This window comes from Phacochoerus africanus, chromosome 6 (genome assembly GCF_016906955.1).
Source record: "Phacochoerus africanus isolate WHEZ1 chromosome 6, ROS_Pafr_v1, whole genome shotgun sequence".
Lineage (NCBI taxonomy): Eukaryota > Metazoa > Chordata > Mammalia > Artiodactyla > Suidae > Phacochoerus > Phacochoerus africanus.
Window position 1 is genome coordinate 7347054 of NC_062549.1, and position 144179 is coordinate 7491232.

Sequence of the window (144179 nt, forward strand, 5' to 3'; positions counted from 1 at the left end):
TGGCATTTAGTGGAGTCTCGGTGCTGTCCTTGTAGGTGGGATCATTCCAGCACGGGGTTTCAAAGGCAGAAACATATTTCATGGAAACTGTAGAAGCGTAGACTCACAGTTCTGGAAGCTCCGCAGCTCTATTTGACCTCTTCATTTTACAGCTGAGGCCCCAGGAGGGAAAATCACCTGCCCCAATTAGTCTTACAGTGGTACCATGGCATGATAGATCAGCTCCTGGTTAACCACGGAACACAGCAACCGTCGCAATTCCATCTTCTTCTGTCCACCATTGAGGGGCTGACATTCAGTGGCCGTATCTCTTGGAATTCTAACCACACCTAAGCGAAAAGATGTTCCATAAATGAAGTCAAAGTATTAGGACGCCCTGGCATTCTGTTCTGCTGTGTTTCATTATTTGTTATAAAGCAGATCCTCTCAAGTAGATGTTTATGGAGTGTAAAGAAAAAAAATATATGTTATATAATACTGAGCCAGAGGAGGGGGCTCAATATTCACTGTTTGATTTTTTTTTTCCTTTGTTGATTTGGCTGTCTCTTTATATATTGATGTAAAATTTAAATTTATTGAAGTATAGCTGATTTACAATGTTGTGTTAGTTTATATATATGGCTGAATCACTTTGCTGTACAGCAGAAATTAACGTGCTTTGATTTTTACCAAATAACTTATGGACATGTTTTCATTTAACTCTATAAAAAGTTATTATTTTAAATAGTATTCAAAGAAGTGACATGGTGTCATAAAGTGAAATAAATAACAAGGTAGAAATCACAACCAAAAGTAAGAATGACTGAGAATTCCTTTGCAATTTCAGGCTTTGGGTTTGAAGATTAGGACTTAGGGGACAAAATTCTCTGTTTACCAATAAAAATGTACTTAATTCGGTATTAGGGTTCTTCATTAGTAAGTAAAAGCTGGGAGTTCAGTCCTTTCTTGGGAAAAGCCAAGAATGCTTGTCTTTGAGGAATAAGCCACATGTAATATTTTTTGATCTTTGGAAATAAATTATGTTTACTTATAACTCTTTGGGAAAGTCATAGGCTTTGAAAGACAGAGTCCAAAGTACCATGGACAAGGACAAAAGCATTAGATTCTGTAAATTTAAAAAGATAAGTTGGCAAGTGGGAAGACCACTAGGCTCTTAATCCTAGGGCTTCGTCTCTTAAGTAAGACAAGTGCATCAGACCAGCTTTGCAGTTCCTCCCACCCAGGACATTCTATGATGGAAGGTCATTGAGTTAGATAAGCAGTAGCCCAGTAAGACAGGTTTTTATTACAGGCATGAGGCCACGTGGACTTGGATCTGAGTCCTGTTTCCATTGCTTGTTGAGTAATCTTGGGTAAACGGCTTAACCTTCCTGAATCCTGAATCTCCCTTTTCTATTTTTCTTAAAATATAGGCAGAGTATTAAAAATACATATTTTTGCAAGGCGACTGTAAAGTCACAGAAGGTTACTTTCTTAAGTAGGTCTTATGGAGCACCTAATAAATGGTTTGTCCAAAGTCACAGAGTCTATTAGAAGCAGAGTAAGCACTTGAACCTGGTTTCTCTGACTTCCGGTCCATTGAGCTTTACATTAGACTTAATTGCCTTTAGATAATGTTAAGGATATCAGGAGTGAAACAAATTAAGAGTGTTAAGAACTTTCTGAAGAAGTCTTTGCTCATGATCTCAGCTCAGCCTGCATTTTATCCGCTCTGATTCAAGCCCTAAACATAGCTCACCTGTGCTCTTGCATCATTTCCCTTGCTAGTCCCCCTTCCTCTAGAAACTTCAATTGTAATCCATACTCCATCCTGTAGCTGGAGTCGTCTTCCTAAACTGAATCTTAAAGATCACTCCAATGTGTATATACCTTCTATGACGTCCTTTCAGCTAAGAGTAAAATCCACAGTCTCTGTTGAGGCGCCTTGGGCAGGGTCCAATTGGAGAACAGAGAACCGCTTCAGTATTTACTTAATACCGAGGGTCTTTAATGCAGGGACTTAGTTGTGGAGGTGATTGCATTGCTGAGAAGGCAGACAAGGGACAGAGGCAACCTTTGTGAGTGACAGTGGAACCTTAGCACCAGCCCTAGGCCAAAGGGACAAAGCGGGGAGACGATATTTCAGGCACTCAGGGACCAGGGTAACCTGAAAGCGGAACCATCATGAGAAGGTCAGTCTGATGGTTGAGGGAGCCATGGAGGAGAGATGGCCATGCCAACATACCACATGAAGCAGAGAGTCATGGGAGGAAACCCCTGTGACTGTCCCCATCTCTTTACTGTTCCTTCCCTTCCTCTCCCATTGTCGGAGGCCAGCTAGAAACCAGTTGATACCGGCACCCGCAGGACCAGCCTTCCTGTGGTGCAGAGCAGAACAGGAGGAATGAGGACTGGGTCTGACAGCCCTCTTGCCCAGGACCCACCCTACCGCTTACCAGACCCACACGCACATCTCTGCACCTGGCCTTCAGATCTGCCAGTTGATGCTCCACACCTTATAAAATCTCTCCCTCGCTGCTGAGACGCTTAGCAAGCCCCCTTCACTCTTCAAGACCTTTTTTTTTTTTTTTTTAATGCATCAGCTCTGCTGCAAAGACTTTCTTGAACATTGAGAAAGCAGCCAATCAGCCTCACTGAATAAATTCATCATAGGGCACTTAATTAGTTTTGGTTCACGTTCGCATCTCACATTTGAAGTCAAGGACTACATCTAATTTGTCTTGGATCCTCAGCATTGAGCACAGAAATTGGTACATGGTGGGTCCTCGGCAAGTGTTTATAGAGTGGACAAATGAAAGATGACTCTGACTTCTGTGATCCAGAGTCCAGATAATTGGATGCACATAGACTAGTTATTTGTCTAAATCCAATAACCACCTCTATTGGTGAGCTAGGGATGCCATAATAACATACCACAGGCTGGGTGGCTTAGGAAGTAGAAATTAATTTCTCATAAGTTGGAAGCCTAAGGTCAAGGTGCCGGCAGGTTTGATTTCTCCCGAGGCCTCTCTTCTTGGCTTGCAGACGGCTGCCTTCTTCCTGTGTCCTCACATGCCCTTTTCTCTGTAAATGTACCTCGTTGGTGCCTCTTCTTCTGCTCATAAGGACATCAGTCATACTGGGTGGGGGTTCCACCCTAATGACTTCATTTAATTTAAGTCCCTATCTCCAAATACAATCACTTTGGAGTTGGGGCTTCAACATATGAGTTTTGGGGGCAGTGCAATTAAGGCCGAAACACCTGTCCTCTAGGAAGGCTTAAAAGAGACCCTGATGAGTCTTGTCATTCTGTTCTTTGAATGGTAGATCTCTGCTTTGAGGGTGCCTCAAGCCCAAGTGTCGGGAGCATCCTTTGGCTTTCCACCACCGACTGGCTGCTTGGTCAGAAGAACTCCTGTGCTCTGGGATCCAAGGGGAAAAAGGGACCCTCTCCAGGATGTTCTGAATTTCCCTGTCTGGCTCTTCACTATTTCTCCAGACTTGAATAATGATCTCAGCTTGAGATGGGAAAGAATAATGAACCATTCATCCGCATTCAAGACACTAATTAAAAAGGCACAGTTTTGTTTTCATGTGTTGTGACGATGACTTAATTATAGCGAGACTGCGAAGACAACATCTCATTTTGAGGTGTGACTTACAAGTGACTGTAACGTAAAAGCCACAGTGGCTGCCATGAGCATGGGGGAGGAGAGGGACGGAGCAGGGAGAGAGAAGAAGAGCCGGGGCTGAGGTCTAGCTTCTGGTTCCACTTCCCCTTGAATTGGCGGAGTGACCTCAGGCACAGCCCTTCACCTCTCTGGCCCTGTTTCCTCCTGAAGGAGTGCAGGTGAAGTCTGTCGGAACCAGTTCACTGAAGGGTCATAAACCATGTCCAATTACTGACGGTTGAAGGAACCCGGCCCACTTGTTTGCATAAATGATAACACTGTGGTTGTGTCCGGTACTCTGAATTGCTGTCATTTGAAGTGAAACAGAATAGTGCTGGATGATAAGCTTGGACAAATTAAATGGCGCAAATTAAAGAAGGGATTGGCATGTATTGAATACCCTCCTTTAACCAAGAACTTCCTGAAAACTTAATCTTTTCACTGAAGTAAGCATAATTTCCCCTTTATAGATGAGGGCTCCCAGGCTCTGGGAGTCCTACAGTGACCTCAGTTTACCTAAAGGCACACACCTACTGGGTGAAAAGTTGAAGTTAGTACCCCGGGCAGAAGGACGCAACAGTGAAGGGTCTTTCCATCACAGCCTATTGTTACTCAGCTGAATACGTGATAAAAATGATTTTCTAAGATTTCCAAGTATCCACAAACAAAATGAAATAGCTCACATGACAGCATAGCAATGTCCCCAGGTATGCTCAATCAGACGTCTCTTCTCCCATGGTCAGGTGCATTGGGAGGGTCCATGCCTCAGCGTGCGGTGACAGATACTGTCAGGATGTTCAAGTGGGTTTCCTTTTCTCACCAGTCGCTCAGGTAAACCACGTTCTAGGTCAGGTGAAGCACAGGACTGAATTCTGGCCAATGAATGATGGTGGAACGCAGCTCCAGGCCTGGACCTCGTAATCTGCACAAGCTCCTCACCCTTCCTTTTTTATCTGCGTGCTTTACTGGGAGACTGTAGGGGTATAGAGCATAGTACAGTCTTAGGTGAAAGGAGCCTGGATTACCTCTACTCCCCCGAACCTGCATGACACTGTGCGATGGGCGTTCCCATTGTCACTCAGCAAGTTAAGGACTCCACATAGTGTCCGTGAGGATGTGGGTTCAATCCCCAGCCTAGCTCCGTGGGTTAAAGATCCAGGATTGCAGCAAGCTACGGTGTAGGTTACAGATGAGGCTTGGATCCAGTGTTGCCACGGCTGTAGCGTAGGCTTGCAGCAGCAGCTCCAATTTAACCGCTAGCCTGGGAATTTCCATAAGTTGCAGGTGCAGCCATTAAAAAAGAAAAGAAAAGAAAAAAAGTGTGCTATGGACAAGAATTGAAACTTTATTATAGGAAATAATTATGACTCGGAGCTCTTGATAATGGATGTTAGGCTACCTTGCATAATGCAGATAACCTCTAGTGTCCCTTTACTCTGGAATAGTTTAGGAGTCAATAAAACTAGTTATAATGCAAGGAAACCCTTAAGCAATGTAAATAAATGGAAGGTATCATTGTTACATAACTGATTGTGTGTTTTTAGATGCCTTTATAACTTTGGGGAAACACTGAGGTGTTTATTTGACATATATAAATATCTATCGGTAAGATTCTCTTTGCTTTTCTGTGCCTGAGGCAGACTATTTGTGTTTCAGTGAGTAATTTCTTTGTAAACCTCCCTCCATTTATTAATTCACTAACATTGGCTGTGCGAAAGGTTCGGGAATTCTGTGCTCTACCGACTTGAAGTACAAAGAAGAATGATTTTTGCATCATGACTCTCCAGGAGCTGGCAAGACCGTGAGCTTTGAAGGGATCCCAGGCCATAGTCTCTGCAATGGCTTCCCTCTCTTACTGTGCTTTCACTGGACAATCTTATCCACAATGAGACTTCATTTATAATTTGCATCCCAATGACTCCCAAGTTTCTACTTTTATCCTTGAACTCTGCACGTACAAAGTCAAAAAGATACAGTGATAGGATGAACCTTACCCACATCCAAATTACAGAAATAGCAATGTTCTTATGCTAGAAACCCTTACAGTTCAAAATAAGACTGGGAAAAAGAAGGCGGCATGGTGTATATACACACACACACACGTATATGCCATGTTTACATAGTTAAGCATAATATTAATTATAATAATAATAGTAATACACATGCATTAAGTGCATTATTGTTTCAGGAACTGTTGTAAACATTTTGTCTTAGGATCTGCCATATTGGGGCTCACACTTCACTCTAACCCTGGTCATATTCTGATCCTATTTTTAAAATGACTAAGGCAGGAGGGGGAGGGAAGTGGGATGGACAGAGAGTTTGGGGTTTGGAGATGCAAACGATTGCATTTAGAGTGTATAAGCAATGAGGTCCTATAGCTAGTCACTTGTGATGGAACATGATAGAGGACAATATGAGAAAAAGAATGTATATATACACATATATATGTATGAGTGGGTCACTGTGCTGTACAGAAGAAGTTGACACAACACTGTAAATCGTATATACTCGAATTAAAAAAAAAAAAAAGTAAGGCACCCAAAGATGAAATGACAGTGCAACAGAAATCTTACCGTGTCAAAGAGATCTAGAGCAATAGGAGGATTCTAAAACCCGGTACTTGCTAATAAACGCAGTGTGAAGCAGGATTGAGATATGACTTGTACTGTGTCCAGCCTTCATCCTTAAGATAACATGCTTCCAAGTCCCAAGCTTCAGTGTCACAGAGTCCTCCATCCCTTTTGGTGACTGGAGATAGATAACAGAAGGCTCTCCTACGGTCAAATTTCTGCAGACTTAGCAAGGCTTCCATCCAAAGGGAATGGGTTTTAGGGGATATTTTCTCTGTAAAATAAGGGATTTTGAGTAGCATCTTATTTCTATTGCCTCGCTCCTCATGTTTTTCCCTATTCTTATATGGCAACATAAAAAGTTAGCAAATAAACATGCCTTCTAAGCAAATATGAACTTTCCCCTTGTGTTTAGAGTATATATGAATTAATAAGTATGGTAATAACATCAACACCCATAAACCTACTAACAGCTTATAAGCTAGAATACTCCTAGTACCATTGAAATTGTGTGTACTTTTGTCTCTTTGTGTCTGTCATTCTCTTACCTATTTTAAAATCATTTTATAAACCACAAATGCATCCCTCCAACAATGTACTTATTTAGCATTGCTTTTAATTTTTATGAAAAACAAGCTACTTAAATGTATTATTTGGTGATTTGCCTTTTTCCCCACTAAACATCTCTTTTTAAGATTCACCTTTCTCAAAATGGATTAAAGACTTAAACGTAAGACTCGAAACTGTAAAACTCCTAGGAGGAAACAGAGGGGAAAAACTTCTTGAAATTAGTCTTGGCAGTGATTCTTTGAATTTGACATCAAAAGCCCAGGGAACAAAAACAAAAATAGACAAGTTGGGATTATATCAAACTGAAAACTTCTGCATTACACAGGAAATAAAAGAGTGAACAGGCAACCTAAGGAATGGGAGAAAATAGTTACAAACGATTTATCTGATAAGAGGTTAATACCCCAAATATATAGGAAGCCCCTACAACTCAACAACAAAAGCAACAACAAAATAATCTGATTTTTTAAATGGGCAAAGGATTTGATAGACGTTTCTTTAAAGAAGACCAAAAAATGGCCACCAGGTGCATGAAAAGCTCTCAACATCACTAATCACCAGGGAAATGCAAATCACAGATAACAATGATATATCCCTTTGTGCCAATTAGGATGGCTATTGCTAAAAACAAAAAAGTGTTGGCAAGGATGTGGAGAAGAAGGAATCCTTGTAATACTGTTGGTGGAAATCTACCCTGGTACAACTCTTGTGGAAAAGAGTATGGAGTTTCCTCAAAAAATTAAAAATAGAGCTACCAGCAATCCTACTTCTGCGTATATATCCAAAATACTTGAAATAAGTATCTGAAAAAGGTATCTGCAATCCCATGGTTATTGCAGCATGATTCACAATCACCAAGATACGGAAATAACCTAAACGCCCATCAACAAATGAATGGCAAAACACAACGTCCTATGTATGTTCAATGGGATACTACTCTGCCTTAAAAAAGAAGAACCCTACTCTTTGTAATAACATGGATAAACCCAGAGGGCATCATGTTAAATGAACGTAGTGAGTCTCAGAAGGACATATATTGCATAATTCCAATTTTATGAGGTTGTCTAAAATAGCCCAGTTCATCTGCAGAGACTAGGATGGTGCTTGCTCAGGGCTGGAGAGAGAGGGAAGTGGGAATTTGTTTTTCGAGAAGCATAAAGTTTCAGTTATGCAGGATGAATGGACTGTGTAAATGTGCTGCACAGCATTGTCCCTGTGGTTGATAGCACAGAACTGTGTACTTAAAATTTTGTTAAGGAGATAGCGTTCAAGACAAGTACCATACGCACAAACATCAGGGAACTTTTGGAGGTAATGGTTGTGTTTATATGTTTATTAGGTTGGTCGTGGTGAGTCTATCATGGATGTGTGCCTAAGTCCAAACTCATCAAATTGTATTCACTAAGCATGTGCCAGCGGGGGGTTTTGGTATATGAGTCATCCATCAGTAACAATTTTTTCCTAAAGATTTGTCTTTCTTATTGTCTGTGATTGTAGTTCACTCATTTTGCTGCCATAAATATTCCATTTGGTAAAAACAAACAAACAAAAAAACAAAAACAAAAAACAAACAAACCAAAAAAACCCACTGTTTATTTCTACACCTGTTGATGAGTATCTGGATCGTTTCCAGCTTTTCTATTGGTAGGTATTTGGATTGTTTCCAGATTTTTGCTATTATGAGCAATGCCTCCATGAACATAATTGTATGTGTCTTCTGGCGTAGGCATGCAAGAAATTCCTCTGGGTTATCTGAGTGTTTCCTCCGATGTCACCCCAGGGTATTTCTGGTCTCTATAGTGTATTTATGCTTAAATTTATAAGATACTCTAGAGACCTTCTAAATGCTCATCCATCTCATTTCTTTCGGTTACACAAGACTACATTTCCTGGCTTCATCTGCAGATAGGTTAGGATTGTAACACTGTGATTTGGCTAGTGAATGCGGGTGGAAGTAAGTTAACCCATTGCTCGTGTGGGCATAAAGCATCTCATGCAGTCTCTGAAACTGGAGCTACAATTTTCTGATATGACCGAGCTATCGGATGGACAGAGCTTGGATCTCTGTGTCACCACTTGGAGGAGAGGCATTCATAGAGAAGTTCAGAGACTTTCCATACTATTATACCTGGATCGTTAAGCCACTGGGATTTAGGGTCTGGGTGTTATAGTCCCAGCCTGGCTTACCTAATACACATTCTCATGCCACACTGTTTTCTAAATTATGATCTTACCTGCTATTTATAAGAACTTTGCTGAATTATACCCTCGATTACACTTGATAATGTAAGGCTTCTTAATTTTTGCCCAGCTAATGGATGAGGTGTTCGCTCATTCTAGTCTTGATTGGCACTTTAAGTACGAGTGATGTATGTTCATGTACATTTCCTCCTGTCATTTGAATCGTTTTTCTTTTGCCCTTCTTAATGATGTGTAGAGATTCTTTCTGAATTGTGGATAAGAATCCTTTGCGGATGATATATATGCTAAGGAGTCAGGGAGAGAGGTGGCTGTTTGAAGAGTGGAATCAAGGTATGGCTGATGGATGGCTCCTTGCCTCACTCTCAATCCTCCTGCTTTCAGCCCACCCCTGTACCCTGCCTTCAGTGCTATGTCATGTTTCTAATTTTGAGCCTCTCAAAGAGTTCTGTAGATCAAAACCTGTCATTATCGTTGGTGTCCCAAGCTCCAGGGACCTAGATTTCCTTTCTGTGGTCTGACAGTTTAGTTGTAACCCACAGGTTTGATTTACATCTTTAAAGTTGTGTTCAGGAGTTCCCGTTGTGGCGCAGCGGAAACAAATCTGACCAGGAACCATGAGGTTGCAGGTTCAGTCCCCAGCCTAGCTCAGTGGGATAAGGATCTGGTGTTGCCGTGAGCTGTGGTGTAAGTTGCAGCTGTGGCTCCGATCTGGCGTTGCTGTGGCTGTGGTGTAGGCTGGCAGCTGTAGCTCCAATTTGACCAATAGCCTGGGAACGTCCATGTGCCACAGGTGCAGCCTTAAAAAGGAGGAAAAAAAAAAAAAGTTGTGTTCCGTTTTTAAAAGTATGTCCTATTTCCCTTCCCATTCTTTTGGAGTGGGCTTATATATTGGCCTGTCTTCATTGATAACTAGGAATTTAGTAGGGACTTTATGAGAAAGTATTTTAAAAAAACACATTTCGCTTTGCATTTTTTATCAGAAGTTCCCTATACATTATTGGTTTGTTTATTTACTTAAGATTTTACTTTTTAGAACACATTTAGGCTCACAGAAAAATTGAGAGCAATTTCCCTGTACCCTCTGCGTCAGGTTCTGAGCCTCAGGGGTTGGACACGCTAAGTGCCCATCTGTCTGCCTTCTGAAAATATTCCGTGGAGTGGTTCTGTCGCTGTGTCTGTCCCATCCCTCTCTCGGGGAGTTCTCTCTCCTCTCCCTGCGGTGTCCAGGCCCAGTCCTGCAGCTCTAGCTGGGAAGGCTAGGGCCTAGCAGCTGGGGCCTTGCCCGTCAACGTAACATTTGCACTCTCTTGGTGTCCTCTCCCTGGGAGAGCTGCGCGTGTACTTTACACCTTGCTTTGCAGTGCAGTGGTGAGATGAGGAATTCCTTTTGGCTGGAGGGAAATTAGGTCACATAATGCAGCCTGGTTTATTAGTGTTTCATGTTGGGATCTGGGATCGGACGAGCTAAAGAAAGTGTGCTTTGCTTTGCCAGGTGGGTTTGGTGCCTGTGTCTTCCGTGGGAGCCTTGCAGCCTGGGGCACTGTGTCCTGGTAGGACCAGCAAGTGCCTGGCTACTCTGAACAAAATATCACTTAATAAGACCTCTGTTTACCTCGCCTTGTAACAGCCATCTACAGACGGACACCCACAGGTCCAACTCCGGGTTCGGCCCTCGCTAAGCCTGCCTTCCCGTATTCTCGCTCTGCTTTTTCTATGACTTTAGGTAAGTTGTTGGGCTGCTCGGTTTCTTGTCTGTAAGATTGGCATCAAAATACCCACTTGGTTGATGTCTTTGTTATGAATATTCTACAACTGAGAAGATGCTCTATAAGCCCCGAAGTGCTCTGCTCCGGTTAGAGGATAGAATTTCACACTGTGTTTGAGATTTAGAAATGATGAGAGGTATTATTATTTAAATCAAGCCTTTTTGGGGAGACTGCTAAATGAAGAATACAGAAAAAATTTAACACTTCAGAAGGCCAGATTTGTATTCATTTTGTAGAGATTTGTTTAAAGTAGTGTGTATTATCTACAGGGTTGGGTATTAGGGGAAAGCAGAACTAAATAAATTTAACTTAAGTTCAGTTATATCTGAAATAATTAACAAAAAGAGTGATTTATAAAAAAAAAATGCCTACTCTGAGAGTTACATGTTGTGGCTTTATATGATTATCTAAAACATGTTTTACAAACGTGAACATCTGTACAAACACAGACGTTTACATTTCAGCCGGGTGACGACAGCTCCGTAATAAAACAACCTGCCAGTCGGGGGGTTATCTCTTCTTAGACTGAGTGGTAGGAAATACACCACAGAAAATCTGCACGAGTGACAGAAGGGCCCTGTCATAGTTCTTCTTTCCAAGAACTTTGCTTTCCCCTTCTTAGTTAGAAAGTAAGTTTACTCCTCTGGTTTGGGGGTCAAAGAATCTGGAACTTTATCTTTGTCCCTAAAAATGCAGCTACACATCAGCATCTAAGTAGGCGACGTACTTTATCCCCAAGTCCTTTGCCTTGGGATTTATCTTCAATTAAAGAGTCACGTTCTCAAGGGGAGAATTCTATGTCTGATTTTGTATTTCCTCTGCCAGGGAGCGGGAGTTAGAGTCATTATCGGAGCCATCACGAATAAGGATCTCCCTCTGTATCAATAACACGTTACCTCAAAATGTAGTGACTTGGTAATAAATGTTAATTAAAGCTTCTCATTTCTGAGCCTGCGATCTGGTGTTGGCTGAGGGTCCCTCGTGAGGTTGCAGCTGAGATGTGGTTGGGACACAGTTCTTTGAAGACTCCACTGGGCCTGGACCAGAAGACTCTTTCTGCAGTGGGTCACCTTCGTGCCAGGCACAGGGGCTGTTGGTCCGATGTCTAATTTCCTCACCATGATGACGTCTTCATAGAGCTGCTTGAGTGTCCTCTTGGGGGTGGCGGGGGGGCTGCTTTCTGGTAGAGTGAGCAGTCCAAGAGGGCAAGTGGGGAGCTGCCACATCGCTCTCGTCCTAACCTTGGACGTCACATGGGATCATTCCGACAACATCCTCGTGGTTACACGGGCCAGCCCTCTGTAATGAGGGAGCAGTGCAGGAAGCATGCATCATTTGGGGCCATTTCGGAGGCTGTTGACCACATCATCAGGTGAATAAAGAAATAACTTGAGAAAGACACAAACATTTAAGAAAAGTGCCTATCTAGAGATGGATTTTCTTAGAGGGGAAGATTCTCTTTGTAGGTGTGCTTTCTTCCCTCCTGACATACCCTTCTTTAGTTTTCAGGTGGAAGGAAGCAACAATAATTTCTCTATAAACTTAATGTCAGTTAACATGGTAATTACAAGACAGTAGCTAGTCTCACATGTTAATTGATGATAATTGATTCCTGCTTTAATTGGTATATAAACAAGCCTATGCAATAGGAATTGCAACATCTACTCAAAAAGAAAAAGAAAATCAGAGAGGAAAATTTGTCATAGTCACTTGGACGCTGAGAAGGAGCTGACAAATCCATCCTACGTGTCTACAAGTCATCAAAGCAGCTGCTGGCGATGCTTGGCACTTCCTTGGAGCTGGCAAGGAAGACGGTACAAGTGAAAGCACCAGGCTGGCTGGCATGAGCTCCGGGATGCTGCTGAGATGGGCGCCGATGCCCAGCTGCCCACGGCAGTTCTGCCAGCTTGCTGAAGTGCATGTGGGTTGCCAATGCAAGAGACCAAAGCAGGCTCATCGGTGCAAGAGGAGCTGATGTCTCTCCCCTGTTGCCACCTGCGCCTTCTGGACAGATGACAGCAGAGCAGAATGGGGGGGGGGAGGCTAGTCTTGTTCTGGACGTGAAACACTGGAACTTTACATATCACAGCACCTGAAAGCAAGGATAAGCATGAGGAGGAAGATACTGAATTCAGGTAGACAGGTTAGCCTACATTTATTCAAGAAGGAAAAGGGCCAACGTTTGAGGCAGTGAAACTCCCAGAAGCTCAGCTGCATTCCCGTAGAGCAGTAGGCGAATGGCAGATGGGAATTAACATCTGGGTGCCCAAACTTAGAGGAAACAAGAGAAGATATAGGAGAAAGAAATGTTATCCGAGGCCAGGACCTTTGAAAAGCTGAGGAGGGACAGCATCTCGAGGACACGTGGCAGATACTTGTCTTTCCCATGACCTTGGGGCATGGACCTTAGGGACATCGAGAGCAGTTTCTGGTCAGAGATCCACACAGGGAACAAACGTGGAAACTAGAGGGAAACAATTACCCTGCTCCAGGCAGTCCCGGGGGAGGCCAGGTCGATGGAGACACTGGAACATGGATGGATGATCCGTGGAGTCTTCCTTGGTTGATACCCGCAGGCAGAGGGGAGAAGTGAGAGGGACAATGGAACACCATGTCCAGGAGTGGCCTGAAGTAGGGTCAGCATCGCTTCTCCTCTTATTTCATTGGCCACATTCAGTTATTGGGCTGCATTTAGCCTGGGAAATGTCGTTGGCAGCCGTTTCCAAATTACAACAACATATTATAGGAGGGGTTTGAATCTCTAACGGAGGGGTTTGTCACAGTCTACAGACTCTTCACTAAGCATGGCAAGATAAATTGGTTAATTTTGATCTTCAGTTCTGTTAGACTTTAAATTCTTCAGGTTTGTGTTGCAAAAGGATTTTACCTTGGGAATTTGATTTTTTTTTCTGCTAAAAAAATCAATTTTTATTATTTTATTTTATTTTATATGGGGGGCATTTTTTATTCAACTTTAGGACATTTCTATGTGATTGGTTTTAAGTTATCAGATTATATTCCTGAAAGTCTCAAATCTTATCCCAGAACCTCCAAGGAGCTATATTAGGCAATTTGTTTGCACATAATTGGAGATGGGAGAAAGAATTAGAAATATCCTTTCGGTGTATGTATTAAGAGCTTTTTGGAGTTCGTGTAATGAATTTATTGTTTGGGTGATTGCAGAAGCTTTGGGGGCAAAATCCAAGCTACCCATCTGGAGGTGAAGAGTGACACTCAGTGGGACCATGTCTGGCTCTGGAGCCAAGGTCTTCTCCTGGATGACAGAGCTTCGCTCTTGCAGATGATTAAAAACTCAAACCCAGGGGACAAAGCGAGCCCAGCCCCAGGTCCTGCGGGGCGAATCGCTGTTTCCCTCCCTTTCCTTTTGCTTTCCGACGACTTCCCTAATCCAGCACTGCCATCCCTCTGGCCCCTCACTCACTGACCTCTGGACTTGGCAGACCCTGGCCTTTTCTTTCCTTTCTTTGGCACAAAGATAAAGCATTCCATTGTGCACTGGGCAGGAAGGGCCTGCATTTGAAGGGAAGGCAGCTTCAACTCAGAGCCATGTCATTCAGCTTGTTTGTTTGCACAGCTTAGCCATGTCCTCCTTCCTAATTTTCACTGGTAATAAAGCTGGCACTGTGATTTCCATCTGTCTGCCTCCATGTGACCATATGTCACTTGGTTTGAACTCGAGGGGTATTACTTTTTGACCCCATCCAACAATGACTACAGATTGGGTTGGACTCCCGATTCGCCTGTTTATGATCTGAGTTGTACCGAGAAAACCGTGTGGTCTCTCTGAGCTTTAGTTTCCTGCCCATTAAGTAGGGGGAATAATCACCTCTTTACAGGAGTGTTGTGACAATTAGAAAGGATAATGGCTGTAAAATGCTTTGTACAACACCTGGCACACAGTAAGGACACAACAAAGTATATCTCTTATAATTATGACACTTTTTTTTCAGGATGATCTCATGTGCGCATTGCATATCTCTGTGCTGGGAAATAATTAGCCTTTACTTTTTCTTTGGGTTATTCATGGTGACATCTGATAATCAGTACCTGTGTTATCTGCAAGTACCAGATATTAAAAATTCAATGGAGAAAGTGACAACAAGTTGAGAAAGATGGGAGGACTAGGAGAGGCGTTCCAATATTTTCAGAAGCATTTAAGCTGGGCAGTTTTCCAACGCAACCCCTTCCAGCCCAATAAAAACAAGTACACTTATACAAATGGTCCCTATACGCCTACATTTTAATGTTTTGCTTTGTCATCCTTGTGTTCTCTCCATTTACAGGTTTGCCTGCCTCAGTTAACTCTGATCTCCATGAGGACAGAATCTGTCTTGAAGTCTTTGACCCCCGGGCGCTAGCCTTCAGCACTTGGGACGGCTTCTCAGTGTCACTTAAATGGAGACACCCTTCATCATCTCATGATGCTTGGGAGAATCAGAAGTCCTCAGACTTGGCTTCTCTGCTGAAACACACCTGAGGATTGGACAAAACTCTCTCAGTACCTGGTTATAGATATGGGAATGGACACGTCATGGAAAGATCTGTGGCTGGGTTTTGTGGGAGGAAGAAGGGGAGCAGTTTGAATCAAATCTTCCTGGAGGACTTCGGTTTGGCTCGAGAATTGCAAGGTCTAATATGTTCAACTCTAGGTCCTTAGAGCCTAGCCTGGGGCTGCAATGTATATTTATTACATGATTAAATAAGTGTTTTTCCAAATGCTGAAGAATAAAAAATGAAGGCATGGTTGAGTTCTAGGTGGTGGAGATAAGACAAATAAGAGTCAGAGTTCCTGTCGTAGCACAGCAGGAACAAATCTGACTAGGAACCATGAGGTTGTGGGTTCAATCCCTGGTCTCGCTCAGTGGTTAAGGATCTGGTGTTGCCATGGGCTGTGGTGTAGGTTGCAGACGAGACTCGGATCCTGCATTGCTGTGGCTGTGGTGTAGGCTGGCAGCTGTAGCTCTGATTCAACCGTAAGCCTGGGAACCTCCATATGCAGTGGGTGAGGCCCTAAAAATACGAAACAGGAAGGAAGGAAGGAAGGAAGGAAGGAAGGAAGGAAGGAAGGAAGGAAGGAGAAAATTTGTCTAAGCATTCCTCTGTTGAGGTACATTTTGGTTGTTTCTAGTTTTGAGCTATGGGGAATAAAGCTTCTATGAACATTGGTGTACAGATGTTTGTGCAGACATGAGTTTTATTTCTCCAGGATTAGTGTCCAGGAGTGTTTGCTGGGTCATATCGTAAGTGTCTGTTTCGTTTTTTAAGAAACTGCCAAATTATTTTCCAGAGTGGCTGTGTCATTTTTGACACTCCTGTATAAAGACATTTCTTTGCACACTCACCGGTATTTGGTGTTGTCACTCTTTTTAAATTTCAGCTGTTCTAATAGGCATATTATATCTTATCATGGCCTTGGTTTACATTTTCCTCGTGTTGAACATCTTTTCATGTGCTTCTTTGCCATCTGTATATCCTCTTCCGTGATGCATCTGTTCATGAATTTGTCCGCTCATTTCTTTGTTTTTCAGTGTTGCGTTTTGAGGGTTTAAAAAGAGTATATTCTAGATCCTAGTCACTTGCCAAATACGTGGTTTACAGATTTTCTCCATCTGTAGGTTGTCTGTTTATCCGCTTAAAAGGAACTTCCAAGAGGAAATATTTTTGGTACTAATACAGTCAAGTTTATCAATTTTTCATTTTATTATCATGCTTTTGGTGTTACATCTAAGAATACTTAAACATGTCCCAGATCATTAAGATCTGTTCCTATATTACCTTCTAGAATGCTTTTTAGTTTTTACATTTTATGTTTAAATCTACTGTATATATGAGTTATTGTTTGTACAAGATGAGAAGCTTTGGTGGAGTTTATTGATCTATCTATTACTTTAGATGTTCAATTGCTCCTGCACCATTTGTTGAAAAGACTGTAGTTCCTCCACTAGACGGCCTCTGTACTTTGGTCAACATCAGTTAGCTGGAGTTCCTGTCGTGGCTCAGCAGTTAACGAACCCAACTAGCATCCATGAGGACTTGGGTTCGATCCCTGGCCTTGATCCATGGGTTAAGGATCCGGCATTGCCATGAGCTATGATGTAGGTCTCAGACGTGGATCCGATCTGGCGTTGCTGTGGCTGTGTCTTAGGCTGGCAGCTATAGCTCTGATTGGACCCCTAGCCTGGAAACCTCCATAAGCATAGGTGTAGCCCTAAAAAAGACAAAAGACAAAAAAAAAAATCAATTGGCCATATTTGCATGAGGTTATTTCTGGGTTTTCTATTTTGTTCCAATGATCTGTGTGTTTATCTCTTGCCAATTCTGTAATAGTCTTGATTACTGTGGATACATAAGTCTTGGTATTGGATAGTGATTCCTTCCACTTTCTTCTTTTAAAAAGAAATCTATTTGTATTAGTTTTCTGTGAGTGCTATAAAAGTTGCTAAAAACTATAGTAGCTTAAACAATACAAATTTATTATCTTAAAGTTCTAGAGATTAGAAATTAAAAATAGATCTCACTGGGCTAAAATGTCAACAGGGCTGTGTCCCTAAAGGAAGCTGTAGGGGAGAATCCATTGTCTTGCCTTCTCAGCCTTTAGAGGGGACCCACATTCCTTGGCTCATGACATCCTTTCTTCATCATTTGTTTCTTCAAAGCCAGAAACATCCTTGTCGGAATCCTTCTCGCACTTCTCTCTGCCTCCCTCTTCCATTTATAAGGCTCTTGCTAGTACATTGGACCTACCTGGATAATATGGGTTAATTTCTTCACTTTAAGATGAGATGGTTGGCAGTCGTAATTCCGTCTGCCTTATTTCCCCTTGCCATGTGAACTAGCATAGTTACAATGTGCAGGATTAGGCTGTGGACATCTTCAGGAGGGAGCATCATTCTGCCTGCCACACTATTTTAATTATTTTGCCTTTCCATATAAATATTAAAATAATCTTATATGTATCTACAAAGAAACCTACTGGGACTTGGGTAGGACTCACGTGAACATGCATGTCAGTTTGGAGGAAATCGACGCATTTGCTATGTGGAGTCTTCCAGTCCAGGAGCATGGTATGTCTCTCTATTCATTTGGATCTTTGATTTCTCTCATCAGTGTGTTGCAGTTTTCAGTATATATGTCCTGTACATGGTTTGTCATGTTGGCAATAAAGTTGCTAATTCTTCTGAGCAATCGTAAATGATATTTGTTTTAAAACAATTCCAGTGCCTACGTTCTAGACTAGTGTGTGTTCATTATGAGTGTATAGACTAGCAGTTGACCTTCGTGTGTTGACCTTGCCTTCTGAAACGTTGCTGAACTCACTTACTAGTTCTAGGAAATCGTAGGTAGATTTTTGGGAAGGATCATATTATAAAGACAATTATGCCATCTGCAAATATGGGCAATTTTTAAATGATCTGAATGCCTTTCATCTCCTTTTATTGCCTTATTGCTTTAGCTAAAAATTTCAGCACTGTGTTGAACGGTGTGGTGAGAGCGGATGTCCTTGCCTTTTCTCCAGGCTGGGGGGGGAAGCTTTCAGTCTCTCACTGTGAAGTATGATATTAGCTGGAGATCTTTCGTAGATGTTCTTTAGCAAGTTGAGGAACTTCCTTTCTGTACTTACTTTTTGAGAATTTTGTCTTAGATCGTGAGTGGGAGTTAAATGATATAAAAGCTGCTAGATTTAGTTTACTAACATTTTGTGAAGGACTTTTTAAATGTATATTCATAAAAGGTATTGGTCTGGGGTTTTCTATTCTAACGATGCCTTTGCCTGGTCTTGGTATGAATATGAATGTAATACTGGTTTCATAGAATAAGTTGGGATATGTTCCTTTCGCTTCTATTTTTAGAGAAGGGATTGTAGAGAATTCTTGTTCATTCTTCTTGAAACATTTGGAGAAATTTTCTAGTGAGACCATCTGGACCTGCAAATTTCTTTTCAGTAGTTTTACATTATGGATTTCATTTCCTTGATAGTTATAGGGCTGTTCAAATGATCTATTTCATATCAGGTAAGACTTGTTAGTTTGTACTTTACAAAATTGTCCTATATCCTCTATGTTGTCAAACTGATTTGTATAGAATGCATAGCATTCCTTTCTTCTTCTTCTTCTTCTTTTTTTTTTTTTGTCTTTTTAGGACCGCACTCAAGGCATATGGAAGTTCCCAGGCTAGGGGTCAAATCGGAGCAGCAGCTGCCAGCCTATACTACAGCCACAGCAATGCCAGATCTGAGCTGTGTCTGCGGCCTACACCACAGCTCACCGCAACGCCAGATCCTTAACCCACTGAGCGAGGCCAGGGATTGAACCCGTGTCCTCATGGTTACTAGTCAGGTTCATTACTGCAGAGTCATGATGGGAACTGCCTATTACTCTTTTTTTTAAATCTACAAGGTCTGTAGTAATATTCTTGTTTTATTCCCAAATTAATAAAATGCATCTTATCTTTTTTTTTGTCATTCTTTTTTTGCCACACCCTCAGTATATGGAAATTCCTGGGCCAGAGATCAAATCCAAGCCAACCTAGACCTCAGCTGTGGCAACACTGGATCCTTAACTTGCTGTGCCACACACCAGGAAGTCATTCTTTTTCTCTTGCTAGAAGTTTGTCAATCTGACTGACCTTTTAAAAGAAACCAGCTTTTTATTTCGTTGATTTTATCATTGTTTTTGTTTTAAATTTCATTAATTTCTGCCCCTATCTTTGTTGGTTCTTTCCTTCTGCTTAGTTTGAGTTTATTTTATTCTTTATTTTTCTAATAACTTAGGGTAAGGACTTAGATTATTGATCTTTAATTATATTGATTATGTAAACATTTAAGGCTGTAAATTTCCCTCTCAACACTGCTCTGAAGATGTGTGTGTGTGTGTGTGTGTGTGTGTGTGTGTGTGTGTGTGTGTTGGGGTGTTTTTTTGGTCACTCCCATGGCATGCAGAAGTTCCTGGGCCAAGAATAGAACCTAAGCCATGTCAGTGACGGTGCTGAATCCTTAACAACGAGGCCACCAGGGAACTCCAAGGGATTTACATATTTTTATAGGTACTGTTTTCATTCTCATTCAATTCAGTGCATTGTTTTATTCCTTTGAGACCTCCTTTTCTACTCACAGATTATTTAGAAGTGGGTTTGTTTAGTTTTAAAAGTTTTTGAAGATTTTCCTGTTACTTTTCTTTGATTGACTTCTAGTTTGATTCTATTTTTGTCAGGAAACCGTTTTCGTGATTTCAATTCTTTTACATTTGTTGAGGTTTGTTTATGGCCCATGATAGGTTCTATCTTGGTCCATTTTCTGTAGGCACATAAAGACAGTGTGTGTTGGAGTTCCCTTTGTGGCACAGCAGAAACAAATCCGACTAGGAACCATGAGGTTGCGGGTTCGATCCCTGGCCTCACTCAGTGGGTTAAGGATCTGGCGTTGCCATGAGCTTTGGTGTAGGTTGTACACCTGGCTCGGATCTGGCGTTGCCGTGGCTGTGGTACAGGCTGACAGCTGCAGCTCAAATTCAACCCCTAGCCTGGGAACCTCCATATGCCATTAGCGTGGCCCTAAAAAGCAGGAAAAAAAAAAAAAGAGAGAGAGTGTGTGTTCTGTGGGTCAGGGAGGATGGTCTGTGCATGTTGATTATATCGCCTTGGTTGGTGGAATTCTTGGCTTCTTCTATATCTTTGGTAAATTTTTGGTCTAATTGTCTTACCAGTGGTTGACAGATGTTAAACTCTCCAGTGATACTTTTGTACTTGTCTGTTTCTCCTTTCAGTTCTCTCAGTTTTTGGCTCACCTCTCTCATTTGGTGCACACACATTTAAGATTTCTATGTCCTGTTGATGGATCAGCATTTCTATCATGATATAATGCCTCTGTTTTTGATAATTTGCTTCACTTTATGTAGTATTAATAGAGCAATTTCTTCTTTTTGGGGGGATGTGATATATTCATGGTATATCTTTTTCTATTCTTTAACTTTTGACTTATGTAAATCATTATATTTGACCCAGCATATACTTGGGTCGTATTTCCTTTTTTAACCCACTCTCTTAAGCTCTGTGTTTTAATTGATACGCTTAGATATTTTACATTTAATGTAATTATTAATATGCTAAGTTTCAAGTTTACCGTTTTCCTTATTTTCTGTCTGTACTCTCAGTGTTGCTTCTCTGTTTTCTTTTGCTTGCCTAGCTGTAGGTCACTTGAACATTTTTTTCAAGTTCTAGTTGGTTTATATATATTGTGCTTTTGAGTCTGTATATTTGTGTAGCTATTTAAGTGAATTCGTCTAGGTGTTGCACTGTATATTTTGTCATATGTAGAATTTATCACAATCTACACCTCTCAACACTTCACCAGTGTGAGTGAAGGATAAACATTTCCCTCCATTTATGTCCCTCTAACCCTCCTTCAGTGTCTTAGATGTTTCCCTCATACACACGGAGGCTACATCAGGCAGTGTTACAGGTTTTGCTTGAGCCATCACCGACAATCTAGAAAACTCAAGCGAAGAAAGACAGTCATTTGTTTATGCTCTTATTTTTGCTCTTTCTGTGTTTCTTTCTTCTTCCAGATGTTCCAAGATTCCTTCTATCACTTCCTTTGTGTTTAGAGAATTTCCTTCAGCCCCGATTTTTGTTTCATCTCTAAAATTTGTTGGGTTCCTCTTCACATTTCTATTTATTTGCTGAGGCTTTTTATTTCTTTACCGAAACATTACACTTTAACATTTGTTTCAAGTGTGTTCACAATTGCTCCTTAAAGCATTTTTTAATGAAAAGATTCTGTAGAATTCTTGCCAAATAATTTTAAAATTATTGTCATCACAGTGTTAGTATCTATTGGTTGTTTTTTTAATTCATTTTGAGGTCTTTCTGATTCTTGCTATGATGACTCATTTTCCATTGAAACTGGGACATTTGGTTATTACCTTAGAAGAGCATTACAAGGATGCTGTTTATTTTGTTTGAGCAAGCGCCCTCTGAAACGAGTCTGATGGATGAGGTGGTACCATCTCATTACTGCCAGAGGGGGTAGGATTGCAGCTTCTCCATTCAGCCTCCATCGGTGTTTGTGAGGAAGGGGTTCCTTACTGCTGGGTGGGTGTGGGCACCCTGGTCCCCACTAGGTCTTTGCTGATGCTAAACAACTAGAGTAGAGAAATTCTTTTTTATTTTCTTCTTTCTTTCTTTCTTTCTTTCTTTCTTTCTTTCTTTCTTTCTTTCTTTCTTTCTTTCTTTCTTTCTTTCTTTCTTTCTTTCTTTCTTTTTTGTCCTTTTTGGAGCCACACCTGCAGCATATGGAAGTTCCTGGGCTAGGGGTCGAGTCGGAGCTACAGCTGCCAGCCTGCACCACAGCCACAGCAACATGGGATCCAAGCCACATCTGTGAGCTACACCACAGCTTCTGGCAACACTGGATCCTGAACCCACTGATCGAGGCTAGGGATCAAACCCATATCCTTGTGGATCCTAGTCAGGGTCGTAACCCACTGAGCCACCAGGGGAACTCTGTGGCCAGAGAAGAGAAATTATTGTCTATGAGTTCTCTGTCTTGCTAGCCTATACCTTTCCAGCTCTTTCGGCTAAAAAGAGCAGATACTCATGGGGCTTTTTTTACCTGTGGCTGTTGGCATTTCTGGATTGCCAGCCTCTCCAGCATCCAGTCTGGATATATGAGGGGGAGGAAAAAGAGCCAGGACACAAGCAGTAAAACAGGGAACTCATCACCATGCCATTCCTTGGGTCCTAGGTTCCTAGCTTATCTGTTTGTCTATCTTCTTTCTGCCTTTTAGTTTTCTTTTGTTCATTTTATATACAGTCCAGGGTTCTTAGTTGTCCATAGTGGATGGAATAAGATGAAGTTCATCTACTCCATCTCTGCAGAAGCAAAAGTTCTGGCCTTTTTTTGATCATTAAGAGTGGGTTCCAGATTAAAACTTCAAGCTGAAATACATTTTCAGCCTTTGTATTGAGTGACCTGAAATGGGGAGGGACGTGTGATGTGCATTTATTTCTCCTATCACTTTGGTGCTATGACGTGTGTGTGCGTGTGTGTGTGTGTGTGTGTGTGTGTGTGTGTGTGTGATGAGATCATAATCTTCCCTGTCCTAAGATGAGAAAGCGTTTCTCCCTCTTCGTTATCTAGGTCCAGCTCCTCAGGGGCTGAAGGAGGCAGGGATTCTGTTTTGCAACTGATGATGCATTAGTAGTAGAAATATTCCTGCTCCTGGTCTGTCTCTTGACCTGCTCTTAGTAACGTCCCCAAAGATGGGGGCCTCTGAGGAGCAGCGTGTATGGTTTCCTGATGGGTACTTAGCTCCACCCCTGCCATCTAAGACTGGACAGAATCCACTCTTACCAAAAACACTGCTCCTCCCACAATAAGGTTGCCAGCTCTAGCTAATAAAATACCTGACACCCAGGTAGGTAAGGATTTCATATAACCAACTAATAAATTTTTTTTAGTATAAGTATGTCCCATATAATATTTGGGATATATTCACAGTAAAAAAAAAAAAATTACTCCTTATCTTAAATTTAAAAAAAATTTTTTTGGGCCACCCCACAGCATGTGGAGTTCTTAGGCCAGGGATCAGATCTGAGATGCAGTTGAAACCTAAGCCACAGCAATACCAGGTCCATAACCCACTGTGCTGGACCAGGGATTGAACCTGTGTCCCACTGCTCCAGAGACACTGCCAATCCCATTGCACCACAGCGGGATCTCCTGAAATTCAAATGTGTGTTCTGTATTTTGTCTGGCACCCACGCCTGCAAGAACGATTGGCCTTGCCCTCTCTTCTTTTCCTCCTTCCTCCCGTTTATAGCCTGAGAAAGAGTGGGATGCTTGAAGGCTGTGAAGGGCATGTTTTAAACCTCTTAGCGAGCCCGGGAGAGAAGTTCAGCCTAATTGTCCACAGTTCTCTTTTGAATGTCGTAATAATTAGAGTTTCCTTCTTTTCAGCTCTAAGCCTTCAGTCTTAGGAAATGAGAAAAGTCTTACTCAGCATCCCTTTGTAGAGAAAAAGGTTGGACACTCTGTAATCAAATGCTAAACTAAGTGCAGTCATGTTCCAAATTGTATAATTCAGGGAATGAATGTCATCAGACGGCGATGGGGAGAACATGACTGAAGGTCGGATGTCCTTCCCCGTGTTTCCGAGCCTCCGTGTCCTCCGTAGAAGATGGTGTGACTGAGTCAGGAGATGTCTGAGTGATGCAGATGTGAAGTGGGTTATCTTCCAGTGCTTCAGAGTTTTAGCTAAGGACTCACAGCTGAGGACAAGAATAAAAAGAATAGATAACCCTTATGGGGCAGACACCACTGTTTACATGTGTTTAGTCCTGCAACCCTTACAAAACTGGGTTGATACTATTATCATAATCCCGATTTTACCAATAAGGAAACTAGGGGATTGAGAGGTAAAGTAAATTGGCCAAGGTCACACGGTGGCAAGTGCCTCGTGCAGTCCACAGATCCATCATTTCACCTTGAGCTGCAGGCACAGGTGCATGAGCGTTGCTCTTCATGAAGAAAAGACCAGCGAGCCATTGAGGAGGTGTCCATGAAAGCAGTTGTAAAAGTGGCCCCTTCTCCTAAAAGAGGAGGGGAGTGGGGTCCCCGAAACTATGCCAATTACGGGGAATACTCAGAGATTTGGAGCAGTCTGCAGGGATTGGCTTCATGCTTGGTGAACTTAAGGCTTGCCCTGTGGTGCAAACTGGAGATGCTCAGAAAACCTCAGAGGTCTTCCCAAGAGGAAGAGCTTACACTGGAATGTCCACCATAACCGGACTTTTAACAACCAAGAGGGCCTCAAATACTCAAGCTTAAGAAGTGACATTTGTAGCCTCTGACCCTTATCTTTCATTCCTGTTGGACACTGGAGGAGCCCCAAAGAACAGGTGAAGTAGAGGAAGAGCTGGAGAGGGAGGGGAGTTCCTGTTGTGGCTCAGCGGTAATGAGCCCAACTATATCCATGAGGATTTGGGTTCGATCCCTGGCCTCGCTCAATGGGTTAAGGATCCGGCATTGGCATGAGCTGTGGTGTAGGTCACAGACAAGGCTCGGATCCCATGTTGCTCTGGTTGCGGTGTAGGCCAGCAGCTGAAGGTCTGATTCAACCCCCAGCGAATGTAAAATTCCATATGCCTCAAGCACAGCCCTAAAAAAGACAAAAAAAAAAAAAAAGCAGGAGAGGGAGGGAGGTAGAACCAGCCATGCTTGTTACTCCCCTCTCCTTCCCCTCTCCCCCAGCCCCGCCTCCTTGGCTCCAAGCTGAGGAGAAGGATGCTGAGATGAAAGGGTTGATGCAGTTAGTGTAGACTTTCTGATATCCGAAAATGGAACTGTTATTATAGCTGAAAATAATGAAAAATCTTTAGCATGTGCTTGAGATGCTATTATGGGGAGGATGAGGCAGGTCCAGCAGAGCAGAGGGAGCCAGTGCTAAAACAACAAGCAAACAAAGCCTCTTTCCTGCTCCTCATGGGAGGCACGGAGCTCCCTCAGCTAACAAGCGGTGGTTCACGCTGCCTGTATCTCTGGGTCTCCGTTTTCTCGTTACTGGAATGAGGTGGAGGCAGCCCCTGATCTCTGTGCTTCCTCTTCAACGCGAGGATTAGGAAGAATAGAAGTCAATTCAGAGGGTTCCAGAAACCCTCCTCCCAGAGGTTTAAGTTATGCATACTTGGGGGATGTTCCTGCCTTTCAGAGTTAAATGCAGCTGTCTGGAGACCCCTGCCTTCCCTAAATCATACTCTCATGGGGGCTACTTACTCCTGCTGCCTCGCTCATTTCCTGGCCCCCCAGGACTATAGATGCCCCTGTTCACAGGCGTGTGTCCTGGAGTAAAAGCCCTCTTTCAGTGGCCTTTGTCTATGTTAGATTCTGATCCTGATTCTCTCGCTCCCTCTTTTAGTTTCCCCAGTATACCACTTTAGGGAGCTCCTAGTTGTGACAGACATTTAAGGAAGGCTTTGTGGATACAGATGGTCATTGAGGGGCAGAGAGCAGTAACACATCATATTGGACTCCTAGCAGTTTCTCGTTGCCGCCCTCCTGCCATGCTGTTTGGCTATCTACGTCTACCACCCTCTGATTCTGTCTTTCTCCCTTCCTTCCTATCCCCCAACCTCTTTCATCTCCCTCCATGTCTTAACTTCCCAGGCTCAGAGCTTCTTCCTCTTAGGATTTAGAGCAAGTCTTCACTCTCTCTTTTTGTGTCCTTCATCTGGGCTCAGCCCAGGGCGCTTCCCTTTCTCCACCAAAACATCAAGGTTGGTTGGTTTGTGTGTTTGCTTTTTACAAACAGTTGTACCTTCTGTAAAGATGAATGATGCTGCTCTCTTGGAAGTGAGAAGCAGCTGTGATGGGATGGTTTCTGGCTTAAATACCTTTTCCCTGTCTTCTGCCCTGGCACATTGTGTAAGCCTGATAATGGAGAATAATGATGGCAGCAATAATTCAGAGCCATGAGTTCCACACACGGAGTCCGTAAAACTCCTGAGGTCTTGCGGATTGACTTTACTAGAAGAAGACAGTTGGCTGTTGCATAATTTGAAACAGGCACAGATGGCATCCGTTTTCTTGAGCTTTGAGTTATTTTAGACCAGAGTGCCCACAGACAAGGTGGCTACCCATTTCTCATTAACCTAGGTTCACTCTTAACACAGCATTGTTTTTACGGACAGTCTCGTTGTTGAAGGACCTTCCTGTGTGTTTTCTTGTGCACGTCTCAGTACGGTGCCAAGAAGCATCTCATCATCCGCGACCATCCTACACATAAAACTACCGCGACATCGATCACGGGGCTGTAACTGGCAGGTTCCGTGTGGGAGCTTGGATTTCCCGTCCTCACCTGCCACCCTGCTTCTGAGATGAAATATACAAACAGCTCTCTTTCACACACAGGGTAAGATGGGGAGGCTATGGTTCTGTAGGTCATTAGGTGATCAACAAAAATCCTGACAGAAGAGAGTTCATGCCTAAGGACCTCGAGAGAGGGGTACCCAGCATGTGACTTATCTCAGGTGGCGACACAGGTTACATACAATTTGGGAGACCTGTCCTGTGGCAGAGTATTTGTAAAACATTTTGTTTGTTTATTTATTTATTCATTTATTTATTGTCTCTTTTATCTTTTTTAGGGCCACACTCATGGCACATGGAGGTTCCCAGGCTAGGGGTCCAATAAGAGCTACAGCTGCCAGCCTACACCACAGCCGCAGCAACACCAGATCCTCAACCCACTGAGGGAGGCCAGGGATCGAACCTGCAACCTCATGGTTCCTAGTCGGATTCGTTTCCGCTGTGCCAGGAACTCCTGTAAAACATTTTCATATCGTCTATTGGCACACCATGGGATCAAGTGAACATGCCTTTGTAAGAATAACACATTTCAACTAGAATGAGGGGGGCAGTGTTTAATGAGTGCCAGCTCTGTGCCAGGCTACTCACATACATTTTCTTATTTAATCGGTACCATTGTTATTAGCATTTTTTGGTGGGGGAGGGCTGCACTTGTGATGTGTGGAGGTTCCCAGGCTAGGGGTTGAATCAGAGCTGTAGCCGCCAGCCTACGCTGTGGATCCAAGCTGTGTCTGCAACCTACATCACAGCTCAAGGCAACTCTGGATCCTTAACCCACTGAGTGAGACCAGGGGTCAAACCTGCTTCCTCATGGATACTAGTCAGATTTGTTTCCACTGAGCCATGATGGGAATAGCATTTTACAGACAAGGAAATAGAATGAGAGCTGATGTGATTTTTAAGAATAAAATATCTATGAATAATTGCAATAGCAAACATACACTGAGCAAGTAATATGTCCCAGACACTTTATCTCTATTTTCTCAGCAGTCATCACCAGGATTGTGTAAGGGAGCAGCCATCACTGCTGGAGTTTGAAGGGACCAATAAGCATACAAAGCAGAGAGACAGACGAAGTAATGGGTCAGCCAAAATGTGAATGGAAGCCGAATTGGAGAACAAGACTCAAATGAGCAGCAACCCAGGGTCTCCTGATGCTCTTGCCTCCAAGTTGGTCCTAGAGGAGCCCCCTCAACAGATATTCGGGGTCTTCAGAATGGATGCTGACGTCCCTTCACTTATCCAGACAAGGTAAGACCCCGAAAGAGATGGAAACTCTCCTGCTCAGGACTTTTGATAAGTCAGGGCCACTCAAGTGAAACCTGTGTACTAATGGCTATTGTTCATCGACCAGGTCACTCACTCCTCCTGATGGAAGAGGGGGGATGGGGCGAGAGACCATGAGGTTTTGGGGTCAATGTCAGTCTTTTCTCCTGGAAACCAGAGGCAAAGACAAAGCTTTTTCTGCATCTCCCCACAACACCCACCCCCCATTATATTGATTAGGAAACAGAGGGCAGGAGAGGTGGAGCCCATTGCTCAAGGTCTCAGCACTTCCATGGCAGAGCCAGGCAGTCTGACTGTGGGGCCAGCCTCATGAGGACACTAGGCTGGTTCTGTAGCACTCACACCTGGACCTGTCTGGCCCTGGATCCTGCCACCCACCACAGCATATGACCTGTCCTGGGGGCTAAGACTGTAAGTACACTGGCTGTTAAGCCTTCAAAAGGTTCCTGGTGCATCTCTACCCCGGGACCTGGATACAGCTGTCCCTCAACTGCTTAGCCGGTATGTTCTTCTGTTTCCATGAATTTGGACTTCAACTTCCAGCAATGATCCGAGCCACTCAGCCCACGTCACCGCCATCGTCACGCACCCTCTCATCCCAGCTGCTTGGGGCTTCCCAAATTCCTACTCTCCTGCCGGGTGTCACTGACAGCCACGTCTGTCCCATCTACAGACCACACCCAGACGTCACAGTGACACATGTTCAATCGGATGAGCCTCTCCGTATCCAGACGTTGCGTGGTCATGGCAGTCTATTGAGTGCTAATGATGGGAATGTTTTGAGGGATCCACTCACTAATGCAATAGCTCTTTGGTCATTTCGACTGTCATTTTCCCCTGTGCCAGGGTGGTGTTTCACTATGTTATTAGAAGTGACTCTTTTCCTCAGAGTTCCTGCTGCACTGAGCCCTTTCCTTCTCGCTGCAAGAATATCTTGTCCATTTGCTGCCTCGGGGAGAAGAAGGGCTCATAAGGAATAGCAAAAAGGCACTGAGATATTTGACGTGTCTGACCCCAAGACTCCGAAAGATCCCTCAGGGTTTAGGGAGGATATTAAAGAGAGCAAGGAGAGAATGAGTACTGGGCTCCCTGAAATCAAGTGACCCTATATATACATAGCCAGCCAGAAGACTGATGGCAGAAATAACCCTCTTTGGGGTGTGAGATTCAGGTGATGAGGTGGCTTTTCTCAGGTGTGTCTGGGGGAGGTGACAACACGCCTGAGAGATGTGGGTTCAGGGCTGAACTGGGCAGAGAGCTTTTTATTTTATTTTATTTTTTTTTTGTCTTTTTGTCTCTTAGGGTCTCACTTGCAGTTGGAGGTTCCCAGGCTGGGGGTCGAATCAGAGCTGCAGCTGCCAGCCTTCATCACAGCCACAGCAACCTGGGATTGAGCCAAGTCTGTGACCTACACCACAGCTCACAGCAACACTGGATCCTTAACCCACTGAGCGAGGCCAAGGATGGAACCCCAGTCCTCATGGATATTGGTCGGGTTCGTTACCCCTGAGCCATGACGGGAACTCCCTGGGCAGAGATCTTGAATTCTCTCAGCTGTGTGTTCCAGGCTATAGATATTTATTTGTCCTTGAAGGGGGCCTGGTACAGCTGACAGAGGGGATCCAGGCTGAATAGACCCTGATGCTGGAGAAAAATGTTGGGCATCTTACGTGGGCCACCCCAAGGACTAGGCGGGGCCAGGGACCTCCCAGCAGAGACCAGCATGGACAAGTGGCCAGGAGAACACCTCCCACCATCTCAGAAAATATGGGGTGATATAGGGGAACCTTCTCCTTGAAATGTTATATGAAATCCCAGGGAAATAAAATGGGAAAAGCCCTGACATGTTTGAGATTGTGTTTCTGATACTACATAGAATGAGAGTTTGTAATAATTAGGCGAAGGTAAATGTAACAAATTAAAGAATTTGTCTATGGGAGTTCCCGTTGTGGCTTGGTGGATGACAAACAAACCGTATCCATGAAGACGCAGGTTCGATCACTGGCCTCACTTGGTGGGTTAAGGATCCAGCGTTGCCATGAGCTGTGGTGTAGGTCGAAGACATGGCTCAGGTTCTGTGTTGTTGTAGCTGTGGTGTAGGCCAGCAGCTGCAACTCTGATTTGACCCCTAGCCTGGGAACTTCCATATGCTGCAGGTGCAGCCCTAAAAAAAAGGCAAAAAAAAAAAGAAAAGAATAATGATTTATTGGAGGGGTGGAAGTTGATTGGGAAAGTGTTCAAGAAACTTTCTGGGGGTAATAAACAATATTTTCTTTTCTTTTCTTTTTTTCTTTGGTCACACCCACAGCATGCAGAAGTTCCCAGTTCAGGGATCGAACCTGTGCCACAGCAGTAACCAGAGTCACAGCAGTGATAATGCTGGCTTCTTAACCCATTGAGCCACCAGGGAACTCTGATAGACATATTCTTTATCTTGAGAGGGGTGTGCATTATGTGAGTGTCTGTTGATCAAAACTCAGGAAACTGTACACAATGAAATGAGTCTTTCATTGACTGTAAGTTGTACTCCCATCAAATAATTCAAAAGATTATAAAAAATTAAGGTCATAGTTCTTGCAAACCTGACTTTGTGTCATCCTGAGAGCGAAGTGATTTGCTTGTGTCTGACCTGAGAGCCCATGTTTCCCTGATTGAGAGACAAGGGGGCCTGGTGGCTGGAGCCCAGCCCTGCCACTCACAGCTGTGTGACCCAGGACCAGCCTTGTCGGGGATCGATGCCTCAGTTTCCCCATCAGCCGCACGCGGGTAGTAACAACCCCCATTTCCGAAGGTGGTTGAGAGGACCACGTGCCTGTTATTACACGTTCGGTTCTGAGAACACTGCTGACACTAGTTAGCTCTTCCTTGAGAAAAAGCTGGAAAAGCTCAAAGAGCAGAGGGGAAGCAGAGGCCGCCGAAATCAATGCTCACAGTCGGCCACGGGTCCCAGGCAAGCCGAGGTTAACACACATGAACTTTTGGCTGCTCAGCTCAATGGGAACTCCAACTGCAAAGGCTTTGAAGACTGTTTGCCAGGCAGGGGAGTTTAATGGGAGAACTTTCTCCCAAAAAATCTGCAGCGATGTTATGAAACTTCTTGAAAGGTAAGTGGGGCTGGGGGGAAGCATATAACCTTTAAAAGCTTGAATAAAGTCCACAGAAGTTATGAAACAGTCGGGGAAGATGGGCAAGAAATGTTACAATGGCTGCAGGCTTTTTAAAGTTAGATCAATAATTCTGATATGCTTTCAGTAAGCTGCTTTTTTTTTTTTTTTATTCAGGTCTCTCTCATGGCATAAACTATGAAATCGGTAGGTATCTATTCCCCAGTGGGGAATGAAGGTGGGTAGCTTATGAGTAATGTTAAATTAATGTTCCTTCCACACATTTATTGAGGGCCTGTTATTTCCTAGGCAGTTCTGGATGTTTAGGAGATGCACATAGAATAGAGATTCCCCAGGGAATTGACGGCATGGAAGAGGACGTGACCACGTCTATCAGGCAGTGCACCGGAGACTGAAATGTAGGTTGCATCGGAGGCGTGAGCCAAGTGCCGGGACAGCTTGGTTGGGGCAAGGAGTTTTGAGCTGGGGAGCTGAGGGAACGTTCTTGGAGTTGGCCCTTTAGAGGAGGCTTCAACACCTCTATCTAGTACAGGTGGCGACGTTACAGACCCAGCCTACATGAGTGACTGAATCCTACTCTGCCAGGCATCCCAACAGCCTCCTTTGCGTTTCCAGGACAGACATGTGTCTAGGAGTCAAAAGCATTTTGTTCGAGCTGTGCGGTGTGCCACACCCAATGCAGAGACCACTCTCCAAGGCTGAGGTGTCATATGCTGCTAAGGCTCAAGGCACTGATGGCCTCTTCCTTCTGCCCCCCCTGACCAGCCTTCCTGACCCCACATCATGTCTGATTCTTGGCACCTGCTATACTCAGGTTTCTTGTAGACAGAGACTGATGGGGTTCAAGTGGACTCAGGTCCGATTACCCATCTGCAACATGGAATCTGGAAGAGGGAGAAACTGGTACAGACAGCCTGCCTTGAGAGACCGGGCCTGCCGAGGTCCGCTTGCCACATTTGGGTAGGAATTGCAAGAGAGGCACAAGTGTGCCTGACCTATGAGGCCACCTCCTGGTGCACGTGGCTTAGCAAACTCCTCGAATATTGACCAGTTCGGTTGACCAGTTCTGCCATGGCTGGGAAAGGTGGCACTGAGACTAACACTTCTACCCATAAGGAGCAGAAAAGAAATATTCCTGTGTGTTTCAGCCTCCATGTGTGAAACAATAGATGTTTGCAGACCTGCCAGTGTCCCGTAATCAGAAGGATGGCACATGGGCAGATGGTGAGGGGGGATGAGCCTGGGGATGCAGGGTTAGCTAGAGAGCAAAGTCTCTCTGAAACGTATTATCTTTTTTCATTTGTATTTCACACATGTTACCAGTCTCTTTTTATAAATAAGAACACAGAGGCTCAGGAGTCCCCTTGTGGCACCGTGAACCAAGGATCTGGTGTCAGGTAGCTGCTGTGGCACAGGTTCAGTCCCTTGCCAGGAGAACTCCAAGTGCAGCAGGCATGGCCCAAATAAACTGAGGCTCAGAAAGGTTAAGAGAATTATCCCAAGTCACACAACTTAGAATTGTTGAAACCAGCCATCAAGTTGTTTTTTTTTCCTAGTCCTACCTTCTTTCACTCACTTGGGATTGGCTTCAGTGCTGCATAATTTAAAATGTTATTCACATAAGTGAGGTAGAATTATCACCATTTAATATATATGATTTTCGTCACTGCTACTCAAAATTGATCTAATTTTAAAATCTTTGGAACTTTGAAGTGCTACTATCTAAATACACCTAAGTGTCTTAGAGTACTTTGGAACTTTTATTATATGCAAGTCCTCTAAAATGTGGTATTGTTTTGTTAAAAAATGACTTGGGAGTCTTTATTCAAAATACGGAAAACCTTCAGCATTTGAAGCTTAAAAGCAAATTGCAATTACTGAAAACAAAGCTTGCAAATAGGAAGATGTTAAAATGCATCCTTACAAAAACAAGGGGAGATCTGAAAAAATAAAAAAGAATAATTAGAGCTCAAAGGGGGTACTATATTTAACTTTCAAATGTGAAAATTGTTTGATTTGAGAGAAAAAAATCTTTTGACATAAGTCCTATTTTTAATTGGATAAGTTGATATTCTGTTCTGAAATGGAAGAAGATTGAAAAAAGCCTATAATTTTGCAGCTCTAAATTTAGCAAAATATTCAAACAAAATCAAAATATAATCAATTTATTTCATATAGTTTTTCTTATAAACATGTGTACATTGTAGAAAAGCACTCTGCATGGAGGCAAACTGACTATTTCTAAAAATACTTATGCCAACATTTTTACATATTTCAGTATAAAAATGGAATGGAGCATATTTCTCATTTAACTGAATTTCCTCTAAACTTAACTGGAGTATCTCTTTACCTATAGCAAGAGAGTTTTCCCAGTTAAAATTATAATGGTCTGCTGAAAATAAACAATTTTTAGGTACCCATTATCTCAAGTTTATCATCCATACAATGCATCTTTGAAAAAGATCGGGGAAAATTTTATAAAAAAAAACTGTAAGACTTAAAAACACCTTCTTCAGAAGATATCACTGATGCTGTAATGAAGTCAGATATATATTTGATTAAAGAATGTGAATGCCACCAAGAAAAATGATTTTAAATATTCTTACTTTTAATATTAGATAATAAAAATGTAAAGAGATTTTTAATGCTTTCCTTGGAATACATGAACCCTTGATATTTTAAATTTTTAGAAAGATTTTTTCTGAAAATAGTTTCAATATAGAAGTTTTCATAGGTCTACGAATGTAATAAAGTCTTCGTATATATTTATGTAAACATATACGTATGTGTGCTACATATATATGTGGTATTTATATGTATTTGTAGATATATGTGTATGCTTTTAGAACGCCCTTTGGAATATTTCAGAAACTGGAAAATATGAAATATCGTCTCTTTAGGTGGGAGCTCTCATGGCAGGCAAACCGGATCAAATCTCCACCGTAAGTAGCAGTGTCTGGAGGTAAGCTTCCCTTGCCAGAGACATCTCCTCCTTATCTCTCCTCTCTCTGTCTCTCTCCCTATCTAACTGTCTGTCTACCATCTGTCAGTCGTTTATCTTCAGTGTATTTCTCCTTTTGGGGAAATGACTGTATAGTAATGTTTATTATAAAAGTAATAGAATGAAAGTAACCATTAGTCAAAAAAAATTACAGTTTTTGCTAAAAAGCAGAAAATGTAACCGAGAAAGAGAGAGATTGTACAGAAAATGACCTGTGTAATAAATTGCTGTGGCTTGATACCCAGGATAAAGAATCACAAATGTTGATAATCGATTGTAATTATTACTCGGAGATGATTGTTTGCATATTGTGTGATAAAGCAAATGAGTAGTTATGTGATATTCTAATACTTTCTTTTCTGATCTCATTGAAAATTTGGATTCTCAGCATGAAAGAGAAGAGGAACTAATGTAAATTGAGAAGTTTAGGTTAAAAACTCCAAGTCTAGAATTTGAATCAAACCCATTGGTATGTATTTACTACACATTTTATTTTAAAAATCATGTCCTAGCCTAGCCCTCTGAAAAGGCATAGATGGAGTCACCCATCCGGCAGTAACAAGCGTTCTTAGTGCCCGGGTTATGGGTTCCAGATACTATTTGTGGTTCAAAGAAACAGGTGATCTTAGAAATGTTCAAGAGGAGCCTTAGGCATATTTCAAATGGGAGGATGAGGGAGTCATCCAGTTACCAGGATAGCGGCTAAGGGCCGGAGGACCCAACTGGGAGAGGCTCCCAATGGCCAGAGGTGGGGCGTTTGAGCAACAGTAAGGGACATATGTGGAATGAGACACCCGGTATGCTTAAAGCCTTGAGTTTACAGTGACACAAAACAAAATCCATAATAGGCTACATGTTGACAGATGCCAGTGAGTTAACTCATTATTTGAGAATTGGAAAAGGAGAAGATAGCACTTATCCTGCCTTTTCTCCATGCCTGGGATCAATGAATTTACAAAGAGTTGATGGGGGAACGTTTCTCTGTGTAAAACTATTCCAGCTAATATGTGAAGAACAAAGGACAAAATAGGTTATCACCATTGTGCAAACTGTGATGGATCCAGGCACCGCACTGGCTGCTTTTACATCATAAAAGAGGCTGTTGGACGTTATGTGTCCACTGGAAGCAGAGCACAGCACTACCTGTGAAGTTGTCTTGCCAAAACCATCACGTGTGAATCTGATGAAGCTTTCAGACCAACTGTCACTTACAGAAACCATAGAAGACTGAGGGACACATTATTGGTCACCATGGGAATGTGGTGTCAAGGTCAAGTCCAGACCTTGAGAACCTCCAGAGGAAAAACAGTCTGGTTCCTGCAACGCTAATTTGCTGGGGTGGGGGTTGAAGAGAGAGGTAAATTTATGAGACTTAAATGAGATATCAACCTGGAGTTCCTGCCATGGCTCAGGGGAAACGAATCTGACCAATATCCGCGAGGACGCAGGTTCCATCCCTGGCCTTGCTCAGTGGGTTAAGGATCTGGTGTTGCTGTGAGCTGCGGTGTAGGTACAGACGCGGCTCAGATCCTGTGTGGCTGTGGCACAGGCCAGTAGCTGCAGCTCTAATTCGACCCCTAGCCTGGAAACTTCCATACGCCATGGGTGCAGCCCTAAAAAAACAAAACAAAACAAAAAACAAAAAAAGAGAGAGAGAGAGATCAACCAGTTGACATAGGTGAACATCATTTGTGTTCCGATTTAAACAAGTAAATTGCAGATAGATGATGATAGATGGATAGACAGAAGATAAATAGAATATAGAGAGGTGATTGGTAGCTAGCTAGATCATAGGTGAGACATACAATTGGAAGTGACTATATGATGATATTAAAGAATGCTACTAGTTTTTTTAAGATGATAATATTGCTACATTTTTAAAGATGGAGTTACTATCACAATGTATTCTTAGGGAGTACTTGTGGATAAAAATGGGAAAATGCATTTAGACAATGCTTAAGCCATGATTCTTAACAATGAAAAAAGCATATGAAAACAAAATAGTCCTGCAAAATCAAAATTCTAAGCTTTTCAGGTAAGTCAGTCCAAGATTTTCTAGACAAATCCTGACACTGGAGGGGTTTTCGTATGGTGTCAGCCCTTCGAGAGCAGGCCAGGACTGTGAAAATGCTAAGTGACAATTCAGTAAAAGTCATTCGAATCTGGAATTTTGAACCGCACTTTTTCTGCATTTGTGCCCGATTAGCTCTAAATGGCTTCCCTGTGCTGGCGTTCCCTGACTCTAGGCCAAAGACTTGTGGACTGATGGATATTAACTAAGACATGATTGGCGTCTCCCGTCTCCTGCTTTCTTGAACCAAACAAAATGTGATGTTTATTAATTTTTTCAGTTCTCAGAAATCCTACGTAGAAAGTCAGGCTAGTTTGTCCCTTGTCGTGGGTGTAGAAGCCAAGCATCATAAGACAGCACCACCAAGCCCAGTGCTCTCCTGACCTCTGTTCAGCCAACAGTCCGGGTGCCCACATGGCCCCAGAGAACCATCCCAAACACCCCTTTCTTCCTCCTCACCTAAGGCCCCAAACTCTGGGTCTGATCGAGGCAGGTAACTCACTAAGACCTTTCCTGGTCTAATTCGTTCTTTGTCTTTTTTGGCCGCCCCACAGCATAGGGAGTTCCCGGGCCCAGGGATCAGCTGCAGTTACGACCCACTGCAGCAGCCCTGGATCCTTAGGTTGCTGAAACTTGGCCTCTGTCCACCAGTGCCGAATGGAAATGCGGAGGCAGGGTTTTGGGTGAAGGAGAACAAAATAGCTTTTATTGCTTTGCCAGGCGAAGGAGACCCCAGCAGGCTAATGCCTTAAAGACTGTGTCCCCCTTGGGAGAGGATAGGAGATGGTCTTGCAGTTTGAGACTGGAAAACAGGGCTGCAGATAGAGATCAGGACAGGTGCAAGCTTGCATTCTTCAAAGCTGGTGTTTCGTTGCCCCGGGACTGGTTTTGGTGGTCCAACTTCTTTCTGGAAAGAAGCATCAAATATTTAACATCTTTTGTTTCTTAGGGGTTTTGGTTCTACAGAAGAGCTCAAACATACTGTCATGTCTATCCTTTGAGGGGAACCAGGACCCTCCCCCAAGGCCGCACTATTGTTTCTAGACTGTTCCTCCCTGGTCTTTGCATCCCCTCCCTTCCCTGATTAGCAACTGTTTGAACCTGCCCTTCGGAACTCGGGGAAGGTCATGAAGGCTGAACCTTATTCATGAAAAACAAGAAGTGGGAGACACAAAGGCTTCCATGCCCAGGAACCCCACAGAGCCCCGCTTGGTTTCACTTACCCCATTGTGCCAGGCTGGGGATCGAACCTGCATCCCAGCGCTGCGGAGACCCCACTGATCCCATTGCACCACAGCAGGAACTCCTCCTGGCCTGTTCTAATCTTGCTCCTCCCTGAAAGCGTCACTGTGAAGAAAGAAATAGTCTAACGAGGAAGAAGATGAAAGAAAGGAGAAACAGAAGAGGGGAGAGAGGAAAGGAGGGGCGAGGAGGCATGTGCCAGGCAAAGAGGAAGACATTTACAGTTATTGCACGTTTTCAAATACTGGCAAAGACCTGGGACGTGGGTATTGCACCCCTGTTTTATAGATGAAGGGGTTAAAACTCAAGGACAAGCAAGTTGCTAAGAGTTCACCAGCTCTCAGACGGCAGGATTCAAACCCAAATGACCACCCTTCCTTACTTCGGCTCTCTGCCTTCTACCGCTAGTTTTATCTGGAACTCAAAACCCAGCTGGTCCCCACATCCCTGCAGCTGGCTGGCATCCACATGCTGAGATCATCTGAGTGTGATCTTCACACCCTCTGGGACTGGCATTCTGTTCCGAGTGTCCCTTTCGTGGCTCCCTGGAAACAGCAAGTTCTGTTTTTAGCAAAAGATCTGTCAAAGGCATCGTGTGGCTGGGCTGACAGCAGAGAGAACTTCTGTTGGCTTCCATCTGGGAACCAAGCACTTAAAGACCCGAAGACTTACTGCAACCTTGAAGATTAAAATAAGGAGGCTTTTGCTCTCAAGGTTAATGATTAAAAAGGAAGAGAGAAAGACAGGCTGCCAGGCAGTGCCATACATCATGGCCCCTGAGGATGGGGACTGAGCTGGTGGGCTCTGCACCTGCTCCCACCCCCTCTGCCCCCCGAGTCCTTCTCCACGTTCATGACTTCCATTTATAAGGTGCCTAATCACTTGGTTAAAGCTGCAGATTTGGGGGAAACACCCCTGAACAGAACTATAACAAGCCATCCTTCTTGCCATGAGATCTAGAAGAGCTTTAAAAACTATTTAGACTTGGCGTTCCCATGGTAGGGACCTCCACCAAGGTCACAGAATGACTGAGTAGTAGGTTAAGAACCGGACTAGTATCCATGAGGATGCAGGTTTAACCCCTCACCTCGCTCAGTGGGCTAAGGATCTGGTGTTGCTGCAAGCCCCAGCGTACGTAGGTTGAAGATGTGGCTTGGATCCGGTGTTGCTGTGGCGGTGGTGTAGACGTCAGCTGCAGCTCTGATTCAGCCCCTAGCCTGGGAACTTCCATGTGCCACGGGCATGGGTGTGGCCCTAAAAAGGAAAAAAAAAACAAAAAACAAAAAACTATTTGACCTGACATAAAATAAAGTTTGTTATAAATTTTAAATATTTTACAGATATAAAAACGGAGATTTAGGGAACGCGGCATCATTCCACCAGCAGGTGACAGACACAAAGAAGGTCCTTAGGCAGAAATTCCTCTTATTTTGGGGTCAGCCTTTTTTTTCTACTCGAGGCTTCAGCTGACTGAGTGAGGTTCACCCGTATTAGGAAGGACCATCTCCTGATGCAAATGTTAAATCTCCTCCCAAAACACGTGCACAGAAATACACGGTATCATATTCAGCCAAATAATCTGGGCTTCGTCAAGATCACTCATAAAACGAACCACCACAAACATACTCAATACGTAACATGCGATGGCCCCTTTCTGCTGCCCACTGGTTGAAAAGACTAACAGTGCACATTCCTGCTTCCAAGGAGTTTGTCGTGGAACCTAGAAGGCCATCACGTGCACGACTACATACAACACAGGTCTTGTTTTGGTTTTTGGTTTTTGGGTTTTTTTTTTTTTTTGTCTTTTTAGGGCCTTGTCCACACCATATGGAGGTTCCCAGGCTAGGCATCGAATCGGAGCTGTCGTTGCCAGCCTACACCACAGCCACAGCAACGCCAAATCCAAGCCGTGTCTGCAACCTACACCACAGCTTGCGGCAACACCGGATCCTTAACCCACAGAGCGAGGCCATGGATCGAACCTGCGTCCACACGGATGCTGGTCAGATTCATTTTTGCTGAGCCACAACGGGAACTCCAACACGTTCAGTCATGACAGCGTGCTTGCCTTTCAGTGCTCGCTGTGCCAAGTGCACGTGTCTTTTGATCTCCACAACCTATGGCATAGATGTTAATGACACTCCCATTTCACAGATGGGGAAACTGGCTCGGAGACACCCCAAGGTCACAGAAGGACTAAGTAGCAGGGCTGGAGTTCGAGCCCAGCGGCCTGACTCTCGAGCCTGAGTCTTTAAGGAAACACTTAGGACCAAGCCAGCCTGCTTCAAAGAACAGAGGAAGGACAGCTGGAGAAGAGATCACAGGTACTGTGGGGGGCATGGGGGGGGCTGGATTGAGCTAGGGAAGAAGGCAGGTATTTTTCTTTTTAATTGCATATTTTTATTCTAGAAGTTTCTAGGATTTATTTCGGGGTTTTCATTTATTCAACAGCTATTCATTGAGGGCCTCCTCTGTGCTGAGCAAAGACTAGACACGAGTATGAAGTGGGACATGGTGGGCTGAGGGCATCTGTCTCATGGGTGCCCTTGTCCTTAATCAGCATTTGCTGAAGGAGGTTCTAGGATGCTGCGTAACCAAATGGTGGCTGAGTTAGCCCAAAGGTCACAATGTGCCAGCACAAAGAACCCCATTGCCCATCTCTAATATGTCAAGCACATGGAATAACAGAGGTGCCCAGTGGATGAGGAATGGGTCCAATGGCAGCGAAATACTCCAAGTAATGCAAGGCCAGCAACATAAAATACAACCACATTAAGCTAAGCAAACTTCTCTCCGTTATTACTTTTTAAGGGAAGGTTAAAAAATCCTCTCATTAAATTTCCTTACACTTAAAAGTGAATGTATAATGACACTAAAATTCCCCCGTGATCCCCTCCTTAATTTTACATTTTGTTTCGTCTCTAAGCTGGATCTTCAGGATGGCGATAATTATCATACCTGTCTTACAGTAGCAGGTGTGAGAATTAAAATTCAGCCAAACTTGTCAAATATTCACCTTTGCGTCTCTGGAGAGCATGCTCAGGGAGTGGTAGGAATCATGGGAGCTGTATCTTTAGGAAGCAAATTAAGCTTGGATCAAGGTGGTCGCTCAGTGAGCAGGGAAGCCCATGACCTGAGATCTGGTTCAAGGACGAGATTCCAGGTTCCCAGGGAGGAATTTCCATGCACAGCGGTGAAAGCTGGTTTGACGTGGTTTCCCAAGTAGGAGCAGAGACCAGGAAGACATGGCTTGGAGCTCCCACTGTGGCGCAATGGGATCCGTACCATCTCTGGAGCACTGGGACCCAGGTTCCATCCCCAGGGCAGCACCGTGGGTTAAGGATCCCGCCGTGCTGCAGCTGTGGCGTAGGTCACATCTGTGGCTTGGATCTGATCCCTGACCTGGCAACTTCATATGCAGTGGTGCAGCCAGAAAAGAAAAAAAAAAAGACATGACTTAAGTCCAGGTACCAGCACCAGGCTTGATGGTCACAGAAGTCCGTGTATGTACACTGCCTGACTCTGCCTCCAGCCCTGGGACCAGGCTGGGGACCAGCGTGGAGCTGAAATGACATGTGTGGGGCTGGTGGCCAGCCTTGATTAAAGGGAAGCATGCTGGAATGAGGCATCAGGTGGGCCCTGAAAAGATTTTCCTCTTGTTTTCCCTCCAGAGACCAAGCCATTTATTTCAAATTGCAAGGTGGCTATAAAATGCTCTCCGACTTCAGGGGGATGGAGTGGTTTAGCCTTCCATGAGTAACAAAGCATGCACACAGCTCAGTGAAGGCCCCCACGGCTGGAGATCGTCACCTCGCAGACACCTGCTAAGATGCAGTTTGAAAAGCAAACGTGTCAGCAACAGAAGGGGATGCCACAGGGAGCGGCTCAGTCCCCAAAGCTGGGATTGGCTGAGCCGCGGCAGCTCTCACATGTCCACAGAATCTGGGCTTTTCCGAGGACAATTGAGAACCAGGGCGGAGTGTGACTTTGGTGACTCAGACTTTCTTTGCTTTTAAGCATCACGCTTGCTCTTTCTCCTCTCATGCTTGTAACGTGCACAACACCTGGAGTGCCTTTCTCCTCACGCCAAAGTCATAACTGCTTGTTTGTTCAACGGCTTGCTTGTTTATTTGCTCACTAATTTATTTCAGCACACATGACAGCTTTTCCATGGAAACTTCCTTCTCTGAGCCTTCGAGTAGAAAATAACCTTTCCCATTTTTGAGCCTCAGGTGATAATATTGACCCCTCGTCTTAAAGCCCATCACAGTCCTGGACAGAAAGGTCTTAGAAAGTAATCTCCGTGTATTTCCACCTGCCCTACCTGGTCCACCCAGTGTTGTGCCCATTTCTGCTGTACAGCATAGTGACCCAGGCATACATACATACACATCCTTTTTCTCAAGCTGTCTTCCATCACGTTCTATCCCAGGAGACTGGATATAGTTCCCCGTGCTATCCAGTAGTACCTCATCACTTATCCATTCTAAATGGAATAGGTTGCATCTACCAACCCCAAACTCCTCATCCACCCCACTTCCTCCCCCTCCCCCTCCATTTATTATAACAAGTGAGCTTATATGTTAGGAACCTTTACAGTTTAAATTATGCTTTCACAAAAATCCTATTTTATCTTCATTGAGACTCTGTGAGATAGAACTGTTAAAATTCTCTCTTAAATGACATAACTGCAGTTCAGAGAGGGGAAGCTTTACCCAAGACAGCGGAATTAGTGTAAGAGCAGACCGGGATTAGAAGTGAGGTCACCTGACTCTAAATCCAGGCTCCTTGCCTACAGACAAGAGGATTATAGCTGGCTTATTGGTTGTCTTGAGTGATCATTTGGAGGTAATTACTAAACTAATTTTCTTTAGAAGGATTTCTTTCTTCCAGATTTCTTACTGACCTATAAAACAATTTGGGGGCTGAGTGCTCTCCCTGATATTCCATGTCTATTATTCTGTTCTCCACTCCATCTGATGCTGTACGAAGGGAGAACCTACTATGCTTTAAAATTCATCATCCCGTTGAACCTCCACAAAGCCTCTGTGAGGTTAGTGCAGCAAGTTGTTTGATTTTCATCTAAAAGAGGAAGAAACTGGAACCAAGACAGGCTGAAACAGTTGCTCCAAAGATGCACAATTAGTTAATGAGAGAATCAAGGCCATAACAATGCACTCCTTGTCCCATCCTCAAACCGAAACTCAGTTCAGAATCTTTTCATTTCTGGTGGTTATTAGGAGAATTCTCTGTTCATAGACTTCTCACCCTACACAGCAACCACCAGAGTGATCCATTCCAAATTTAAAATGTGCATGGGGGCATATATCCGGACAAAACGTTCCTTAAAAAAGACACATGCACCCGCATGTTCATTGCAGCTCTATTCACAATAGCCAAGACATGGACACAACCCAAATGTCCATCAACAGATGATTGGATTAGGAAGATGTGGTATATATACACAATGGAATACTACTCAGCCATAAAAAACCCACAAAATAATGCCATTTGTAGCAACATGGATGGAACTAGAGACACTCATACTAGTGAAGTAAGTCAGAAAAAGAAAGACAAATACCGTATGATATCACTTATATCTGGAATCTAATATACGGCACAAATGAACCTTTCCACAGAAAAAGGAACTCACGGACTTGGTGAATAGACTTGTGGTTGCCAAGGGAGATGGGGAGGGAGTGGGATGGGATGGGGAGCTTGGAGTAAATAGATGCAGAGGATTGCCTTTGGAATGGATGAGCAATGAGATCCTGCTGTGTAGCACTGGGAACTATGTCTAGTCACTTACGATGGAGCATGACAATGTGAGAAAAAAGAATGTGTACATGTACGTGTAACTGGGTCACCATGCTGGACAGTAGAAAAACAATTGTATTGGGGAAATAACAATTTAAAAAATTAAAAAATAAAATGTTCATGAGGGTTCCTATTGTGGCTCAGCAGCTTAAGAAACTGGCATAATGTCCATGAGGATGTGGTTCCATCCCTGGCCTCACTCAGGGGGTAAAGGGCTGGGTGTTGCCGCAAGCTGCAGCATAGGTCTCAGATGCAGCTGTGGCTGTGGCGTAGGCTGCAGCTGCAGTTCTGATTCAACACCTAGCCCAGGAACTTTCCATATGCTGCAGGTACAGCTGTAAAAAGACAAAAAAAAATGTTCATAGAAGAAAAGACCCACACATTCAAACTTATAAAAAAATAACCAACTCTCTGTGGCAAACTGTTATATACATGGTGGCTCAACAGTCAACGTCCAGTGTTTTATTGGGGTTCCATTGCGTGGGCTGACAGAGTAAGTCGCTGGCCGTGAGGCTGACCTCAGGCTCCAGTCTTTCCCCTTTTCTCAGCTCAGGCTGATAATCGTGTAGCTCAAAGCCCTAACCCTCTAATCACAATTTTGTTGTAGTAAAGGTAATTGATTATTAATCAATTTATTCTTTGCGAATTACCTCTCGTCTAAAAAACAATTTCCTATTCTAGTATCACAAAGACATTTTTCTGTATCCTTTTCTGCTCTTTTCATCATTAATCCAATTGGAATTTATTTTTCATTTGTTTTTTTGAGCCTCAGCATCCTCCTCTGTGAAATTAGTGGATTAGATCAGTTAATCTTTAAGATTCTTTCCATCCTTAAATTTAGTGATTAAAAAACCTAGCTTTTACATAGACTTTCTTTTATTTATTTATTTTATTTTTTCCACTGTACAGTATGGGGACCAAGTTACACACACATGTATACATACTTTTTCCTCCCATTGTTGTGTTGTGATATGTAAGTATCTAGACATAGTTCTCAATGCTACGCAGCAGGATCTCATTGTAAGTCCATTCTAAGAGCAATAGTTTGCATCCATTAACCCCAAGCTCCCAATCCCTCCCACTCCCTCCCTCTTCCCCCAGGCAGCCACAAGTCTATTCTCCAAGTCCATGATTTTCTTTTCTGTGGAAAGGTTCATTTGTGCCGTGTATTAGATTCCAATTATAAGTGGTGATATACGGTATTTGTCTTTCTTTTTCTGACTTACTTCACTAGTATGAGAGTCTCTAGTTCCATCCATGTTGCTGCAAATGGCATTATTTTGTGGGTTTTTTATGGCTGAGTAGTATTCCATTGTGTATATATACACCACATCTTCCTAATCCAATCATCTGTCGATGGACATTTGGGTTGTGTCCATGTCTTGGCTATTGTGAATAGAGCTGCAATGAACATGCGGGTGCATGTGTCTTTTTTAAGGAACGTTTTGTCCGGATATATGCCCAAGAGTGGGACTGCGGGGTCATATGGAAGTTCTATGTATAGATTTTTAAGGTACCTCCATACTGTTCTCCACAGTGGCTGTACCTAGCTGACATTCCCACCAACAGTTACATAACTTTCTATGTGCTAGGACTTGTTCTGAGAACTTTACATGTATTGCTTCATTGAAATCCATTTTTTTCACTCTTTTATAGGCACAGCAAGGTTGAACACACAAGCTAACGTTAAACAGCTATTAAGTGACAGAGATGGATTTGAGGCAAAGGTTTGCTCGTAAGTGCCTCATTATGTTCTTCCTGTAAACAGTAACACTATATGCTTCAACCTTCTCGTCACCTTTATCCTGCTTCAATTCTGAAGGGTTTAGCAAGATCAGGCATAGAAGAGTTTTAATGCAGCTTTGTTGAATTTAAGTGAAAATAAATCTTCACGTCTCTTCTTTTCTTCTTGATGTTTACAGCCCTTACGGGTAATGTTCAACTCTTGAGTCCAACACCAGATATCTTCGGATATGTTCAGTTCATAAGGAAACACTGGCGGCTTAGCCCTGGAGACTCTAGGTCCATAGTCACATATCCAGCAGGTGATGTATCTTTTCTTACATCTCAGAAACTCCGATGTATCTGCCTGGCTTTCTTGTCCATGGATGGATTTTCCTATTAGCACTCGCTCTACAGCACCTAGAGTCTGCGGTCTGTGGACAGAGAGGCGATGTATTGACTGAACGCCCCAGGAACTAGGCGAATAACAATGTGTCCCCAAAAATGGGGATATCAGGTTCCCTCGCATCATGTTTAAATTCTACCCCAAACCGGAAAATGGCCAGCGCCCTTGGCCCCAGAGACCTGTCTCCTTCCGTTCCCTGCCCTCTCTGCTCCCCAGGTAAATGCACTGAGCTCCCCTCCTTCCTCTCTGACGAGGTCCCAGCAGAGCCAGCCTGAGGGGGGGTTGGGGGAGGAGAGAAAGGTGACCCTTACCCACAGTGGCAGCTTCACCTGCCAGTGGTTTCGTGTTTCCCACACGGAGCTGAGGTTCAGGTTCACCGTCTCATTTACTCCTGCGACTCCCCTGAGGGGAGGATTATTGTCCGCACTTTACAGGGACGACACTGAGGCCGAGAAAGTATTCCCAGCCCAGAGCTAACAAACTGCAGCTCCGGTGGAGGAAAGCCGGGATTTCTTCCCGTTTACATCTGTTTGACTTCCAAACCCGCTTCTCTTTCCTTCTCATTCTCATTATTGTTGTTGTGAGGAGGAGGAGGAAGAGGAATGCTGCCTAAGAGTCAGCTCTTTGTAGTGGAACTTGTGCATGCCTCAAGCTAGAAAGAAAATCAAAACGATGCAACGTGTTTCCGTGTCAGTGCAAACATATTTGGGGGGAGAGGCTGGTCCTTGGTTGCCTTCTTTCACCAGTACTTGGAAAGTCTCCACTAAAGAAAGAATATGGGGAGTTCCCGTTGTGGCTCAGTGGGTTAAGAACCCCGCTGGGGATACGGGCTCGATCCCTGGCCCCTCTCAGTGGGTTAAGGATCTGTCATTGCTACAAGCTTCAGCAAAGATCACAGATGTGGCTCAGATCCAGCATTGTTGTGGCTGTGGCTGTGGCCAGCAGCTGTAACTCCAATTCGACCTCTAGCCCAGGAACTTCCATATGCTGCAAGTGCAGCCCTACAAAGAAAAAAGGGAAGAAGAGGGAAAAAAAAAAACCCATGGGCTTTAAATCAGGGAGACAGGGCTGGGGCAAAGCACTTCAACCCCTGAGCCTCGGTTTCCCCATCATAAAAAAGGGGTGTAGCATCCAAAAAGGCGTTGTATATACAGCATCTGATGGATAAGACAGGAGCCCAGGGCGTAGCATGGCTAAGCTCTGATTACCCAGAACCAGACAGGCTTGGTTCCAGTTCTGCTGTTTACTTGCTGTGCGATGACCTTGGGCCACTCCTTAACCTCTTTATGTCTCAGTTTCCTCTTCTGCGAACTGGGGGGAAATTAGAGCACAGCCGTCACAGGGTGCTTAGGAGCACAGAGCCATGCCCCGCTCACACCAGTCCCTGTAGGATGCTTTTCATCCTACAGCAAGTGCTTGCAAGCAGTGGCTGCCTTCCTTGCCCAGGTAGGAAATGTCCAGTAGGCACTGTCTGGTCCACACACCCGGTGCCTGGGATATCCTCTGGGTGCTGGGTGTGCTGGAATCCTTCTTGGTCCCAGCAGTTGGTCCCTCCTCCCAGAGCTGGCAGGGGTCTGAAAAGGTACGCAATTAACCCTTCCCTGCCTGGATTGGATGTACGCTCAACCGCCTAATTCTCAGCTCCTTGCGGGTCATTAACTGTTTAATGTGTTTGAGGGATGTCTCTTAACCTTGCACCTCATTAGAACGAGTGATTTTGTGAGGCAATAAACCAGCCTTGCCTCTAATGGAACCAGATTCCAGCACCTTTTTTTTTTTTTTTCTAAGAGCCTTATAAAGAAAGCTATTACAGGTTTGGAAAGATTGATTTTATTTAAAACCGAATATGTATGAGAGCAGCCAGAGTGGTTATGACATAAATTACTTTGATATATTGAGTGCAAAAGCAAATGCAATTTCTTTTCTCCCTTTTAGCTTTCTGTGTTCGGCAGAGGGGTGGTGATTTATCTTCTTCCCCGTTTCGATCTGACGTAGGTTGCTTTTAACTCAAGGGAAGAAGGACAGATGGCTTGTGTTGGAGGGACTTGCAGGAGGAGAACAGGAAAGAAAAACAAAAGAAAGAAGACCTTTCCTTCAATCTCTGGGTCCTCAAGTGATTGTGCTTGTTCCCCGCCCCCCACCCCCCCGGGGAGAAAATTAAAGCAAACAGAAGAAACATCTCAAATGGAAATCAATAAGCTGTTTACTATGTCATTATCTTAAGCTCAATTTTTCTATAACAAACCATAATTACATATGATAAATATCAAACCTCCTCACTGAGAAACACAGAGAATATATTCCATTACAATCAAATTTTCACTTCTTTTTCCAGATTCTTTGGATCCTCTCTTGGATATTAGTTCTAGGAAAGAAGAAATAGGCAGTCAGGTTCATTTTCTGATGTCACAGCTCTCACGACCCCTGTTCCTCTTTTGAGAAAATTACTCTTCTTTGCTCATGTTGATACCAAACATTTTCTTTAGGGCTCTGCCTGTGGCTCCTTGGTGCTGGAGAGGGTCTGCTCTCACCCGTGTGCTCTGCCAATGTTGACTTTCTGGCTTGAATCCTGAATGCAAAACTTGGAAGTTCCGGATTAAATAAAGCTAAAGATGTCTTATTGTTGAGGCTTCTCAGAGCTTTTAATGTGTAACTGTGCGTCACACATCTTGGAGATGCTCGGCTTCCCCAACGTTTAGCAAAGAACGCTTTCTACAGAGCGTCTCCAAGCAATCACATTCTGTTAAATGTATTGGAGAGGGTTTACCAGGCCTTTCCCAGGAGCATCTATCTTCCTTGCTCATCTAAACTTATCTCTTCTCTCTGCTCTGCATCCCACTCTGAGTTATGACGGCACAGAATTCATCACCACCTCTGAATATATTCTGCTCCCGCCCCCCCTCCCCACCCCCCTGGCCTCACGCAGCACACACAAGTTTCTCTTCTTCAAAAGCCATTTCTCCTCCTGCCCCTGGCACATTCCGACATCTTTGAGAACCAGTTGGGTGGTCCCCTCTCCAGGGACCTCCCCAGGCAGAGTTATGGAGACCTTCTGGGATGGCAGTGGTGCCTGCAGAGATGACTTAGCACGCGTACGTGTGTGACAGCCTGGCCTTGACTGCGAGCATCGCTGGGCTTTTGAAACCTTGGTTCAATAGCGTGTTCAAAACCAAACCAAAGCAAAGGCCTTCAGGCAGTGAGAATACTTCCCTGAGATTGGAAAACCTTTGGGAAAGCCGCTGAACTGAAAGGTGTTTCGGAAGAACGATAGGTGGCCAGGACGCCGTCCACAGAGAAGGCTGAATGGGCTTCTTCTCAAAGGCCCTTTGTTTGGCTGGATGGAGTTTGCAGGTTTGGGGTGAAAGCTGAATTGCTCAAGGTGGGAGGAGCTGGGACCCGTCTTCAAATCAACCCTCCCCAAGACTGTCCTTCGCTTGAAAGTTAAGCTTTGCTGATGTGTATCCGTGTCCGTTGCTGCTCCGCAGGTGCACCCTTAAGGAGGAGAGTGAGACACTCAGATGTTTCTGGCACCTCCCATTGACAGAAGCCAATTGACAAAGGGATCTAGGCCATGCGGTCTGCAGAGATAAAGCCCCGAGGGCACAGAGCAGCCCCCCCAAAAAGGGAAGAGAAAGTATAAAGCGACGGTGGATTGAAAAGTGGAGGAGCAACCTGCCATTCTTAGAGGTTTATTCATTTCCATTCCTACAGCAATATATAAAATGTTGATTAAGCTATTGCCTCTCCAACATAGTGTGTCTGCCAAGTATGTTTTCCCCATCTCATAGCTGGAAAATATGACACTATACTTCTAATAGCTTTTCTCTTTTGATATGTCAGTCAATGTTTGAAGACCTATTTACATTTTTCTTCTCTGAAAATCAGGAATTTCACATCCTTTGCCTGTATGTTCCATTGAAGGGCCTTTTCCCCCTTCGTTTCTGAGCTTAACTGTACTTGTTTTCAGTTTATATTTTTGTTTTTGCAATGTTTATATTTTTTTCCATGCAGACCTGTTTTTGTGTTCAGTTTATCACACTTCCAGAGAGTGTGGGTTTTATGCCATACTTATGCCTTCTGTATGTTGAGATTTTGTATGTATAATTTTTATACTAAGTGCATGATTTAAAAATTAAGTCTTGACATTCCCACGTGGCTCATCGAGTTAAGTATCCTGTGTTGTCACTGCAGTGGCTTGGGTGGCGCGAGTTCGATCCTTGACCCACACATGCCGTGGGTGAGGCCACAGGACAAAAAAAACAGTCCTTGAATCCTCAGCAATTTCTGTAAGTATAAGGGTTGAGATACTCCCCTCCAAATCACCACTGTTTTTCCTAACACCATTCATTGAGTAATTGCATTTTATCTCCTGAATTGTAGTTTCATTTTTTTCAAATGCCAAATTCTGACATATATTTTGTTTGATTCTGGGCTTTGTATTCCACCCCTTGTCCTGCCTGTCTGTTCATGTACCGGTACTACTTTGCTTTCATGATACCTTTATCATGCAGGAAACGTCTAGCCTGACCTATAATTTATTTATGCATTTTCTACTATTATTGCGTGAACTTGTCTGCTCCACTTCAAATTAATTATGAAAGCCTATAGGATATTCTTCAGCTCTTAAAAAAATCAGAAAATAAGAAGAGGCAGTGAGGGAAACATTAGATTGTTTTCCATTCACTAAGAAAATTTTCAGTAGTTTGGAGGAACTCTGATTTTTTCATATATTTTCAGATATTTTTGTCTTTTGTCTTTTCTTTTAGGGCTGCACCCACGGCATATGGAGGTTCCCAGGCTAGGGGTCTAATCGGATCTACAGCCACACGCCAATCCAAGCCGTGTCTGCGACCTACACCACAGCTCACGAGGTCAGGGATCGAACCCGCAACCTCATGGTTTCTAGTTGGATTCATTTCTGCTGCACTATGACAGGAACCCCCAGATATTTTTTATATTCTTGACTAGCATAATTCAGAAGAGAAATGAGATTTGGGGACAATCGATACTTCTGTAATAATTGTTGAAGTGTGTGTCCACTCAAGGATCAGAGAATGATCTCTTTATAGAAACCCAGATTTTCAGATTCCTAAGCCTAGAAAAGAATCTCATTCTCCATTCTGACAGAGTTGGAATTCAAATACCTGGTTCGTGCTTAATAGTTGAGTAATCTTTGGCAGAGCTTTTTATTTCCTCTGCACTTTTTAAAAGATAAAGTGGAGATGATATAATTAAGAAGGATTATGATGTATTATAAAATTAGGTTTAAGTCTCAGACTCAGTCTTTAATTATTTTTGACCTTGGACAAGTCCCTTAAATTCCCTCAATATGTTTCTTCATCAATAAAGTTGGAGCTAACACTTTGGAGTAATAAACTCTCTCCTAAACGTTGGCCCTGCAGAATTAATAAGTGTAGCTGTTCTTTCTAATATACTGTATGCAATGCATTCATCATAGTGTTTGCAGACTTGGTTACTGAGGAAGGAGAGAAGAAGGGAGGGGAGCTGGGTGGGAGAAGAAGGGGGAGGTATTTGATTTTACAGCCGTGAAGGAAAGCAGTGTTTTTTGGCCACCACATGGAACAGTTGCTCCTTTACCCCCAGCCACCTAACATTGTAGACCAATTGTGTGACACACAGGTACTTCCCTTCTTGATATAAGTTAGTCCCCTCTTCAATCTTGTTAAACTACATAGCACAACAAAACCAAATCCAAGAAAGTTTAACCGAGGCCTTTGGATTGATTGAACAGCTTGTCAGTGGTCTCGTCCCACCCACGTACAATGGGTTTTCATTAGAATTTCGTTGTCTACCTTGGAGTGGTTGAAACCATTCACATGATGGATTAATCAATTTCCAAGTTAATGCCTTCGCATGTGGTAATGACTTGCTCAGACGTCTCTCTGGCTGTCTGAATGGGCTTTAAGGCATTAAGTAGGACAGTGGAGGAACCCAACTTTCAATTAAGAAAGAAAGTTGCAAAGAGTTCTTTCCTTACCTAGAAAATGAACCAAGGCTGATAATTTTCTTTTTTCTTTTTCCTCGTGATATATACAAGGTTAAAAAAAGCTAAGCCTATTAAAAAAAATCATTTACATCTTCCAAATTGTAGTGCTAGTGGATGCATCGTTAAGTATGAATGAGTTGCAATAAAAACACATTAATTAGTATAAAAAAACCCCACAAGATTTCAAGTTCATTTGGCTCTCCTCAAAAGGATAGATGGCAATATATGTATGTATTTACACATAAATAAGAACAACTAAATCATTTATCTGTGAAGAATGCAAAGGGATAGAGAGAGAGACAACCCACCAAATGATCATTTCCACAAACCCCAACTGCATTTCAGTCATGGGCAATCTTTTTCCTGGTTATTGCACTCATAAAATGCCTGTAAAAATGACATCATGCAGTTCCTTATTTATAGTCTGTCAATATCCCATGGATCGCATTGGTTGAGATTACAGGGCAAAAGATGATTTTCCACCCGTTTTAACTGCTACTCTTTTCTGTGTCCTCTGGACCCTGAATGCCAATCTGCTCCTCTGACAATTTTACAGCCCAGGGTACAATGACAAGTCTGTAATTAAAGTTTGGAAAATAGTGGAGCACTCGCTGAAGCCCAAACCTCAGCTGGTCCTGCTGTCATATCCATTTTATGGTTTTGAGTCCAGTGACCTGTTGGGCTTGAGCTGGGGGAAGAGAAGTTTGCAATGAAAAATGACATCTTGGGGGTGTTCCCGTTTGCAATTATTCTTGGCTGCCAAAGGCCGAGTTGGCCAGGTCTGCCGATGATGGACGTGAGAACTCTTTGGCTCAGCACACTGTGTCTATAGGATGCTATGGTATTAAAAGTAGACTTATTGCTAAACCAAAACGTTCTATTTCTGGGTCCCTCTTGAAGAATAAGAAAGGTTTCCCTCTTTTTTTTTTTTTTTTAACGGCAGGAGAGGTAATTTGGAAAGCCACAGTGAGGTTCTGGAGGAAGAGTCTTCGAGACGATGAGATTTTCCAAGGAGAGGCCACCCGGAGGAGGAACCTTCATCCCCGTCACTGTGCCCGTTCTTAATGGTAGAACGCCGCCCAGCTGCCATTTGCCTGCTGTCGGAGCGCTCCTCTTCTCCCTCGTCCAGCTAATGCTGAGGCCGAGACAGTGAGCCACAGGGGCTTCATCCATCCACCAAGGTCTGTCCCAAAGCCTGTCGTCACAGACTAGAAGTGCTGCCCTTCAGAAGCCACGGTCCCCTGTGACGTGTGTTGGTTTCTGAATAAAAGGAGTGAGCATTTTAGTTGGTGAGATGTCAAGATTCAGGAGAGCACACGAGAGTTTAAGCAGTTTAGTGTGATGGGAGGAACCATCCATCTGCGGGAAATGGGATGGAGAAGATGAGGGCCAGTTGGGTCAGAAACGGTTGGAGGGAAAACTAAGCCAGAGTGGCTGATGGGTCACTTTCTTCTGCGTGTTCTTACTCCGTAGTGCATGTTGCGCTTTTTAGATCTGGTTGCACTTGTAAAATATAAGTTGCCTATAACTTCACTATAAGACCTTGAGGAAGAAGGATATTTGTTGTTTCCTTTCTATCCCAAATGACCAGTACAGTGCTTGGCTCAATAGTATTACATAGTACTATATAATTTTAGCCAATTAATTATTAAGAGCATAGATAATAGAATCAAATAGACTTGGGTTTAAGTCATGACCTGCTACCTACCTCCCAGGACCTTGTACAACTTAATTGTCTGAACACCAGCATATGAGTAAGATAATAAGAAGAGGAAAATTTTTTTATTTTATAGAATTTCTAATTTTTTATTACATTTCCCTAGAGTCAGCTATGTGCCAGGCATTGATAAACTTTTTATATCCATCATCTCATTTAATTCTCATATAAACTCTTTGTCATAGCTATGATTTTATTACAGTTATTCAATCAATAAATAGTAATGCATGCATAATATCACTCATTTAAATATTGACAAATAAAGTACTTGAATTATTGTTTATTTATTTTCCGTCTCAGTTTGACTAAGAAAACTGATGTTGAAGCTAAAGAAACAGAATATAAACTGTCCCCATGCATTAGTTATCTGTTACTATGTAATTACCCCAAAACATAGTGACTTAAAGCAGCAGTAAACATTTATTGCCTCACACAGTTTTTGCAGGTCAGAAGTCTAGGAGCCGCCTGGCTGGGTGTTTCTGGCTCAGGATTTCTTGTGAAATTATCATCAAGACTTTGGCTGAGATGCAGTCATTTGAAGGCTTGCCTGGGGCTAGAGGATCCCCTTTGAAGATGGTGTACCCACATGCTTGACAGGTTAGTGCTGGCTATTGACAAGAGGCTTCAGCGCCATGACGTATGCATGTTTCTCCGCAGGGCTGCTTGAGTGTCCTCACAGCATAGCAGCTGGTATCTCAGAGATTGGGTAATCCAAGAGAAAATGAGGCCAAAGCCTTGAAAGTCATACTCTGTCATTTCTGAAATATTCCTTTAGTTATAGTCTTATTCAAGAGCATGAAAATCAGGAAGCAAAACACATCGAAGGCCATCTTGAAGAGTGGCTACTGCCATGTAGGTTGAGAGGATGAGAAAAACAGAAGGATCCCAGGGTTAGATCTATACAAAATAACTGTTGTATACTATGGCTAACATAACTAATGTATGGCTCGGGATGGGTTGGGATGTGTAATTGACGCCTAAAGACGTAGACAGTGCGAAGGTGATAGAGGTCAGATTGTGTGGTTATGTGTGTGTTTCAGGATAGGCAACATGACTTAGGAGATCTATCTGGGTAGAGACAGACTTTCTTTGAAAACTTGAATACTCTTTTTGAAAGCTTGGCTGGAGGAAGATGTAGAGAGCAGGGGTGACCTTCATCTCAAACACGCAGACAGGGGAACCTGCGTAAACACGGCACATCCCTCAGAATGAAATTTGTGAGTTGGTGATCTGGTAGCAGACGCTTGTGTTTCAGACAAAAGACAATGTGTTTCAGATAATGCCAGTAACTAGCTTGAAATAGGGTGTCCCTGAGTTAATTTAAGTAGAAATAAAAGGAAAAAAAATTGTGATAATAAGGAAGTAATAAAGACCTATTTCCAAAACCGATAATTCTTATTCAGCAGTATCTTTAGGAGAGAAAGATGATGATATTTAGATCAGCAAATCTGGGTCAAATGCATCCCAAGAAATGAACAAGCCTTTATTATTTTAAGCAGAAAAGGGTTGGGGGGGGGGGACGAAACTGAGATCTTCTTTTCTTTTTCTTTTTGGGGCCACACTTGTGGCATGTGGAGGTTCCCAGGCTAGGGTCGAACCAGCGCTGCAGCTGCCGGCCTACACCACAGCCACAGCAATGCCAGATCCTAGCCATGCCTGCACCCTACACCGCAGGGGTGGCAACACTGAACCCTTAACCCATGGAGTGAGGCCAGGGATCGAACCCACATCCTCATGGATACTGGTCAGGTTCTTAATCCTCTGAGCCACAATAGGAACTCCCCAAAACTGAGATTTCTGAACAAGAAATACATGGCTCCTTCAAAGAAGTTATATAATTTTGGAGTTCCCGTCGTGGCGCAGTGGTTAACGAATCCGACTAGGAACCATGAGGTTGCGGGTTCGGTCCCTGCCCTTGCTCAGTGGGTTAACGATACGGCGTTGCCGTGAGCTGTGGTGTAGGTTGCAGACGCAGCTCGGATCCCGCGTTGCTGTGGCTCTGGCATAGGCCGGTGGCTACAGCTCCGATTGGACCCCTAGCCTGGGAACCTCCATATGCCGAGGGAGCGGCCCAAGAAATAGCAAAAAGACAAAAAAAAAAAAAGAGAAGTTATATAATTTTCATTATTTTCAAGCTCAAGTGGTTGACCTGCACTCATGGCCAAGTTCAGAGGGCAGTTTTGCAGTAGCTCATCAAATTATATCTGAAGTCTAGAGTCATGTGGGCTCTTCCTCCCATGGACACCCCCAGCTCCTCATCCCCTCCAGTCATGCTGAGGAACAAAGCCTGTCTGCATTCCAATATAATTTATTCTTCATTAGTCTAATCTCTGACTTGTTCATGATTACATTCAATTTCAGTGTTTACAGATTCATTTTCACAGTATTTCCTCTGGGTTTATTATTTCCACTGGTAAAAATTCACTGAGCCCTCTATGTCAGAGTAAGCTGATGTAATGGGCCAAGGGCTGTTGCTCTGACTCAAAGGCCTAGAGATTTTCGAGAGCAGATAGATGGTGCTCTGCCTGGGAGAACTTGAGTTTCTGACTCCTTTACTTTTCTCAGACTTCTATGATGTTGGATGCGGACAAGGTTGGGAGGCGAGAGTAGGCTTTGAGGAAACAGGTGCATTGTGAGTGTGCTTTGGTGTGTCATGGAGACGTCTCTTAACTCCCTCCCCTGACTCCCCACCAGCCCATCCGTATGGTTACCATGGGGAAGTGCCGTGGAAGTAGATTAAAAAACTCTCTCACGGTGATCATGCACTGAGAAATGTCTTATTCATTTTTCTGTCTTTGAATGCATATTGATTCTGAAGATCTAGGTGTGGAAAAAATGGGCAATTGTAGGGTAGTTTATTCAATCACTCATTTATTCATTCAATCCACATTTCCTCAGGGCGTATTGTGGATTAGTACCAGCTTATGTCCAAAGGTAAATGATGTGAGTTTCCAGTTCTGGAGACTCAGTCCACGTTGCCTCCACGCAGCGTCTTCCAATGGTATATATTCGATCCATCAACAAAGGAATGGCAGGATTTACTTCTGTCACTGATATGTCTGTAGTAATGCCATCCTTTACCAGTTCCCTTGAAGGCTTCTGTGCTCAAATCTTTGAATTTCCTCTGAGAATGGACATGAAAGTACCCATTTTATCCAAGTCCAAACAGGTTCCAAAACTTTCCCATAAACTTGCACCAGAACCAAGGCAATCTTTAATTTTCTTTCCCAAGATCTTGACTGTACTCTGATCTTTTCTTCGTTGGGATTATTTCAGTCGAAAGTAAGAAAACACCTGGAGTTCCCGTTGTGGCTCAGCAGGTTAAGAACCCAACATGGTGTCCATGAGGATGTGGGTTCCATCCCTGGCCTTGCTCAGTGGGTTAAGGTTCCTGGGTGGCTGTGGCTGTGGTGTAGGTCGGCAGCTACAGCTCCAATTCAGTCCCTAGCCTGGGAACTTCCATATACTGCAGGTGTGGCCCTAAAAAGCAAAGCAAAACAAAACAAACCAAAACACAATAAAGTAATAAAACACCTGATTTAAACTGACTTGACTACAAAAGGGAACATATTGCTTTATGTGACGCATCCTCAGGAATCCTCTGCCTCCAACGGGTTGCATGTGTACTTTAACGACAGCAGCGGGATGCGGTTTCCCTTTCTCTCTGCAGCTTGGTGCTGCTCTCTCTGCACTGACCTCATTCTCCAATAGGACCTCAGAGTCACCAGCTGCCTCAATACAGCTCTTGCACTGCATCCTACTGGGCTAAAACTCGGCATAAAAATGACCATGTGAAGTATGACCAATTGAAGTCATGAAGTTCTCTCTGATTGGATGGGCTCAGGTCCTGGGCCCTCCCCCCGGGCCCGTTGTCCTGACGATAGTATGCCTCATATCATCCTTCTCAAGGACTGGAGTTGAACTCAAGTCAGACCACGTGGTGTGAGAGTGGGGCAGTGGACATCTCCAAAAAACAGTTGGGCCCAATGTCTCACAAAGCGGGGAAAGATGCCGCAGAAGCAAATCACACATGTTCACTTGATTTAATTTAATATAAAACATTTAAAATATTTTCTTGCCTATATAAAGTGAGGAAGGAACTTGCAATTGTATTTTATTATGTGCTGGAAAAACACATCTGACGTACTGTGTTTAACTAATGCATTAGTTTGGCCCATTTTGGATAAAGTGACCACATAAAATGGGGTGGGGAGAAGAATAAAATATGCCGTATAAAAGCAGAGGAGTTCCCTGGAGTTCCCAACGTGGCACAGCGGAAACGAATCCAGCTAGGAGCCGTGAGGTTGCGGGTTTGATCCCCGGCCTCGCCTGGTGGGTTAAGGATCTGGCACTGCCGTGAGCTGCAGCATAGGTTGCAGATGCAGCTCAGATCTGGCATTGCTGTGGCTGTGGCGTAGCCCTGAAGCTGCAGCTCTGATTCGACTCCTAGCCTGGGAACTTCCATGTGCTGTACCTGCAGCCCTGAGAATAAAAATAGGGAAATAGTTCAAGAGATGAGGATGTACAAACCTCAGGGAGCTTTTAGGACTTTGCAGCATGGTTGGAGAGAAAGAGCATTGCATCATTTATTTAAAGCACCTTAAAGCAGAAGTCAAAGCTTTGACTGCTCTTGAGATGCAGAGATTTTTACTGATAAATAGCTGCCCAGGGCAAAAGCAGGTGCCTTGGTTAGTACTGCGTTTCCTATCACTGCAACGGCTCCAGCACCGTTCTATTAGGCTATCTGTCAAGAATGCTGTAGACAAGAGCCCACTGATGAGTGAGTGATTATGCTGGCTAAACTTTGAACACCCTTGATGCCTGAGATCTAATGATTTCCTGTGATTTGTAAATTAAACATGAAGAATACTGGGACAGTGGAGATTATATTGGGTAGCAAGAGACAACTCTAGAGTGTAGATTACCTGGGAAAAAAAAACCAAAACAGAGCAAGAAGGATGTCTTAAGAGAGGATGTGGAAGATGAAGTAGGTTGACGGGAAAGTGTGGAGTTTGATTGTTGGTCCTGATAATGAAAAGAGGATTAAATGGAACAAATGGAGAATATGGGAAAGGCAAATTGAGTCAACTCTGTATTTGTGCACTGATGATGCTGTTATTATTATGGGGTGTTTGCTGCCTTTCTTGCTCTGCCGTGAGTAAGCCGGGAGTGTGAAGGCCTTCAGGTATATTCTCAATGGTCCCTCTGCTTCTATTTCTGGAAAACGATTTTCTACCCTCAAAAATCCTTCTATGAGGGCATTTTTCCATTTTCTTCTTCAGTGCATTTCATCGAGTCACAACTGAAGTTTAGCTCAAGATTACCTTGCTGTTACTTTCTTCTGTTTCCCCCTAGAATTTCCTCCTTATCATTTAAGGAGACCTAAAACCTGGGCTGTTTGAAAATATAAAGCCCAGAAGTCACTGTTATTTAAAGGTAGATTGACCTCATTTGCATTTTGACAGCAACTTTGCTTCAGTATAGCATGGACCATCTTTAAAATTGCTCAGTTCAGGAGTCTCCTTGTGGTGCTGCAGGTTAAGAATCTAGCATTGTCACTGCAACAGCTAGGTCGCTGCTGTGCTGCGGGTTCAGTCCCTGGCCTGGGAACTTCCACGTGCCACAGGCACTGTCAAAAGTAAAATAAAACAAGATAAGATAAAATAGGTCAAATAAAATAAAAATAAAACAAGATAAGTCAAATTAAATTAAATTAAATTAAATTGCTCCTTTCAACAGTGTCCAAATTATGAGGGTATACTAACATGTCACCAGCTGTCCTGGACCCTTTAGTCAACCTCTGGATTCTGTTTTCTCATGGAACTTAGAGATGCATGGCTGCTGAGCAACTCATCCCTTATCTGTAAAGTGGAGATTATAACACAGATCCCCCGGGATGGGGAGGAGTTGAACATGCAAATTCTTTGTAAATCGTTGAATGGAATTCGGTTTTAAGAGGTACTGCTATTAATAGAAAGCCACTATCAAGTGAAATGACTGAGATCTGGCTCATTTCACCTAAACCCAGGCAGTTTCTGAGTCTGCGACGCTGCCTTGCTGCGGATGGACCCTTGACAGCCTCAGAATGTGCGAATCTCTAAGGAAGATTCCTGTGCTCTTGCAGGGCAGCTCCCGCACAGAATCACCGTGCTTTTTTGGTGACCAGTATTTCCCTTCTCCAAGCCATTCCCTGCTCTTGTCACCCCAAGGCTTGCCCGAGCCAGTATTCAGAGCCTGGGGTGCTCTCCCTTTCCACGTGTACCTGCCCAAATCTTACCATGCCCACAAATTTTGGAAAACTCCATACATCTTCCCTGTTATCCGCCTACTCATACAGAAACCTCCAGGTCGTTGCATATCAAAGACAAGTGTCTTCGTGTTTGTATTATGCTAGCCATGACGTCTCTATTTTGCCACTGCTTTAAATTCTGAGAAGTCTTTCTTGTTAGATATTTAACACTTCAAGGGAAGGGACTGTTTCTGTTCATCTCTGTATTTCCAGCTCGGGGCATGGCTGTAACATTCAAAACATGAAGGGACGAATGGACAAACAAACCCACCATATCTGATATAAAAAACAAATAACCGTATCTGATGGAGTATCTTGTTCGTGGCCACCCACCGGAACAAACGTGCACAAAGCGCCGATGTCTTTATATGAGGTCGTGAAGCAGCCTTGCATTGAGGCAGTGTCCCTCCACGCATTTTATAGCTTAGGCCATCAGCCCAGTGCCATCCCATTGCAAGAACGCTGTCTGGTTCAGCTTGAGGCGAAGGACCTCCATCCAGCTGACCTCCATCCTTGTCCTTGACCTTGGTGGAGCAGTCATCGCATTAGCACTTTCCCCCCAAATCTGTGTTCCGTACTGGATCAGGAACTCTGCAAAGGAAGGGACTACCTTACATTTCTTTTCAGTGATGATACTTGAGTGAGATTTTAGGAGGACAGGTAGAGACAGTGAGAAGCAGTAGAGGTAACATTTCAAGAGATATGGAAGCAAAGAGAAAGAGACAGGAAGGTGTCACTCAGGTAGGATCTGACTTCTTCTGGTCTTTCTGCTTGCTTCCTTGATGTGTGTGTATGCAGGTGTGTGTGTGTGTGTGCGCGTGCGCATGTGACATTGGTTGAGGGCCTACCAGGCATAGTGTTAGACCTTTTAGATCAAAATTCCCAACCTTCACAATCTCATAAGACATGACTCATCTTTCCCCATTTATGGAAGCAGTAAAAGTTGATCAGAAGAGAGACGCCATTTGCCCCAAGATCACCCGAGAAGCATCCTACCTTCTGCAGCCTGAGTGCACCTGCTCTCTTCTTCTCCCTGGGTTTCTTTATAAACAGGGTAGTCTCTCCACTTTTTTCTTCCCTTCATAATCCTATTGCGTCAAATCTAAAGTTATCCTGAGAATATCACTGCCTTGGCCCTGGCAGCTTCATTACATGTGCAGCTTCATTACGTGTTTCAAAGACATCATGTTAGAAAATTACACATTCTAGCAAGAAAATCCCCAATATATCATTTTCAGATCAAATCCACTGAGGGCTTTGCACATGAACAGATCAAAAGGAAACCCACAGAATATCAGTGAGGTGTCGCTTCTATCCTGTGAACCCTTCTCTCACCTCTACTGCTGCTCAAATATTTTTAAAGCCCATGATGACGTCACAGAATATGCCCCTCCCCTCCCCCCATCCCACATTCCCAATTGTTCTTTTAAAAAGTAGGATCTGCATCAGAAGAGGAACCAAAGCAGTCCTGTCTTGGTTCACCCCAGCTAAGGGTTTGCCAGCCTGTGATTATGGAAACGACTCCTGGTTCCTAGAAACGAAATTCCCAGACAGACAGCACATCAAATCGCTAAGGGATTCCTCTTTGCAAGCTCCGGCTTTTTCCCCCCTTTCCCCCTCCCTCCAGTCCTTCCTTCTTTAAGTTTAGTTTTTGTATTTATTTTAGTTAAAGGGTGCTTGATCTGTAAGTCCTAGAGTTCTCTAAGGCTTGTTGGGGGGTGGTGTAACAAGCTATTTCTGCCCCTATTACCCATTCTGCAGAGACCGCCACCAGAAATCACGGAGCCAATTCCCGTCTCTCAATCACCCGTTGTCTCGGGCCATTTGGGCTGCACATGCCGTAGCTGGTGTGTCTTAAAACAACAGACGTTTATTTCTCGCAGGTCTGGAGGCTGGAAGTCCAAGATCAGGGTGCCAGCATCACCGGGTCTGCTGAGGTCTTGCTTCCTGATTCCCAGGTGGCCTCACAGGGGAGGGGCACAAGACCCCTCTGGGGTCTCTTTATTTATTTATTTTGTCTTTTTAGGGCCGCACCCGTGACATATGGAGATTCCCTGGCTAGGGGTCAGATTGGAGTTGTAGCCACTGACCTACACCACAGCTCACAGCAACACCAGATCCTAAACCCACTGAGCGAGACCAGGGATCACAGCTGCATCCTCATGGGTTCTAGTCAGATTCATTTCCACTGAGCCATCATGGGAACTCCTCTGGGGTCTCTTTAAAAGGCCACTCACCCCATTCACAAGGGCTCCCACCCTCACAACCTAATAATCACCTCCAAATTCCACCCCGTTTTGGGGATCAGATTTCAAAATACAACTGTAGGGAGGCCACAGGCCTTAGGTCAATAGGCTTTAGGTACATTGATACTTTACATTGTTTAGCGTTAGTCCATTCACTTTCCGCAACGGAGCACAGCAACGTTAACCCCCCCCCACTCCCCATTTCCCATCCCCCACACACAGTGTTTGTGTTGTCACGGCTGCACAGACAGTAACAGCCAATGTCACACATACTCTGTTACACATACTGTGCCACATGGAGTGTAGTTATTACATTTTCCTAAAAGTTACTGTTTCGTTTGACTCACCTGTTTGCTTACTTTGTTGTTGTTTGCTTTTGGTGGGGCGGGAGGGCGGAGGGCATGTCAGGAATTGAACCCGTGCCTCCACAGCAACCCAAGCTGCTGCAGTCGGCTTCTTAAGCCACTGTACCATGGCAGGAACTCCCATTCTTAGTAATTCTGCCACTATTGTAAAAATCTCTCAAAACATCCAATCCATTAGCTAACCTATCAATTTTACCTTTGTGGAAAGAATCGCTCCTGTAGCCTCTAACCTGTTTCCAGTTCACATAGTTGTTCTCTAAGATTACAGGACAGCTGTCAACTCCAGCTTTTCTGTGCCCATAGTCCTGGAGATGAGCTTTGCCTCTCTTGGGTTGAATTCTCAGTTTTCTGAATCCTTTTCTTCCCGTCCTTGGGCTTATGCTCTAGTTTGTGTGGACTGCATTTTCTGTCTGGTTTCTGATAATAGTGCATGGAATGCAAAGTACTTGAGTGATTCTATGACAATTTTTTTCACCCACATACTTGATTGATAGTTTTTTTCCTATGTTGACTTCTTAGATGAAATAGTTTGACATCAGAATTGGAAAGCTACTGTTCCGTAGCATCTGAATTTCGTTATTCAGTTCCATTTGATCCATAATCCTGCATATAGTTTTTTCCCATCTCTGGGAGCTTGTAAGATCTTCTGCCTAGACTCGAGAGTCGTTATATTCATTTTCCATCACTGCATCACAAATTACTGCCAACCTTGTGGCTTCAAACAACACTCATTTGTTTTTTTAGTTCGGAGTTTTGCAGGTCCCAAGTCTGGCATGTGTGAACAGGTTCTCTGCTCCAGGCACCGCAAGACTAAAATGGAACTGTCAGTCTGGCTGAGTCGTGTCTAGAGACTGTGAAAAAAAATCTCTTTCAAACTCATTCTTGGACTTCGGTTCCTCGCTATGATAGGACCGTTTCTTTGCTGGCTGTCAGCTGGGAACCACCCACAACTTCCACCTGTGGCCTCTTCCATCTTGAAGACGGAACAAGGCATCCGTTTAACCTTGTGCCTCCAAACTCTGTCTTTCTCTTCAGCAGCCGACCAGAGAGAACTTTTTGCTTTGGAAGGGTCTCAGGTCAGATCATGTTCGATCAGGCCCCCTGAGACAATCTCCCTCTTTTCATGTCAGCTGTGCAGATAACCTAGCCTAATCACTGCACTTAGGTCCATCGTATTCCTAGTTCAGGGCCATCACACAGGCAGTGTCTGAGGGGCCAACTTAGAGTTCTGCCTGCCAGGTGCTGAGATGAGGATGCCACCCTTTGTGCACCTGTGTAAGGTGGACTCTTCCAGTCTGGGGATGGAAGACTTCGGTTCCAGAAAGTCCTCCTGAAAGATTTCTTCCCAACCCTATGGGATATTTCTTCTACCCCACTTTCTCTGATCTTTTACAACTTCTGGATTGGGCCTCTCATTCTCTTAGGATGTTTTTCCTATTTCCCTTCTTTGGGTCTTTTTGCTTTGCTTTTCTGGGAGAATCACTCAAGCTTCGAGTTCTACTGCACGTTTTATTTTTGCCGTTCTATTTTTTATTCATTTAGCTATTTAATTATTTATTTCAGAGCAGCACCTGCAGCATATGGAGGTTCCCAGGCTAGGGGTCCAATCCGACCTGCAGCTGCCAACCGACATCACAGCCACAGCAATGCCAGATCCAGTCTGAATCTGTGACCTACACTGCAGCCCATAGCAACACTGGATCCTTAACCCATTGAGCAGGGCCAAAGATCAAACCCGCATCCTCATGGATACTAGTCAGGTTCCTTACCACTGAGCCACAAGGGGAACTCCTGCAGTTCTATTTTTCATTTCCAAAATCGCATGTTTTGGGGTTTTTTTTGCAGAAAATTTTATCTTTCTCTTCATGTATCAGAGCTACAGAATCTAATCTATCCCTGGTTAAAAATGACAATTTTTCCTTTTTAAACTTTCTTCTCGTAAGTTGCTTTGTTTTGTTTGTTCTCATCTCTGTGTTTTGCATTGAATGAGTCTTAAATGTCATGGCAAGTCTGGTCACAGCTGGGAATCAGCTCATGGATAAGTCCTGTTGACCATATGTTTATATATGTAATTTACATGTATATAATGTTAGAAGCATACATTTCATGGTTGTCTGTATTTTCAGAAAAGTAAGCATTTTCTTGAAGTTTAAGGGGTGCCCAAACTCTTCTCAAGTTAACATGACAGTGAAAATCGGAGCCTTAAAAGGATGAGTAGAATTTGGTCGGAAAGCTAAGGGGGAGTGGCTTCCCAAAGGGGAATTTCGGGCTGCAAGGTCAAGAGCAGCCACCTGGTCACAGGAGCCAAGAAGAAGGCTCTGAACAATTTCTGCTACTTGCAACGATAAATGCCTTGCAGGGCACTTGGTTTGGAGTTCATTCAGCAAGTACTCAATTCTCTCTGTAGCAAAAGGATTAGTTCCAAAGGCTGGCAAAAATATACACTACATTTTCCTTTTACTGGTGGAATGACAGTTTGGGGCAGCACATACTTCAGCTATTATTTAATTGTGTGATTAATCAAGCAAGAGTCTATAAAGTTCCAATTATGTGTCAAGTAGTGTACTCAGCAGTTGTGACACTGGTGAGTAAGATGAACCCAGTCTCCACCCTCAGAGGGGTCAGTCTGATGGAGACAAGTAAACAGACCATCACGACACAGTAGAATAAATGGCCAGTCACCTGTCAGGAAAGCCCCCTCTCACAATAGTGACAAAACTAGTAAAAGTTTACGAGTAAGCCTAAAAGGAAATACAAAGGTCCTACATGGAAAAAAATAATAAAACTTTATTAACGGTCCTCAAAGAAGACTTAGGTCAGTGGATAGACAGCATTTCCCTGATTAGAAAGAGTCAATGTTGGAGTTCCCGTCGTGGCGCAGTGGTTAACAAATCCAACTAGGAACTATGAGGTTTCGGGTTCAATCCCTGCCCTTGGTCAGTGGGTTAAGGATCCGGCGTTGCCGTCAGCTTCGGTGTAGGTTGCAGATGCGGCTCGGATCCTGTGTTGCTGTGGCTCTGGCGTAGGCTGGCATCTATAGCTCCATTGGACTCCTAGCCTGGGAACCTCCATATGCCGCGGGAGCGGCCCAAGAAATGGCAAAAAGACAAAAAGAAAGAAAGAAAGAAAAGAAAGAAAGAAAGAAAGAAGAAAGAAAGAAAGAAAGAAAGAAAGAAAGAAAGAAAGAAAGAAATAACGAAGAGAAGAATAAGAGAAAGAAAGAAAGAAAGAAAGAAAGAAAGAAAGAAAGAAAGAAAGAAAGAAAGAAAGAAAGAAAGAAAGAAAGAAAGAGAAAGAAAGAAAGAAAGAGTCAGTGTGTAAATATGACACTTCTCCCCAAATCAGTTTCAGTTCCAGGTTTCCAAGAAATGGATGCGAGATGGAATTGAACTTGTTAAAGATGTGTGGTGGGCACGGTTGCCAAGTGGTAAGTCTTTGTTAAAGATGTGTGATGATGAGAAAGATGCTTGTGAAAGAAAAGGTTGGAGGGAGGAGGAGCATGTGGGATGAACTGCAGATCAGGATTCGTGAGTGATGCCCATGGGAGGAGAGGTGGAAGGGAGCACGCTCGGAAGGGTCTCGGTGTACCCCACTGCTCTGATAAAGTCTTTGCTGGGGTAGCTAGGAGCACCTAAGCAAAGGTTGCCGTTAAAAGAGGAAGAAACAGCCTAGCCCTAGTAACCGCGCCATGCTCCCTCATTTTCCCAAAGAGCTGGTCATTAGAGCTGCCAACCAGCTGTGCTCCCTGCAGCAAGAATTCTTGAAGGAGAGCTGCATGGAAACCCTGTGGCCGGCCACAGTCCATGCCTTGTGCCACACAATTAAATCTCCATGCGTTGTGTGGGCCTCTTTTCCTAAAAGAAAAATCAGTAGAAGGAGCTTGGTGGGACCAACTGCAGCCTCCGTTGCCATAGTTGATTTGAGGTTTACAAGTAATATCGACTCTTCCCTCCTTCATTATCTGTTGCCAATTCCCCGCATCCTCTGATATCATCTCCAGGGGCCTCGGTGGGTGATCCACAGCTTCCCTTCTGAAGTGTCTTGAGCCTAAGGTGTACTCCTTTTTAGACCGTTGTTGCTGGACGTGTCCACTCACAGCTACAACAGGCAAGAGAATGCAGGAGGCACTGGTGTGGGTCAGGTCTCCTATACGCTTTTCTCCTGCTCGCACTGAATAACACCAGCCCCATATCCTTTGGCTAATCAGTATTCCCCGTCTTACCTGTTAGTCTCTTGACACAAGAAATTCAAAGATCTGTAGTGCCAGCACTACCTTGCTATTTGAAAGGACTCGAGGGAGTTCCCTGGTGGGGCAGTGGGTTCAGGATCCACTGCTGTCACTGCAGTGGCTCAGGTCGCTGCTGTGAATCACCTTCAGTCCCTGGCCCTGAAACGTCTACATGCTGTGGGTGTGGCCAAAAATAAACAAATGAAAAATAAAAGGACTCTTGCCATTTCCCGGCAAGAGGACTTCATCTTTGGTGACTAGAACTTCAAACACTGTAGACCTCAGGGTGTGAGTGACAGGAAGCAAAATGCTCCCTGCAAGTCCCTGGGAGTAATGAAAAGTAGGGCTGTTCCTATTTTACCCCTCGGCTCCTGAACCTATATATTCTTCCTTGGGGGGCCCAGTACCGTGTGGAAGCCTATCCTCTATCTTGAAGGATGGCAGCCCATCCTTAGAGAGTATTGTTTCCAAGTTGTTTTTTCCACTCTTCTTTCAGTGAGCCATTCCAACTATCTCTGGTTGGCTACTTTTGGATAAAAAAAGTAAGCATATGACCAGTGGGTTTCTTAGTCACAAGCCTATTCTTGCATCTCTTTTGCCGTCAGGTAGGTCTTCTGGTTATATGCTTCACTGCTTGGATTCTATACCTGTGGGTCAAGAATTCCATAATCCCCAGAGCATTTTGGTGCCAGTTAAAGCTCTTTGGTCAGAAAATGCAAACCCATGGCCAGCACTGGTATCTATCCCTGTAGGATGAAAGCGGTCATTCTAGGAAAGGATGGATGTGGTCAGCTCTTCGCCAACTGGTGGCTGCTCTCTATAATACTTATGGATTCCCATGTAACCAGTTACTCCAAAATTTAGCAGTTTCGGAGTTCCTGTTGTAGCTCAGTAGTAACAAACCCGACTAGTATCTATGAGGATGCAGGTTCGATTCCTGGCCTCGCTCAGTGGGTGAAGGATTGCCACGAACCGTGGTGTAGGTCACAGACACAGCTTGGATCTGGTGTTGCTGTAGCTGTGGTACAGGCTGGCAGGCAGCGGCAGCCCCAGTTGGAAGTCCCCTTGGCCTGGGAACTTCCATATGCCGTGGGTGCAACCCTAAAAAGGAGGAAAAATTAGCATCTTAAAACAATGAACATTTACAACCTCATCAAATTTCTGCGAATAAGAATTATGGGACCAGTCGAGGTGGGTTGTTGTGGTGCAGAGTCTCTCAGATTCTCATCTAGGACAGCAGTGACCAGGGATGGAGGGTCCATCTCCCTAAGAATTCTTGCAAGCCCTCTGTGGGCCAGGCCTCTCCTTTGTTCCTTTTTTGTATCATTGCCCAGAGTCTAGCTCATTGGGGTTGGGAGGCAATATGTATTAACCAAATGCTACATATTAGACATTGTATTAGCTTTTTCCGTATGTTACTAATCGTGTGTTCATAGCTGCTGCATAAACCAGGGTTGTTATTTCTGTTTACATGGGAGGAAACTGGTGCTCAGAAAGTGGAAATAAGCTACCCAAGACTCACAGTTATTAAGTGGTGAAATAGGATCCCAACCTTGATATTTCTGACTTCAAAACCCATCCTCGAGGTCCTGTTGTGACTCAGAGGGTTAAGAACCTGACTAGTATCCATGAGGATGTGAGTTCAGGCCCTGGTCTCCCTCAGTGGGTTAAGGATCCGGCATTGTCACAAGCCATGGTGTAGGTCGTAGATGCGGCTCAGATCCAGTGTTGCTGTGGCTGTGGCGTAGGCCGGCGGCTCTAGCTCTGACTCAGCCCCTAGCCTGGGAACTTCCATGTCTACGGCTGAGGTTGTAAAAAGAAAAAGAAAAAAATCCTCCGTGTGAAACCAAATTAGATTGTATCTAATTCCTGTACGAGCTGTGGTTGCCTCATAATGAACTAAGGTTCGTAACCTGAATTTGTTCCCCTGGGTCTGCGGCGCCTCCCCTGACCGCCCTCTTTGAAGCAGTACAAGGTCATTCAGAATGACCTACCCCATCAGAAGGAGAACCAGTGTGTGTATATTAAGCTCCGAGGAGGAAAAAGACCTCTTCTTAATGTCTTCACAGTATGATGTTGTGGTTAATAACCCTGAACGTGAAAAATCAAGAGCATAAAAGAATCCTAATTACAATTCTCCAGGCATCTGGGGTCCAAGAATTAACTTCTGTGCTTTAGTAAAAGGCGAGAACCTTGGACCTAATGGGAAATAGCGATTCCTTAGACAAGTGGCTCACATTTCCAATGAGAAAACCAAGCCCCGGAAAGGTCAGGTGACGTACACAGGGATGCCGGCTCCTTGATGACACGGCTGGGACGAGCATCTGGAGAACCTGTCTCCCAGGAAAGGACTCCTGCTGCTCTGCATCATAGCAGCCCAAGACCAAATGTTAAGCCCACACAACTCTTAGAAGAACAGCCTGAAACACTAAAGATTCCGTCTTGTTTGGAACTTCTCACTTCTCCCCCCACCACACCCTGCCCGTAAGATAGCAGCAGTTCAGTAGGTTCTTGGGTCAGGATTTAGCTCTGAGATTCGAGTTTGCTTTAGGCATTTATAGAGGGAGGGGGAAGAGGAGGAATAGAGAGAGGAGTTCCTGCCAGGCTTGATTTTCTCGAAGACAATGACAGTTAACTGGGGGGGAGGGGGAGTAAAGCATGACTTAGAGTTAACTTTGAGAAGGCCCCAAAAGCAGGCTGACTCCAGAGGAACAAGAGTAACACGGAGTAAGTGACTTGAGGGCAGTGCCATGTTGGCAGGCTACAAAAACAAAACAAAACAAAAGCACCCCACGAAAACACTTTTTAAAAATTCTAAAATCAGGAGTTCCCATTGTGGCTCAGTGGGTTAAGAACCACATAATGTCCAAGAGGATGCAGGTTGGATCCCTGGCCTTGCACAGTGGGTTAGGGATCCAGCCTTGCCTCGACCTGGGGCGGAGTGTGAAGATGCAGCTGGGATCTGGCATCGCTGTAGCTGTGGCGCAGGCCTCAGCTCCGATTTGACCCCTAGCCTGGGAACTTCCATATGCCACAGGTGCAGCCCTAAAAAGAAAAAAAAAAATCTAAGGTGAAAACCAAACAAAGCCTACCATCTTCCTGGGCTGTTGAACCAGAGATACGGGTAGGGAGGGGGTGACCACCTGGGCCAGAAAGTGAAGGAAGAGCATTGAAAGAAGGAACTCAGAAAGGCGAGCCTGCAATTCTAGGTCTAAATGGCCCACTCTCTTGGGTGACTCATGAACGACACCAGTGTGGGACAAATTCTAATTAAGAAGAAAAAAAAAAAGGGAGCTTAAATTTGAGCTCCCACCTAAGAGCTGGAGTTTGCCGTTTGCGTCTAATCACATTAAGTGCCTTGATTAAACAAAACAAACAAGTCATCAAACAAAACCACATTTCAGGAGAATATCAAGAAATCTCGAGGCTCCAAATGTTACATTAACATCTCCAGGATGAAATTTTGAAATTACTTAACAGAGGCGCAAAGGAGCCGTCCCCGGCTTCAAGCAGAACGGATCTGATTCTCCTCATCTTGGGTTTGCCTGGAACGTACCCTCAATGCCACGAAAAGACGGTGTTCAGTCCTCTGAAGGGGACGATTTCCAAAGTACTTTCCCCCTGCGTGTTCAGCTGGTTTACGTACAGTCTACGTACCTGGGAGGATCCTCAGATAAGCCCTTGTGCTCATCTCGTCCCTGCTCTGCAGTTGATGGCTGGTGTGTGTAAAAGTGTGAGGCAGGGCTCCTCAAACGCTCGGAGGTGCCCAGATCACCCAGGCTTCTTGTGAAAATCTGATGGGGCGTGGGGGTATCTGCACATCTCACGAGCTGCATGTGAGGCAGATGAGGGCGGTTCCAAAATCACTCTGTGAGGAGCGAGGTTTTTAGATACAGTTTCCTGGTGAAGTCCAAGAGCCACGTAAGCAGGAGGATGCTGAACACTCAGCCAGCCTCAGAAACCCTGCGGAAATGTGACTGTTTTAACTCTGTCTTTCCCAAATTCATTTCGCCACAGACTTTTCTTCCGAAACGAAACCCCCTTTCATAACATAGATCAGGTGGTTAGAAAACACGGTTTGGGGAAAGTTTTATTTTCAGAGGATCTGCAAAGAAATGCCTAAATCTGTGCTTTTTATGTGCTTACTCAATCCCAGTTGCTGTGTTATTTAAGAAGCTGCTTTCTTAGATGTTTCCCCTGAGAATAATCAAACAAAAGGCTTCCTTGAATTGTGCTTCACATTTCAAATGTGAAATCTCCAGAAACTATTTAAAGAACTATATGGGTGTGTGGAGCTGCCTTAACTAGATAAAGGGTTTTGTTTTGTTTTGTTTTGTATTGTTTGCAGGTTTTGTTGAAGTCGAGTTGATTTACCAGGCTGTGATCATTTCTCCTGTACATCGAAGTGATTCAGTCATACGTCCACGCATATCCATCCTTTTTCAGATTATTTTCCTATACAGATGATCACAGAATATTGAGTAGAGTTCTCTGTGCTCTATAGAAGGTCCCAGCTGACCAGTCTTTCCATATTAGATAAGGTTGATGTCATCCAGCTACCGTGGTCTAATTCAAAGACCTTGGGAAATGCCTCAGGCTAGAAATATTTACCCCATTGACTGAGTAGCCCAGGGATGATGAGTTATTCCTGTGGGCGGACTTTTCCTTTATCTCTTGTTCTAAAGTGAGTAGGCTCCCCAAGGACTGAACGTAGGGTCACTAACACACACTAATGGGGGCAGAGTCGCAACGAGCCCTTGGTCCCTCAAGGGCAGGGAGAAACAATGAAACAGATGCCACCATTGCCTCCCATGTCCACAGCCAGCCCTTCCCAACCTGTTCCCCCATACCCCCCACTTTCCAGCAAGCTGATGCAAAACCAGGGCGTGGATGATCACCTCTGTTGAACAGCCGAGGAAGTTGCAGCTGAGAAGTTATGTTACTTGTTTGGGGTCTATGAAAAGACTCAAGATAACGGATCTAGGGAGGGCCCAAGAGTTCATAAGCTTCTCTTCTGTGCCGACTACATCATATGCTTGATCATTTACCCCCATTTTATACTAAAATGCCAGGAAATAGTCACTCGTCCCAGTTAGTAAATGGGAAAACTGGGATTCAAGCCGTTTTGTTTGACTCCAATGAATGCAGTGTGGACGCCTTCAATATTTCTTCATCTGTCTAAGATAGTAGTAACTACCAGCTCTTGAAAGCGGGGTGGGGGTTCTTCTCAAGGATAATGAGGTGCAGGATTAGACACTTGCCACAGAGTGTTCTGTACTGCAGAAATTTGCCCCAGGCCAATGTAGGGCTTCATTGCACGGTTCCCCCCCCACCACCCATTTTTTTGCCTTTTGAATCTATTGTACAATATCTTGTATAAAATGGAATTATTGCTGTCTCATTATTCCTTAATGCCTTTTAATGAAGCACTTTCTTTTGCAGGGTGCATTTTTATATCATTCATCTCAGCAAAAACTCAAAAGATAATTTTTAAAGAACATTGATACAGCCCATACTCCTCACCACAACTTTGACTTCCTGAAGCCTTAAAAACATTTTTTTTTTCTTGGAATTCCCTTTGTGGCTCAGCGGGTTAAGAATCCAACATAGTATCCATGAGGAAGTGGGTTCGATCTCTGGCCTCGCTCAGTGGGTTAAGGATCCAGCATTGCTGCAAGTTGCAGTGTAGTTCAAAGATGTGGCTCAGATCTGGCATTACTGTGGCTGTGGTGCAGACTGGCAGCTGCAGCTCTGAATTGATCCCTAGCCTGGGAACTTCCATATGCTGCAGGTGCAGCTCTAAAGAGAAGAAGAAGAAGAAGAAAAAAAAAAGACCAATTGAGTCAGAATCTCTGGGGTAGAAACATGAAAACCTATTTTTCAGCAGCTTTCTGGGGAATCATGAGGGAGTCTGAAGTTAACCAGCACATGGGTTGTTGATTTTGTCAACAAAATCAAGACACAGATGTTGTCTTGATTTTATTCCTTGGAAACCAAAACTCAGTCAGACAATGTGTGTCCAGGATGTGTTGGCTTGCCCTGTCTCTCCATCGCAGGCATCTGGGGAGCATCCTCAAAGGTCCCTTAAAACTCAAAGTATAGTCCGAGGACCAGCAGCATGAGCATCGCCCGACACCACATCTGCTAAGTGAAGAACCTGCATTTTAACCAGATCCCCCAGAAGACAGAGTGTGAAGTGGTGCTCTGGACCCCTGAGCTGGAGACTGAAAACCGCACTTCCCAGACTTAACCTTCAGTGAGCTTGTTTAGTTTTGTCAATAGGAGGTGCTGAAGGAGATTGGAAGGTGGAAAGAAGGAGGAGCCATCTTTGCCCATTTTTTATTTTCAGTCAATAGATTAGTTATTGAATGAAAGATTCTTTAAATTCTCTAGTGCTTTACAATTTTCAAAAGTTCCACACACATGATTTTCTATAATCCCATAATAACCCTTTTTCCCCCTCCTCCTTAATTTCCCCTTCCCCCTTTCCCTCTCCTCACTGGTAGCCACTAGTTTGTTCTCTATACCTGTGAGTCTGCTTCATTTTTGCTTTATTCACTAGTTTATTCATATTTTTTAGGTTCCACATATAAGTGATGTATCATACAGTATTTTTCTTTCTCTGTCTGACTTGCTCCACTTAGGAGAAACTCCTCCAAGTCCATGCTGCTGCAAATGGCAACATTTCCTTCTTTTTCCTGGCTGTATAATAGTCCATGGTATATACACACCCCATCCTCTTTATCCATTCATCTGTTGATGGACACAGGATGCTTCCATATCTTGGCAATTGTAAATTATGCGGCTCTGAACACTGTGGCACATGTATCTTTTCCAATTAGTGTTTTGGTTGTTTGGGGGTTTTTTTCCAGCTATATATCCAAGAGTGGAATTGCTGGGTCATAGGGTAGTTCCGTTTTTAGTTTTTTTTGAGAAACCTCCATGCTGTTTTCCTCAGTGGCTGCACCAATTTACTCTCCCACTAACAGTGTATAAGGGTTCCATTTCTGTCCACTTTTGTAGACGCATGAGCAGAGACAGGGGACTTATGACAGGCCACCCACCTGTGATGTGTAGTGAGCTTCAGGGGGTGGGGATGGGGCTTCTGGGTTCTTGCTCTCAGCAGCGGCACAATTCCGTAACAACCAATAATGGTGGCTGTCCTGGGGCCCTTGCTGATTTGGGGGCAACAATCTCTTCTTTTTTGCTTCTCCAGCCCTTCCAGCATCATCACAAATATTTCCCCGCACTACGTCCTTCTTTAGAAGAGGGGTTCTCTTCCCCAGGTTGGACGTTAACGGATGCTGGAGCTCAGTTATGCAGGAACCACCCTCCTGGTCAAAGGAGCAGGATGAAGACCCAGCATCAGGGTCTGAGAAGACAAAACTCAAGTTCTTAACCACGATTGAAACTTTGTACCAAACCCTCAGTCTTTGGGTTTTGAGATCCAAGGCCTTTCCTTTAGCCTCCCAGGCTTCCCCTCAGTCTCAAAAGGCTGATCCAAGTGTTAGTGATTAGGAAACGCGTTACAGCTAGAAACTAGTTAAAACGGTCTCCACAAAAAAAACAAAAACAAAAACAAAAACCAGTCTCCAGCACGTTATGTCCTGTCTTGGTCCACTAGCTTGTTACTAATGGCTACTTTCTAGTTAGAGGTACATTGCAGCGAGTGTTTTCTTTTGTACTTGAAACCCTCCCGAACACCCCTCCCCTGTGAGCAGTCTTCCTTCCAGAGACACGGTCAAGGGACGATGACCCCGAAGACAATCAGAAGCCATCGCCGGGCCGACGGACACCGGATTTGATGACTCTGAAATGATTTATGGATGAAGAATAACATAAACCCCTCAATCAAGAACCCTGTCCTCCGAGGTAAACCTGTGAAACCCCTTGCTCTCCCCTCTCAAGTCAGGACGTAGATTTGAGGCACTCGCCTGCTGTGTCCTCCTTTGCCTGGCAAAGCAGTAAAGCTGCTCTTTTTCTTTCTCAAAACTCTGTTTCCGAGACTTACCTGGTGCAGGTGTACAGAGGCCGTATTTTTGGCCAAGAGATCAAACACAAGTGGTCCCAGCTTAGGGTGGTTCAACTTCTGATAGTGTGAAAGTGATACTAGCAACTGGACTTGGAACTTGATCCTTTCCCAGGCTAGTGATGGATGCTAAGATTCTCTGATTCTCTGAGGGTGGCAGCTGTAGGACCCTCTGGGCCACACAGCCCGAGAGGAAGCAACAGCTACACTGATAACCGGTCTGTGCCCAGGCAACTGGTATGGTTTTTACTTTCAGTCAGTATTCAGTAAATTACATGAGATGGTCAGCACTTTATTCTAGAATAGTCTTTGTGTTCCATAATCTTGCCCAACTGTAGGCTGATGCTGGTTTTCTGAGCACGTTTAAGGTGAGCCAAGGCTAAGCTATGATGTTCATTAGATTAGGTGTATTAAATGCATTTTCAATTTAATTATATTTTCAACTTCCGATGGACTTATAGGGACATAAACCCACTGTAAGTTGAGAAAGATCTTTGTAGCACTGCTCAGTAAAGTATTCACTTATGTAGGTTGAATGAGCTTTTTACTGTTGTTCTTTTATTTACTCAAATATATATATATATATATATATATATATATATATATATGTATGTATGTATATACTGAGAACTTACCTTGTGCCAGCGAGTATGATAAATTCTGGGAATACAAAGTTGAATAAAACATAGGTCCTGCTACCATGAAGGAAAATTTATAGGCAATTAATTATGAAACAACGTTGTAAGTTCAAGATCGGATCCACTTCTAAGGACCGGCCAATTTTAACATGATCCTTGCTCTAACAATGATGGGAAAAAAAGAAAACCTGAATACCATGGTTTTTAGGGCGGATACACCTGGGCCAGGAAGTCATTTATAAGAATAAAATAGTTACCTCTGGGTCAGGAAGACAGGAATTGACTGACCTACTTTTCTGAGGTCCCACCTGTGCTGCTCTTTCATTCATTTGTTCATTTAATTAATAGCATTGAGTGCTTTATAGTAGAACCTCTCTGTACCTTGGGAATCAAGTATTCAAGCAAAATAAGAGGGCTTTGATCTCACAAGTTTTCCATTTTTAGAGAGAGACAAGTTAATAGGCAAGTGAATAAATAAGACCATTTCATTTTATTAAAAAATGCTCTAAAGGAAATCAACAGAGAAATATGAGAGAGTGCAACTGGGGAGAAGCAGTCTTTTAGGTCCATTTTATTAGAGGGATATTAGTGTAGCAACTACTCTCCCTGTCCCCAAGGAGGACGGCCATTTGCCTCTGCCAGTGGTTATTTCTCTCTGGACGTGTAGGTAGGTGGCTGCTTGTAAACGTCTATCCTGGCGCCCACCTGTCTCCTGCCTCAATAATTCTAAACAAGAGGCTAGTTGTAAATGTTTATCCTGGAGCCCGTCTATCTCCTGCCTCGCCATCAGTGAGAGAGGGAGAGAAAGTTGTTTGGAGCGGTGTCACCTATGAAAATGAAAAGCTGGAAAAATGTAGGGGAAACAGTCTTCCATTCTCTGCAGTTGAGAGAATTTACCTTTTTCTCTGGGAACCTGGCTCCTCGAACCTTCATTCATCCTCTTGCTCTAAAGTGCTTTTGTCTCGCTGCACGGAGGTATTCTCCAGTGTCCCACTGGCTCAGCGGGGCTGGACTCATTAATTCTAAAGCCTCACATCTTATTCTTTTTGGTTTACTTTATCATCTGGTTGGAGAAATTTCTTAAGTAGCTTTATAAGAAAAGGAGCATATGAGGCAAACTATTGAGCGTCTGAAAATGCGTTTAGCTGGGCGTAGGTTTCCAGATTTAAAATAATTCCTTCATTAATTTTTAGAAAGGCAAGAGTTCCCATTTTGGCACAGTGGAAACCATGAGGATGGGCGTTCGATCCTTGGCCTCGCTCAGTGTGTCAAGGAGCCGGTGTTGCCGTGCACTGTGGTAAAGATGCTGTTTGGATCCCCGGTTGCTGTGGCTGTGGCGCAGGCTGGCAGCTTTAGCTCCGATTCACCTCCTGGCCTGGGAATTTCCACATGCCACAGGTGCAGCCCTAAAAAGAAAAAAAAATTAGAAAGGCAGGTTTCTGATGAGAAGCAATAAGCCATGTTCTTATGGCTTTATAGTTTTTTTTCCTCTCTCTCTCTTTCTTTCTCTTTTCTTTCTTTTCTCCAACCATTTAGGAACTTTGTATCCTTGAAGTTGTGAAAATTGTCATGATCTATCTATACGTGGTGTCTTTTTTTCTGTGAGAATCTTAGAAGTGCTTTCAATGTGAAAAAGCTGCATCTGTTTTTAGCTCTGCAAAGCTATCATTTTTTATTCACTTTATACATCTCCCTTTTCACTGTAATCCACTCTTCACCTTCTGGAATTCTATGTGTCATTTATGGAGCTGCTGCATCAGTCATCTGTATTGTTTTGTGTTCTATTCTCATATATTCCACGTTTGTCTTTTTGAACTAAGGTTTTGAAATTTTTCTTCAATTATATCTTATTTTTTGTACTGACTTTTCTGTAATATGTAATTTAAAATGTTAAGAAATTTCCCTTGTCCCTCTGCTTGTTGCTTTTACATAGCTTGTTTCTTTTATTATAAATATAATATACCCTCAATTTTCTCAGAAAATACTGACATGGTTTTCTTTTCTTTTGTTTAATTTAACTCTTAGTTATCCTGAATTTTTCACATTCCTCTAGGTTCAGGCTTCCTAATTATTTATCTTGATCTTCCTTTTTTCAGGATTTCAGGATTTCTGTTCAAAAGATAAATAATACCAAGTCTTGGCAAGAATATGAATACAGGGTGTCCCTGTCGTGGCTCAGCGGAAATGAATCTGACTAGTATCCATGAGGACGCAGGTTCAATCCCTGGCCTCGCTCACTGGGTTAAGGATCTGGCATTGCTGTGAGCTGCGGTGTAGATTACAGATGAGGCTCGGATCTAATGTTGTTGTGGCTGTGTAGGCTGGCATCTGTATCTCCGATTCAACCGCTAGCCTGGGAACCTCCATGTGCCATGGGCGGCGGCCCTTAAAAAAAAAAAAAAAAGAATGTGAATACGCTGAAACCCACATTGGTGGTGGGAATGTAAAACTGTACTGCCACTTTGGAAAACAGATTGGCAATTTCTTGAAAATTTAAATCTGCACCTATCACATAACCCAGAAATTCTGCTCCTAGGAATCTACATGATGGAGATAGAGACATATGCCCGTCCACACACAAAAAAATATGTGAAAGTTCAAGCAGCATTATTCATGATAACCACGTCTGCAACCCAAAGTTTTATTAACTTTTGAATGGATAAAAAAATATGATATACCGCACATGCAATGGAGTATTATTCATCAATAAAAAAGAGTAAATTACAGATAACAAGCTTCAACATGAATGAACCAAAAAGATGTTATTCTAAGTAAAAGAAACTAAGCACAGATAGTATATGTGGTATGTTTCCATTGATGCGAAATGGCCAGAAAAAGTCAGGTTATAGGCAGAAAGCTGATCTGTGGTGGCTTAGAACTGGGATTGAGGAATATTAACAGCAAAGTGGCATAAGAGGAATTGTTTAAATGTAGAAATTTAAAAGAAACTGATTTGTGTTGATGGTTGCACGATTGCAAACATTTACTAAAATGTGTAGATATACCTTCAGTGGGCGAATTGTATTGATGCAGAGTATCCTCGATAAAACCGTTAAACAATAAATGGGCTCATTTTTGTTGTAAAGGAAGTGAGGCGATTAGCACATTTACTTTATGTTTTGTTAAAATATTTGTAATTAAGTAATTCATCTAGCTTTCTATCAGCGGGATACTGCTATGGTCACTGTTTATCTGTGCTTTAGTCATACTGTGTGCTGGGTTTGGTCATACTGTGTGCTGTGCATTTGTGACCACAGTTTGGCCACACTGTGTGCTGTGTTTGGCATACTGTCACGGCCGCTTATTACTTGTGCTTTGTTCTGGACTTCTTTCACTTCATCTCCATAATTACCAGGTTTTTCCATGTGTGGTTGGAGAGGGCTGAACTAGGCCATTTCTAAAATCTGTTCCGTCTCCAATTTTATAGGATTCTTCAAGCCGGTTTAGTTTTCTCCCTGATCTGTCTCTCAGACTCAATCTTCCAGCAGATTCCCTAGGGCTGTCTTTGTTGTCAGGTTAGGATTTGGAATAAACCATCTTAGACTCTCCTACCTAATCAAGAACTTACAGAGCCCATGCTTCATCTGATCTCCACTGTCCTGATGAGCCAAACAAAGCTGACTAAAAATTGAGCACTACTCAGCCAATTTATTTTAAATGGGTACACTCATTTTCAAACTAATTTTTACATTAAAGATAATTTTTCTGGGCAAATGTGTCTTACCTACACATAGAGACAGCATTAAAATTAAAACAGAATTGATCTTTGCCTACCAGGGATGTTGGTCTAGTTTATAACTAGCCATAATAGCAGAAATCCAGAAATTATTTTGGTGCCATGAGTTAAAAACGTGTAGATTTAGTCTTTTCTCTTTTGCTGATCCTGATGCTTTTTGAGGTAGATCTAGTGCCCTTGCGAAGTACCAAAGACTGTGTCGGGTTTTTATTGTGTAGTTACAGATCAGTGCTTCTCAATCTTTAATGTCCGTACAGATCAGCTGGGATCTTGTTAAACTATAGATGCTAAATCCAGTGGTTTGGGAGTGGGCTGTGATTCTGCGTCTCTCACAAGCCCTTAGAATTTGCCATTGTGGGTCGGTGCCCCACACTCCGAATGGCAGGGGTTAAGATGAAATCAGAAGGGAACGCGTTACAGGGAATTGCCGCACATTAATGATAATGAGGAGGGACAGGATGCCTCAGGGGATATTAAATTTGCCATCAGTGCAGGTGGTCGTACAGAGGCTGGCGGGAAGGTACTAGACGGAGTTAGTGGATGGGAATGAGTGATAGGCCAGGAGACCTCAGAGGCCTCCTCTGGCTGTGAGAATGCAGACTTAACATTTTATTAGTCTGTCTTCTGACCTTGAGCTCTGTGTATACATACAGATCCCAACAGAATTGTTTCTCATCATTTTCCCTGCAAACTATAAGCTTTGTGGGACGGTGCTTGTGTATGTGACCACTGTGTTATTAAAAAAAAAAAGTATGAGCGTGTAGGTTGGATGCCCAGCCCGGCCTTTCCTTTCCTGCATCTCAGAAGATTTCAGTCTTCTTGTCTTCTTGTTCCAGAAGGGTGTCTCTGAAACCCCTATAGCCGGGTGGGGTCAGGGCCTCCCCTCATCTTTCTTACCAGTTTTTTTGTCCATGAGAGTGTGAACTTTGGCCTTTGGGTACAATACTGATCTTCTTCTTCTTCTTCTTTTTTTTTTTTTTTTTTTTTTTTTTTTTGCTTGTTAGGGCCACATCCATGGCATACAGACGTTCCCAGGCTGGGGGACAAATCAGAGCTGCAGCTGCCTACACCACAGCCACAGCAACTTGGGATCCGAGCCTCATCTGCAACCTACACCACAGCTCATGGCAACACCAGATCCTTAACCCCCTGAGTGAGGCCAAGGATCGAACCTGCAACCTCATGCTTCCTACTTGGATTCATTTCCACTGCGCCACAACAGGAACTCCCGCGATACTGATCTTCTAACTCAACTTTTTTTTTTCTCTGAATATGGCATTATGGGAAGTTACAGATGAAGGAAGAGGATATTTTAATTTCAACCAACTATTAATATTTATATTTATCCTTCATTTACCAGACCCTTAGAGGCAATAACGGCAGGTGGCCATTGGACTTCCACCTGCAGAAAGGGGTCCTCTCCCCGGAGGAGTGTCCCTTCTGCAACGGGGGAACCCGAGAGCTTCTCGCAGGATCAGTGTGGGGATTCTGCCAGCTTCGGAGGCTCTCTAGTCCGATTCTGCATCACAGGCTTGGGAAAATAACCCCCCCGGGGGGGGGCGGTTCAGGGACCCACTGGGTCCACTGTGAAAAGGACCTGAGCAAACACCTTTGTCACCTGGCCTCCGTAAGCCCCTTTCTCTGACTGCTGGGCCACAGTGACATTTTGGGTCTCCTGGAATTAGTGTCACTTCAGAATCTGGGTCCAGTCATCCCCCAAAGATCTGCTTATTTCCTTTTCCCCATCTCGTCTTCCTGGCATAAGGCCATAAGCGGGAGTAGTTCTCGGTGTGCAAAGAAAAATCACCCCATTTAGCAGATTGATGGGATGTCCCCCAGATCATCCAGCAAGGACGGTCCTCCCAGCTCCCTGAGTCATGAAACTGGCCCTCTCCTCAGCCTGTAATCTCTCCCTGGGAACTTTCAGCCTCCGGTGCCTAAGAGAGGCCTTTCTGAACCCCCAAAGCAGGACCTGCTACTGAATGTTTGGTCACCCGCATGGGAATTTAGAATAAAAGTTGTGATCATTACCCTCCATATATTTGGCAGATACGGGGTGAACCCCTCCTGTGAGCCAGGCGTGGTGTTGGGTGCCAGGAACCGAGTGGAGAACAAGACAGATAGGACCCCTGCATTCGAGGAGTGGTGGCTTCGTGAGAACGGGTCACGACCACGAGCGTGAGATGCGCTCTAGCTGGCGGAGTGTGGCTGCTCTTACGAGGCTGCTGGCCGAGACCTGGAGGCATCAGAGAAAATCCTGAGGCTACTGTGTCTAACCTGAGAGCTGAGGGCTATCCAGATGAAGAGGGAAGGAGAGGAACATGGGCCAAGCCAAAAGGTCATTAGGGGTCAACGTCTGGAAGCAGAGGGAGCATGAGCCATTAGTTCTACTGGAAGAAGAATGATGTAACTGAAATGTAGGTTTCCACAGGTGGAAGGTGATATTAGAGTTCCCACTGTGGCTTCGCAGTAATGAACCTGATTAGTATCCATGAGGATGCAGGTTCGATCCCTGGCCTCGCTCACGGGGTTAAGGATCTGGTGTTGCCATGAGCTGTAGTGTAGGTCACAGACGAGGCTCAGACCCCGAGTTGCTGTGGCTGTGACGTAGGCTGATATCTGCAGCTCCACTTTGACCCCTAGCCTGGGAACTTCCATATGCCGTGGGTGTGGCCTAAAAAAAAAAAGAAATAAAAAAAAAACACGCAGGTAAAAGACTCTCTCTTTAACCCAACTTTAGTCCAGCTGCTCTGAGCCCTTTACCTGACTAGGTCTTGACTTTGGCCCTGTCCTTGCTGGGTCTCAGGAATCTCCCACCCTGGATGTCTGGTCACCCTGGAGGGCCTTCAATGAGATCCGCTTAGCAGGAATAGCTCTACGCTTGCCATGTCCCCCTTAGCAATTTTCCACCCAGCAACCATCTCCCTCTCTACCCTGATTCGCGGCTGTACATCACCACTTTTCCTTCTTGTATTCAAAAATTGAGCTCAATTCTGTCCCGAAGTCTCTTTTCTCCTATTGTAATCGTTTTTTGAATAACATCTATCTTTGCGGCTTTAAGGTGATGTCTGGCTCAGGTTCCCTTTGACAAAGGGAAGCTACTGAGAGGCTGAAAAGGTAAACAATAGCCAGTCTATGAAAGGGTTTCGTTCCACGGAAAGCCAGTGTCGGGTTTTAAGAACTCCGGTGTCACGGTTTATTCGCAGGTAATAGAAATCAGTCTCATTGGATAACAGAATGAGGAATGGATGAATGCCAGAAAACAGTCAGAAATCGAAGATAAGTGAATACAAGTAAAATGATTTTCATTGTTGCCTAGTTAACAAGCACAGGGGCCCGTTAAGAGTTGGTCTCTGATTGTTTATTGCGGCTTTAAAATAAGCCTTAAACAGTAAGTTTCAGTGACAAAGAGGCCTGTAGAGGAATTGGTAACTAAGTAAAATTCTGAAATACAAGAAGATAGCAAGGTAAAATTGGAGTGGGGAAGCTCTAAGCACAGGAAGAGAAGAGGGGAAATATGATATGTCCTGGGCTCCCTGCAGGAAAAAATATCACCCCAGATTCAATAAAGTGAGAGAAAGAGATCAGTAATCCCGTCTTACCCTTTGTGGTTCTCTAAGTATAGAACGAAAATAATTTAACCGTAACTCTTCTTTTTTTTTTTCATTTTGGCTGCCCCGCGGCATATGGAGCTCCAGGGCCAGGGATCATATCCGAGCCTCAGTCGCAACCTAAGCCACAGCTGCAACGCTGGATCCTTAACCCATGGTCCTGGGCTGGGGATCGAACCTGCGTTCCAGCACTCCCAAGAGGCTGCCTATCCTGTTGTGCCACAGCAGGAACTCCCGTTCTTCTTCATTTTCATCCTCAACATTGTTTGCTGCTACCTCACCCGGTGGCTGTTGGTACAATAGCCATTCTTTGCATCAGTGCTTGGAGCTTCCCATGCTTTCCATCACTTCTTCCTGCAGTGAAGCCCCTGCTTCCTCGTTGCTGGGCTACTCCTATTCTCCCCAAGGTCCATAACGAGGCTGATGATGCACCTAAGCAAGGGACAGTGTCTTCATCAGGAAGGACTCCCATCACAAGATACCCCAGGGCACAGGACTTAAACAGCAGGTATTTATTTCCAAGTCGAGGGGCCAGCAGGGTTGGTTTCCGGTGAGGCCCCTCTCTCTGTCGTGCAGGTGGCCACTCCTCGCATGTCCTCACATGGTCTTTCCTCTGTGCCTACACGTGGAGAGAGAGAGGGAGGGAGGAAGGAAGAGGGGAGAGTGTTCTGGTGTATCGTCCTCTTCTTAAAAGGACACCAATCCCATTGGCTCAGGTTCCCAGCCTCATGACCTCCTTTAGCCTTAATGACCCCCGAAGAGGCCCCATCTTCAAATACAATCACCATAAGGGGTAAAGCTTCAACATATGAACTAGGGGGACACAGTGCCAGCCATAGCTGATAATGAGTTCACTAGGGCATCAGGGCACGTGAAGAATGGACCACTTTGTCTTACGTTTATGATGTTTTAAATTCAACAGCATTATGGCTCGTCTAGGGCAGTGCGACCATGTCAAACCAGATTCGTGAACATTTGTGACATTCCCACTGGATGAATGACGACATAACAATGTGCACGCTCAAAACATTTCCTCACTAGAATAAGAGCTTAGCTGCAGAGAACATCTTTTTCTGACCCAGCTAGTGTCCAGCGGATGTATTATTTGGACTTGGGACTTGATAGTGAGAGGAAAAATTGATTCCCCTCCCTGACTTTCCGAGGAAGGTATTTCTTTAAAGCAACCTATACCCTCTGCCACCTAGCCACCCGGTTTAAGCTCTGGAATTTCTTGTTCTTTATTCGATTTCATCTCCATCTCCTCCCCACTTTAGCAGAAACAAAGTGTATCAAGAATGAAACAATTTGGAGCCATTGATGCTTGGTACCTGTTTAAAGATCCTTGTTCCAAATAATTAAAAAATTTCCTCGGTGGCAGAATTTAACAGACTTGAATAGTCCAATAGTGGGATTGCAGAGAAGGATGACTAAGAAGCAGGAGTATTCCTCTTTGGGAGTTCCTGCTGTGGCTCAGTGGTAATGAACCCCACTAGTGTCCGTGAGAACGCAGGTTCCATCCCTGGCCTCACTCATTGGGCTAAAGATCCAGCGTTGCCGTGAGCTGTGGTGTAGGTCACAGACACAGCTCGGATCTGGCGTAGGCCGGCAGCTGCAGCTTGGGTTCAACCCCTAGCCTGGGAACTTCCATATGTTGCAGGTGTGGCCCTAAACACACACACACACACTCACGAAAAGCAGAAAGCACGGAGAGAGAGAGGGAAAAAAGAAAAAGAAATGTTCCTCTTTGAGCAGGTGGAACGAATTCTCCATATTTCCTTTTATACGCCCATGATTGTTTGTTAGCTTTATGGCATCTTAGGTTCCATAATGCAACACGTTCTTTGTTTTAAAAGTCTTCTTCTCTGTATTGTTTCTCAGTTTTCAAAGCATTTTCTGACCTCTTGTTGCATTTCATTCTCATAATAATTATGTGAGTTTAGTTGAGCACGGTGTTTTTAATTCACATTTTTAAAAATTCAGTAACAAAAAATCAAGGACAGTTTTAAAATATTTATGAATATCCCTTCAATACTCAAATTTCCTGAGCTATATTGCAGAGATTTTCTTTGATCGAGGGGTAGGAAATGTTTTTTGAGTAAGAGCAAACCCTTACATGATGCTTGAGGAAAAGGAAACTCATGACAAAACGGGCCCCTTACTATTTATGTCTTCGATCTCCTTTAAAAGTCTGATGGAATTCCTCTATTAATTAACCCAGTCTTCTTAAAGTGTTTGGTACTATTAATTATCATATTAATATCATTGCCTGGGGAGCAGAAATTCTGGAATCCTACCCTACATATTCATCCTCCCTAGGAAGTGCCTAGAGAGATGTGTGTGCCGTGGAAAGAGAAACTGATGGAAGACAGAATGTTCCACTTTATTAAAGTTCTCGAAGTTCGGTCCAAAGCAGAGGCTTGAGTTCAATGTCTAATGGAATCTTCATGCTTCTTACTGAGCCATAACAGGAGTCTCAAGATGTTACCATCGTCCAGCCACGAGCACTGAGAGGAAGCAAATTGCTCAGTGACCGAGCAGACAAAGACTGTGGGCCTTCTCTCCCTGTCCTGGAACAGAGATTGAGGCAACAGAAGGTAGTTCAGTCCAAAGTGCTGCAGAAGCAGGTTTAAGGTCTCCTTGCCATTCTGAAGCGCACACCCAGAAAGGAGGGAGCTGGCTGGTGTTCAGCACCAGGAAGGAAGCCGCATGTGACCTTACTGTTCCCTTCCCACAGATGACAGCAGATGGGTGACCCATGCCTATGAAGGAGACCTTTAGACCCTGCTTACCATGATCCTTGGCTCAATGAAAATCTTGGAATCTGGGAGTTCCCTTGTGGCTCAGTGGGTTAAGAACCCAGTGTTCTCTCTGTGAGGATGCAGGTTCGATCCCTGGCCTTGCTCAGTGGGTTAAGGATCTCGCATCGCCATAAGCTTTGGCCTAGGTTTCAGATGTAACTTGGATTCATTGTTGCCATGACTGTGGTGTAGGCAGCAGCTGGAGCTCCAATTCGACCTCTGGTCTGGGAACTTCCATATGCCGCAGGTGCAGCTGTAAAAAGAAAAAGAAATTTTTAGGGAGTTCCCGCCGTGGCTCAGCGGTAACAAACCCCACTAGTATCCATGAGGACTCGGGTTTGATCCCTGGGCTCACTCAGTGGGTTAAGGACCTGGCGTTGCCATGAGCTGTGGTATAGGTTGCAAACGTGGCTTGGATCTGGCGTTGCTCTGGAGGTGGTGTAGGCCAGCAGCCGTAGCTCTGATTTGACCCCTAGCCTGGGACCTTCCATATGCTTCAGGTGCAGCCCTAAAAAGGTCAGAAAAACAGGGAGTTCCCGTCGTGGTGCAGTGGCTGGCGAATCCGACTAGGAACCATGAGGTGGCGGGTTCGGTCCCTGCCCTTGCTCAGTGGGTTAAGGATCCGGCGTTGCCGTGAGCTGTGGTGTAGGTTGCAGACGCAGCTCGGATCCCGCGTTGCTGTGGCTCTGGCGTAGGCCGGTGGCTACGGCTCCGATTCAACCCCTAGCCTGGGAACCTCCACATGCCACAGAAGCGGCCCAAAGAAATAGCAAAAAGACGAAAAAAAAAAAAATCAGAAAAACAAACAAAAAAAAACAGCAAAAGAAAATTTTAAAAAATCCTGGAACCTTGGAGTTCCCCGGGGGCAGAGCAGGTTAAGAATCTGGTGTTGGCCTAGGTTCAATCCCTGGCCTAGGAACTTCCACATGCCAAAAAAATTAAAAAATTAAAAATCCTGTGATCTGATCCATCAAATGAATCCCTCCTCCTTAGAGGGGGAAGCAAAGAAGAGGTGACCACACAGAGCTGGAACGAGACTCCCACAGAACGAGAGTCCCACAGTTGTGATGAAGGGTGCTGGGAAGAAAAAATTAAATTGCAGGGAGGTTTTTTTTTTCTTGCATACTTGGTACCAAAGTTCAGTTGATAATATCAGCAATAGTATTCCAAACACAGCCATGTCCCATCTCTGAAAACTAGTAGAAGCTAGACAGAAATAGATGTTTGGCTGTCTATCTGTCATCAAGAAAGCTATGGCCAGTATTTTAATATTATTGTTTCTTGGAACCAAAGGAAATACAAACTTGGAATCACCGTCAAGATTAAGATCTGTTTATTAGGAATGGACCCTCTTCTAACCACTGTTAGTGTCTAGAGTTTCTGTTCTCCTATGGTGTAAAAATGTGTGCATGGTGTCTTTCTGGCAATTAATATCTTGGGGGTAAGAGTGACCTAGTTCTAAAATATATATGGTCAAGCTTGTTTTAGTATGCACAGTGAATCGCCTACTAAGAGAAGTGGCCCTCTCCTCTCGAGGGCATCACAGATCAGAACCACATCTCCTTGTGTTAGAGAAAAGAGAGAGGGAAAAAAAACAATAACACTACCACTCTGATTACATTTTGATTCCCTTTTGCTGGAAGGGTAATATTCTTTTATCTGCAGAAGGTTTTTCTTTTCTCATAACTCCAGTACCAATAGTATTGTTCAACCCTGGGTCCAGAGATGTGGAAGGCTGACAATTTTGGATGGCTCTCGGAGCATCCGATACCGGAAATTTACTTTTGTTAGAAATATAACCCAAAGGCATTTGTCAGTGATTTCAGCCTTTACGCTGAAATTCACTGCTGTTTCCCACTCAGCGGCGCGTGTCAGAGCGATTGTGAAGGAGGGCAACCCTGAAAATGTGCCGAGTTCTCCCCAAGTCCTGCCATGACTGCATCCCTTCCTCTTTGCCCCCGTCCCCTGTGAGCGATGTGGTGCCGTGGATACGCACGTGAACTTTGGTGTCACCCATTTCTAGATCTGAATTCTGAGGAGACACACCACTTCTGTGACTGCAGAGCCAATGCTAGAATGAGTCCTGTTTCTTCATTTGTATGAAGAGAATAAGCACATGAGCTATTGTGAAGATCAGATCATTTTTTAAAAATAGGGATATTTTATACACACTTCAAAATGATTATCAGCTCCACAGCCACTGTTTGCCTTAGTGCATCCTGTTTACCTCCTGGATTTTTTGCTCCTAATTTTCCCAACCAAGACCATTTAACCACAGCATGGGAGGCATGGGATTTCTTCCAGAATCGAGCTTGTTAGAGGGCCGCCCTGTCAATACGTGTTAATTGCTCTTACGTCTAGTCCTGCTATAATCAGATGGGTGAAGAGTTGGCGAACAACTAGCTCGCGTGCTAAATCTGGTCCACTGCTTCCTTTTCTGTCCAGCCTGCAAGCTAACGGTAGATTTTACATTTTAAATGGTTGAAATAAATCAAAAGAAAAATACTATTTCATGACATATAAAGTTGTATGTCAAATTCCAGTGCTCATAATTAAAATTTCAGCGGAACACAGCCTTGTTCATTTATATACTGCCTATGAATACTTTTGCACGAACCTTGAGTTTCGTGGTTATCACAGAGTTCCTATGGAACACAGATTCTAAAGGATTTACTCTCTGGTCCTATTCAGAAAATGTTTGCTGACTTCTGATACCAAAAATAAATCACACTTGTAAACCTGGCTACTACTTGCTCGCCCTATGACCTTGTAAGCATCACCTTTCTAAAACGATACTCATTAGAGTAAAGTTATTGAATTTCTTCAAAGTGTCTAGAGAAAAGCAAATGGCATGTCATCTATGGACGTGCTTTGCAAACGGCTTTCTTCATAGCATCAGTACAGAGAGCAGTATTCAAACTGGGTCTAGGTAGCTTCATAAAGCTACATATGAATTTCAAATCCTTGTTTTTATCCTTGAGATCTTTTATCCCCTATGTCTCTCATGAAGCCCCTTAATGTAAAGCAAATAGAAGTAGAACAGGGGAGTTCCCTTTGTGGCTCAGCAATGAGAATCCATGAGGATGCGGGTTCGATCCCTGGCCTCGCTCAGTGAGTTAGGGATCCCATGTTGCTGTGGCTGTGGTGTAGGCCAGCGGCTGTAGCTCCAATTCTACCCCTAGCCTGGGAACGTCCATGTGTTGCAGATGTGGCCTTAGAAGGCAAAAAAAAAAAAAAAAAAAAAAAAGAAGAAGAAGAAGAAGTAGAACAGGTGATTAAAATAAGGAAGGGAGCTTGAACAGCTGCACACCCATCCACTACCTGCCCTGGGTCCTTTGCTGAACCCCTAAAGACTTGACATCATGGGGAGAGAAGGGAAGCAAAAAGCTTCTAATTTCTTACTAATGTTCCTTCTCTCACTTAAAAGTGATTTAGTGCAACTCACGTGTCCTGGGCTTCGGTATCCAGTCACTACAAAATAAGAGGATGTAAAAACATTGCCAGTGGTAGGAGGATTTTCAGTTACCACGGTGGCCAACTACCGTGGGTTACTGGCCATTTCTCCGACACTCAACTCCGAGACACCACAAAAAATAATAAAGGGGTTGATGGGTTTGAACCGTGATCGTGACGACCACGTGGACACGACAAGGAAGACAGAACACATTTGGGTCTTGTGTTGGCCGGAAGGGTTACGGAGGAGTACAGGCTGTGATGACTAGATAAGGGCTAGACTGGATTTCCATTTAAGATATGCTCCCATCTCCCCCTCAGGAGTGCTCATGGCTGAGGAAAGCAGCAACAGACATGAGCTGGCCACGACGACAGGGAAAGGGCAGAGCAGGAGGGTCTGAGACTTGATTAGGTGAGGAGGACACAAGGGCGTGTGCGGTAGACCAGCTGGCCCTCTCCACTCCATAAACCATCCTGAAAAAGAGCACGGCCCTGCTCAGAGGCACGAGGTGGATCCCCCAAGGCACGGTTATCTGAGGAAGACACTTCTCTCCCCCACTCCCCTGTTCAAACTTCCGTCTGAGGAATAGCTATGCGTTCACAGGGCAACATCGAGACAAACAAGGAGCAGAAGGTTGACAGAGGAAAGACGACAGGGTAGACCCGCTAGACAAAGGGGGCCAAAGTCATCCGAAGGCAGACCAGGTGTTCCGGGAATTTTCCAAGAGGTGAAGGAAGATATTTGTAGCAAAAAAAAAAAAAAAAAAAAAAAGCAGACACAAGCAATTATAAATGAAGAAAACCTGGGGCATGATGGTCCAGAGAAATACAGTTGCAATAAAGAGATCAGTGAGTAGAAAAACAGAACATATCGAGTCAGAGAGCAGATTATTGATCTGAAATACCAGGCTAAGGAGCCTTCCTGGAAAACGCCCAAGAGGAGTAAAGAGAAAGCATGGCTATGTGACCAACAGGTCTAAAGAGCAGGAGGAGAATGGCAACCTCTTTAAGACAGGAGTCCCAAGAAAGAGACATTAACATGACAACAAATATTTGAAGAAATCCTGGCTGAGGATGTCTCAACTTTAAAAGGCAGACGGTAGGACCCTGATTTTTAAAACATACACACGCACGCTTTATCACAAAAAAAGGTGAACTTTTAGAAGCTCACAAAGTCTACAGGCTTTGGAAGGAGAAAGGGAGGTGACGTGCAAAGCGTAGGGAGATAGGTTGATGTCGTCATGTGTGTTCAGAGCAACACTGGACGCAAGACGCCTGGAGAAGAATACTTTCACTCTATTGAAGGGAATGGAGAATTTTATTTCCAGCTTAAAAATGGGAACAAAACAAAGGACGTACAAGGCCACAGCCTTTCAGGCCACTCTCCCTCCGTCCCTGAGCCTCCCGTGAGCTCCTTCACCAGTGTTTCAAGCTCACGCCTTTGTTCAGTATGTCCAGCACCTTGATTTGAAGTTAAAACCCAAGAACTTGACTCTGTGTGCTCCAGGCTAAATAATTCCCTCCCATGAATACAGTGAGTTTAGAAGGTTGTTCTTCTGCCTGAAGAATCGTAAGAAAAGGGTGTTCTCATTATAAGATGTATTGAAAAAACAACCTGGTTTGATATCTCAGATGATCCTCTCCATAAAAATGCTGTAATGAAGCGATAAACACAGTGCTGGGAACAGGATAACGAGGGGGCAGGGACCCCAGGTCAGCATGCTTGCAAAAAAGCCACAGAGCTTGCAGAGTCGGTGAGTTTCTAATGAACATGGGACTTTCATTATAATACCGGGAGCCAGAATGGGCCGACTTTCACATTTATAGCCCATAGGGATGAGCTTGGCTTGAACTGTGGAGACTTTCCTTGAGATACTGACAATTTTTTTTTTAACTGCTACAAGAATATGATCCCAATTTGAGTAATTAAGAGCAATCCACTTTTTCTTTGTTTTAACAGTACCCTGAGAAACATTGAATTTCTTCATGTTTTTTTTTTTTCCCCTAATCAGCAGTGTCTTCAAAAACAAAAGAACCCCCCGAGATATTACAACGTGAGGTTACTTTCAATATTTAATGCAGAATCAAGGAAACTCCTTTCGGTCCTGTGTTCAGTGGAATTGATGTAGAAACACTGGTACAAAAAGCAGGATTGAAGGAATTTTTGCACCATGCTTCTTAACATTTCTGTGTAACATTTCATCCTTCCTTTCTTCCTTCCTTTCATTCTTTCCTTTAAATCTTTTTTAGGGCCACACCTGCAGCCTATGGAAGTTCCTAGGTTAGGGATCGAATTAGAGCTACAGCTGCCAGCCTACGCCACAGCCACAGTAACACGGGATCTGACCCGCATCTACACTGGGTGACTTAGACTCATTTTTATTTTATTTGTATTTATTTATTTTTGTCTTTTTAAGGCCACATCCGTGGCACATGGAAGTTCCCAGGCTAGGGGTTGAATCAGAGCTGCACGCATGATCTGGGCTGTGTCTGAGACCTACACCACAGCTCCTGGCAATGCCAGATTCTTAACCCACTGAGTGAGACCAGGGATCGAACCCGGGTCCTCATGGAGCCTAGTTGGGTTTGTTAACCGCTGAGCCACGAAGGGAACTCCTGCATCGTAGTTTCTAGACGCTCCTCCCTGGTCTCAGCATCCCCTCCCTTCCCTGATTAGCAATGGTTTCATCCTGCCCTTCGTCATGGAAGCTGAAGCTTACTCCTTAAGAACAAGAAATAGGGAGACACAGCTTGTGTCAGGAGCCCCAACAGGGTCCTGCTCAGTTTCAAGACCACTGTAAGTTCATAATTGCTCAAGAGAGCTATCAGAACATTGTGGAATGAAGCAGACTTGTTTAACTATAAAACTCGAGGTATGCCTTGGGTCATTAAGTGAAAGATAAGATGAGGGAGTTCCCGTCGTAGCTCAGTGGAAACAAACCCAACTAGCATCCAAGAGGACTCAGGTTCAATCCCTGGCCTCTCTCAGTGGGTTAAGGATCTGGTGTTGCCGTGAGCTGTGGTGTAGGTCACAGACGTGGCTCAGATCCTGCATTGCCGTAGCTGTGGCGTAGGCGAGCAGTTATAACTCCAGTTTGACCCCTCGCCTGGGAACCTCCATATACCAGAAGTTTGGCCCTAAAAAGACAAAAGTAAATCTATAAATAAATAAAATGAGGCCTGCGGAGTTCCTGCCATGGCGCAGCTGAAACAAATCCGACGAGGAAGCATGAGGTTGTGGGTTTGATCCCTGGCCTCGCTCAGTGGGTTAAGGATCCAGCCTTGCTGTGAGCTGTGGTGTAGGTCGAAGACACGGCTCAGATCTGGCGTGGCTGTGGATCTGGTGTGGCTGTGGCTCTGGCATAGGCTGGCGGGGAAAAAAATAATAATAAAATACATACATACATAAATAACTAAATAAAATGAGGCCCGTGTTCAAGTTCAGCAAGATCATGATCCTTAGGACAAGAGTTGAAGGGAAAGATGACCTTCCAAAGTAGGAGACCCTCATTAGAGGGAAACCTGAGATGCTTCAACATATCTTAGCATAGGTTACACCCCTCTGCTGATTTGAATTAGCACCTTGACACTCCTAGTTCCTCCTCATAGGGTCAAATACTCTCTCACCAGAGATGAAGGACCTGCTAGTGATGTAAGCCTGACATCTACCGAAGAATGAGAAAGGTGATTCCTTCCCCCTCCCCACTTTCTTTGGATTATAAAACTGGAGCCCATCTAATCCTTGGGGGCAGAGCCTCCTTACCTGCCCACTTAGATCCCTCACAATCTTTTTTTTTTTTTTTTTTGGTCTTTTTAGGGCTGCGCCCACGGCATATGGAGGTTTCCAGGCTAGGGGTTGACTTGGAGCTGCAGCTGCCGGCCTGCACCACAGCCACAGCAATGCAGGATCGGAGCTGCGTCTGTGACCTACACCACAGCTCACGGCAACACCGGATCCTTAACCACTGAGCAAGGCCAAGGATCAAACCTGTGTCTTCATGGATGCTAGTCAGATCTGTTTCCACTGAGCCTCTCTGGGAACTCCCACAATCGTCCTGTCTTAATAAGCCTATTTCTTGCCTATCATTTTGTCTCCCAATGAATCCCTTCTGTGCTGAGACACAAAGTACCTGAACCTCAGTAAGTCCAGACAGCAGGGGAGTGATTCTAATGGGAAAAAAAAAAAAAAGAACCCCCCCCCAAAAAAAAGCCCAAAAAACCACAAAACCATGTGTTCAAGTCCCAATCTGGGTTTTGGCTGGGTTTGAGTCAGAGGTATTTCAGTTTCTTTTCTAGTCTCATTTTTGCAAACGGTGTTTTTCTACCTTGTGAGGAGCACAATCATTTCTATGTTATTTCTATACCAAGAGATTGCTACAGCAACAAAAATTATTGAATAGCTACCAATTACCAAGCCATGTGTGCCAGGTAGAGCACTAGCGGTGTGCATCAGGTTATATAATTTAACCTTTACAAACAGCCCTGTGAAAGCATTCTGATTATCATCTCCATTGTACTTATGAGAAAACGGGAGCTCAGAGAAATAAATTAACCTATGCAAGCCTCATAGCTGGAAAGTGGTGCAGACACATTTGAATTCAGGTCTGATTGTAAAATCTTCACTTTAAAGAGTATGCTTTGGGAGTTCCCATCGTGGCTCAGCGGAACCGAATCCAAGTCGGATTGATGAGGGTGCGGGTGTCATCCTGGCCTCACTCAGTGGGTTAGGGATCCAGCGTTGCCATGATCTGTGGTGTAGGTTACAGACATGGCTCAGATCTGGTGTGGCTGTGGCTGTGGCTGTGGCTGGCAGTTACAGCTCCAATTAGACCCCTAGCCTGGGAACTATGCCACAGGTGCAGCCCTAAAAAGCAAAAACAATAAAAATAAATGCGGTTTTCTGAACCTAAATAACCTGGGAATTTTCTATAACGTTTTATTTTTATTTTTATTTTTTTTTGTCTTTTTTGTTGTTGTTATTATTGTTGTTGTTGTTGTTGCTATTTCTTGGGCCGCTCCCGCGGCATATGGAGGTTCCCAGGCTAGGGGTTGAATCGGACCTGTAGCCACCGGCCTACGCCAGAGCCACAGCAACGTGGGATCCGAGCTGCATCTGCAACCTACACCACAGCTCACGGCAACACTGGATCCTTAACCCACTGAGCAAGGGCAGGGACCCAACCCACAACCTCATGGTTCCTAGTCGGATTCGTCAACCATTGCGCCATGACGGGAACTCCTCTGTAACTTTTTATTGCTTAGTACAGTGCCTGGGATAGACAAGTGTGAAATTTGTGCGGGTCAAAGAAATGAGTGAATAAAGAAAATAATCATGGGCCCCTTGTGAGCAGAGATTGTTCTGTGTGTGTGTGTAAATTCTCAAATACTTAGCATAGTGCTGCTTATAGTAAGCACATCGTAGCTGTTTATCAGTCAGTTGAATGGATGCAGTGGACTGGTTTGGATAGGGATGCAGTGGGCACAGGTAGTTGTGGAAGTCCCAGTAGAGGGTCACGATAGGGAGGGAAATCTGGGGGACTTTGGGAGATCACCATAAGTTAATAGATGGCTCAAAAAAGCCATCAGAACAAGGCAAGCTTGCTGGACTAGTGGAGACAAGAGAATTGCCTCGGGTCATTGGGTGGGGACGGGGTGAGGCCTGCATTCAGATTCAGCCCAAGGGCAGGGGTTTGAGGACCACCCTTCTGACTTGAATACCCGCCTTCCCAGATACTAAGGAGGAGCTACTACTCCCAGAAAGGACGAGGTGGGCTTTTCTGACCCCCCCCCCCCCCTTGGAGGATAAAACCATAGCCCACTGGATCCTGGGGGCAGAGCCTCCTTGTCTGCCCACTCGCATCTCTCACAAGCGTCCTATCCTAATAAATCTATTTCTTGCCTCTCACTTTGTCTCTTGCTGGATTCCTTCTGCACAGAGACATGAAGCCTGAACCTCGGCTCAGAGACACAGGTGATTGATTCTAATTTAAAACCATGGGTTTAAGTCCCAATCTGGGCTTAAGCTGGGTTCGAGTCCTGGCACGTGGGTTCAAGTCCCAATCTGGGTTCTGGCTGGGTTTAGGACCTTAGTGCTGTCAGTTTTAATTTGAGTTCCTTGAAGGTGGTGTTATTTGATTTCTTTATTACCAGCGCTCTTGCTGAAATTTGGCCTCTGTCTGCTGGTGCTGAATTGAAATGCAGAGAAGAGACTTTTGGGCAAAGGAGAAAAAGATAGCTTTATTGCTTTGCCAGGCAAAGGGACCATGGCAGGCTAATGTCTTAAACACTGAGGCCCCCTTGGAAGGGTTGAGGGGTAGTTTGGGGAGTGGAATAAGGATCAGAGCCATAGGTAAGAATCAGGGTAGAGGCAAGCTTGCATTGTTTCTCATTAAAGCTGGTGTTTGGTGGCCCCAGGACTGGTTCGGGTGGTCCTCCTTCTTCCTGGAATGGAGAGTGCTTCATCAAGTAGTGCTTGCATTTGTTTGGGGTTTTAGTTCTGCAGAAAGGCTCGAAGATATCTTTATGTATAGCCCTTGAGGAGGAACCAGGACCCTGCCCAAGGCTGTACAGCTCTTCCAGAGTCTTTGCATCCCCTCCCTTCCCTGCTTAGCAACTGCCCTTTGGACCTCAGCGAAGGTCATGGAGGCTGAGGCCCATTCCCTAAAAACAAGAAAAGGAGGACTCAGGAAGACTTGTGTGCCCAGGAGCCCCACAGGGCACTAGCTGGGTTACAGTGCCCTGCACTCTATCTGATTAATTGCAGGAACTGAGTAAACATTGTTGACTATTTAGTGAATGGGTAATTTACCACAATCGCGAGGCAGGGACCGTGCGGACACTCCTGGCCCGGCTGATGCTATTACACACATAGGGAACTCGTCCCGGGCCAGTCGCTCTTCTAAATCATGTATAAATGGAGCGCATAGAGATTAGGTAACTTCCACTCAAAGTTCTCAAGATAGAAAACCAGACTTTCTGGATTCAGAGTCCATGAGACATAGAGCTGAGACTTTTTTTTTAACAAGAGCACTGTACAAAAGGTACACTTTTCCATTAACAGTTAATGGCCACTTGGCTTTACACTGTGCCCCCCAAATCCTCACCACCATCTCGTCCGTTCCAGCTTTCTTCTCAGGCTCCATTCAGATTGTCTGGCATCTTCTGGTTTTGGTTCGCCAGTGCTCTCCAGAGGAGGGTTTAATTTTTTTGTGTTTTGCTATTTAGGGCCACACCCGCGGCATAGGGAGGTTCCCAGGCTAGGGGTCTAATCAGAGCTGCAGCTGCCGGCCAAGGCCACAGCCACAGCAACGTGGGATCCGAACTAAGTCTGTGACCTAGACCACAGCTCACGGCAATGCTGGATCCTTAACCCACTGGGTGAGGCCAGGGATCGAACCCGCAACCTCATGGTTCCTAGTCAGATTCGTTTCTGCTGCGCCACGACGGGAACTCCACGGAGCAGGTTTTAAAGGGACAGCAACACAAAGAAACGAGACAATAATCGTCCTTCCAGTCATCTCCCTGATGTCACATTATACTTGGAAACTTCCATCCCTTCCGAAGGATTTGTTGGAAGAACGCTGATGTGCAGAACAGACCACGTGCTGCGCATTAAGTGAATGAGGTGGCTCAGGGAATTCCCTTAGACTCTCACTGAAAATGAAGTCCCAGTCACGTCAGAATAATAATCACCCTACAACACACTGATTTTCATTCCCAATAAGCTTCGTGAGCCTTAACAAATGAGTCCTAACTACCTTTCTGGGAGGTTGAAAAGCCCACAGTCCCCTCATGGTAAACCAAGGACATGGGATAAAGTTAGAAAAATACTCTGTTTTTCTTCCACTCTCTGTTCCCTTACTAAATACACCAAAAAGAAAAGAAAAAGAAACTTTGTTTCAAGGAAAACTGAAATGGCTCCTGAGTGCTGACATTTCATTAATGCTAACCAAATCATCTTTGTTTCCACCCATTTTTTTTGGGGGGGGATTCTGGAGGGTGTTCCACCCTTGCTCTGAGCTTCCTCTTGGCCAGTGATCCCACCACCCACCATTCTCTCACCTGGGGCTTACTCTTGATACTTCTTGATCCCCAATTGCCCATATTCTGTGGATCCTATTTCATACATATTTATTGAATCCATCCCTTCCCTTCAAAACCCATTGCTAGTCTTAATCTTAGCTCCATCATCAGCACTGAAACCTTGTCCTAGTTGGGCTGCTCCATTCCGGTTTCATGTCCCTTCTATCCATGGGACACATTTCTGAGGTTATTATCTAGCACTGTCTCTCCCCCACTTTAACTCTCTAATGACCCCCAGTCGTGTATAGGATAACGTCGAGGATGTGAAGTCATAGGCTCTGGTAGATTAAAGATACGGTATTTGAAATTTTCCTATTATTCATCCATTAAAACATAGGGTCTCTTCCTTCTCCCATTCAGTCTGCGATTATGATCATTTTGACCAAGAGAATATGGCAAAATGATGCTTTCCCAATTTGGAGCCTCATTTTAAGAAGACTGTTAGCCTCGGTCAATCCTAGCACCATGAGCCAACAGGCAAAAAGCCCAAATTTCCTACTGAAGAGACTCTGATCTATGCTCGGTAGGTACCCATTGAAGGCTGAAAAAGGGAGCCTATATTTGTAGAAGACTAGAAAGTTGCACTTCCCCACGGAGGCTGCTTGGAACTGAAGCCAAGAACGAAAATGGCATGTAGGATGATTGGAACTGATGGGTGTATACAGTTGGGGAGCTTTCTCTCTGATCCCTGGGCAAGATTTGCCCCAGTGGGAACCCAGAGCCAGCACTGAAAGTAATATTAAAGAATGTCCTAGAATATGAAAAGTGATGTCCGCTCCCAGAATCTCAATTATACACAAGTTTGTACCCGGGCCTTCCCCAAGGCAGGTTAGCCAAACACGTCCAAAGACTTTTCATAGTTTAGATCTTGGCTTATACACGTTCATTTCCTAGTAAGGCTTCTGCTGATGTGGTGGCCTCTTCCTCCCACCCCGCCTGCATACACCATGCTGCTTAGCGCTCCGGTGGGACTCTGTGCCCCTCATTTTACAGCATGATCGTTCTCCGGTAGGTAATTGCTTACTTAAATACCCATCTCCTCTAATATCAGACTTGCCATAAAGGCAGGGACCTTGTATATCTTGTTCGTTACAGCATTCCAAGCACCTAACGACTGTGTCTGGGGAACAGAATACCTTCCGTAAATATTTTCTGCGTGAATCAGCTCAGCCTCTTTCAGGGCAGCTGCTCTTTCCGGCCTGTATCTCTGACTCGTCATCTAGACCCTTGCCTTCTAAATCCAGCTCCCATTTGTTTGTCCCCTTGTTATTTGGTATTCCTCTCAGGGCAAATTTGATCATTGAAATTTTATATTGTCACAAGTAGTATTAGGTAGTTTGCTACTCTTAGCTTAGATAAGACCAGGCTAATTGTTTTCCCTCCATGTATCACTGCACTGAGAGGTCTGAGAATTTAGTTATGAAATAGAGAGTGATTGTTTAAAACACCGTTTCATAAATTCTTTGACTTGATTATTTTATGGAAACGATGGAATTTCACTTTAAAAGGTTGACCTTGACAAGTAACTAGGTATGGGATCCTGGTAAATACATCTTTCCATTCTGTGGATATTGATCAAGTTGGTTATCCATAGTGGCATGGACGTCTTCTCCATGGTTGTCATGGTGCTTGGATTTGTTTCAAAGGTGACCAAAGAGTTTCCTGTATATAATTTTGAAAGAACCTGTTAACAACCCCAGGAGGTAGTCAGGGTGGGGCTGGGATCACTTTTATCCCCATCTGCAGATAAGAGTTAGGCGATTTGCCTAATGTCACAAACTAGGGTGTGGGTTGTCTGAAATGGGGAAAAACAAAACTAAAATCAGAAACGAAGGAAAACTGAGAGCCTTTGTCTTATCTTCAACTTATATAGTGTTAGTAAAATACTATTTCGGGAAAAGCAACATTGATAAACAGACTCAATGTCAGCCGTCGGGCATTATTGGCTGTCTTCGTCTTCGTTTTCTTCTTCTTTTTTTAAATGAGAGCTGCAACATTTATTTCAGGTTCTCTCTTGGGGTTTTTGTGGGTTTTTTTTTGGTTTGTTTTTGTTTGTTTGTTTGTTTGTTTTTGCCACACGGGCAGTACGTGGGAATTCCTGGGCTAGGGATTGAACCTACACCGCATGGCACCAACGAGAGCCACAGTGGTGAGAACACAGGAGGCTCAACCTGCTAGACCATCAGAGAACTCCCTTGGCTCTCTTCTTTATATTACCTAGATACCCATCAACAGTTTTGAGCTGTACGTATTTGTTGGAAAATTAAACCCTTAGGGTAACTTCAGTCCGCCACCCCTGGGGTTTTATCTCTATTATGTCCAGACCTCTTCCGGAGAGAAGACTGTGGTCTTCCATTTATGTCCAACAACCAACTCCTTGGAGGTGCTGCCGCTCAAGCTACCCTTTACCTCTTGGCATTGTTGAGAACAAGGTGTGGGTATAGTTAGGACCACTCATGAATCGACTAAGGCTCCCTTCCTGGGCACACGGGTGGAGGAGGCGTGGCTAGAGGGATGTCAGTGAAAGGGACATGCCCTTTCTGGAAAGAACCTCCAGGAGCCAACAGGCACTTCTCACATCCTCTTGTCTCTGCCATGGTGATTATAGAGCTTGTCTTGATAAGGGGTCTTTATCAGCCTAGTTCCTCAAGTGACAGCAATTAGAGCCTGTGCCACTCTGCTTTGCACAGGTAGCATGAGCAAGCAATAAACACTTATTCGTCTTAACCATGGACATTTTCAGGCTATATGTTACTATAATATATTCAAACCTATGTTGATTGATATAGAAACTGACATCTGAAAGGAAGGATGCTGCTACAAAATACATACACATCTATGTTATTGGCTTACAGGTCGACTCTTGGGCAGTGAGGAAACTCTTATTGGAGGCTGAAAAATGGAGATTTTTCTTTTAATGTAGTAGGAAATATTTGACAAAACTTTACCCTGTAAAAATTTGACCTGCAATTTTTACAGGATAAATGAATTTGTTAACTAATGTGCTTATAGTTGTTTTTTTTTTTTTTTCCCCCAACCACACCCACAGCATATGGAAGTTTCCAGGCCAGGGCTGAGGATCGAACCAGCACCTTCACAGAGACAAAGTCGATCACTAATCCATTGCGCCACAGTGGGAACTCCAGTGTTCTTAGAGTCCTGAGGGAAGGGGTAAAAGATCAGAATATTACGATCTTCTCGGGATATCACAGGGAGGGGGAGTAAAGGAGGGTGACTCAGGAAAGCCCTTGAACTTCACCTCCTAAGCTATTGCCTTTCAGAAGATCTCTTCCCTTGGGGAGGGGCGAATGCGTTGCATGTTTCTAAGTCAGTAGTGTGGACATGCATAACCCAAGGAGGTAAAACGAGATGTGTCCATTTCACACGTTGTCAGCAAGTACTTCTTAGGTACCAATGACTTGCTGCTTTGGGAAATACAAAGAAGAAAACAGAGCTTGCTTTCCTCTGGGTCTCATGTTTTCTGGAGGGGAAGACTGAGTTGCTCCCAGCTTGACCCCAGACTTTGGTTCTCATCTAGCTGTGTGGCCTTCAGCAATTTCCTTCACCTCTCTGAGCTTTCAGTTCTCTTCCCTATGAAATGGAGATGCGATACCAATCACAGGCGACTCATGTGAGAATGAAGAGTCATTCAGGGTTTTCGGTATTATTATAATGATGTTTGGCTGATGATCCTAGGGAGTGGTGTGTGTCCTAATGGAGCTGCAGCCAAAGCAAAATGAGTGCCGTGGGGAAGGGCTTTTCTTTGGCTGTGGGATCCAGGGAAGGCTGCTCCTGCGAGGCATCAGTAAGCAGGGGAAGGGCACTTTAGGCAACGGGGTAGGTGTGCGAGAAAAGATGGTACCCTGGGGAGGTATTACTTATTCATGATATCGCAGGCACTTCTCTTGGCTGGACAAAGTGAGTCAACTGACTGGAGCAGCTGAGGTCCAGGAGATAAGAAGGGATTGGATGTCAACCCACTCATCCTTGAGATGGACCCCCTTGAGAGCATTTATCCTTTTCTCTTCAATGGATGGTTCTGAAGGGAGGCTAAGAGCAAAACACGCTTATCCACTGAAATTTCGTCCTCATCACCGTGTTTTTCTAGTAAATTTAGGTCCATTTTTTCTACGCAAACGTCTACTTTCTTGAGCAGGAGGAAGCAAGCTCCCTGACTGGGGATGGCTGTGGGGTCTTTGTACTCAGCAGGGAAATCTTTTCAAATGAAACTTCTGAGAAAGAAACCCTACTCCTTCTGCTTAGAGGGCCTCTATATTCCACTCCTTATCTCACCCATGAAAAATGCTTCCAATTATCTGCCTGCCTCTATTATTTGCAATAGTTCCGTATCAACCATTCAACCCAGATAATTGAGCTAAACCTTTAAAATGGGTTTTTAATGGGAGAGCCAGGCGGTGGGGAATCTGTCGCTCTTGGTAAGTAAAGTTTCTCACAATCAAAGGCAGACTAATTAAAGCTTGACAGCCCTGTGAATATGTACATTTAAAAAATGTAGTTCTCTGGAGATGAAACACTCCAGGGAGCCACATTAGCCCAGTGTCTGTGTCCTTTCTCTGAGGCATTGGAACGAGGTGTTTTAAATAAAGGGACGGGCAGAGTTCAAAAAACAAAAGCAGCCGAAGCCGGTGTCCCCAAATAAAAACTTTCACGGAATGTCAACATATTGAAAAGATCAACTTCGGGCTGCTCTGGGGTAACGGGACAGGGGTACAGCCCCCCTTGGCATTGCCCTTGATCCATCCTAGAATTTCAGGGCTTCCGCACCAGCGTCCAAGGCTTTGGAGCCCACAGGGAAGTGAGCAGCCGCCAGTTCTTTCTCTGTTTTTTTTCCTTAGGCAAAGCATTTTAGCCTTGTTTTCATCATCGGCTGATTTAAGAGTGCTTGACTAAATGATCTTCGAAATCCCTCATTGCTGCACCATCCTGTGAATTCAAATAGATTCTTTAATGCAAATAGGGGCTGTGCTTAGAGTTGATATTAACAACTGCTTTTCAAGGTTCCGGGTCTCAGGCTTTATTTGTCATCTCTAATTCTCACTGCAGCACTAATTTTTAGATTCCACTGTTTCTATTTTATAGATAAGGCAACTGAAGCGATGTTCAGAGCCTTGCCTAGCTTGTAGGTGAGGAAGCAACGGCTGGAATTAGCAGTGGTCTGATCCCAGAGTCCACACTCTTTCCATTTTGCTGTCCTGTCTCTGAGCAAAGGTCAATGTCTATAGCTGGGGCTTCAGGGCTTTTATTTCATGTGTATAAATAATTAGTGCTATGATGGTAGTAGATGCTACATTCAGGTTATCTTGCCAACTAATAATAAACACACATTCTGGGGTAAAATAAAAGTTTTCTTTTTTTTCTTTTTTCTTTTTGGTCTTTTTAGGGTGCACCTGTGGAATGAGAAAGTTCCCAGGCTTGGGGTCAAATCAGAGCTGTAGCCACCAGCCTACACCACAGCCCCAGCAACACCAGATCCAAGCCGCACCTGCGACCCTGTGAGCCCCAGCTCACGACAACACCGGATCCTTAACCCACTGAGCGAGGCCAGGGATCGAACCTGCGTCCTCATGGATTCTAGTCAGATTTGTTTCCATTGAGCTGCAGTGGGAGCTCCCAAATGTTTTCTTTTTGATTTAGCCAGACCAACCAGGGATTTGCGAGAACCATCTTCACACATACAAAAGGCTGGTCGTCGGTAGTGACCAGCGCACAGTGCGTGCTCAGAAGTACTTGTTAGATAACATATTCTTGGAGGCTCGAAAGGGTTGAACTAAGCCCAGTGGGTAAAAGTGATTTAAAGCAGTTTAAGCACAGTGTCTACAAGAATTGCCTGGAGATTTGATGGGCTCCTCCAGGAGGTGTGGTAGTTCTCATGTCTGTACGTAGAGAGCACGTGTCCACTTGTAGCGTAATTCCCAGAACAACTCAAACACACAGCGGGCATCGCAGAACCAGAAGAGAAACGGGGATTGTTGCAACGGGAACTACTTTGACTTTAGCCCCCATAGATCCTGAATTCAAACCTTACTCCTTCCAGGAAGAAGGAGTGGGTGAGCGTCCATCCAAGGGGGCAGTTGAATGAGAACCAAACCCAGGTCATGGGAATAAGTATGCGTTGTTGCTCCAGTCCCTGCAAAGTGAAACCGGCAGATGAGGCACGGGGCTGTCCCCTGTCATCCCTGAAGACACCACTCTGTTTACTCCCCTGTAGGTCCCACTGCGCGATCTGTCTCATGTAGGAGGATACATGGGGTTTGGGGCTCCTCCGCCACATCAGTTGTGTTGGTACAGAGACTGTCTCCTTCACGCTCCTTATTGCTCCCCAGCACTATTAGCAGGATGACCGACATATACTAGATGCTCAATAAACATACGTAAATCGAGGGAGGACCCAAACCAGGTGAAAATAGGAGCAGGTGAGATGATAGTGCTGAAAAGGATGGACTGGAACAGACTTTCCAGAGCTGAGGCCATGGCTCTGTGATTGTCCGCATCAGCCTCTCTCATCATTGCAGCTGAGCGTCTCTGCAGGCCCGGCTCCCCTCTGTCCAGTCCCCAAAGCACCAGGAGCCTGTTCGGTTGGAAATCCCTTGTTCCCGTTCAAAGAAGGTCTAGGTGTCCATCTCTCTCTCTCCCTCTCTCTCTTTTTTTTTTTTTGTCTTTTTGCCTTTTCTAGGGCTGCTTCTGTGGCACATGGAGGTTCCCAGGCTAGGGGTTGAATCGGAGCTGTAGCCACCAGCCTACACCACAGCCGTAGCAACGTGGGATCCGAGCCGTGTCTGCGACCTACACCACAGCTCACGGCAACACCGAATCCTTAACCCACTGAATGAGGCCAGGGGTTGAACCCACAACCTCATGGTTCCTAGTCGGATTCGTTAACCATTGCGCCTTGACGGGAACGCCTCCATCTCTTTTTCTTGACTTAGAGGTTCTGGTGTTCGCCCTGGATCGCCTGTAGAAACTCCATATGGCAAAGGTCTGTCCTTTGTCCATTTGGGTGGTGCTCTAACGAAGAATCTTTCTGGGTTCCTGGACCCCACATCAGCTTACTGTGAGATTGTGTCCTGACCCTTAAACCTAGCTGCATAGTAGCTCCAAAGTAGGGACTGTGGCTAATTCATGGCAGTATTCCGATGCCCGGCACAGTACCTGGCTAGGGGCATTTGTGTGTGGGAAGAAAGGAAAAAGGGGAGAGAGGGAGGAAGGAGGAGGGGGAAGTGGAAGAGATGGAGGGAAGACTGAGGAGGGCAGGGTGGGCTGGGGAGGAAGAAGAAAGGAAGGAAGGGCAGAGCTCTTTCTGCTGCCTGATATTTACCTGTATCTTACCTCCTGCAAACTAGGTTTTTGGGTTTTTTTTCTTGCTTTTGCTTTTTAGGGCCACACCTGCAGAAATGGACATTCCCAGGCTGGAGGTCGAATCAGAGCTACAGCTGCCAGCCTACACCACAGCCACAGCCATGTGGGATCCAAGCCACATCTGTGACCTACACCGATAGCTCACAGCAACGCCGGATCCTCAACCCACTGAACAAGGCCAGGGATCGAACCTGCATCCTTATGTGTAGTAGTCAGGTTCTTCACCCACTGAGCCATAGCAGCAACTCCCTGAAGCTAGGTTTAGTTTCCTCTCATCAAAGTACCAACCTCAAGAAGCCGTGTCCTCCAGCTGTGTCCTGGGGTCTAGACACCAGCTCCTGCCTGCCTGATGGACATTTCTCCATCCTAGCCTGTGTGTCCTCCTGGGCCCTAGGTGATGTTTTTAAGAATCTCGGTGGGGGGTTGGGGGCCAGGGGGATGAGACCCTTGATCTGACATTTACAAACCGTGCCCTTGAGCAGTAAACTTCAACTGACTCAGCCTTGGTTTCTTCATTTGTAAACTGGGGGTTAAAACTGACCTCCAGGGGACCCTCAAGAGGATTCCATGAAATCTGGCATAGTTCTTATTAGACAGCACGAGCCCTATAAATTCTCATCTATTTCTCTTCTCCTTAAGATACCCTTTTCCTCCTCAAATCCAAGTGACATGGAGACACGTGCACTTTAGCAGGAAGGCAGAGAAGCCCCCAGCATGGAGGGGAAGGTGGGGAGCCGTTCCATTCACAGCTGCGGCCGTCAGTAGCAAAGCCTTTCCCTGCTTGGCACCTTCTCCTGGCTTGCTTTGTCCAGCGAAGATTTGACTCCTGGATGCCATTTGATTTGCATGCTTAAGGGCAAAATAAAAGAACCCGAGTATGAAATGAAATGGCCTGCAATCTCATCCGAGAGCTGGAGAGGCTGCAGGGGGAAGCTTACTGTCCAGTGCAGCAAATGGCCCCTTGCACATAAGAAAATGAAGCCATTTCTAAGAAAGAGCCGAAGTGGAGTTGCTAAGCCAACAGTCCTGTGTGTGTCAGCAAGGACCAGACATGAAACAACTTTTTTGTGTGTGATAATCCAAGCAGAGAGGGAATGTGGTAGCGTATCCTCAGGCTTGGCAGGTGTTGAGAAGTCATCCTGGATAAATTGCTGCATTCCTAGAATGGGCTCTGAGGGAAGACATTTGGGAAAATGGACACTTCAGACTTTGCCCCTTGCCCCATCATTTTGATTTGACTGGGTTTGAGCAAGAATGAAACACTACCATTTTCCAATAAGACAGCTCCCCACTACTCGAAATCCCGTGATAACAGCTGATTCTTTAACAGTAGGCCAATGACCCAAGCTTGTCTGATAGAACCGTTTATAAGAATTTTGTTCAAGAGTTCCTATTGTGGCTTCAGCAGGTTAAGAACCCGACATAGTGTCTGTGAGGATGCAGGTTCAATCCCTGGCCTCGATCAGTGGGTTAAGGATCCAGCGTTGCCATGAACTGTGTTGTAGGTTGAAGATGGGGCTCGGATCCCGTGTTGCTGTGGCTGGGGTATAGGTCGTCAGGTGTAGCTCCGTTTTGACCCCTAGCCTGGGAACTTCCATATGCCACGGGTGTGGCCCTAAAAAGAAAAAAAAAAAAAAAAGGTTCAACTCGAACTGAGAAAGTTAGCATGTTTTTCATCCATGAGAGCTCCAAAGTGTGAAGTGTGTCGGCCCCAGGAGCCCTAGGTCCCAAACAAGGGGGTTTTGATGGCAAGGACAAGCCGCTGAGCCATGAGAGAAATGGAGAGGAGAGAGGGGCTGATCGAGAGAAACTGGGCGAGTTCACATCCTTGGTGTCGGTTCTTCTTGGAACCCACTTGCATCCTTGCTGCCCCCTCCCTGTCTTTGAGGAAGAGAAACACACCCCCTGACACTCAGCAGCTGGGCTGGCAGCTCTGGCCAGGCTTCCCTCTTCCACTGAACGGAAAGGCTCATGCGGAATATAGCATCATCAAAAAAACTGGCAATCAGACAAAGAACTTAATTTGTAGAGAAATGTTGGTCTGTAGAGCTGTTTTAAGTGGGATTCTTTGAGATGCCTCTGCCTTTCTATTGCCTCAACTGTTATTTGAGGGCAGCATGCTCTATAATTTAATTCAGCCTGTGGAATCAGTGCTAGAAATGATACGTTTCTAAAAGAAGGGGTTTACCATTAACGTGCTTCTCGAGGGCTTGCACTCAGAGAATTACATCCCCTTCTGCTGTGACATCTTTTAAAAAAATGTATGACTCTAAGTCTGGTTACATTTTTTTTTTTTCCTTCTCTTTTGACCACAGTGAGCTCAGAGCAGTGGCTTCTCTGGAGCAGGGTAAGTTAGGAGTTGGAAGGATGTAAGACCTTTACATGGAGAGGTAATCTTCACATGTGAGGACAGGAAGGTGTCTTGCAGACAAGCTTCCTTTAAACCATTTAATTTATGCGCCCAAGTTACTGTAATTTAATGTTGGCGATATGCAGCAAATTATGAGTAGATTTAATTGTACCTTTAGAGTCACTAGGTTCACAAGCTTAAATCCGGATATCAGAATTTCAGCAATTCTTGGAATGTATGAATGTCCCAATATATTGATTACAAAGCAAAAGGCTTTAAAAAGGCCATTACGTGACAGTGAAGGATCAAGGCAAATATAGAAACACAGAAAAAAAAACATGAATGTTGTCCAAGCCACAAAATAACAGACATCTCCTCCACTATCTGGCTAATTTTAGTACCTGCACTTCTTTTCTGACTGTGGTTTAGCTTTGCTCCTCCACGGAGGAGGCTTCTCCCCTTCGAGATAAGATTTGCTAAGATTCCCAGTCATAGGATTTACCTTCGCCACCTGACAGCATCTCATCTAGAACATACCCTTGCTTCTTTGCAACATCTACAAGTCACACAAAGTCCAAATCCTAAAACAGCTTCTTTCCAAACACACCTTTTTTTTTTTTTTTTGGTTTTGTTTCTCTTGGGCTGCACGTGAGGCATCTGGAGGTTCCCAGGCTAGGGGTTGAATCAGAGCTGTAGCTGCCAGCCTATGCCACAGCCACAGCAACGACAGATCTGAGCCGTGTCTGTGACCTACACCACAGCTGTTTCTATGTTTGCTTTGATTCATCACTGTCACCCAGTGGCCTTTTTTAAGGATCTGGGGATAATCAGAAGGTACAATTAATACAGTTTGCTCACAGATTCTACGTGGGGTGTGAGAAAAGGAGAGGGGTGGAGATTGACTCTAAATATTTTGGCCTATGAAACTGAGCGAATAGAATTATCATTTAGTAAGTTGGAAGCACAGGAAAAGGTCTTTTGGTGGGGGGAAGGTATTTAGAAATAAGAGTGTAGTTTGGAATATGATGGGTTTATGATGCCTACTAGACACCTGAGTATGAAATCAGTTCATCTACGCTGAGCCACTTTGCAAATTCTTAAGAAAATTTAAATTTCTTACCATCTATCCCCTTCTTTATCCAATACAGACACCTTCTCCCTCCTCCCCCCCACCTGAAAAATCCTACTCTTTCTTCAAAGAATAGTTTGAAGACTTTCTTTTCTTCAGCTACCATGTATTTCATACTTACTCTCTGCTCCATGAAGTCATTCAGGGACTCAGGTTCCTTCCATGTAATGGCTCCATCCATGCTGGATGCTATCCAGCATTCAGGTGGATGCTCCACAGCTGCCCAGCACCCATGCCAGAATGGCCAGGAGAGGAAGGAAGGAGAACTGTGAGGCTGTTGGATGTGACCTGTCAGTTTGAGTCCCACTCTGTCTCAAGAATGTAGACTTGATCTGGATAAATGCAAGTGAGATCAGGAATTCAGATTAGCAGAGTGGGCAGGAGAGAAATCATGGGGTTTAGTGGATACCTAACATTATTTCAGCTATACCCCCATATTATAAAAAAAAAATACAGTATTTTGCTGAGCAACATGGGGGTAGGGGTAGGGGAAGGGGATCCCTCAAGCTTGGGCCAGATGCTTTCCAGTGCCCTTTGCTGACGAAGGTTGGAGACGAGGCTGGGGTTGGTGGTCCCACCTATGACTTTGGCCATCTGGCTCTGACCTAGACCATGGACTGTTCACAGAACCTTGGCATCTTCCCAGACACTCTTTTTTTCCACCTGCAGATGTGCTCCATGCAAATGGGAAGGAATCAGAATCCCATGCAGAAGAAAAGCAAAATCCATTAGGGAGCCTCCAGTAAATGATGCCCCAATGAATAAGTCATTCCAATTGGGCCTCTTGGATTTATCAGGTTTAATTCTTCTGCCTCTCTGGAATCCCCAGTGGGTAATTGCTGGTGACAGGTTTACACCTCAAGACGGACGTTTTGTCACTCAGCTCCAGTTCCTGCAAACAACTTTACAGTCTGTCAAGCCCAAACCACTTTTAGCTGTGGCAATGGGTGTCAGATAACGTTCACCCTTGTGATTCAAGGCTGACGCTTACTCTGGCGTGAAGTAAAGGGAATCATTACCAAGGAAGGGAATGGAAATCTCAAGGAAGAAGAGGTTACTGCTGAGCGAGGAGCAGGGCCTGGCAGACATGGACCCACGTGAGGTCTGGCACACTGGGCCCTGCCAGCCCCGGGGTCAGTGAGTCAGCACATGTGCCTGGGCGCCTACCTCGTGTCCCGTTCTCAGGTGAAGGGTGGGGGACTTTGCGTGCAATGTCTGGAACCCTAATTTTCTCTCTCCCGTATGAAGACTCTGATCACCCCCAGGACTCCCAAGGTCAATGGCTGGGCTCATCCCCATATTTAATTTATTTTATTTTTTGTCTTTTTTTTTTCAGGGCTACCCCCACAGCATGTGGAAGTTCCCAGGAGGCTATGGGTTGAAACGGGGCTATATCTGCCGGCCTACACCACAGCCACAGCAACATGAGATCCAAGCCTAGTCTGCGATCTGCACCCCAGCTCATGGTAACATCAGATCCTTAATCCACGGAGCAAGGCCAGGGATGGAACCCACATCCTCATAGATACTAGTCAGGATCATTACCTCTGAGCCACAATAGGAACTCCTCATGCCCATATTTTAAATGTTAACTAATCTCCTCTCTTATACCAAAGCCTATGGTCTAACTCAAGTGTCCGTTAGAGGGATGCTTAGCTTCCATGCCTTAATTCTTTCCCCCAGTTGGTGATATTCAGTTAATCTACTCAGTTTAAACCTGGCAAAGTGATGACTTTTCACAGCATCAATGGAGGGGTCTCCACCCCAGCCCCGCCCCCCAAGGTGCCCATTACTCTTCCACTACTGCCCTCCACCCACCTTCCTGGATGGCTCGCCACGCTGACTGTCCACTCTCCCGTTAACTCAGCTCAAGGGCCCTCAGGGCCACACCTTCATTCATTCTTCCCTGGCCTGAGCCTGGCCCCCCTTTGCAAGGACAGAAGAAGCACAGAGATGAGGGAAACGTGTTCATTCAGATAATAGGCTTATCACTGCATCACCTTCATCTCCTTATTTTTCTTCTTCCCTCCTCCTCCTCTTTATTGAAGTAGAGTTGATCTGCCGTGTTGTGTTAGGCGTTCCCGTTGTGGCTCAGTGGTTAACGAACTGAACTAGTTAGTATCCATGAGGATGCGGGTTTGATCCCTGGCCTCGCTCAGTGGGTTAAGGATCCAGCATTGCTGTGAACTGTGGTTTAAGTTGCAGATACAGCTCGGATCCCTTGTTGCTGTGGCTGAGGTGTAGGCAGCTGTAGCTCTGATTCGACCCCTGTCCTGGGAACCTCCACATGCCTCAGGTGCAGGTCTGCAAAAAAAAAAAAAAAAGACAAAAAAAGGTTGTGTGAGTTTCTGGTGTACAGCCCAGTGATTCGGTCAGATACATAACGCATCTCTCTATTCTCTTTCAGATTCTTTTCCCTTGTGGGTTTTCAGGAAATCATTGAGTAGAGTTCCTGTGCTCTGGCAGTAGGTCCTTGTTGGTTGTCTATTTTACATACAGTGGGGAGCGATGTGTATACCATCACCCCCCGCCCTTTTTCCTTTTTACGGCTGCACCTATGGCATGTGAAAGTTCCCAGGCTGGGGTCGAATTGGAGCTGCACCTGCCAACCTATGCCACAGCTACGGCAACACTGGATCTGAGCCGCATCTGTTTCCTATGCCATAGCTTGTGGCAACACAGGATCCTTAACCCACTGAGTGAGGCCAGGGATCAAACCCACATCCTCACGGAGACTGTGTGAGGTTCTTCACCCCCGAGCCACCCCCGAGAAGGTGCAGCTCCATTTTCTCCTTTATTAATGGGAGTTTTCTTGTGATGGGCAAAACCTTCCAAGAGAGACTGAAACTTGAAGTTTCTGTTTATTTCAGAAATATTACATTTTGGATTTGAGACAGTAGTAGTAGTAGTAGTAGTAGTAGTAGTAGTAGTAATAGTAATAATAATAATAATAATAATAAGTGGGCAGTAGGAATATTCAGGGTAGCCATGCATCGCTCACAGGGGTGTAGTCTCATTCCCTGACTCAGTCAGTGAGTTGCCACAACACGTCCCCTGGAATCTGTGTTATTCCCAATTAGGGCCAGCAGAGACTTCTTTGCAAACTGCCTTCCAGCCTGGGGTGAATTACATCTTTATGCCCCTTTTTGCCCCAATATTTCTCTCTCAATCTAATAGGAGCAGTTACTTTCCAAGTGTTGCCCAGGGGTTGTCAGGAACAAGGCAGTCTAGATACAGTTTAGAAGAAAACCAGCTTCCCGCCTTAGGGGGTTTACTCTGGCCTTTGTATCCAATTTGCTTTTCAAAAGAGAAGTCTCTGTCTGGAGCTTCTGCTGTGGAGTAACTTGATTGTATTCACAGCTCCTCCCTGGAAAAAAAAAAAAAAGTAAAAGGCAATTCTGCCCCAGATTCAAATTCAGTTGTCACACACTAGAAGCCACATCTGCTTATGATTTTTGAAAACAGAAATTTGACTTCTTAAAAATATCTGGACTGCGTCCTCTGATCTCCTTTATACGCAGCTATGTGTGTATACCTTCACGTGTGTTATTATACATATTAATACAGATCTGTGTCCTATATAATGTACACATAGCATAGGGGTTGTATGCAGGCTTTACAAACCATAGCAGGTAAAACTTAGTCCTTTAGAATGAATCATGGCCACTTGTGAATTAGGAAATTTGACTTTCTTGGGTTTTTCAGCTTTAAATTTCTGCATCAGCTCTTGCTCTCAGCGTCTTTGTGCTTGTGTATGACCTTGAACGAGTCATTTAAAGTTCCTGAGAACTTGTGTTCTCTTGGTGCAAGTTTAACCGCTAATGTATGTATGACCCTCGTCAGACAGTTTCACATGCGGTATCTCTTTTACTGCATGGAACAACTACTAAGTGAGGGCAATTGTGTTATCCTGATTTTAAAGATGAAGAGACTGATGCTCAGAAAGGTTGGATTAACCACTACATCACACAGCTGGACAGAACTAGAGGTTCTAATTCTGATCCCCCCCTCTTTTGGTAATTTTTAATTTTTTTTAATTTAAAAAAATTTTGTTAAATTGTTACTTCCCCAATACGATTGTTTTTCTACTGTACAGCATGGTGACCCAGTTACACATACATGTATACATTCTTTTTTCTCACACGATCATGCTCCATCATAAGTGACTAGATCTAGTTCTCAGGGCTACACAGCAGGATCTCATTGCTCATCCATTCCAAAAGCAATAGTTTGCATCTGTTAATCCCGAGCTCCCAATCCATCCCACTCCCTCCCCCACACCCTTGGCAACCACAAGTCTATTCTCCCCTCCTTTTTTTCAATTTTAGGGCCGCGCCTGTTGGCCTATGGAATTTCCCAGGCAAGGGGGTCGAATGGGAGCTTCCGTTGCCAGCCTACACCATAGCTATAGGAACACCAGATCCTTAGTGCATGGCGTGAGGCCAGGGATCGAACCCAGGACCTCATGGATACACCAGGAACTCCCTGATCACTTTTAGACAACATGCAGCTGGCCAGGCAGGTCGTAAGGGGCTTGGAGGGAGAGAGGCGAAAGGAAAATAGACAGGACAACAAGACAAATGAACACGCTCCCTCTTTCTTTTGTAACGTACTTAACAGAGAACACCACTTTCTCTGCCGGATATGCACAGTCCCACTTATGTTTATTACATGTCTGCCTGAGGGGCGTTAGGAGGCCTGTTTACAAAGACTCAGCAAGTTAATTTGACTTTATTTGCCTGAAGTTGCACAGCTGGTGGGGACACTGAATCTTGCACCCGGGCCTCAGCTATCCCACGTGGCCTTTTAGAGAGAGAGCCACAAATGCAGACATAACCGACCTTTACACCTGAAGGAATGGACCACCAGGATGCTCAGTTCCATTTTGCCCCAGGCACCTGGCAGATAGCCCTGCCTCCAGAAGTTGAGCCAAGACCACCTCATTCCCATTCTCTCACTTTAATCCCTAGCGAGGCCTCCCACCACCAGGTTCTGAAAAATTTCCAGCCTTATTACCTCATAGAGATTTTTTGCCTTTTCTAGGGCTGCGCCCACGCCATATGGAGGTTCCCAGGCTCGGGGTCGAATCAGAGCTGTAGCTGCCAGCCTACACCACAGCCACAGCAACGTGGGATCCGAGTCACGTCTGTGACCTACAGCCCAGCCCACAGCAATGTCGGATCCTTAACCCACTGAGCGAGGCCAAGGATTAAACCCACAACCTCATGGTCCTTAGTCGGATTTGTTAACCATTGAGCCGTGACAGGAACTCCATCTGTTGACAATCTTGAAGGCAGGTTTATCTCTTTTCCCCACCTCTGCTTTTCTATGATTAGGGTCTTCTGCCACTTGGCTGCTATTAAGTTTCTATTGCTCTACAGCACACATTGTGCGGGAACAAGGGTCCCCCATTCAGACAGAGTGTTGTAGTTTTGAAACTTCACATATGCATGTTTTTTTTTTGTCTTTTGTCTTTTTAGGGCTGTACCCACAGCATATGGAAATCCCTAGGCCAGGGTCAAATCAGAGCTGCAGCTGCCAGCCTACACCACAGCCACAGAGACGCGGGATCCGAGGCACATCTTCAACCTACACCCCAGCTCACGGCAACGCCAAATCCTTAACCCACTAAGTGAGCCCAGGGATTGAACCTGTGTCCTCGTGGATCCTAGTCGGGTTCATTAACCACTGAGCCATGTCGGGAATGGAACTTCAACTCCATACATATGCATTTAAATGCAGCTGGCTCTGTAGGTTGGGAGGCAGCCCTGGGCTTAGCCCTGAGATGGTCCTGGAAACCTTTGTTCTACTCCTGCTGGAGCTGTAGACCTAGAAATAATCTGTGATGTGAATAGGTCAGGATAGAACGACATACCTCCAACTGCTTCAGTAAACTTCAAACCTTTGGAAAGAACGGTCCTTTTGTGCCAAGACAGACCTACTTCCAGGGAATTGTGAGTGATGGGGTCTCCACCAATACAAAAGTTAAAATATTTACATGTCTATGGACCTGCTGATTGACAACTTTGTCAGGTATTAGCTGCTCAGCCACCTCCAATGTTCACGTAATATTTTATGTATTTTTTAATGATTTTTATTTCTTCCATTATAGTTGGTTTATAGTGTTTTGTCAATTTTCTACTGTACAGCAAAGCACTCATACATATATGCATTCTTTTTCTCACATTATCCTCCATCATGCTCCATCACAAGTGATGCGATATAGTTCCCAGGGCTATACAGCAAGATCTCATTGCTTATCCACTCCAAAGGCAATAGTTTGCATCTATTAACCCCAGTGTCCCCGTCCACCCCACTCCCTCCCCCTCCCCTTGGCAACCACAAGTCTATTCTCCAAGATCATGAGTTTCTCTTCTGTGTTCACATAATATTTTACACTGGAATATGAAAAGTGAACTGGCCCTGCTAGATACCCACACACACACACATTCATATGAGCTTATTTATTTTAGGCTTTTTTCTCTCTTTCCCAGGAGAATGAAGGTAAAGACTCATTAAATTCCTATTATGTGATGGGGTCTTTCCATCTAAAATCTTATTCCCTCTTCCCTGTGTGGTGCATCTCATCCAATAGATGGGAAACCTGAAGTCTAGCCAGTGAAAGGGCTTGGCTGTGACAACTGGGATCCAACCCATGTCTTCGTAATGAAATGTATTTTCTTTGGTGTTCCCATCATGGCTCAGTGGTTAATGAATCTGACTAGGAACCATGAGGTTTCGGGTTCAATCCCTGGTCTCGCTCAGTGGGTTAAGGAGCTGTGTTGCTGTGAGCTGTGGTGTAGCTCGCAGACGCAGCTTGCATCCCACGTTGCTGTGGCTCAGGCGTAGGCTGGCAGCTACAGCTCTGATTAGACCCCTAGCCTGGGAACCTCCATGTGCTGCAGGTGTGGTCCTAGAAAAGACAAAAAGACAAAAAAAAAAAATCCCATAATATAGTTTCCATTCTGCCACGTTAGCGCATGGGTGTTCTCTACCATGTGAGGCAAAGCCATGCTGACACATTCTTAAGGCTTGCTCTGTCTCCCAGGTCACAGAAGCCTTCATGCTGCCATATGCTGGATTATGGTTCTGGTTCATCTCACCTGATATGTGATGGAAGAGGAGGTCAAGGTCAAGCTGAGGCAGAACGGTCGGTGGCCTGTGAAACGCTGTTCTCCAAATGCTAATGATGGCTTTTGGATGCTGTTCCCAATTCTGGGCAGTGATGCTTTCTGCTCCACGTTATCCTTCAAATAATCTCAAATTTTCCTAGTGTTTACTTCCTAACTGATTCAACTTAATGCAACATGGTCATATGAATAAACATGTTACCAGAACAGGCAACAGGAATTTTAGGTCTAGCCCTGCCACCTCTTAATTAAATGGGATAGTACATTCCTTCCCCTGCCAGAAGCTCAGGTCTCTCAGCTATAAAACTCCACTAAATAGAAACTGTCCAACTTACAGTTCAAGACTTCTATCAAATATTGAGAGAGGTCAGAGTTCACGTGAGCACGTGGTAAACACGGCCAATACCAACAGTAGATGTCTATTCATCCTACAACTATCCCCTTCATTTTCTCTTTTTCTTTTTTGGCCACACCCATGGTACATGGAAGTTCCCAGGTCGGGGATAGGATTCACGTCAGAGCTGTGACCTACGCCACAGCTGCAGCAACGCCGGATCCTTAACCCACTGCACGGGGGATCGAACCAGCACCTCTGCAGAGACGTGACCGTTGACTGCGCTACTGTGGAAACGCCTCCAAAACGATCGTCTTCAACAGTCATCCATTGTTCCCTTACTTTTTGTCAACCCGTGCAGCCAAGAATGGTAGAGGAGCACTCTCTGTATGCGCTTTCTTGTTGATGTCGGTATAGCTTTCAACTCCTTCCCCGCAACTTAAAAGACATTACTGTCTCCATTTGCTTCTTCTTATTCCTTGATTTCCCCGTTTCCCTCTCTCCCCATCCTCTCATGTTGTAGAGAAGGATGTGGGAAGAGACCTGTGGTCTTAGGATTAAAATAAAAGAAGAAACTTGACCAATGTTCTAAGGCTCACAGAACGGAGGTAAACCGTGAAGGGACGGGTAATCCCAAGTGTTCCAAGTGGAGGAGAGTGGCTAGTAAAGAAAGTGTGATAAAGGGGGTATTCCCATCAAGAAAGGAGGGGGCATCCCATCTGATGAAAACAGGAAAATGTTGCCGGGCACACAATGAGTGTGGAGAAAGAGTTCTCAAGGTAGATGAAGCAACATGATCAAAGACCCAAAGTTACAAATTGTGAGTCTTAGAAGGGTTGTAACAGCCAGCTCCTGGCCCATTTTCTCACCTGGTGGCATGAGCGGAAACATTTCCTTAAGCTCACTCCCTATGTCCATTTCCCCCAAACAAATAACTTCCATCAGGAAAGACGTTGAGGGTTGAATATTTTGGGGGTTCATATATGGTGTACGTGGAACCATCCCCAGCTAAGTTAATGACCCTTTGTGATGAAATAATTGAGGCTCAGCAAGGAGTTGTCAATAATGATAGTAATAGGAAGACTTTATTTTTTTCTATATGCAAATGGTGGTGTTGTCTTTGAAAATGAATTAAAAAGTGTTTGTTATGAGAGCTGTTTATCCTAAAGGAACAAACTTCTGCATCAATGTCATCCTTCTGGTTAAGGAACCAGAGCCCATGACTGAACTCTCTGGAGCCAAAGCTTGAAAACAGAGGGGTCTCCGTCAGCTCCCAGTATTGGTGTCACCCGAGCAAATTTGGGTCTGCTTACCCTCCGTAGTTCAGTCAGCCAATGGCATTGATCTGTGGTGATTGAAAGTGCAAAGAGAATGGGCAGAAAATGCTCAAAAGACCCAAACTCCCCACGGCTTTCAGGGGAAGGTTTTTAGGACAAGGGATGAGGACAAGGTCACCAGACCTGGATCTTCTATGCAAAAGCATGGCTGCCCCTTCACTTCCAAGTCTTAAGGGGAGTGTTAGCTAAGAACTACACAGAGAAGGAAGTTCTGAAACAATGCAGTTCCAGCTGAACTAAGTTGCTGGAGTATAAACTATCTCATAACTTGTGGGTGTGGCTCTAAAAACTACTGGGGGCATGAAAAGAGGGGCTGGGTCCATGCCCCCTGGGAGTTAGAGCCGAGGTCTTTCCTGAAGCCCTGGAGCCTCAGCAGAAGGTTGTCAAGACCAACTTGAGATTTCATATCGAGTTCTCGAGTCGATTGGTCACCTGCTTTCACTTCTAAATAGATCCATTTTCTATTGCATTGATTTTTTTGTCTTTTCATAATTATTTTGACTCCTCCAATTTCCTTCTTTAGAATTAATTTGCTCTTCCTTTTTTTTTTTTTTTTCTAGGATTTTAAAGTGGGCTTAAATTCCAACTCTGACATTGTTAGACTTGAACCTTAGGCAAGTTACCTAAGCACTTTGTCGGTTTCCTGATTAAAATGGACAGAATCCTATTCCTTAATTCACATGGTTTCTGTGAGAGGTGAACAAGGTGGTAAGAGGATTTCTACCCAAATCTAGTCCACAGTGAGGACTGAATCTATGTTAGCAGTTTCTTACAACAAGAATATACATTTTTGTGGTCACGCCCACAGCATGTGGAAGTTCCTGAGCCAGGGATCAAACCTGTGTCACGGTAGCAACCACGCCAGGTCTGTAACTTGCTAAGCCACCAGGGACCTCCAAGAATATACATTTATTAACTGCTTTAGTGCGATAGGTACTTTAATTTCTACCATTTTGCATATGAGAGAACAGTACTTTAGAAAGATTCCTTGTGCAAGGAAAGAAAAAGCAGACCCAGGACTAAAACCCAGATCCTTCTGACTCCAAATCTATGCTCCATATGTTTTCCCTTTAAAAAAAGTAGCAAAATAATTTTAAAAGTGGATCAGTACATGAAAACAAAAGTAGCTGCCGCTTACTGGATGTTTACCCTACACCAACGACACTAGCTCCCGTGCTAAGTATCTTATGTTATAATTTCAGTTCCTCTCTCCATCACTGTCACTTCCAAGGTCTTTGCCCTGATTTACAGATGAGGACTTTGCAACTCAGAGAGGTTTTTCTAACTCAATGTATGTCTTACGGCGAGAATGTGGAGCAGTAGCCATTCAAGCCACCCATGATATTTGACATGATTTTTTAAATGTTTTTAACTATAAAACTACAATAAATACATAAATAAAAAGGAGTTCCTGTTTTGGCTTAGCAGGTTATGGACCCAACTAGTATCCATGAGGATGTGGGCTCGATCCCTGGCCTTGCTCGGTGGGTTGAGGATCCAGCGTTGCTGTGGCTGTGGTTTAGGTCGCAGCTATAGCTCCGATTGGACCCCTAGCCTGGGAACCTCCATATGCTGAGGGTGCAGCAATAAAAAGAAAAATAAATAAATAAATAAATGAAATAAAACCAGACTACCTCTTCAGCTCTTCATTGAATTATTTTTGTTGTCCAAGTCACAACTCAGGGACTGAACTAGTATTTTCCGTAAACCAGTTACTACCCCTAACGTCGAGTTATTCAGCCAATGTGACACAGTCTCTGTTTCCTTAATTCTAGTAAACAGATACGGCGGTGAGGATGATGATGGAGGGAGCGGTGGGGCTGTCAGTTATTATTAAGAGTGACTACGTGCTACGCACTATTTCCAGGCATTTTGCATATATTAGTAGACCGGCTCCAAAACATGAGCCAGCCTCGTCTCCACCTGACATTTTAAAAAAGTCGCCTCAGCCCTTCTTTCATCATGGGGAAAATTCACGTAATTTCTTCATTTTTCACTGTCTCCACCTGCCAATTGAAGGCAAAATCATCAGCGGCTTGCTCCTTTGGGGCGAGATCTTGAGGCCACATGAAGTCTCGACCAAGAAAACCCTTAAAACAGAGTGTCTCCGAAGGAAGGCAACACATACATAGAGGACAACATTTCTTAGCTCTTTTGTGTCTCCAGGGCACAGAAGCGACTCCAGCCAGACGTCTGTCTGCTGTGCCCTTTTCCAGCCACCACTTTATATGTTAATGGCACAACCTTAACATTTATGATCAAACCTGCCGGTTTAAATTTCTGAGATGAAGAGTGGAAGGCGGTCTCCACTCAGGGGACCCATCTTCCATCCCTTAATGGAAATGAACCTTGGAGTTTGTTTACTGCCAGGCTGTGAAACCCCAGGTGGAGAGATGCTGATGGTAGAGGGTGGGGCATGAGGCTGAGGCTGAGTCAGATGTGTACCAAAACCTCAGATGCCCAGGAAGCCTGATTTCTGATTCTGCTCTGTCCAGAGCAACCCGCTTGTAAATGGCATCTCTTTCCTTTGTGTCATCCTAAACAGCATTCGTGACAAAGATATTATAAACATGCGGGAAGAGCTTATCAGACGCGTTCCATGAAGCCCACCTCCAGTAGTCACAGCAGAAACGGACAAGAGAAGCCAGAAGAGACATCACCAAATGCTTGCACTACACTCGCATGTATTTTTGTTGCTAAAGGCACCCTTCAGTTCTCATTCGGTCCTACTCGCTCCTGCCTATAACAGTAATAACATGTTCAGTATTGATTAAGGCTGATGGACTGTGGGTAGTGGCAACTTATAGCTCTTTCTATAAGTCAGTTAAAAAGTGTGGAATACGCTGAGAGCTGTTTAGGTGAGGGGCATATGATAGCCCTATTCCCCTACATAAACCATCTACCAGAGCCATTGCCCCATTTTCATCTGCACTGAATTCTGAACACCTCATTGGATTTGGCAGCGGCACAATGTAGAGGATGGAATTTGTGTGCCATGTTCACGTAAGAGACAGAAACAACACAGAACAGGTGCTGCTAGCGATGCTGTTTCTTCCTGTGATTGATGATGTTATCTCTGGGTTTAGGTAATTAGTCAAGCACTTAGATTAAAAAAATTGTCTGGTCACCTGATGAGGAGAGACCCCTCAAAAGAGGATATGATTTATTTCTCATCTTTTTTTTTTCTCCTTCTCTTTTTATAGCTGCACCTGAGGCATATGGAAGTTCCCAGGTTTGGGGTCGAATTAGAGCCACAGCTGCCAGTCTATACCACGCAGACACAGAAATGCAAGATCTGAGCTGCATCTGTGACCTATGCAGCAGCCTGGGGCAATGCAGATCCTTAACCCACTGGGCGAGGGCAGGGATTGAACCTACATCCTCATGGACACCATGTTGGGTTCTTAACCCATTGAGCCACCATGGGAACTCCTATTTCCCATCTCATCTCCTATTTTCTTGGAAAAAATTAATGCCAAACTCCTGCCATTCCAACTGTGAATCTTTTGGAGTGAGATTTCAGTGGATAGGAGGTTATGAGACGCAAAAGGGAAATCTCTATATTGAATAATTAAAGGGCATACACTCAGTTCCAGGGCTTGTTATAATTAGCTTACATTGCTTGTCTTTTTGTCTTTATCTTCCCCCCAAATGGCAAATGGTACCATCCTATAACACATCCGCTTTGTAGTTAAGGTCACTAAAATGGTATTTTGATTTTGACTGTCTGCTTCTTCTAACACATTTTGCCCTACAGTATGGAAGTATGTTAAAAAATATTATAGGACTAGAAAGAGAAAATGATGGATTCTGCCAGGGTTATTTGGGAAAGCTAAATAGATTAAATGACATCAATCTGTGGCTTGAGAAATTATGCGTAATTGTTATCAACTCATCTCTTCTCTTCAAACCTAGGGTATGATGGGCTTGAAACTTTGCATTTCATGTGCTATATGTATCATATTGGGCTCAAGTACCATTGAAGAGAGATAATTCTTCCTCTAATAAATGTGGAAATAAGACCTCTTATCAGCTCGATGTTAATGAGATGCAAATTCATGCCAAGACAAGAGTCTGAAACGTCTGTTTTTTCATTAGGGCTCTCAGCTCGCTCTAGCTTCTTCCTATTATTTCGGTCTGTAGTAAAAAGTCTGAAATAGATATGAAAATCCTTCCATCCTTTTGTGCCTCTAATGCATGGTTCTTGATGTCCTCTGTCTTTGTCTCCACGTCTCTGGGGAAGGGGATGCCTTTTTGTTACAACTTTGAAGTCTGATTTAGTTTATCTATGTCTCATTTCTCTTGTTTGAAACCATCTCTCTACCTTTTCAAAGAAGTTGAGCTCTTAAAAAACAATGGAGATAGGTAGTTGCTAGAGCAGAAGATGAGCTCACCCGTATTTTTCCATTTTTGTAAAGTTGGGAGAAATTGCAATAGATTTATAAATAACTGAGCTTGATCCAGGAAAAAAGAGAGACGTCTGATGCTGCCGGAGAGAGGACTGAGTACGAGACGGGATTCAGTGCAGTGTGGAGTGGGTCTCTTTAAAGTCTGAGTCAATTCATTCATTGTAACCAAAGAGAGGCAGGGTTTGAGGGTAAATGTGCTATTTGGTTAGGTGATGTGGGGTAGGAAATTTTCTGCATCCGAGTGATGGCAGATGTCACAGGAAGCTGGGATTTGGGATGGCTGATCAATAAACATTCCTGGTCCTGGGGAGGAGGATAAACCCGGATGTGGACATGGTGGGCTCCATTTTGATGCCTCTTGGGGGGAAGGTGCGTGTCACTTCTTTTTTTTGTTTTTTGTTTTTTTGTTTTTTTTGGCCATGCCCATGACACGTGGAAGTTCCTGAGCCAAGGATCAAACCCAGGCCACAGCAGAGACCCAAGCCACAGCAGGGACAATGCTGGGTCATTGACCAGCTGAGCCACAGAGGAATTCCAGCGTGTCACTTCTTATTACGGTCCCCCTTCTGGAGCAGGGTCTGGGCAGCCGGGATGCTAAGGCAGGTGTCGTTCAGGCTGAGTTACCTCTGGGCTCTCCCTGAAGCTTGATGTTGGTGTCAGAGTGAAAGGGAGGCTGCATCTAACTGTAGATTAGAGGGGCCCAGTTTCAACTGGCCCCTGGGACTTGCATATAATATTTCTCATCTTAACTCCTCTTTGAATGTTGCTTTGAGTCTCTCTGACTTTAGACCCATTTGTGTCCGTGGTGGAGGATTGGGTCGACAAGAATCCACATCCTGGCCGCGGCACTGCCAGGGAAGGAAAGGCACTTCTCTGCCTGATGCAGGATGGAAACCATCCCGCAGAAGCTCTCCAGTTGCACTGACTCGGGTCATGCGTATATCCTTGGTCAAGCCAGGTGCAAGGTTCACTGTCTACTCCTTGACCAACTGCTGTGGCTAAGAGGTAAGGTCATGGACAAAAGTGGCAAGCTAGCTCCCTTTTAAATCCTCTGGTGAGTAAAGAGAGCAGTCACTCTTATCCACAAGCACAGGCAGGATCCTACTGATATGCATGGTTTTCCCAATTTGTTGACCATGACTACCAACTGCATCCTAGAGAGAGATGCCCTGCTTCTCAGCCTGGCACCCCAGGCTAGAGTTCCACGTTTCCCTCACGACCTCATCTCCTACCATCGCTTTGCACATGCCTTGCACTTTCTGGCTAAAGGCATTGGCTCCTACAGCTCCATCCACTTCCTTTCCATCCAGTCGCCCAGCCATACAACCTATGAATTAAACATTTATTGGGTTCTGCTACACGGCAAGATCTACGCTGGTACAGGAGCCACAGCATGAAGGAGGTTCTGTCTCTTAAGAAGGGCTTACCACTGGATAGACCAGACATGCGTGCCCAGAGTCCATTACCAATGTGAGAACACACAGATATGCCCGTGACAGAAGCAGAGTGGAGGCACCTCGCCATTCCCGGGGTTCCCAGAGGGGGTTTCCCAAGAAGGATGATGTCGTCACTCAGCCCAACAGTTAAACACGCGAGGCACAGAGGGAACGAGCAATGAAAACACGGCAGTGTGGACACCAGTCAGAAGTGAAAAACTATGGTAACCAGAGCTGGAATCTACACCTTAAACATCAGCCACGTCCCCTTCAGGGATAAGTCCTAGAGACTTAAGAATAACTTACCCTAATCTCCTATGCCACTTTCTTTGCCCCTTTTAAAATTATTTTCTTCATTCATTCATTTATTGCCGTGCCCAGGCAAGCAGAATTTCCCAGGCCTGGGACTAAATCCTCTCCACTGTAGCGACTCAAGCCACAGGAGTAACAACGCTGGACCCTTAACCTGCCGAGCCACCAGGGAACTCCTCTTTGCACTTTTAAGACTCCAGTTACTTTTCACATGTGTTGAATTGCTTATGTTTTTCCTTCCTTTTCCGGAATGTGAGCACTTTTTCGGAAAGGGATTGCATCCCTGTATCCCAACATCCACCAGCAGAGAACCTCACAGAAGGAGGCATGGGTGAAAGGAGTCTAATGAAAGTCTGCGGGACTTAGAAATATAACCATTCAGGACCTGCTCGAGTTCCCCTGAAGCCAATGTATACGCTTCCAAGGGTTTCTCGTAGGACAGAGTGAACCTGGAGCGGTTTCCACGGAAGGGTCTATCGATCTTATGGAGAAGTGGCAGTGCATTTGGGGAGGGGGTGGCAGCAGCATTTTTAATCTACATCATAGGTCATCCTGATGGGAAGAACGGTGAAAGCAATTTCACACTGAAACACTCTCCAGCTGCCTGTAACTTGGGCTCAGCAAATGTCACCCCGCAACTATTTACTACAATATTTATGGCTCTGTCATTAGCTTATAAATAACATCAGCTTAGAGACCGAGGGACCAAGCTAGGCAACCGGAACTGTAACGGGACGCTCCAGAAAGGCAACGAAGCCCTCTCTAACATCCAAGGAGGAGGCATTCAAAGTCAACTCCAGCAATTACCGAGAATCGTAACTTCCCCCATAAAGACGGCCTGGGCACAGCCTAAACGGCGCTTAAAATAGCATTTCTCGCCCAAACGCCCTCATAAAATTGCAGAACCCAGTTGAGATTGCTATGTCTGTCATAGGCCTTCAGGCAAATAAACCTCAAATTGATGGGGAAGACGTCAAAAGAAATTCCTTTGGGTTTCATATTCGCATTGACATTCTGATGCCCGGTTTCCGATGGGAGCTGGGAGCTAGTTTATCAGTCATGTTTCCTCAAAGTGAGAGGTGAGAACATAAAGAAACCTGGATGGGGGCGACCCTATCGCTGATATTGTGAGATATCATTTGAAGACGCTGACTGCTTTATGATGGTCTTTCCACACTCGAAGTTAAACTCGTATTTTCCCAAGTCATTTTGCTTTTCTGTCCTGCCGCTAGGAAGACGGCGTTGCAGAATGAGCTGTACCCATGATGCTTAGCGCCATCCTCTGGGATCACTCTTTTCCAGTGAAGAAAGAGTTATTTAACCCCTCTGCAGCTAAGTGTCTTCACTGGCAACTCAGGGCCTTTTGGACCCCCCCCCCCGCTCCCCCCGGTTGGGTCGTGAGGAATAAGCCAGCGAGCTGGGGCCTCGCAGTGCTAGTTCTGCTGCCTGCTACCCGGGAGGCGCCCAACCCATGATCACTCTCACGGCCTGGCTTGTCCCATCCCTTCTAATGACCTCACCTTCAATTTCCTTAAAGAGTCCTAAAATGATGGGAATCTTCCCAGCCCAGCAGGAGTGTGGGGTGGGAGAAGACCACGCCCTTGAACTGTGGGCAGACACTGCCATCAAAGCTGAGCTGCATGGGGTGGAGGCGGGGTGGGGGCGCAGGCAGAAGAAACAGTGACAGGGCTAGGGACTCGCCCAAGAATAGGACAGTATCCCAAGGTTTCAAGCCCTCTGGGAAGACGCAATACCGCTGGATACCACCAGAGGGCGGCAGTGGGCATCCAGGCAGAGATGGGGCGGTGTCATGAAATCTGCTCTGTTCTTCCTCCCTCAAGACACAATCCCTTCTCTCCACTCCCTCCCTCCCCATAGCTCTCCCACTGCTGTGGGTTCAGTCCTTCATCCTTTCTTTCCTGTTAGCATCCCTTCCCAGCCTCCCATGTGTATGCTTCCTTCTTCTCCCAAGACGCCATGATACCTTTCAGAGATGGGCATCACTGCCTGCTTCCCTCCTCACCCTGTCCCTTCCTCCTGCCCTCATGGAAGAAGCACGTGACACATCTCATGGGCTTATCTCCTTGCTCACCTGCTCACTCACTGGGTGGCTCTGGGAAAGATTTTTAAACCTTCACTGCATTTAAGTTTTCTCATTTGTAAAACGAGAACAATACGAATACGTGAATCATCATCTCGTGAAGAGTACGTGTGCTCATCTCTGAGGACAGTCCTGACACGTAGGAAGTGTCCAACAAAGGTTAGTTGTAAATGAGACCAAGCCAGACATGGGAAAATATGACATAAGCATACTGGGGGCTATGGCCACCAGCTTCATTGTTCCAGTTCTGTTGTTTCTCAGATCTGTTCTCAATCCCCCATCGTAGGAATAATCCGAAATGTTCTTCCTGCTCTATAAGCTCCCAGGATGAATCTCTCTCTTCCCTCATCTGCCTCCCTCCCAAGTGCTGCTGCTGAAGCCAGCTGTGCACTGGAGACTTGCACTCGCCATCTGCCTCTGCATGGATTGCACTGTGAGCCCCTGTACCTGCTGACCCTCAGCCCCCGCCCCTGAAAGGAGCTCAGGGTAGAGATCAGGCGTGAGGTGCTCTGTGCTCTGGGAAAGCTGGCAGAAGAGGTCTTCAGATAGTCAGATATTTTTAAGGGACGATTTCATGAGCCCGATTCTTGTGTTTCCTCATATCTAGAAAAGCACTAAAATCCCGCATGGTGATGTCTGCTCCTTGTGACCTGCAGACCTTCACGAGACTAACAGCAACCTTCTGCAAAATGGGTACGTGGTTACACGTACCTTCCGCTTCACCAAAATCACATATATGCTAGCTTTCCCCCTATCTCTTTGGAGCAATATTTCAGAGCTGTCTGAAATGCTGCCCCCCAGGCTATAGTGCTCATTTCACCCCAAATAAAACTTAACTCTCAACTTTTAGGCTGTGCATATTTTTTAAGTCAACGCAGCTCATACCAGTAGTTCACCAAGAACTCTTGGACTTTGGTTTTCTTCATCAGGGTCCCTCCAAGGGACCTCACATTCCCAGGAGGAGCTTCTCCCCTGTACTGTTGCACCATCAAAGTTGTCTGCTCAAGTTTTCTCTTTCAGTTTAATTATCTCAGCTACTGTGATCATCTCCAGTGAAATATTTTTTTCAGCTGAGGCCCTTGGCCCATCTCTGGTTGTAAATATTGCCAAAAGTGTTGTCTGGGACACATTCATGGCCATTGCGCCTGCAATATATGACACCTCTGTCAATGGGTGAAGAGTCTTGAGTTCATTCTTCTGCCAAGCAAGGAAGGAGAACAAAGATAGTTGACCTTGCTTTGCTAGACTTCAGTGACAAGCTCTGAACTATTTGAAACCCAGTTCGTCAAGACGCAGAGGCAGCGAAGACAAGGTTCGAGTGAGTTTTTACAAGAAGAGTTCGCCCCAACCTTAACCCTACCTCTGGCAAAATGCTTTTTTTTCTACAGATACAAGGCAGAAAAAAAATAAAATGAAATAAAATAAAAAGCAAAGATGAACAGTGTATGTCACACAGAAGCTTGGAAAAGAAGTGCAACTTTATAGCACAGACAGGGCAGGATGGCCAGTGTGTGAAACAGAAGAAATGGGGTGATGGCTGCAGAGTCAGCTAGTGGGTTGGTCTGAGGGTGTCTCCTGCTCTCTCACGCCCTATGCATTTGGTGGAGGAGAACATATATGTTCTCCCAAGAGGGAGAACCAAGCCGGAGATATTATGCCTGATGCAATGGAGTCTTTTTCTGTGTATTTTATTAATAATTATAAACCAGTCCTGGTCTATCTACTGGCCACTCCTGGTCTATTCTCCAGTTCCATGACCTTGTCTTCTCCAGAAGCAATAGAAGCAAAATCCTGCAGTGCATAGTCTTTTGAGCCTTTTTGTTTTCACTCGGCAGGATACAGCTGAGATGCACCCATGCTGCTGCATGTATTAATAGTCTGGTCTTTGTGGTTGCTTAGGAACATTTTGTTGGATGGATGGACATCATTCTCTTTCCCCATTCTCCAGCTGAAGGACATTTGCGTAGTTTCCAGTTGGAGGCAATTATGACGATTATTGCTCTAAAATTTTATGTGTAGGCTTTGTGTTGAGAGGTTTTCATGTCACTCAGGCACATATCTAGGATCGGGGTGTTGAGTCACATGTGTAATTATGCAGAAAACTGTCAAATAGTTTTCCAAATGACTGCTGCTATTTTGCATCCTCAGCAGTTGTGTGTGAGAATTCCAGTTATCTACATTCTCAACAGCTCCTGTCATTATTAGTTTTACTTATTTCAGGAATTTTAATAGGTGTGTGGTACTATCTCATTGCGGTTTTCATTTGCATTTCCATAATGTTATTCATTTTTCACGTGTTTATTTGTCATTTATGTCTTTTTGTGACATATACATTCAAACTGTTGGGTGCGTTTTGGTATTGATTTTATATTTTATTACTATTAAGTTTTGAGAATTCTCTTTACATTTTAGACACAAGTTCTTTATTAGATACTCAATTTGCAAATGTTTTTTTCCCTGTCCTAGCATTTTCATTCTCTTAACAATGTCTTTCTCAACTTTGATGAAATCCAATTTTCTCATTTTTTTTGTTAATAGATCATATCGCTTGTGTTGTATCTAAGAAATCTTTGTGTAATCTAATGTCACAAATATTTTCTTCCACGTTTTCTTTCAGAACTTTTATTTTTCCAGGTTTTACATTTAGGTCTGTTATCATTTTGAATTAATTTTTAGGGGATACAAAGTATGGAATAAGATTCATTATTTCCCATATGGATATTTAATTATTTGAACACTGTTTGTTGAAAAGGCTATCCTTTCGTCAGTGAATTGCTTTTGCACCATTGTTGAAAATCAATTGGTCATATACCTGTGAATATTTTTCTGTACTTTTAATTATTTTCCTTTGATTTGTATGCCTATCCTTTCTCCAATACCACACTGTCTTGACTACTGTAGCTTTATAGTAAGTCTGGAAACATTTAATTTGAGTACTAAATTTTTCTTATATTTTAATATTGTTTTGGATATTTGATTTCCTTTTCCTTTCCATATGAACTTTAGAAACAGTTTGTCAGTTTCTACCAAAACCTTTGTGAGGATTTGTTTGGTATTACATTGAATTGGTAGATCTATTTAAGGAGAAGTGACATCTCAACAAAATTGGTTCTTTCAGAGCTCATCAATGAATCTGGCAAAGTCGCAGCATTCAAAATTAATACCCAGAAATCAAAAGTATTTCTATATGCTAAAAATGAAAGATCAGAAAGAGAAATTAGGGAAGCAATCCCATTTACCATTGCATTCAAAAGAATAAAATACCTAGAAGTAAACCTACCTAAAGAGACAAAAGACCTATACTCTGAAAACTATAAGACACTGATGAAAGAAATCAAAGATGACACAAATAGATGAAAAGACATACCATGCTCTTGGATTGGAAGAGTTAATATTATCAAAATGACTATACTACTCAAGGCACGCTGCAGATTCAATGCAGTCCCTATCAAATTACCAAGGACATTTTTTACAGAACTTGAACAAAATATTTTAAAGTTTGTTTGGAAGCACAAAAGACCCAGAGTAGCCAAAGAAATCCTGAAAAAGAGAAATGGAGCTGGAAGAATCAGGCTCCCGGACTTCAGACTATGCTACAAAGCAACAATCATCAAAACCATATGGTACTGGCACAAAGACAGAAATATAGATCAGTGGAACAGGATAGAAAGCCCAGAATTAAACCACGCACCTACAGCCAACTAATCTATGACAAAGGAAGCAAAAATATACAATGGAAAAAAGACAGCCTGTTTTTTCAATAAGTGGTGCTGGGAAAACTGGACAGCCACATGGAAAAGAATGAAATTAGAACACTCCCTAACACCATACACAAAAATAAACTCAAAATGGATTAAAGACCTAGATATAAGACCAGACACTATAAAACTCTTAGAGGAAAACATAGGCCAAACACTCTCTGACATAAATGACAGCAACATCTTCTCAGGTCCACCTCTTAGGGTATTGACAACACAAACAAAAATAAACAAATGGGACTTAATTAAACTTAAAAGTTTCTGCACAACAAAGGAAAATCTAAACAAAACGAAAAGACAACCCATAGAATGAGAGAAAATCTTCACAAATAAATTGACTGACAAGGGATTCATCTCCAAAATTTAGGAACACCTTTTGCAGCTCAATACCAAAAAAAACCCCAAACAACCCCATCAAAAAATGGGCAGAAGATCTAAACAGACAGTTCTCCAAAGAAGACATAGGGAGGGCCAAAAAAACCATGAAAAGATGTGCAACATCACTCATTACTAGAGAAATGCAAATCAAAACCACTATAAGGTACCATCTTATACCAGCCCTAATGGCCATCATCTAAAAGTCTACAAACAATAAGTGCTGCAGAGGGTGTGGAGAAAAAGGAACCCTATCACACTGTTGGTGGGATTGTAAATTGGTGCAACCACTGTGGAAAACAGTATGGAGATTCCTCAGAAAACTAAAAATAGAATTACTATTTGATCCAGCAATCCCACTCCTGGGCATCTACCCAGAAAAAACTGTGGCTCAAAAAGACACATGTACTCCAATGTTCATTGCAGCACTATTTTCAATAGCCAAGATAAGGAAACAACCTAAATGTTCATCAACAGAGGAGTGGATCAAGAAGATGTGGTACATATACACAATGGAATATTACTCAGCCATTAAAAAGAATGAAATAATGGCATTTTCAGCAACATGGATGGACCTAGAAATTATCATGCTGAGTGAAGTCAGTCAGACAATGAGACACCAACATCAAATGCTATCACTGACATCTGGAATCTGAAAAAAGGACAGAATGAACGTCTTTGCAGAACAGATACTGACTCACAGACTTTGAAAAACTTATGGTTTCCAAAGGAGAGAGTTCGGGGGGTGGGGAGATGTGCCTGGGTTGTGGGATGGAAATCCTGCAAAATTGGATTGTGACGATCATTGTACAACTATAAATGTAATAAATTCATTGAGTAATACAAAAATAAAAAATAAAAAAACCCCAAAACAAAGTCGATTCTTTCAATTTGTGAACATACTATATCTCTCCATTTATTCTGGTTTTCCTTGATTTCTTTAATTAAGGTCACAAAGACCTTTCAGATATATATAATACATAATAATAATAAGGGGAAGTCCCCTTATATTCTTACTTTGCTGAGAAATATTTTTTAAAAATCAAGAATGATGAATTTTGTCAAAGGTTTTGTTTTGCATCTACTGATGCATCTTTTTTCCTTTTTTATTCTGTTGGTATGGTGAGTTTTACTGATTTTTCAAGTGTTGAGCTAGCCCAGCATTCCCAGAGTGATTTGGTCACAATGCAGTATACATTTTATGTACTGTTGGGATTGATTTGCTGGTTTTTAGAAAATGATATTTATATCTCTGTTCATAAGGGGTCATGTTCTATAGTTTTCAGATTTTCTATATTTTTGTTAATTTTCAATAATTTTTATCTTTCCAAAAAGATATTCATTCATTTTGACTAATTTGTTATATTTGTCGTTGTGCTGTTGACAATATTTCCTTTCTAAATTTTAATGTCTTGAGATCTAAGGTAATATCTCCTCTTTTATTCCTGATGTTGGCATTGTCTGTCTACTCTCTTTTTTCTTGATTAGTCTGACTCTAGGCTTATCAAAGTTATTAATCTTTCCAAAGAACTAGCTTTTGATTTCATTGACTTTCCATTCATCAAGGTTTTATTTGATTGGTTTACAACAGTATATAAATTTTTCCCTTCTTTCTACTTCTTTCTGTGTAATTTGATTTTTTTTTTTTTTAAGATTCTTCTTGTGGAAGCTGGTCAACAATGCAAAATTATTTGCTTTGCTAACAGTGCAGCAGTAATGTTTAATGTGTACTTAGCACTCTAAACCATCAAACCAGCCCTAAAGACCTGGCAGGACATTCCCCTGCGCTGACTGCTCATCAATTGGCAGCTACTCCATAGGACTAGGGGATGTGAGAAAGGAAATAATGAAAGAATACCAGGGATTTAGAGAACCTTGTATGCAGTGTTAAGTAATTGTCCTTTAGCTAAAGGATATCGATAGATTTGAGTGGTAGAAAGGTTGTTCTGGATTCGTGAGAATAGATGTGAATGGGCCTGAGAAGAGATAAATTTCCCAGGTGGCTCCTGCATGGATACAGGAATGTGATGACATAGGTCTTAACTAAAGTAGGGGCAGTGGGGCTGGAGGCAAAATGCAGGCTAAAAAGATGGAAGGATAGACATGGTGATGCAGAGGCTCAGAAGGAAAGGGCAGAAGGACAACACCCCGGTGGGTGGCTCTGGGAGTGATCAGGAAAATGATAGACTGAGACTATAGGAAGCCTTACGTTCAATGAATGTATCCATATGGCACTGATTTGGGGTATCTTAGTTTTAAATCCTGGTGGAGGAATTCCAGTCATAGCTCAGCGGTAATGGACCCAACTAGTATCCGTGAGGACGCAGGTTTGTTCCCTGGCCTTGCTCAGTGGGTTAAGGATCTGGTGTTGCTGTGAGCTATGGTGTAGGTCGAAGACACGGCTCAGATCCTGTGTTTCTGTGGCTGTGGTGGAGGCCAGCATTTGCAGCTCTGATACGATCCCTAGCCTGGGAACTTCCATATGCCACAGGTGCAGCCCTAAAAAGACCCCCCCCCCCCAAAAAAAAAAATCCTGGTGGAATTTCCAGTTGGAGAGCTCTGAGGACTATTGGAGGAACCAATACTGCTATCAGGAAAGGGACCCAGATGGTGATATGGAATACAATACAGAGTTAATGGATTCTGTATCCAAAAGTTATAAAATTCTTAGGAAATTGGACATTATTAGTCACAGAGGGGTTTTCCAGGAATAGAACGTCCTCTGACACTGGACTCTGTTCATGGTCATGGAATGTACATTAGAAAATGCCACATATTTCCAAGGGGAAAATTAATTTCAAAATTAATTTCATCGTGGCATTAATTTCATGATAACAGAATTAACTTCATGATGATCTTTGCTTTGAAAGCTGATTGGGTCAGCAGGAAGGAAAGCCCATTATGAATCAGAATAGGAACGGGAAGATGTTCCCGTGATAGAAGATACTGTTAAGGTTTTTTTAAAAATTTTTTTTTTATTTCCAACGTAGCACTTGCACAGAGTTTTGTTGCTGTGTTAAAAGCAAGTAGTATGGCTGGGGGTTTGAGATGGAAATTCAATAAAATTGGGTTGCAATGATCGTGGTACAATGATAAACATGATAAAATACATCGAGAAAAAAAAAACCAAGTAGTACTGTGTGTCTTCCAGCCTCATTCCTCCATCACTCCACCTAGCAACACACAACCCCCCATATTTCCCAGAGGCAGCCACTTTCTACATCCTGGACCATCTAATTTAGCAGTTAATTTCATATGTAAAAATAACATTCTTATACTGCTCTACCTCACTTCGTATATTTAAATATATTTCTCATCTTCCATGCAGGATAGATTAGCTTTAAGACATATTTCGTTTCCTTAACTCCCTCTGAGAGACACAGAGCTTTCTTTTTACCTGAAATTCTCAAAATAATACCATCACTTTAGGTAGGTCAATTTTTTGTCTTTTTAGGGCTGAAGCTGCGGCCTGTGGAGGTTCCCAGACTAGAGGTCAAATCCAAGCTGTAGCCGCCGGCTTACACCACAGCCACAGCAACACCAGATTCGAGCCACATCTGCAAACTACGGGACAGCTCTTGACAACGCCGGATCCTTAACCCACGGAGTGAGGCCAGGGATTGAACCTGTGTCCTCATGGATGCTAGTCAGATTCGCTTTCCACTGAGCCATGATGGGAACTCCATGGGATATTTAGTGTTTAGACAAATATGAACCTGTAAAGGGTATTCTTTGCTAAGTCACATAGTATGCCACAATTACATTGTCATTCCTATACAGCTTTTTGTTTGAAAAAGTTAGTGATTTTTCACATTTTATGGGATTAGTAGTTTTCTCTGCACCAAGTGCTAATTCTGGCCCCAAACTCCAACAGATCGATGCACTTCTCTCAACACTGTTTTCTGTTTGATAATGAGCCCCATTTCTCTACCTAGCTCTTATTCCAAACTCCTCCCCGAAGCTCTCTAGCTGCCTACTCCCATGTATATTGCAGAGCGTGGCCAGGTCTATAGATGCAGTTTTAACTTAACTTTCCTTCTTTAGCTGAACTTTCCTTTAGCCTTCTCAAGTTGAGATTTTTCAATAAGGGTGTAGTGAGCAAGAGGGAAGAAACGAGGGCAAAAAAGGGTAGACATTCCTATTTAATCATGCCAGACCCAAAAGGGGAGAGAGGGCAAATTATTTCTGAGGACAAGTTAGCATCTTACTGGGGCTCAGTGTCCAAGGTTGCAAATGGTTTTATGACTTTCTCCAATTTCTCTTGCTGTTTTCTTCCTCGCTTTACTTTCTTTTCTGCCCTCCTTTACCTACAATCATTTCTGCAGGCTTCACATTGAGTGTAATCTATGATAATCCGATTTCCCCCTCATACCCTTGAACTTTGCTTATTCTTTAACCCGTTATACGTACCCTGCTCACTTCCAGAGGATCCTTGAAATGAAGTAGATCTTTGTATCTCCTGGCTCCCTCTGCTCAGTCTGCCTCCTACTGAGCCCTGAGTGCAGAGCGCTAACCCTCTCTGGGATGTGCCAAGGTCTGCAGACCCCATGGTTCTTGCAGAAACAATTGTTGAGTCTGTTTCCAGCTGACCAAGCCACTCTTGGGTACAGAGGGGTCTAGTGATGCTCTGTCTTTCAGAAATCTCCATCATCTGGGAAAGGAAAAGAACAAAAGAACTATCACCTAGAGGATGGTCCCTCCTAGAGACAAACTGCAAACCTCATCTCCTGTCACTCTTAGGTAGCAAGGTAGTTGCCATCACTGTCACCTATATGGATTCTCTACATTTGTCACACGAAGTCCCCATATTTAGTAAATGCCTCCCTTCCACAAAGTTTAGATGCTCCTTAAGGCAGCAGTGGAACATTTTGTATTCACTCCAGTCGTGGGCATGAGAAGAATCAAGTCACCTGTTACTTCTCCATCTTCAGGTGGACTGGGTCCCACTAAGACATCAAAGGTCGTCAGCCTCGGCAGAGGCTGTGGGAGGAGAAAAGCCCCCACCCTTATGCTCTCAAGGGAGTGATCTATGTGGAGAGTTTCCTTGGCCCTGCAGAGAAAGAGATGCCAAAGAAAAGAGAAAACATCCTTCTTTAAAAAATAAAAATAAAACACTGTCATTTATCCTTTAAGTGAAACTGAACAAGGATCTGGCGTGTTTGCCTTAAATCACCTCCACCATCATGGGACCCAGGTCTCCAGCACAACCACAGGATTAAACAACAAAATTCAAAGTCTCCAGCTCTAATTAGCAGAAGGCACAATAAAAAGCTGGGTTTCGTGGTCACGGTCAAAGTTGGAGGTTTCATCCGAGTCTCCAAATGTGAGCTGAATCTCAAACAAATTGCTTTTCATATTTTAACTTCCAAACTCTTTTTATAAGCCCTTTTTTTAAACTCAAAAACCAAAATCTCACACAGAAACTATAAACATCATGTTTCTGGGCTTTTTCTTAACAGGAAATTTAAAACCTGACTCATTAATCCACCGTGGCAGACATGGCAAGTTGCCCTCTCAGAACCTCCTTTTTCCTCCACCTTGATGGGATTTGATTAACTTGGTTATTCCTTGGTTATTCCTTGTGTTTGGCCTCTAAATAGTCTCCCTTTTTCTATCTCTGATTCTTCTCTTCTGCCTAGACTCTGTCTCATGCAGTTTCTTAGCTCTTCTTCTCAAAGGAATATAGGCATCTAGGCCCTAACCAGGATGCCACTTTGTCATCTCACTCTGGGTACCACTTGGAGTTACTGGTGCCATTCAGGCCAGGTGCCCTGAGATGCTCACTGAGTTTTAGCCTGGCATGACTCACTTGATATCGCAACTACTCGAATGAGCCACAGGGTGAAGTTGACCAGACTTTTATAAAGTCATGGCCTTGGTGTCCTTGCCGTGCCTCTGAAGCTGGTGATGCCTGCTGGGACCAACCCAAGACAGCCTGTCTAGGAGGAACTGAAACATAACCCAAAGCCACACAAGATCCTCAATTGTGGGTTCAGCCTACACCTCTAGCTCTAAGCTCAGGCTCCTTTCATGGCTCTTCACTGCCTCCTCCCTACACAGCACTTTCCTGAAAATAAACTGAACAAATAAACACAACACTTGTCATTTCAGAAATCAAGGTCCTTGCAGATTGAAGCATCCATACCCTTAAGCAGGTGGACATCCAGGTGGCATTGCTAACTAGTGACTGAATTTGGGTACATTCTCTTCCCCTGTCCTTTCTCTTTTCTTTTCTTAACTTTTCTTCTCTTTTCCTTCCTTCCTTCCTTCCTTCCTTCCTTCCTTCCTTCCTTCCTTCCTTCCTTCCTTCCTTCCTTCCTTCCTTTCTTTCGCTACACCTTCGGCATGTGGAAGTTCTGGGACCAGGAAGGGATCAAACTTGCATTACAGCAGCAACAACGCCAAATCTTCAGATCCTTAACCCACTAGGCCACCAGGGAACACCTTTTCTATTTTTTTTTTCAAATTATTACTGTCGTCGTTATTATCATTGGCTGCACTCGCAGCATATGGAGGTTCCTGGGCCAAGGGGCGAATCCAAGCCAAAGAGACCTATGCTGCAGCTGCAGCAATGCCGGATCTTTAATCTACTGAGCCAGGCTGGGGATCGAACCTGTGCTTCTGCAGCGACCTGAGCTGTTGCTGTCGGATTCTTAACCCACTCTGCCACCGTGGGAACTCCCCTTTCTGTTTTCAATGCTGCTCCATTCTGTCAACTAAGGTGATGTGAGCTGATGAAAATTCATCAACTTATCACCCTTTTGCATAACATTGGCTTATGATTGACAGCTTATACCTGCCAGAACCCGCAGGGTATATTGCAGTTCCCCAAGGCCAGGCAGCAGGAGGGGGTCTGTCTGCCTCTTGCCCTCGGGTGGCCTGCAGGAAAGAAGGACAGGGGGTGGGGGCGAGGAAGAGGGTCGGGGTGGACAGGTGTGGTCTGTGACCTCCAGTGAGGAAGCAAAAAAGGAAAATGACATTAATTTACAGCTTTGGGACCCTGTTCCACAAAACATGTTCTACTAAATTATTGTTTTGTGGATGCTGATATAGCAATAAGGACCTACTGCATAGCACAGGGAACTCTGCTCACTATCTTGTAATGATGGATACAGGAATCTGTAATGGAAAAGAATCCGAAAAAGAACACACACCGATATGTGTATATAAATAACTCAATCACTTTGCCATATGCTTGAAACTAACACGACATTATAAATTAACCACAATTCAATTTATAAAAAAACTTTGAAAAGTAAGTGTCTTCTGGGAAGTGTTTCTGTGGTGAAAAAATGGTAGAAAACAATAGCTCAGCTAGGTTTATTTGTGATTATTTTTACAGGACAATATATAAGAATTTCCCAAACATACCGAGTAAAGGATTCTGCAAAGACAATTCGGCGGGGGTGGGGGCGGGGGGGGGGAAACACATTTTGTTTTTTCCCTACTGATTTCTTGACTTCTATTTTATATATTATCTTCTTTCCTCTCCACTATAGTTCCATGACTTAGTTGTGGTTCTAAGTCCCATTTTGAAGATGAGGAAAACTGAGGTTTAGGAGAAATCTGATAGTTCCAGGGTCACGTGGTTCCCAGCCAGCAGAGCTCTGGGCTGATTTGCTGTCTGCAGGATCAGTTCTGGATTTGCTCTGAGGTCCCCCTTGGAAAACCCTACTCGTTCCATCTTCACATCAGGTAATATTATTATTCAGTTCTCAGAGGGTAAAATGAGGTTCAAATGCAAATGTAGCATAAAACACAAAGTTGCCAATCAATGCTCATTGTAACATTTCAGAAATTCTTTGGCCCTAACATCCTTATATGTAAATTCAAACCTTTGGCCCACATGATCTTTTAGTCTCTTCCAGCTCAACAGGTCTCTGAGTGTGGTAAGGTAAGTGCTAAGGGTGGGACAGAACACTAGAGCTCAGGTGACAACTGTGGACCTCACGGAAATTGTGTTCCTTCTCCAAGTTTCAGATCTGGATATTTCAATTATTAAATTTTTTTTTGTCATTTTTGCTATTTCTTGGGCCGCTCCCGTGGCATATGGAGGTTCCCAGGCTAGGGGTCCAATCGGAGCTGCAGCCACCAGCCTACGCCAGAGCCACAGCAACTCGGGATCCGAGCCGCGTCTGCAACCTACACCACAGCTCACGGCAACGCCGGATCGTTAACCCACTGAGCAAGGGCAGGGACCGAACCCGCAACCTCATGGTTCCTAGTCGGATTCGTTAACCACTGCGCCACGATGGGAACTCCAAAAAAATTTTTAAATGCTATGGATTCTTTGGCCAATAGTCATTTTTTTTTTTTTGTCCAAATGTTTTAGTGAAGAATGTACGTTCTCTGCTTGGAGTCAGGCTCTATATGCGTCTTATAAAACAAGTCGGTGGATATACGTGAGAGGAAGTTAACAATGCCTGCTTGGGACCTGATATGCTTCCTGAATGAGGCTTTCTGCCCTTTCATCCCCTTGGAAATCCACAGCCAGGAAAGCCATCTCCCTGCATTCTCTCTAATGCCTCTCACCCTGCTTCCTCTTGGACTCTGTTAGACCTGTGTGGACTTGCTCATTTGAGTTTCCATAATGCCTGACTTCTCTTTTCTAGTGTCCCCATGCTATTTTTCATGTGCACTCGAGTAAATATATGTAATTTTATGTTCGAGTTTCCTAATTCTTGCTTTGACTGTGTACATTTGGGCTGTCTAATCTGTCCATGGTGATTCTAATTGCAATGATTATATTTTTAATTTCTGCAAGTGTTATTTGGTTCTTTTACAAAAATATCTGGGTTTTCTTGATAGGATCGCAATTCTGTCTCACTTGTTTAACCATCCATAATTTTTAAAATTTTAAATATATTTTAAAAATTTATATATATATATATATATATATATATATATATGTATATATATTTTTTCCTGTATGGCCACACCTGCAGCATATGGAAGTTCCCGGACTAAAGGTCTAATTGGAGCTGCAGCTGCCAGTTTACACCACAGCCGTGGCAACACTGGATCCTTAACCCACTGAGCGAAGCCAGGGATCAAACCCACATCCTCATGGACACTATGTTGGGTTCTTAACTTACTGAACCACAACGGGAACTTCTATTTACCTTTTTTTTTTTCTTTTTAGGGATGCAGCTGTGGCATATGGAAGTTCCCAGTCTAGGGATCAAATCGGAGCTGCAGCTGCCGCCCTATGCCACAGCCACAGCAATGCCAGATCTGAGCCACATCTGTGACCTACACAGCACAGCTCGTGGCAAGGCTGGATCCTTTAACCCACTAAGAGAGGCCAGGGATCGAACCTGCATTCCCATGGATACTAATTGGGTTCTTAACCCACTGAGCCACAAGGGGAACTCCTATTTACTTCTATTTATTTATTTTTTAATTTTTAAAAAATTTCTTCCCAATTTAGTTTTTTTTAAGATTTTTATATTTTTCTATTATAGTTAATTTACGATGTTCTGTCAATTTCTACTGTACAGCAAAGTGCCAGTCATACACACACACACACATCCATTCTTTTTCTCACATTATCCTCCATATTTGCCTTTTTTTTTTGTCTTTTTGTCTTTTTAGGGTCCCACCCATGGCATACAGAGGTTTCCAGGCTAGGGGTCTAATCAGAGCTGTAGCCGCTGGCCTACGCCACAGCCACAGCAACTCTGGATCTGAGCCGCATCTGCAACCTACACCACAGCTCACGGCAACGCCGGATCCTTAAGTCACTGAGCAAGGCCAGGGATCGAACCCACAACTTCATGGTTCCTAGTCGGATTTGTTAACCACTGCGCCACGACAGGCACTGATATTTACTTTTAATTTATATCAGTAATATTACCTTAGGGTCTGGGGCATCTGAGTACCTTGCTCATTTGCCTGCTTTGTATTTCTGCTACTCTCACTCTCGACAGATACATCCTCTTGTGTTTTATAATTTTAATTTTGAACTCAGTCATTCTGATTTCGTCTCTGTGAATCTTGAAAGAACTGGAGTGAAAGTTCCCCTTCCAGAGAAGATTTGAGGATGTGTTTGCCCTGTGTTTCTGGGGCACTACAAGTCTGTGACTCTTTTTGTGATAATAGTTAAGTTTGGGGCTTCTAGACTCTGTCGACCATTGTGAACTTGGAAGCCCACTGTGGTGGAACTGTGTTGGTACATGACTGATGCTCTGAGGATATAAATTGAATGTGAAAAGGAGTAAGAAGGATGAGAATGAAACCAGTGAGTTATTTCCACTCTTTGTCAACATTTGCCAAAATGAAGCCAGATTTTTTTTTTTTAATTAAGAAAAACTAAGTGTGATACTGGTTCTTCCAGAAGGCACATCACTACAGGTTTTAAGGGCTGCAGGTTGATAATTGCAGAATCATTATTGACTAAATCAGAATTTATGTATTCCTCTGATTAATCAGAAAACACTGAAGCTAAATAGAAGCTCAGACATCACATGGGCCACCCTCTCTCACTGTATAATTAAGGGTCACCCTGCTTCTCTGAGGCCAAGTATTTGCCAGTCGCTCTAAGCATCTGAACTGTTCACAGAGCACATCCAATAGGAAACAGAAAAATGTGAAAATGCTTGAAGCTCAAATTGATCTTACCCGGTGAAGTTTTGTATCTCAGACATGGATAAAACCACCCTGACAACCCATTTTGCTGTGTTTTCTCCCCAAGGGCCTCAGGGTGGTTGGCCTCTTTCCTGCTTAGATGTGAGGCTAGTTACAAAGTAGCGCATAATGTGATTGAAAAGCCCACCAGCCTCGGGCTTGGGGATTTCAAAGGCTTTAGCTTCTAGTCACCCCCCAAACAGGAGCATTTCAATGACTCTGGAAACATTATTTGATTTTCTTAATATTCGCGGATTCCGGAGGTTCAGACCAATCTTATGAGTCTTGTCTCATCTTAGGAGCAGAAAACCTCGTCCCAGGGCACAAGCGACCTCCGTTTTCGTCTCTGTGTTATCCAAGGGCACAGATCATCAGGCACATCCGGGGAGCTCTGGGTAATAAGAGCCTGGAAGTTTGCTGAGGTCTGTGTCCTCCATCGGACTCTCCTGTTTCCACCTGCTCCTGAGCCTCATTGGAAACCTCATTTCCCTAATCAAGCCACTCTTTGGGGTCAGGTGGCTCAGCCGTAACCAAATATTAGACGTTCTTTAGGATCCATTGGGTGTCTCCTTGCTCGGCTCCCATCCAGTCTTCAATGAGCAGCTGATATAAGAAGGAGCCACTGTTTTGCAGTCTCATGGGTTCAGAGAAAGTGCTCATGGTGGGGGTACAGATGGCCACGAGGAAGCCAGTCAAGAGATGCCGAGGGACCTTTTATTAACTGCAGAAATAAATAAATGGTGCAAAGTAATGGGGCCAGAGCCACCAGCGCCGATAAGACTCTGCAGGCTTCAAGCCTGTTCTGCTGAAACTATGGAAAGAACACTTTGAAAGTTGCTCCCAGGTATTCCAATGGAGCAAAAACTGACCTTGGGATATCAGGGACTGGAATTGTGCCCCTCAATCTCAGGCTGGTTTTGTGACCTGCGAGAGCCAACTTGACTTTTCTGAGCTTCAGTTCCCTCGCCTGGGAAATGAGGCCACTTAAACACGATGCTCTCACAAATAATCTCAAATGCTAAAGATTTAAGCATTAGATTTAAGATTTCTGTGACTGGTTTCATCATTTGACCATTGGAGAGACTGAGCCCACAGTGGTGTGGTCGGGAAGTGACAGAACTGAGGCCAGAAGCGGGGTCCCCTTGCCTCCCTGTCCCCCATTTCCGGGCCCTCCCACCACCCCCTCTGCAAATTCAGCAGGAATTTTGTCACATTCTGCCGTCAAGGGGGAGCGGGGGAGCTTGGACACTTCGCATCTTCATTTTCACATATTTGTTTCTCCCAGTTCACGTTTATGGCATTGTCTATAAAATGTCCGTGCTGTGGACAAGCTCCTTTTCTCCTGAAGGGAAACAGGACTGCCTGTTTCACCCTTTCTTCACAATTAAATTGCGCCGGGACCACGGAGTGGTCATTGCACGTGGATGCCCCGCTCAGCTCCATCTGGGACTCCAGTGACATCCCTCTTGGACCAAGAGAGGGATGGTCCCCCCTTCCCTCCTTGGATCCTCAGAATCCTGAGCTCAAGCTACTTTCCCACCTGTGCATTCAGCATTGATAAAATATCTTCTCTCCTGGTTTCCAGGTTAAGGGCTGGTAGCATTAAAATACACTGGCCATTCGGTAAAAAAACCCATGGGAGTTCTGGTGCCTTGAGCGGAAGACACTGGTCTAGGGTCTGGATTCCAGCCGCAGTTGCCAGTGATCATGTGCAGGTCATTTCCGGTGTGTGACTTTCCACACCGTACCGGCGACATTAGACATGTGAAATGAACAGTATCGAAGGTTCTTTCATGGTCTGGAGCAGGGGTTGTGTTTGTTTGTTTTGGTTTTAATTTTTTGTTAGAGTTGACTTACAAAACAGTGCCATTTCTCCTGTACAGCAAAGTGACCCAGTCATAAATATGTGTACATTCTTTTTCTCATTAATATCTGCCATCATGGTCTATGCCAAGAGACTGGATATAGTTCCCTGCGCTGTACAGCAGGACCTCACCGCTTTATCCATTCTAAATGTCATAGTTTGCATCTACCAACCCCAAACTCCCAATCCATCTCTCTCCCTCCCCCTCATGAAGCAGGGTTTCTTAAACTTGGCACTATGGGTAATTCTTTGACCGGATAATTCTCTGTTGCAGGCTTAGTCTATGCAGTGTAGGATATTTAGCAACATCTCTGGCTTCTGCCTGCTTTGTGCCAATAGTACAAATTTTGATAACCAAACATGGCTCTCGATGCTGCCAAAAGTCCCTGGAAGATAAAATCTGCCCCATATTGCAAATTACCGATCTCAAGAAACATAGAGCTATAATTTCTGCATTTCCCCAGCTACGCTGTCATCTTTGGATATAAATTAGAAGAAAAATAGTCCCCAATTTTTCTTCCACCAATGCTGCTAGATTTTTAGGCGGAGGATTGGAAAGCACTTTCAGAAATTTACTGTGTGGGATCTGGAAAATACGATGCCGTTACCTACTTAGATAAACACCTAGATTAATCTTATATTGATTAGCTCAAAGTAATCTTGTCAGAGATTAAGCCAAAGGGGAAAAACATAGATGAGATAAATCAGAAACTGCTCCAGATGGAAGTCCGTGCTACTTGCAAGGGTGTGTCTCCACCCCGAGATGCTGTCCATTCTGGTGCTTTGCTCACGTTCTCTGCATTGTGGCCTCCCAAACGTCAGCTGCCAAGATGCTGTGCCCAGTTGAAGGCCCAGTTCATGTATCGTTGTGCCAGGAAGGCTCCAATGATTCCGAAGTCATTTTGTTTATTCCTCTGCGGCGGGTAAACACGTTTGCTTTTTCTCACGGTCAGCTTTGGCTCTGATCCAGGGTCCACCTGCCTCTGACCAACCTCCCTGCTCATCACTGAGTCCTGTCCTTACTGAGAATGGCCCTGTCTTTTCTTCCCCAGATGGGTTGCCCATCCAGGATGTAGCCTTCTGTCCCCTGCATCAATGGACTGAACTGCCTTCCCGGGGCTTCTCCTCCTCTGCATTCTGGCCACGCTGCCGTCTGTCCCCTACTCTCAGCAGAGCGGTCTTCCCAACACCAGCCTGAGTCCTCCCTGTACACTTAGCAGCGCACACAAGCCCTGGGCTGTGCAGTCCAGTTCCAGGTCACCTCCCCTCGCTCCTGTCACCAATCCAGGCTCCAGCATTTATACACACAGCAACCTTTCTTAGACTTCCCTTCTTACCTGGTTTATTTAGACAATACCTACATGTTTATCATGAGCCAGTCCATGCCACCTCTTCTGTGAAGCCTTTCTGGGTTACACCGCCTCCCCAAACTGAGACCAAGCTGGTCCTTCCCTTCCCTGTGGCTCCAGAGCAGTTCTATCAAAGCATCCCCCCTGCCAATGGGCCTCTCCTTTCACCGTGGTACCCTCAGGCTGGAGCGCTGGCCTTCCTCCCAGCCCTCATTTGATGAATTCTCCGGCCAATTCTAAATCTCCACTATAGGTTTGCTCCTCGGGGAAGCCACTCCTGATGTGTACCCACCCCCGACCCTGGCAGTAAGTGCCTCTATTATCCATGACATGGATTCTAAATCTGAAATATTGTATCTCCTCCAGTAGCATTTAGCCTCTCGGGTGCCCAGGACAGGGGCAATTTTGATCATGCGAGAAATTTTTTGTTGTACTTTATTGATGCACGCCAGCTGCTCAGTGAGATCTCCACTGGGTCTGTTCTCCCCAGCGGAAGGTGATCTTTGTGGGGGAGGGACAGTGTCCCCTCCTCTTGTAGGCTCAGCATCTAGAACAGTGCCTGGCAATGAGTAACTGTTCACTAATTCATCAATTTTAATCGTCACCAGCATTGACTGAATGAGGCCTGTATTATACCTGCTTTACAGGCGAGGCAAATGAAGCTTGGATGTTTCAAATAACATGGCCTGTTCCCATCTGGAAGCCTCTGATCTTACCGGCTGCTTTACCAAGTCTCTTAGTTCATGTCATAAACAAAGGGAAAGCCCAGAACCTCTGATTCACGTAACTGGAAAGAAGGGTTCATTGGTTAAAGGAAAAAAATTAAGTGGGAAGTAATAAAAAATGACCAATACACAGCTTAAAGATTTCGGTTCCCATTATGAAAATGTGTAATTACAAACTTTAGTATAAAGAAGCAGACCAAGGCTGCTTCTTTAAGATTCTCCGCTAGAGTTCTGTCTTGTCTTTCTAGCATAAATGACGTGCATGAGGAATCTTCTGTGAGAGAGAATTTGAGACCCTCGAGCTACATTCTCAACGCAGACATCATCTAGAGTTTCATGGTCCCACTCCCGCTTTTTCCAGCTGTAGTGACCTCATGTAGCAGTCCATCAATTTTTTTTTTCTCAGCACTTAATGGCATATAGAAGTTCCAGGGCCAGGAATTGAACCTGAGCTGCAGCAGTGATCCAAGCTAGCAGTGACAATGCCAATGCCAGGTCCTTAACCCACTGAGCAACCAGGGAACTCCAGTTCATCAATTTTTAAAGCAAAATGTGTCCTTTTTTCTTTTTCAGGCTGCACCTGAGGCATATGGAAGTTCCCAGGCTAGGAGTCGAATTGGAGCTATAGCTGCCGGCCTACACCACAGCCACAGCAATGCCAGATCCAAGCTGCACCTGTGACTTACACCACAGCTCACGGCAATGCTGGATCCTTAACCCACTGAGCGAAGCTAGGGATGGAACCTGCGTCCTCATGGATACTAGTTAGGTTCATTACCTCTGAGCCACAATAGGAACTCCAAAAATATACATTGTTTTTCTTGTTTTTTTTTTTTTTTTGGCCTCCCCATGGCACATGGAGTTCCCAGGCCAGGGATCAGATCTGAGATGCAGTTGCCTTCAGCTGTGGCAACCCTGGATCCTTAACCCACTGTGCAGGGCTGGAAGCTGCACCTGCATTCCAATGTTCCCAAGATGTCAACAGTCCTGTTGTGCCACAGCGGGAACTCCTGTACATAATTTTCGGACGTCTTTGCAAGGTGCACACTTTTT

The 144179-nt window shown here is 44.3% G+C and overlaps 2 long non-coding RNA genes across 5 annotated transcripts; both read left to right on the plus strand.

Moving 5' to 3' along the window:
• Positions 1–15065: 15065 nt before the first annotated feature.
• On the plus strand, positions 15066–34070 carry LOC125128755 (uncharacterized). The gene is made up of 5 exons (XR_007135303.1): positions 15066–15166; positions 27635–27895; positions 31213–31242; positions 31345–31454; positions 33957–34070. It is a non-coding gene; the product is annotated as an uncharacterized LOC125128755 (long non-coding RNA).
• A 4585-nt stretch (positions 34071–38655) lies between these two features.
• On the plus strand, positions 38656–114981 carry LOC125129007 (uncharacterized). 4 transcript variants are annotated; one of them, XR_007135385.1, is made up of 7 exons: positions 38656–39128; positions 39525–39694; positions 44844–44922; positions 48801–49002; positions 52266–52503; positions 53476–53636; positions 65285–66238. It is a non-coding gene; the product is annotated as an uncharacterized LOC125129007 (long non-coding RNA). The 4 variants fall into 4 exon arrangements; XR_007135384.1 differs by lacking the exons at positions 38656–39128; positions 65285–66238 and adding an exon at positions 114419–114981 and having other exon boundaries at positions 39342–39694; XR_007135382.1 differs by lacking the exon at positions 38656–39128 and having other exon boundaries at positions 39342–39694.
• The last annotated feature ends 29198 nt before the right edge of the window (positions 114982–144179 follow it).